Source organism: Chiroxiphia lanceolata, chromosome 4, assembly GCF_009829145.1.
Source record: "Chiroxiphia lanceolata isolate bChiLan1 chromosome 4, bChiLan1.pri, whole genome shotgun sequence".
In the NCBI taxonomy this organism is placed as follows: domain Eukaryota; kingdom Metazoa; phylum Chordata; class Aves; order Passeriformes; family Pipridae; genus Chiroxiphia; species Chiroxiphia lanceolata.
In genome coordinates, this window is record NC_045640.1 from 30576510 (window position 1) to 30720688 (window position 144179).

At 35.4% G+C, this 144179-nt stretch overlaps 1 protein-coding gene across 2 annotated transcripts; it reads left to right on the forward strand.

Moving 5' to 3' along the window:
* Positions 1-6587: 6587 nt before the first annotated feature.
* TUSC3 (tumor suppressor candidate 3) lies at positions 6588-116020 on the forward strand. Of its 2 annotated transcripts, XM_032686563.1 has the most exons (11): positions 6594-6736; positions 10514-10576; positions 40827-40996; positions 50492-50609; positions 52977-53117; positions 53678-53818; positions 63397-63486; positions 99357-99420; positions 107737-107811; positions 110002-110092; positions 115739-116020. In XM_032686563.1, exons 2-11 carry the CDS (start codon positions 10553-10555, stop codon positions 115752-115754), a joined length of 930 nt encoding a protein of 309 aa, XP_032542454.1. In that variant the 5' UTR covers positions 6594-6736; positions 10514-10552; the 3' UTR covers positions 115755-116020. The 2 variants fall into 2 exon arrangements, with proteins under 2 accessions (XP_032542452.1, XP_032542454.1); XM_032686561.1 differs by lacking the exon at positions 10514-10576 and having other exon boundaries at positions 6588-6736.
* The last annotated feature ends 28159 nt before the right edge of the window (positions 116021-144179 follow it).

The window sequence follows — 144179 nt, forward strand, 5'->3', positions numbered from 1 at the left end:
TTTTTAATACTATAAATTTTTCAGAAATTTCATGCACTTTGTCCCTCAGTATATTCCTGTCTTCCTCACAGATCCTATATCAACTATACATTTATAGTTGCTTTTCCAGAAATCAAAATCCAGACTTTGTGTGGCAAGAGAAATCTCCTACTCTTGGCCACCAGTAGGAAATGCAGTTCAGGGTTTTCAGGTAAGTTAATTGTAGTAACTCTATTTCATAATGCAGACCACTTTCCATTCATTCACCCAAAGTATTACATTTATTGATTATATTTCTGTGAATAGTGTTCATTTATCTCATCTTCAACCAACCAACAGTTTGATGTCTACTCTGAAATAAGCTCTCTATATTGTCAGTTAAAATATGTAGTCTCTAAGATTGATTCTTCCAATCCCAAAAAACGTTATCTAAACAAGCTAGTATTCTTGAGCAGTGTAGAAAAATTTGACTCGAACAGAATTATGTAACATGAATCCACTTTGATATTCATGTCATGCCTGTTGGTGTTCAAGAAGCATTCATACAACACCCTTAGGAACTTCTAGGTTGCTTTTGTGTAGAGTCAGGAGCTGGACTCAATGATCCTCATGGCTCCTTTCCAATTCAGGATATTCTGTAATTCATATCAAGCACTTACTTTGGTCTTGATTCTGGAGAGAAGCATTAAAATGCACGAACAATTTCACATCCTTTTTTAATAATCAAATGTCAAGCTGAGTTTTAATAGAAAATAGCGTAGCTTTTGAGAGGGGAATGGGTTATGGTGCCACTCATTTAAGAACTACAGGTGACCATTGCCATAGTTTTTAAGTTTTATCTGCTGTTATTTGCCAACGATGGAAAATTTCAAGAGACTTTTTTGCCTGGATGTTCATGAGCAAGAACTGGGCAGATAACCCAAAAATAAAGTATATAGTTTCATTATCCTTCTAACTGATTTCAGCTATTGTGTATGCAAACTTCTTAAAGACAAAATAAAATATAAATTTTAAATTAATTGGAAAATTCTACAAATTTGCAGTTATTTCAAAGTAGTTAAAAACTATATTCATTATTTGAAAATGATATTGCTGTTATTTGGGGAACTGATATATTTTTTCTAAATGTTTTTGTTTTCACTTTTCTAATTTAAGTTTTTCACAATGTTGATATATATCTGTAATTTTTCTTCAAGGTTAAAAATATTGCTATGATATTACAGATGATACACCAATGCTTACAGTTAAAGTAACTTTTAAAATAAGAGTAGCTAAAACTACCAAATCAAAACAAGGCTTGCAACAAGGCTAAGAAACCAATATAAATGAAATCCACTCAAAATACAACAAAGACAAATATCTGACAATATATATGTATTCATAGTATAAGTTCCTTTCCTATATTAGTCTTTAGGTGCACAAATGCATAGAGAATGAGAGAAGTACACTGCATTGATACCAAAGAGAAGACGGTATGACGTTTTGTAGTCAGTCTGGTTTCATACCATTTATCTTTTACATAAGGGATATAAAGCATACTAATAAAATTTATTTCCAGCAGCAAACACAGTGCACTTTGTTGCAAGTACTATTACTGTATTCCCAAGGAAGGGACTGGTATCTTGTTCGGGAACAAAATAGTATGATAAAATCGTTAGTGCGGTTTCAATTTAAGATGACATTTTCAGTATTACCAGTCTGGCCTGCTATTTGGGGTTTTTCTCTGTGTGTGTGTTCATTTTGGTTTTTGTTTGTTTGTTTCCCCCATGAAACAAAAGGAGGAGTGTAATAGTTCACTCCATAAACTGGCAAGCTTGGATGGCTGACAGGTACCTAGGCAGTTTTATCTTCTCTACGGAGAGTGAAAAAAGTCCGGAACACGAATCGGCAACAGTTACGCTACTGCCAACCATGCCATGAGCAGGTTTTTTTTAATGGCATGCATCAAGATCTGTGCAATGCCAAAATCCGAGAGCCTCAGTACCTCGAAAAGCACATCTATAGGAAGTAATAGTCCTATTAATGACAGCAATTGATTAATGGCAATGTGCCTCTCTGGGAGGCAGCATCTCCCAGCAACTCTTAAGTTTTGTTTTGCACACTTCATTTTTAATAGCAGAAAAAAAGTATAACCCAGTACACCACCCTTCACACCTGATTTGGATGTGATGTGGCTCATTGGGTAGAGAGAGATCAATGGGCTATGAATGAAAAAGAGCTCTCTGAAGGCTGACAGCTGAAAGCCAGAAGAGAAGATATCTTTCCATTTGATAGTAAGAGTAAACCCATCCTTCAACATCAAAGTTTACAGCTTCTGACTTGTGACTGTTAAATGACCATATAAAAATAGTAAAAGATTGTCCTTAAGAAACTGTGTCCAGAAGTTTGTAATATTTTCTCTTAGAAATATTCATTGCTCTTGCCTTTGACATTTTGCCTGTATCATAATCTACACATCACACTCATCTCCTAAAGAGCAGGATTGTGCTAACATGAATCACTTTAAATGCCTATTACCTCTACAGATTTCAGATACAGGAATTAGAACAGAAGTCTGATTTTTTTGAAGAAAGTTCTGACACATAATTTATTTTGATCACAAATCACAATTAAATTAACTTTTTTTTCCATATCTTTGGAATTTTAATGAAAAACTTCAAAATATTTTGGCATCATTAGTTCAAAGGAAACATATAAGCATGTCCAGACCTAAAATGTTTCATTATAGCTTAACAAAAAGACCAAACTATATAATTTCATGTCAGTTAAGTTGTACTTAACAAATGCAATTCATTCTTCCATGAAGCTTTAGCATATAAGCTTCCTATGACATTTCTCTCACTGGGCCAGGCTGCTACTGTAACTAAATGTTCCAGTGATGGGCTTGATAAAAATCAGAACCCCTCTGCTGAATAAGTGCGTAGTTTTAGAGGTTGTAATGCTCCTGCAGAAAATATTGGTGGGGTTGTGAAATTTTTTTCCAATTAAAAACTAGAAAACAACAATACCTAACAACCAGAGCAGTAACTTTTATATATATATATATATATGTCTGGATATGGCTGCCTAACTCCTACAAGACTTTAATCAGGACCTGATTGGCTGTAGCAAAGGTCAGGTTTGAATTTAAGGAGACTACTTAAAAAGAAAAAAATGCTGACTTGAGTTCCACGTACAAACCTTTGAATGATTATATTAAACTTTCTTGTTCTGCGAGCTGAATCTCCTCACTCATGAATACAAACTAAATAACATTCAAAGGATATTCTTATTACAAGAAAAAAAAAGCTAACAGAGTATGTAAGCAAGATATGAATTACTAATTCTTAAAGTATTACTAAAATGCTTTTAAACAGCTCACTGTTTTTCTTTTCTTTTTGTTTCTAGGCAACTGTTTGGCTACTGTTTTCCCCTCATGCGGCGATCTTCACTCTTTAAAAATGTTTAAGTGTTTCTGGATTGCAAGTTCTGATTTGAGTTAATGTGATCCATTGGCTTGTTGTGTTCATGTTATCTCCTCATTTCACTCTCTCTAGCTAAGCTTCTTCCTTGTCTCCAGAGCCCCTAGTTGAGCAGTTGATTACTACTTTATCTTCTTTTCATTTGTTATTTTTTAAGGTACCCTCACTCCATTGCCTGTTCCTGCACTCGTCCCATCTCTGCTATCTGAGCCTCACACTGCATTTTTTTTTCTCTTATAACAACTGTAGGCAACTCCCACAGCTCTTCTCTCTGGTTATTCTATCACCTCTTAGGAGAGCTCATGTGATACTGAGAAAGGGTAGTCTTCCAGCTCACTGGAGGCTTTTAAACACTCTTGTTTAACATGTTTGGCAGGAAAATTTAAGTTCACAAGAAATGCATAGGCCACCTTTTTTCTTTATTGAGCCTTTAGACAACTTTTACCCAAAATGTACTTCCCTTGTTGTCCCAGGGTCATTCACATTGCATTTGCATCAGCACCCAAAAATGTTCTGTTTTCTAAGGTCAGGATGCTCATCTCTCTCATCACTCTCTTAGCAGAGCTAACTCCCAAGAACAGCAACACAGCAGATGTAAAACAATCAGATTTCATGTAATCCTTCACATTAATCTTACTTTCTACTGCCCTTCACTTTTTTCCAGCTTATGCTCCTTCCTCTGTCATTCCTTGAGGAAAGAATAAAGGGGTGTCTTCCTTTCACTTTAGGCCCTCCTTGCCAGGTTCATATTCACACCTGCCATGATACAGCAGCTATGCCTGCATATAGAATCTTTGAGGCTGATTCTATCAGCAGAGACTCCAGATAGCCTCAGAGTACCATATACATTGCAGTTAGAGGTTCACTGGGTTACTTGTATCCAGTTACTGGATACAAGTTGCTGCATCAGTTGTGTGGTCCTCTTCATCCAGTGAGCTAGAAAAAAAACCAGTCAGGCTACAAAAGTTCTGGTCTGTATGAAACTCTGAACAGAGAAGAAATAAAACTGTCTATGTTGCTGTTTCCTGCTTGAGGTCTGGACTCCAGGTGACTGAAAATGGAGATTTTTGATTAAAATAAACGTAAGAATTTTGACAGTTAGAGTTGCATTGTGCCAAAGAAATTTCTTAGTCTTTTTAAGGAATGAAGAGGTCCCAGTGCTTTACATGTTCTCAGTAATTTTGATGCTCTTTTCACACACTGAAAGGTCCATGAAGGGTCATGGTTTATTAGGATCACAAGGAGACCGACAGTTTTCTAAACAAGGTTGCAATGAAATCACTTTCTGGATTTAGCAGGAGTGCCCTGAGATTTTTTAATGAATTGTTATTTCTTATCATGCTAACAAACATATGCCTCTCTTGTTCCAGTACAAAGGTTCTATTGAATTTTTATCTCCTAAATGAAGAGAAGGAAAAAAAGTTATTTTTTGAAACATGCAGTTCTGATCAATACATATATCCTGTCTCTGTAGAGTAGAGATCTGTGTTAGAAACACCTGCAATCCAATGTAATGATGAGTGTTTTTATTTTATTTTATTTTTTTAGTCACTTACTATCCTAGTCCTCATTTTTGAGGGACAGCAGGGAGGCACATACCATGAGTGGCCTACAATACTATGTTCATATTGTGTTCACTAGGTCACTTAGCTTGTTATATGGTTAATTATAGAAATTACTTAGAAGTCGCTAGCATAGCAAGCATAGGGTTAATTACAGAAATCACTTAATGCTAGCGCTGTGCAGGGGTACTGATAGTGGGAATACTGAGACACAGTCATGTTGAAGCATTTGTACCAATAGAAATCATATAAGTGTAGGAAGACATATGGAAAAAACAAAGTTAATCTTCCTACATTCACTTCACTCACCCCCGTGACCCTCCTCCTGTGTGCTGTCTTCTCTTCCATTTCCTTTTGTTGTCAGTTTTTTCTTTTGAACTCATTCTTTCCCCATTTGCAAATGAGGAGCAGCTATTTACTGAACAGCATAAATTTTGGGCAACTGAGGACTGGAGTGAATGGATCTGTGATTTCTCTTTGAAACAAATAACTAGGCATATGGACATCACCTGTTTTGAAGTCTTATTGAAGCCCTGGTATTTGAACTCAAAGTCTACAGTCAAGGCCTGGTGAGCCAACCTTCCTAAATACTTGAGAAGCAGGGTCCATATTTCACACTCTTTTATGATTACTATTGCCAAACCATAGTCAGAACCTGATGGATGTGGATTACAGGTGGTCTGAACTCTCTTGAACTTATTATTTCATAGACTATTTGGATATGACCTAGTATTCCTATGGGCATGTGTAACTTCTGAAAGGCACGTTGCAAATATACCTCAAGAGAACACAATGGCCTATTTAATGCTTTAACTGCTTGGTGCTAAGTAGTCAGCAGTATCATCAAATTAGTACCTGATATTATTATAATACCATCTAGAAATTCTGAGCCCAAAATAAACAGATGCTTTTGAATACTTTCTTCATGCCTCAGCTTTCTATTTCATTGTGGTATTTTGATTACAAAATTCATAAAATTTTTGAGTTATATAGCAAGATCTCTGAAGAAATGAAAAGTTCTAACTTCTGAGTTTTCAGGGTAGATGTGTGTAAGTAACTAATACAGCACGAGGAGCGTACTTGGAATTCTAGGGGGAAAAAAAAGTATATGCTCATTAATTTAACATTACCTATCCTGTGCACCACGGTGTGTACTTTCAAGAAATACATAATCACTGATTGTGTATCATGAATGAGAACATCAAATTAAAGTTGCATGGTTAATGCTCTGGGAATTAAATTTGAATTCATTGTATTAGCGTATTGCATCAATATTATTTTCTTCAGAGGCAACTTTGTGTGTGTATAGTGAAATCTAAAAAGTGTATGTGCACAAACGTTTAGGAAAGAAGAGTCTGGGGTTTTTGGTTTTGTTTTTGCCTTTTTTTTTGTCGTGATTCGGATTGCACTCAGTGCTTTAGGTAGCGGGGAATTTGGAGCAGGAGGTGAGATTGTGCCTCCCCGGCACAGCCCCCGCGGGAGCGCACCAGCCCCGAACTACATTTCCCAGGCGCCGCCGCGCCGCGGGGCGCTGCGATTGGCCGAGCGCAGGCCCAATGAGCGCGGCGGCGGCGTCCGCGGTGCCGCAGGTGCCGCCGGCGGGGGCGGAACATGGCGCTGGGCGCGGGGGTACGGCAGCGGCCGCTCCTGCCGGCCGGGGGCTGCCTCCCCCTCCTCCTGTTGCTGCTGCTGCTGCTCTGCGGACAGCTCGGGGGAGGACAGAAAAAGAAGGAGGTAGAGACGTTCGCTTCTTTCGCCATCGCGCCCGGCTGGATGTGCCCAGTCGCGCTGCCTCCCGCTCGGGAGTCCCCCTGTCCCCACCCGTCCGGCGTCCCCGCGCTCCGCCCGCCCCGCCGGCCCCTCTCCCCTGGCAGCCCCGAGCGGGGCGGCGGGCGCCGGAATGTGCCGACCCTGCCGTGCCGCGGGAGGGGATGACCGGCGGCGGCGGCGGCTTCTCCAGGGCAGCGGGAGCCAGCGCCGCCCGCCGCGATTTGAGCGCAGCGTCGGGACTGCCGTGCCCCGCGCTCTGCCCCTGTCCAGCCGGTGCCGTGCGGTGTCGTGGGCCGCCCTGGTTCCGAGCAGAGAGCGGCAAGGGCCGCGTCCTGGCCGCGGCTGCGCTGGGCTGGGCTGCGCTGGGCTGGGCTGCGCTGGGCTGGGCTGCGCTGGGCTGGGCTGCGCTGGGCTGGGCTGCGCTGGGCTGGGCTGCGCTGGGCTGGGCTGCGTGCCCACCTCCGTGGGCCCAGGGGTCCTGGGCTGAGAGCCGGGGCCAGGAGCGCAGGTCTGCGGCGAGCCCGGGGGACATCGAAGTTAAACCCCGTGTTTGTGGTGCCAACTAAAAGAAATGCCCAACGTTAATAAATAACATGGAGGCGATGGAATCAGATGTGTATGTGGAAGGTGTAGATGCTGGTAATCCTTTGAAGGTGTTCTCTGGGAGAGGTGTGTAGGAAGAAGCGATTTTAATTCAGTTTCAGAATCAACAGTTTTATTTCTAGAAGCTTTTGTATTTAAATAGGGAAATGTGTAAACTTGTAATGTATATATTTGCCTCTTTTAGGTTTCAGTGCTACTAGAGCTTGCTGGACTTCTCTTCTAGCTTGCTGTCGATTTCAGGCCAGGTTTTCACATACCCAGTGCTAGGCCACCTGGTAGAGTCTCTTTGTAGTTTCAGTGTAATTTCATTTTTGGGAGGAGATAACTTTTAACCAAACTGTGGAGTTTTATAATTTTTGATTTTTTTTTTTGAACCAGTGGTTAGTGTTGTGGGAGGACTTGGGCTTTGTGGTGGTAGAGGAGAGGGAAAGAAAAATTTTTATAGCTGATGCTTTCTTTGAACTAGTGTCTCAGACAAAGAGAAGGATGGTCAACATTTCTGTTTTTCTTTAAAGAACTGTGTAGGTTATTAAGGCTTATGGGCCAAACAAGTGAAACAAGGGTGAGCAAAGAGAGAAAGACCGATGTCTTCCTGCTGATGTCCAGTAACAGAAGTGGAAGGAATGACTTAAATCTGTCTCAGGGGAAGTTCAGATTTGATATTAGAAAATGGTTCTTAACTGAGGGGCTGGTTGGGCACTGGAACAAGGTACCCAGGGAAGTGGTCATTGCCTCAAGCCTATTGGTGTTCAAGAAGCATTTGGACAACATTCTTGGGTATATGGTTTAACTTTTATGTTGCCCTGTGTGGAGCTGGGAGTTGAACTCAATGTCCCTTCCCATGATATTCTGCAATTCTAAAAGGCCAAACTTAGTGTAAGACTCTTAATAAGAATCTTAGATAATTAAAATTATCTAATAATTTAGATACTATTAAGTATCTAAATAGTGGACTGACTGTCATATTACCAAGTTAAGTAATAATCTGATCATGAAGATAAATCCCTTGGGTGTCATTGTAAAAAAATGAATACCTTCACTCTAGGCGTTGTCTTTTCCCCTCTTTCTGGAAAGAGTAGGCAGTAAATGTGTTGCCCTTCTGCTGCTATAATTAACTTCTTTTCAAAACTTTAACTTATTGGGTTTCCTTAGTAAAATATGTTTAATGTTTGATGCTCTTGATTCTCTCTTGCTGTGATGTGCTGGCATTGCAACTTTTGTTGACACTTTCATGTGGAGTGCCAGCTGTGCTACCAAGATAGCTGAAATAATCTTTCTTTTTTAAATGGAATCCTTTTCTAACAAGTAAATAATGGCAAATTAAAATGGACATCTACAATTACTTTATAGAAAGTTTCCCAATGCTATGGCAGAGGTGGTACATAAAGGGATGGAAATGGTTGGGGTTTTTTTTCAGCTATTTGGTCTTACAGTTCAAGCTGATATTTCTGGTCTATAGAGCTTGTTGTTCAGTTTTCCTTTTTAGCTGATTTAAATTAATTTAGCTGATTTAAACATCCCAGTCTTCTGCATATTTTTATTACCATTTTTCATTCCTGTTTAATACTTTTATTTAGTGCAATGGACAGCTCATACAGACAAACTGCTGGCTTTATGTAGATGTAGTATATCTGTGACTGCATCTTTAGAGAAACTAGTGCAACAGTGTAAGTGCTTCCTCACTTTACATGCAAGCTTGAAGTGTAACTTAGTGTTTTTCAGGGTTTTATACATTGTATGTATAATATGAATATTGCTTTGTATGTGTCTGTGTTGTATATGGAAGAGCTAAAGTCTGACTCCTTTTCTTGCCCTGCTAACCTCATGTTAAAAGCTGTAGTAGTTTGCCCAGTATATATGGCGGGAAAAAGATCTGTACGCGAAAATGAAACTTGAACTTTCTTACAGTGAGTAGTTTGGAAATAACATTTTACAATTGTTCTGAGAAAAATTATGTGAATTGAAAGAGCACATGATCTTGTGCTCCGGGAGGTTCCTGTTCACATTACTGTCTAGAAGCACAGTGGTAAAAGGTAAAGGTGATTGAGGTTAGCTATGTAAAGTGAGGCTAAGGTTTTATACAAAGACTGTAAGATTGCTGTAGTTTTTATTGGAAGTTGGAAAAGTGGTTGAACACAGCGAATGGTTTCAGAGTGAACACTGCAAGAGGTCAGTAGTGTGGTTAAAAATGTGTGTCCCCTGAGAGAAAACCAAATTACATGTCAGTTTCCTCTTTCCTATGGGCTTTGTTGGGTCTTTGTGGACTTACTGCTAGCAGAGAAAGATGAATGGGGAAACTGGCAAACATTGGTAAAACTTTGTGTTGATTGTGAAATACTATGTTATTAGCTGTATTAGAAAATATGCAAGTTCTTAAATTACTAAAATACATTGTCCTATACAGTAAAATATTCTTAATATAACTAAAGAAACTTTCTTCTCAGGCAAATTACTGAAACGTACTCTGGTTGGTCTTAAATTTGATTAAATCTGCAAGAATTTATAGAACTACTTGAAAAATAGATTTGAATTAGTAAATAGTCATTTGGTTTAATGGAAACTATTTTTAGAATGACTGCACAAATATGTAAACACACAAACATTCCTATTGCTTTGCTTTAATCCTGTTCTATCCTTTTCTGTATTGTGGACACTCATGACATCCTTCACAACTAAGGAGATAAATAGAAAACATTAGACTTCTGATTTGGAAATTAGTTTCTCCCATGGCTCACTAGATTTGAAAAACCTGCTTTATTTAAAGCAAAGTAAAAAAAGTTCCTGATTATGAAGTAGCAACAAGAAACAGAAGAAGGACTTTTCTCTTGGAAACTGTATGCATAATGGGAGAAAATAAAAATTGACTGTTTCCACAGCATTTGAGATAATATATTTGTATTGACGTAGATGCATTTTCTGTAAGGCATGTTCTAAATTCTTTTGATACTTTTTATATATCTTATACAAATTTGAAGTAGATTAAACTATTAAAAAAATGAAAGGAATTGGAATAATTCACTTTCAAATATACTGCTTGGCTTTTTATTATACAGTTTTTGTGACTGAAACATGGAGAACATTGGGTTTGAATGTTGAAATATTTCTCATGGAGGATAATGTTTATTTTCGAGCTTTCAGGTGGATGATTCAGAAGCTTAGTTAAACTACTGATATGCAATGGGAATAACTATTTTTCTTTTGGTAAGTTGTGATGTTTTGGTTTACCCTGAGTATTTTTAAAGGATGTCAAGACTCATGTATCTGTAATGGTTCTTTACCTTTTTCTCCTTTTCTTATTTCCTTGGAAGGGCAATCTAATTGATAGTTTATCCCAAAGCTCAGCCATGCTTTTATTATTCCTGAAAAATGTGTATCTGATGTGCCTTTAGGAGCTGTACAGCTGTACAGCTTCTGGTTTCCCCCCACCCACCCACCCAAAGATCTAGTCTAAATCTATGTGTTCAGTACCCACATTTTTGAGACTGTATTTCTTGTCCTTATCATGACCATAAAGAACAGATTATTCTTTGATGCAGAGTCTTCTCAACTTGGAGTATGATTAAAGGTAGCATTTGACAGTTTTTCCTGTTTTTTTTTTCTTATTAATAGAAGCAACTGTGTATTTTTTAAGGCTTAAAGTATTAAATGTGATAATTATTCTGAGAAAATGTTCAGTCCTGAACACAGTTTTCTGTTTTCTTTGAAATTCACTGGGATAGATTGGCAATATCCTCTTGTTTCTTCACCATGTGTTCTCATTTTCCTTTGGGTTTTCATATTAAGCCAATCTTGTTTATTCAAGGTTATTGATGATTATTACCATGTTCCTTACATTGCAGCCAGAATGGTATCTTCCACTTTAAAATACCTTTCCCATCTAATTTGTGGTCATCATTCACCATAAAGGTAGCAATTCTCACCCATTTGGAACTGGGCCTGCAAAATATGCAGCAAAACCTGCTGTCCTTGGTCTTTATTGCTTTAAAACTGAAAGAGTACTACTTAATTTCTTACTCTATCTCCTGATGCTGTTTTTGTTGATCTGTAACATTCTTTCCTTCTGATGAATGTTCTGCCTGCGTATTTTATTGAAAGAAAGAAATGTTTGGAAATGTGGTAGAGCAAGTGGAGAAAAAGACAAGAGGAAAAAAAGATGTGTGATGAATGAGGAGTCTTCAGGATATATTCAATTGCACGTGTAGTTTAAGAGTTAAAGTCTTCATTTCTCAGGATCTCTGATACTACTTAAGTGTCTTCTCTTGGTCTACTGAAATTCTGTTTAACATTAAGCTTGAATACAAGGCCCTCTTGGTCTTCTAGTCATGAAAATTTTGGTTTTGATCTCCAGACTGTGGAGCACTGCATGTTTTTGCTTTTGAGACAGCATGCAGAAAGTGTTTGGCAGTTATACCAAATATAGACTTCTCTTTAAAAACTTTATTAATAATTCAGATATGGCAAAGGTTGAATCTGTGAAGGGAAACTCAGGCCTGACTGTAGATTTGGCTTCAAGCCATTTTTAGGATATATTTTAAGTAGAGGTTTTATATCCATTTGTGTAATTTGACATTTTAGCTATTATTGCCATAGAGAGAGAAGAGATTTTTTTCAAATAGTACTTTAGAATAACTGTTCTCAGTTTCAAGTGAAATAAGTGTTAAGTCATGCCTGAAAATGTAAAATTCCTTAAATGCAATTCTAAATGTTTTTCTCTACTCTGTCCTAAAGAGAATGGGGACAGAGTAGAGAAAAAAAATGCAGTAGCAAGAAGTCTTTATTTTCTACTGGTTTTTACAGCAGCAAAAAACATCTATATCCTTTTCTATTTCTAATTAACTAAAGTTTTGAAGAAACTTGACAAAATTAACTAGCAGTTCTTATTTTAACAAATCTGCATAGAAAACCTTGATGTCTTCCATGATTGCATACAATAAGTGAAATAAAGGACACTTAGAACAGTCTGATAGCATTTTGTGATTGGATTACTGAAAGTTTTCTGTCCCAGATGTCTCCATTTGGCATCCTTGCTGTCATAAGGCAGATCAGTGGCATAATTGATCTTTTCCCCTGTTCTGTTCTATAACCATTTATACAGCACATCCTGTGCAACCACATGGAAAATACAGATTGTATCTGCTTGAGTTCTAAGTGCTCTGGAAAAATCAGTCAGTACAATTAGAGTGGGAAAGCATTGGGTTCTTTTAATATTGGTTTGGGTCTTTAGATTTATTCTCTTCATTTTTAAAAGTGTGTTGAAGGTCACTTTTTATTGGATAAGATAATAATCAGAACTCAAAAAGGAACTTTACTTTGTATTTGGTTTAGACCTCTTTCTCATATTTTTATGTGCAGTCATCACAAGTCCTTCATATTCTGAGAGATAAATTGATGCATGCATTGAATGGATTGCTTCTGACAGAATTACAAAAAAACCCCAACCTGGCAATGGTTTGATTTCAGACAATAATCCCAGAAATTTTACATAGAAGGGATTTGTACTCTTGCCATTGCAGGCTTCTTCATGAAAACACTCTTCTTCATAACTGTTAAAGTGGTGGCAGCATTTCTCTGGGGAGACTGTTCTCCCACCTAATAGGATTTACTATTAGGATTTTACTTTTCTTCTGATGATTGTGTCTGATAATACCATTCTGGAATACCCCAAGTTCATAATCTCTTATTGAGCAGTTGCAGTCCTTAGCTGAATTATGCCATTCCATTAATTTTTCTTGCTCTTTTCTGATTAATCTAAAGCAACTAATTTTTGAATTTCAGATGCACTGGTCATTAAGCTTAGCAGAGTTTGGCTGTGTTACATGGAACATTTTGTATATCAAGTCCATAACATAAGTGGTAATTATGGTTATGCAGTCCCTTTGTGGAATGACATTTGAGCTCACAGAGTTGCTCAAGGTTATTGACTGTAGCATGTGCTGCTCGAATAATAGAAACCATTTTCTTCTCTGCATTTAGTTTGGCTTTTTAATAATTTCATATCACTATTGCTTTCTGCTCTACTATTACGTGTTCATTTGCTTTCCTTATCTAGTTGCCTTACAAATTGCCAACTATGACAGAGTCTAGTCCTGAATCTTGCACACTGACATTTCTGTTTAGCTTTTGTAGATTTTGATGTGTATGTGTTCATGTCTGAGCCATGGAAATGTCTCTTCGATGGAGATTTTTGAGCTTGTAGAGCAAAAGTGCAGGTAGCATAGCAAAAAAATCCTACTTAAAGTATAAAGTTAATTTCTGAGTTTTATTTTATAATTTCTACCAAACATTTCTGTTAACTTGATTGTTTTATGAAGTCCTTTGACACTTAGCCTGTTTTTCATGAGTCATGAAAATAATTGACAGTTGTTCAGCTAATTAATCAGCTAATTCACTTTAAACTGCATATTTTCAGGTCATACTGACTGCATATTCAGGCTTTTTCACATATTTTGTTTCTTAGATCTTGTCAGTGGCAGAGGTGCATTCCGAATCTAAAGTTAGACCTTTAACTCAAAACTTTGCTGTCCTGCAAGAGTCTGTTTGTTTAGAATAATAAATTGTTATATTTATATTGTAGTGTTTTTTTCTGCACTATACTGAGGAATATGGTTATTTTAACAATAAAATATGAGAGTTATTTTTGATTGGTACTGCCTAAACTTTCGTTGGTTATTGTAGCTGCTTTGTCTTTGTTTACTTAAGTGGTTCAAATTATTACTTAAAACATTTTGTTCTTTTTACTTCTCTGAGCTATCAAGTCCATATAACCCTCTTCTAATTTTGGTAGTAAACTAGAATGAAATATAAATTGCATTTAATCCATAATTAAATTCACTGGGGTACTGATGTACTAAAAATGTGATACTGAAAATTATTTTTAATCCTATTAAAGTATTTTAGTGTGAATCTTTGTCTTTCTATAAAAGATATAACTAGAGACTCAGATTCTGCAAGGGAGATTAATGTAGGGGGTGATAAAGCTGAGCAGACAGAATGTTTTGAAATATAGTTCCTTTCTCTACTCTGTTTTTTCAAGGTTATCTAACAGTACAAAGAAGGTGTTTGAATACAGGTAGAAATCTCTTTTGACTGACAGAAGTCATGCTCTTCTAGATACCCTAGAAGTTGCAGGGCTAGATAGGGCTACATACAGCGAAGGAATAAATTAGCTATATCCACATATGTTTAGGTGTCTGTCCAAAGACAGGAATTCAAGCTACAGTTAGGTGAGGGAATTGTAGAGCAATTTAGTTAACAGGAGTAGGGCACCTCACCATAAGTCACAGAAACTGATACAGTGGGAGTAGTTGATATTAATTTGATTTCTGGGAAATTATATTCTGCTTCACATAAAATACCCTAAACACTGGTCTGTCTACCCCCCTGGGTGCTTGGGTCCTTTTAAAGTGATCTGTACTATTTTTTTAATCCAAAAAGTAGACTTTAATTAAAAAAACTCCTACTCTGAAATATATCAGTTGTTTTCCCTCTCCAGTACATTGTGTGCATTCTCAAATGATCTCAGAGTATGTGAACTGGATTCTACTATCCTCTTGCACAGACAGAGAGCTTCAGAGAAAGTTGCAGGAATCTCTGGGCCACAGAGGAGTGACAAGAGGAAAGATAATTTTCTAGCTGAATGATGATCATTTGAAAGAGGAAAGTCCTGGTTTCCCACAGCTATTTATACATTTAATCCAATAACTGCTCAGTGTAAAGCATTGTAATACAATCTGTTGAAGTAGGTTTACTTGTCCACCATCTGGACGTGAGTGCTGCCTGCCAAACCCTTTTAAGTTGGGAGGGCAGTGAAAAAAAATCAAGGTTACTTTAAAGTAGTGAGGGCCTTTCAGGATAACCTCTGTACACTTGCTTTCTCTGTTTAAGCAGCTGTCACCTCACTTGTGGCTGAAGGAAGTAAGTGTAGAGTGCACTATGCCCAGTGATCAAAGAAGCCAGCCCTGGAATTTTTAAAAGTAATGGAGACCTTGGTGAGAACATAAAGGTGCTCAAATCCACATTTTTCTTTTGGTGTTCCAGGTTGTTTGTATATTACAAGAATGTAGAGCACGGGGGAATTACACAAAATCTGTGTTGTAAGTACCTGGTGGAAGGAAGGAGAAGCTTGTTCAACTTTGGAATTGCTCACTCTGATCTCAGAGTGTAGATCCAAATTCCTCAGTTAACTGCATAGAGTGGCTTAGTTAATCTAAGTACCTTGTTGCTTCTACAGATACCAAGCAAAAGAGAATATAGCACAAGATTATAGGGATGTTTCATTTGGTCTATAGGTGGTCATATATTGCCTTATTTGCCTTGGCTTTAATAGAATGCCAAATGGGGGGAGAGGCACTAAAGCTGATAAATTTATTGTAGTGCAAAATATTTTCTACTGTAGAAAACATGGTAATAACTTGGCTACACCAGAAAGCAATGAGGCCTGAAGTCACCCCACTCTAGAATTCTGGTTATGATGTTAGTATTGGAGCTTTAGCAACCTGTAGTGCCATCAGTAGCAGTACTGAACCAGTGTAAGAACTGAATGATATTTCCTTCCTTCATAAACTTAGGAGAGATGTGCTGACGCCTTAGGTGTGTTCATTTTACAAGAGCCTCAAGTGAGTAATGTTGGACAGATTGTAAGTTCAAGTATATTTCACACATTCAGATGACATGTAGAATCACAGAAAGTAGAAATTTTATCTTTAATTGCATTTTTCTTGTCCCACCATATTAAAGTGGTATAATTATAGCTGTGTTACTATATTAGACTATTGGCATATATCTTAAGTGATTCAAAAATCTAGCTAAAGCTGTTCAGATATAGTAACATTGTTTTTTTGAGCAATGAATGCACTGTGCTCTCATGCAGAACTCATGCTTGCTTGGCTGTGAGGGAGAAAATTATGAGTTCATTAGCTGATACAGCAGCTTTGTTTTCTAAAGTAATTTGTTGTCTGTACTTCTCCTAAGAAGTGAAAATGGAACTTTTCTTGAGTTTAATGAACTGTTTTGATAGCAAAAATGTTCTGGAGGAAACACATTTTCACTCAAGTAGTTATAGTGAATCTTGTGTCTTCAAAGAGTTAAGAGACATTTTTAGCTGGTTTTCATCATTAGATCTATAGTTGCTTTTTCTAAGAATGAAAAATGCATAGACTTTTAGAAATTTGATTTCAAGTAATTTTGAAAGTTAATTTCAGAAGGTGAAGATTTAGACTGTGATATGACAGTGTTTGTTTTTCTGAGAATGCAATGTAATTTTGATAAACACTCACTTCATATTTTTATTTTTCTAATGTAGACATTAATTCCACTTCCAGTTTCCTCAGTGTGAGTTATTGAGTTATTCTCTGTAAGGTACTAAATTTTTAATATTCAACACAGAAATTAATGCTGAGTATTAGTGTCTAAAGAGCAGTTTCTTAACATATTTAAACCATTAGGTTTTGCATTAAAGCTTTGTGACTGCTTGTACTGTCATGATTGAACATTCAATAAAAAACTTATGCTTTAGTCCTATCAAAATTTTTATTTTTAATTAGATAAAAATTATCTGTTGGTGTCTATGAATATTTTTCCTAAACTATGCAGAAATAAATCTAAAAGTGCCAAGTAATTATTTTATGTTAAAAGGATTAAGTGCTTTATTTGTCACTAGAGATTGTCTACCTCCTGTTGAACCACAGAATCCATTCCTTAACTTAGCACCATGCTATGTCCTTTGTCTTCTGTTGAATGACTTACCAGGGAAGGTAGTATTCTGGTGAAAGGAACTCTTGCTCAAGGAACTGCATAATGCTTCTGTTTCTTAAGGTATGGGTAATGGAAAGAATGCCAGAACTTCGTGTGGATGGCTGAGAGAGGTAAAAAGGTTTTGTTGTTTGAAAACACTGAGGCACTAGTCACAGGGAAGAATGCTACATTTAGTGGTTCTATCATATTTCTGTGTATGCTTTTGCCTGCTGAGAAAAAGAATTTGCTAGGACACTCTGACAATAACGTGACCAATAAAAGAATGGCACAACAGAATAAAACTATGGAGAATAGGTGTCAGAGACAGTAGAGAATGTATGAATAATCATTAGTAATCAAATGACAGTGAAATAATGTGAGGATAGATGAAGATTTTTCTCACAGTGAAGAACATGAGTCGTGATCAAAAGCAGAAAAGTATTAGGAGACATACCACTCTGAAACCTACATTAATGTAGAGGTAATGGCTACAGTGTACAGGAGAGAAGGAAAAATCAACAGTCTGAACTTATATCCAAACTTCTGTAATTAAATAGTTGTGTCATCTGATGCCTTCTGTGTTACAATTTTTCATTTCTAACAAAGAAATAAAAATGTGAATTTTCCTTCATGTGAAGTAGGATTTATATTAATTTGGATGCTCTGCTTTAGATCCTTCACTTTCTAGTCTTATAGTAGGTTGTCCATTAAATTGACTGGATCATGTTGCTATTGTTAATCATGGAAAGTACTGTAGGTATTTTTGGTTGTCTTTGATAAGTACTGTTAACGCCCTTAAAATATACCTCTGTTCAGAGAGACAGATTGACTGATCTTTGGAGAAAAAAAAATCTCTAATTTCTTCACTCTGGAAGAATTGACCTTAAAACTGAAGTGACCTTTCACTAATTTCTTCTGAAGTAATGAAACAAGGTATTACTTTCTAAAATCCTTGTAGAAAAGAAATTTGCTGTCTTACCTTCTCAGCTTGAGAGAGTCATTGATAAGACTGTCCCTGATGTTAAAGTCATCTGGAGACTTCAGGTGTCTGAATTGAGTTATTATATGTGTAACTGGCTTCCTCTGTAACTCTGCCCAATCTTCTTTGGTTGCTTGTCCATTTTATACATTGGAAAAATTGGTTCTTCCCTTTTTTACTGCTTTTTCCATCTCTTAGCCAAGAAAAGGGTGTGCTCCAATTTTATTTTTTTTTTTGATGTTGAGGTGTGGCAAGACAAATTACTTTTAATTCTTTTTGGAAAAAGTAGCAGTCTGTTTTTGGTATGTGCTCTGTGCTGTGTAATCCTTTTGTAAATCCAGGAACTTTATAAGCCTTCAGTTTAAAGGAAAAAAAAAGGGAGGAAAAAAGCCCACTTGAAAAGCCCACATTTCAGCCAGTTCAGCTCTCTAATGTTAATGGTTTTGATATTTTAATGCTTTTCTGAGTAGCATATAATATGTCAAATTTAGTAAATTTAATTTTGAAAAAAATACTGTAAGTGCTCCTGATAGGTTTTGTTGATCTGCAAAAGCACTGTTAGACCTAAAATCAAAAGAATTTATGAAATTTGATTCTGTATGTTATTAAATTTCATCAAAGCAGAGGAAATTGAATGTACAATATAAGTCCATCAAATATTTGTGGTTACACATGGTCAAAACCCCCCAACTTCCCTGGTCTTTTGAAACTTTGACAATACCAGGATCATTCAAATAGTCTTGAAAAATTATTGATGCAAGGATGCTTATTTTTCTAGTTTTACTCAAATCTAGTCATAGTGCTCATGAAGAAAAAGTGTAATAGGAGGTCAGTCTCATAATCTCATATTCTTACTCTGGTAAGAAATAACTTCCAACTCTTCTAGTACTGTTTTCCAGTACCTTTTCCACCTGTTTTTTATTTTGTTTTTCGAGCTATAACTTGTCTTCCAAACCATCTGAGTTTTTATAAAATGCAGATTCACCAGCTGCAGTTTCAAGTTGCTACAGAAAAAGGTACTTTTTTCTTCCTGAGACTACATTCATATTCTTTTTAACCTAAAAGTCTCCTTATTCCCTTCCTATATCCCAGCTGGTGCTTTTTTTAATGTGTGTACAAATTGATTCCGAACATTTAGTTCCCCTTTTGTTTAGTTTTATTATCTTTTTATGTTTGTTTTTTTTTTGTTTGTTTGTTTATTTTGTTTTATTTTTGTTTGGGTTTTTGTTTGTTTGTTTTTGTTTTTCCTAGAAGTAAGATATTCTCGTATTTTGATGAAATCTTTATGTGGGCTCAACTCAGAGAGCAGACTCCATCCTGGAACATTTTTGGCTGCCCTCAGGCAAGTTATGCATTTATTTTCTGCCAAAAAATGGTTCTTGAGGTGTGTTAAAGTGAAATTTCAGGCTGCCTCCATTCACTTCCTGTATTAGGTTGTATTTCTCTTCCCTTTAGTATTGAGGTGCATTATCTTTCTTTCTTCTGTTTATTCATGTTGTAACTCCCACTGGTTCTACATTTTCTTCGTATGATGGTTTTCCTTCGTATGTTTTTTTGTCATGATACTTCTATGGTGATTAGATATTTTTCCTTCTAGCCTTTGGTTTCATCTTTCCCATGTTTTTTCTGGAATATTTTCAACATTTTTCTCAAGAATTTTGATATTTTTCAATTCTTCCTCTTCTTTGTTGTGATATTCTACTCTTCTTGGTATGTACAGATAGATTTTAAAAGTCATTCCCATGATCTGTTTTGTATCTCTTGTTCTAAGATAGATTGTCACATTTTGCTCTTTAAGGAGAAAGAATAGTGAAATACATCAAAATTTGACTCATACAACACAGTATCTGAAGAGATCTGTGTTATTTGGAATTTTTTCTTTTGTTCTCAGTATCATCCCTCTGGATTTGCTTGTGGTGGGGGAGGAGGGCACACTTATAATTGTTATGGTCTCTGTAGACAAATGTGGAAAGGAATCAAGGGTTTGATTTCATTATTTGGTACTCATCTTTTCTCTTACCCTCTGATTTGTATGATCTATTCTAAAATCAGAGACCATGTGCACAGTAGTGCTGGTATTCATGCAAATACAGCCTGTCAGGACCAAATGAGCTCAGTTTGCAGCATTCAAGAAAGACTAGATCGTATTATTTTCTTCTTCCTCCTAGTTGCTATCACCATGTGTCAGCCATTATTTGAGTTCCTCCCCATTGCTGAGTTGACACTGAATGCTGTATTGGTTTCTAATTCAGTTATTTGTTTCTGCCACACATCAGCTTTCCTTCAAGTCTGTACCCCTTGCAAGAAAAGACAGAAATTTAAGAATTCTGGTTTCATTATTTCCGGGCTTTTAAGGAGTCAGCTGTCGCTCGGATCAGTCGTTTATTTGTTTCCAGGTTGATAAGCCATTGTTTCAGAAAGCTAACTTACAGCTTACACTGCATAAAGAAATATTAAGTTCTTGTTTGATGTGATTCAGGTTTTCTTTGTTCAAAGAAATGCTAATAATGTTTTAGTTGTTAACATACACTTGTGTCATATGCTCTCTTGGTGTTTGCAAACACTGCAAAGTAAGAACGAGGATAAATCCTTCAAATACCACTGTTACTATTTCTAACTGTAAGATACTAAAGCACATTCAGTTTTACAGATACTCAACACAGATTGTTATTGTTGGATGTGACTTTTCTAATCATGGCATTAAGTGAAGAAGTTCAGAGACTCAGCGTAATTTGCCTTCTCTGTGACCTCCTTTTGTCTTTGAGATTTATTAGTTTCCTTGCTTTGGCTTTAAGGTCTTCATTGTGACTCATAGGTTTTGAATTTGTTTTTCTTCCCTGAAAATTCAGACTAGGCTGCATGAATTAGCTCTGTAAACTCTTTACTTTGCCACTTGGAGAAGAAAAATGGGATGATGTGTGAAATGCTATCAAAACAAACACGATCACTTTTAGATGCTTTTATTTTCCCTCTTCAGTCCCTACTGCAATTCCCTGAAATACAGAAGGCTAGTAATGGATTCTGATCCCATCATGATCACTCTCTGCACTAATCTATAAAGGGATAATTCTTATTCATTAAGCTCTAATCGTTGCCTCTCTTGTTATCTGTCTATTGACAGGAGACCTCATGGAAGCGATTTTTGTCCTGTTGCTGTGTTCTGTTGAGTGAAAATGGTTCAGATGATATCTCTTCCTAGAACAGGAAACCATATGCCATATTGTGATTACCAGAAGAAATCTTTTTTTGTTTGATTCCTTTCTGAGCAGTGGTGTAAAACTACTTTGTGGTTTAAATATTTTATAACAACAAATCATCTAGGGTTTCAATATAAGATGGGTAAGAATGGCTTAACTCATTTAGGCTGAGTTCGCCTATTCCTGGTATTTTTTTCTGTAACGGCATCTGCAAATGGACACCTAGGGAGGGGAAGTGTTACTCCTTCACCAGTCCGTAATCTTCCACCCTTCAGCTGTTTTCAGCTCTGGTTTTCATGAGTCTAATGTTTTCCACTAATTCAGCAATCCTAGGTCTTGCACCTCTCTTTCCATGCTTTACAGAATGAGGCTGTTAAGGAATCTACATTTGTAGTTACAGGTGTGTCTGGAGAGGATTGACTTGGCCCCAAACTGAGAGTATTTTATCAGATGTAAATTCTGCTGTTGTGTGCCTTCTGTTGCAGGAACATGTTGTTCTTAATCCGGAGATTGGTAAAACCATGCATGAAATATTTTGTTTAGCTTTTGCATGCTCTTAGATGCAAACACAAAGAAACTGAATTTCAAATCTTGCAAGTTTGGCTGCATAGCGCAGACAACTCTTATGGCTCACACCTTACTCTTTTAGTAGTCTTTGTCTTTGCCAAGTTTTTTGGTGTCAAAGAAGGTGAGTGCTTTTCATCTCTCCTGCTATCTAAGATAAGATTGTCCATTTGACATACTTCTGAACTTACTGAATAGAATTACTGTTCAAAAGAGTTTACAGCTATCTTGCTTCATAGTTAATTTGTTCTTTCACAAGAACTTCTTCTGACCTGAAGTAGATTTTTTTGGTTTTGTCTTTGTCTCTCTCTTAGCTGGGAATAGTGAATAAAACTGCCAAATCAGTCTGGCCTTGAAATTACATTTTGTCATGCACAAATTGGATTGCAATGATGACTTTACCACCCCTGTTGAGGGGGTTTGTTCACATCTTTAGAATACTTGCTTTCACATCTTAATCAGTGTAGTATGGAAATACGTTCTTCACAGGCAGTCAGGATTCTTAAGAGTATGGTAGTTCATTTCCCACTATGCACTGCATTAAGACACTACTAAAATATTGGCCTCTCTACTTAATATGCTTAAGAGCCTATTCTCTTACTGAAGCATGTATTTCTTTCAGGATAATTGGATTGATGTCTGGACCTTTTATCACTGATGGTCTTAGGCTACGAATGCATTTCAGCTTTCTGGGACTGAAAGTAAATAAGTAAGATTGAGCTGAGAGTAAATTTGTGATCATTTGGCCTTTGAATTGGGCACTACCCTTTTGACTTGGAAGAGGTTTAAATTTGCAGAACTGGACTGTAATTACTGTAATGATAAAGGTATGTTTGGTTCTTTCTATAGAGTAAACTGACACACAAATAGCTGATATGGTATGTCAGACTTAATAAGTTTTTCGGATGGTATAAGTTTCATATTGTACATGCTTTGAGCAGAGATTCTTCTCTTCTGTGGATAACTGTCACTCTGTAAATCATGCAGTTTCTGAATTGGTGAAAAATCAAAGCTCTTCATTTTTTCTGAAGTTTTTTCCCAAGAAACATAAGGAATGGGCATGTTATTCATAATCTAATAGTTTGCATAGTGAAATGACAAGCAGTGAGGGCCACAAGATGCAGGAAGAAGGGAATTTTCACTGAATATTGAAGGAAAAAAAATAATTCATAAGAAGAAGGTGCCCGTAGGGGTTGTAGAATCTCCATCCTTGTAGACTTTAAAAACTCTACTGGACTATGCCCTTAGCAACCCATTGTAATTCCTGAAGGTAGCCATGATTTGAGAAGGTTGAACGAGGTGACCTCTACAACATTTAAAACTTTAGAAACAGTAAGTATCAAGAGCATATGATTTTTGAAACCCATTGTAGTTGAAACTGCATTACATTTTGATAGAAGGGATGGTGCTGTAGTGAATAGGCATATGATTCATTAGATCTTGAAGTAACTAATAAGAAATGCTCATTTCGCATGACTGTTTTGAATGAGATGATTCTGTAAGTCTTTTTTCAGTCTAATATGTCGGTCATCTTTCATCAATCATTTGGAGAGAGACAAGTAGGGTTATACATGACATGGGTTATTTCCTGTGATTAAAAACTAATGGTGCAGTATTTCGCTATGTTATACTTACCCACCTGATTGCTCTGTGTGATTGGGAACTAAGTGTGAAGGTCACTTCCATGAGATTGTCCTTGAATACTGTGAGGAGAGGGAGGAGGGAATAATGGCAGCTATTTGAAAATGAATACCAATCCTAAGCTGTTGTGGAGAGGGCAAGTGTCATTTCTGAATAAACAAATGAGGAAATAGTTATCTGATTACATTATTGCATATCATACTGGAAGAGACCATTGATAGATTAGGATAACCATTTCTGATACCACTGCTGAAGAATATGTTTGAAGAATAATAAAGTGTTTAGGAAAAAATTACAATAAATATTTGTAATCTGCCTGGAAGGGAAAGGCTTGAATTCAGTCTTCGACTAAAACCAAATATTAAGCATAAGCCCTTAACCACAATCCAAAACTGCACGTATGAAAAAAAGTCTGTTAGGAAAGGTCTCTCCCATCTGTCAGAAAATTTTATATTATGTTTGACAGCTGAAAGCTGAAGCTTAGGCAAAGTGAGGTAAGAGAGTAGGTGCAACTTTGTAAGATACTTCATTACTTTGTGGTTAATTTACTGGGGATTCAAGTTATTTTGTGGTTTTTTTTTAATTTAGATTTAGTGGTTGTAATGCTTCTTTTTGGCTTAACCTATGAAAACTGCCTATTTCATAGAATCATAGAATGGTTTGGGTTGGAAGGGACCTTAAAGATCATTGAGGTCCAAGCCTCCTACCGTGGACAGGGACACCTTCCTCTAGACCAGGTTGCTCAAAGCCCCATCCAGACTGGCCTTGAAGACCTCCAGGGATGGGACATCCACAACTTCTCTAGTTCCAGAGAACAACCTACTCCAGTGCCTTACCACCCTCACAGCAAAAATTTCCTCGCAACATCTAATCTAAACCTACTTTCTTTTAGTTTGAATCCATTCCTCCTTGTCCTGTCACTACATGCTCATGTAAAAAGTCCCTTTCTGTCTTGTAGGCTCCCTTCAGGTACTGGAAGGCTGCAATTAGGTCACCCTGAAGCCTTCTTTTTAGTTAGGCTGAACAAAGGCAATTCTCTCAGCCTTTGCTTGTACAAGAGGTGCTTCATCCCTCTGATCATCTCGGTGGCCTTCTCTGGACTCGCTCCAAAAGGTCCATGCCTCTCTTGTGCTGAGGACCCCAGAGCTGAACACAGTACTCTACTCCAGGTGAGGTCTCACCAGAGCAGAGTAGAGGGACAGAATCACCTCCCTTGACCTACTGGCCGCACTGCATTTGATGCAGCCCAGGATACAAGTGGCTTTCTGGGCTGCAAGCACACATTGCTGACTCATGTCCAGCCTCTCCCAAGTACTCCCAAGTCCTTCTCGGCAGGGCTGCTCTTAAGCCACTCCTCCCCCAGCCTGTACTCATACTGGGCGTTGCCCTGATGCAGGAGCAGCACCTTGCACTTGGTCTTGTTAAACTGCATGAGAGTCCCAGGGGCCCACTTCTTGAGCTTGTTCAGGTCCCTCTGGATGGCATCTCATCCTTCAGGAGTGTCAACCACACCATTCTGCTTGGTGTCATCTGCAAATTTGCTGAGAGTGCACTCGATCCCTTCGTCTGTGTCACTAGTAGAGATAATTTCTGTAACTGATTTTTGTTTTGTGATTCATTTTATATACAGTATCACCTTCTATATGCCACATACTCGTATCAACAAAACATAGCTGCAATGCAGTGTGATAGACTAGATACACTATCTTGTTAATCATGAGGCTTTGAGTATTTGAAAGGTGGTTGGATACAGTTTTTTAGAATATTAACTGAATGCTTTGATCGGAGTACTCAGCACTGAAATTAGGTGCTGACATTATGAATGCCACTTGTCGATCTCAAAGTTGGACCAGAAGAATAATGCTAGTCATGCTTTCATAGCTGTTGAATTTTCCACAACCTGTGCAGATGTCTAATCAGTCAATTAATTTACAGGGTTTTACTCACAAGCCTCAAAGTTGGAATTAAGTTTTATATTTTTTTGAAAGTTAATATAATTTCTCCAAAAGCAGTTTTTCAGTTCTTTGGAAGATTTCAACATTGTTTTGTCCTCTGTGCTCTTTCCTCCTCTTCTGTCCCCTGGATGACTTAAATATGCTAATATTATTTGAAAGTAGTGTTTTCTCTTAGGACAAGATTACTTGCACGTATGCAACCATACTCAGTTCAGTGATCTGTCATATCTGTCTTATGATCTTTGCTTGTCAAAAGAGGTCTAATGAATTACTTGAATTAAATGTATAGGTTTAAGTAGTTTTAGAAATTGCACTTATACTATCACCAGTTTCAAGACCAGAGCTTATATTCAGATGGTGGTAACACCACTAGAATGTCATTGCCAACTTCCTTGATGATCTTAAGTTGCTCTATATACTACAGTTTGAGCAAGAATATGAAAATAAGACTGTTCACTTGCTGAGGGTGGGTAAGATTTCACACTTAATTTCACACAGTGATTAAGCCATAAAAATGATTATTTTAATCAATTACCTGAGGAAGTGATCAGCTGTGGTTTAGGCTTGTAGGGTTGATACCGAGTGGTGGAGACTATATTCAGACGCCATTTAGTACTGAGGTCCCTGTCATGAGAACTAACAGATGGAATTATTACGAGAAAATAAATTGGCAGGTAAACTGAAATAAATTTTTTCCAAAGCATTAATTTGGGGAGAAATGCTTTAGGGTTTGCAGAAATTTAATAAATATGCATAACATGATATTTGTGTTCCACATCCTTTACATTTATACTGGCTTATTAAAGATTTAATTAAGTTTTCTGAAAAGGGAAAGGATGCAGTCTTGCAAAAAAACACAGATGACAGTGTGGGTTCACAATAATTAGGGCTTCAGGGATAAAATAAAGGTTCTCTACACTTAGTGAATATTAAGGGAATGGCTGCTTTGAAAACTTAAAAAAATGATGGTGTTTTACTTACCACATCTGTCTTATGTTTGTTTTCTAGCCCTAGACCATCAATATTTGTGACAGATTATGTACCATTTACTTTTGCAACTATGTATAGTAAACAAAAGTTGCAGAAGGTATTTTACTTTACTCTTTTTGTGCGTAAGCAATTTTTTTTTACCAACTTCCTGCTCTTCATTATCCTGCATCATCTTTCTTTATTGTACATCCATTTAAAAACAGGTATCTCTGGATTACTTTTATTAATATTTTCCTATTGAAACAGCGTATCACAAAGCATTGCAAAGACTCCTGTTCTTTTAAACTCCTCTGTCTGTTTTGCTGTCAAGGTTCTAAAATCTTGACAGTGGTTAGACAAAAAATGTGGCAAAACATTAACATGTGGACCATATTAATCCATGGTCTTCATTGGTCTCTTGTATTCTATGTGCAGAAATACATAAATAAGCAAATATGTTTTGTCTGTCTTGACTTGTAGCTTCCAAACTCTTGGGACCAAGAACTGTCTGTTACGCAGTTCTTCTACAGTACCTTGCACAATTAAATTCTGCTCCTTGATTAGGATTTCCTGTGCTCTGATTTCATAAATAACAACAATACCGAAAGAATAATTACTTTTGCAAAATTAATTAAGAGTGCAAATGGAGCTATCAATATTATACTTGAACGCTGGACAACATAATTTGGTCTATAAGTATCAGTGTAATATTGAAGAAATACACTGTTCTGCCATTTAAAAGGTGTATTCAATTGTGAGTTCAATACAATTGCCATGGTTTCTGTTACAGACTTTTGTTTAAGACCTTGAAAGTAACTTCTTGCTTCTTTAGGCTTTGTAGCACATATTAAAGTATACTATTCAGCCATAGCAGTGTATGGCATAGCATGTGTATGGCAGAAGCTTGCATCCTTTGTGCTTATATACTCTCAATAATGTTCCAGGTCTGCTTTCCTCCCTCCTTCTATTGTTATTGGTCCCATGTTCCTTTTAGAATCACTCCTGGTGCTCTTATGCATCTCCTGTTCCTTGAAGAAGAAATGCCATGGCTTGCTGAATCTTTCTTTTTCCATTCTCTGTTCTCCAGTAAGAGTTCTGGTGGCCTTATCTGCTGTCAGTAAGTCAGTAGTACCTTCTTCTGTCTTCTCATTCATTTCCATGGGAAAAATGGGTACTTTCATGTTAACGAGTGATGAAAAAGGGGAAAAGAGAAAAGGGAACTGTTAGAGGTAGCATGGACTGTGAGGAAAGATCAGCACGTAGTGGATCTGGCTCTAAGGGGTTTCTACAGTTGACTGAGGAACTAAATTCTCTTCAGGACAAATTTCCTCTAAAATCTGCAGCCTCTCTGGAAGCATTGCATTGCTTGTCGTACATAACTTTTTGCATTGATGTTTTTAAAATATACCCTTTCCTGAAACTTCTTGTATTCGTTGAAATTTGCCATTTCAATTGTCTGAAGACCACTTTACTTGCATCTTACTTCTCCACAATGGTCTGTTTAAATGCCACTTGAAAATACCATGAGAGTAAATTTTTTTCTCCTTGGTTAACTGTGTTCTTTTGAGTGGGAACAGTTAATGTGCATCAGATACAGTATTTGTTTTTGTATAAATATGAAGTTTTATTTTAGTGTTACAGATTCTGGTAGCTTATCCTGAAGACAGAACCATGTATATGCAAATTGACTTAGTCATGCTACAGATTATTTCTCCCACTCTCTTTTACGAGTGGCTGGTAAAAAGCCATCTGGCTCACAAGCCCTGTCTGTTCTATTTTATGAAATCTTTAAATACTTGCCTTTCAGTGCTCTTATTTGTCTTTTGAAGCACACATTTACATAGTTTGACAAAGCAGTATTTTTTCCAGAAAATATATTGTCTCTTCTCACCATAAAACATTGAATTATTGGATATTTGGCCAAAACCAGTGAGCCAAACTAACAATAAGTCAGTTAGGCAATCAGATGATTTCAGTCAAGTTGGAGTTTGTATATGAAGCAACCCATTTGTGTGGTTGGTTAATATTCATCCAGTCTCAGTCCTGCATATGTAACTTCATGTGTATACATAGTGCAGAATACTTAACTATGTTATTTTTAATTTTTTTGTATTTATAGTGTCCTATATACATTTCATAATGTTATACATTTTATAAATATTTTACTTATTGTAATTGCTTTGTTTTGCAGGGTAAATTAAATTCAGTTCAACGACATTCTTGGAGAGGGAGATAAGGACTTATGTACCAGCAAAGTAAATTGGAAAGTAATGCCTCTTGTACTTATTTTTAAATGTGATTCAGACCTAAAACTTTATAGCAAATCATGTGCTGTTCTTGTAAAAGGACAGGTTTCTGTCAAATGGAGATAAAGTGTATTCTCAGTCTTTGTGTCTATAGGGATTAGGGCAGTAATTGCATCTAATTTCTGGTGATGCTTTCTCCTCCCTGTGGTCATTGATGTATTATTTCACTGAAAATGTGTGGGGAGGACTTGAAATGTCTGCATTGGATGCCTTGAATCTGAATATAATTCCTATTATTTTACATTTCATCTCTCATTGTCAGAATGAGAGTTTTTCTTAATTGTTTTCTTCTAAATATAGAAGATACACTAATTGTGTAAGTTGAGAATTTTATTTAGGGATGTGCACACACATAATGCAGGGAGAAGGAAATTTTGACACAGTTATTAGTTCTGTAGGAAATGTCTTTTTTTAAATGTCCTGTTCATAAAATATGAAATCCTGACTCCCTTGAACAACATGAAGTGTAAATTGCACCAGACTAAAACTGGAATGAGCTAATAAGTAGTTTATGCTTTTCTTCTGGCATGGTTTTAGGACTGCAAGAAGTTTCTGTGATGAAAATCTCCCTGATTGATTGTAAGGTGGTGCAACCAATGTCAATGTTCCTGATTGGCATTTTTCCTTGTGATGAGGTGATTTACTGTTTGTTCTAGCGTGTTCAATGAATATTCACCAATTTTGTTGCTAAGCATATTGATGAGCTTTGCACTTATTTATTACTTATAATTGGTTTCAGGCCTATCTTCCTCTGAATAGCACTTAATGTTTGTCTATCAAGAGATCCACCTTCTTACTCTGCTTTAGGGAACAGGAAGGGAGTAGGCTTATCAAAGATCTTTTTCTCACTTATCTTTCACTATTTAGTTAACTCACCTCTTTGGTCATCTTTATAAATGAGTCGGTAGCATTAAATTGGCAAACAAATAGAATCATTCTGTGCTTTTTGGTCAGTTACTATTTCAGCTTTCCTGGGTTTTCCTTCTAGTGGCAACTGTGTTAGCTTAAATCATTGTGCTATGTACAAAATCATAGTGGCAATGTATCCTGTATTTCAACTGGGAAACTTCCCTGCTTCTTTAGCAAATGCAGCATTTGCTCTTATATCTGCCAAGTCTGGAATTATAATTTTTGTTTAGTGAGAATAGTAATAATATTCTACATAATATTTATTTCTTTTCTACTGTATTTGTACATTGGAGTTTTAATCCTGTGGGTGCTTGGGTTAATGGGTAAAGCATAAAGAACATCGGGAATTTTAAGGAAGAAGTGCAATTTTTATCTGTGGTAGGTAGTTAGGAGATGTTTCAGTCCCTTTGGTAGTAATAATGACTTTTTCCACTCTAAATATTAACGGTTTTGTCTGCAACTTTTTGATTATAAGTTTTAAAATTCTTAATTTTTACATTAGTTTGTGCATAGTTAGGTATCGTACTTCAGAAAGTATTTGACTGTCTTGTCACGAGATAGAAAGTGTTTATTGCTTATCATCACCACATCTTTCCTCTGACATTAGGCTTTGAATTCACTTGTTGTGAAGAGGCAGGTGAGAAATTTAATTCTGTTTTTCAGTTTCCCAGTGTCCTAATAAGGAAGATGACCTTTTGTATTAATATAAAGGTGTCAATAAAGAATAGGTACTTGAGAATCCTCTCTTCATATCAAAAGGACCAAATCTGTGACATCTACCTATGTGTGGGTTTTTTGTTTGTTTGTTTGATTTAGTGTTTGTTTTTGTGGGGTTTTATTTATTTACTTTTTGTTTGTTTGTTTCTTTGTGGTTTTTACTTTTAATGTTTTGGAAGATGAAGAAGCCAGAGTGCTTATCATATCTAGAACATTTCTCAACTTGATGCTTTGTGTTCTTTAGATCAAATTAATTGGTTGTTCTTTGCTTGTTTGGAGTAACTTGGGAATAAGAACTCTGCTGATTTGTTGATTTTTTTTTTGTTGTTGTTGTTGTTGATTTTTTTTTAAGGTCAGTTAACTTCTTCTAAAATTCTTTTCTCATTTTAAGTGTCTTTTATGTAATAAAAAAGAAATACCGTTATATTCCTTGATGGAGCAATTAAAAAAAATCATTAAAGGGATTCTGTTGAAATTATTTAGGTGTGCTTCATTGAAGTCTCGGTGTTTTCCTGTACAAACAGTTATATTTCTGATTACCAAACAGTGCTTATGTGTCCTTAGAACAATCTAATTTCTGTCCCATCATTCCAGTATGTTTTCACTCATGAAACCAAATTGCCTCTGATTTGTATTGTATTTTCTATGCATTTTACATTTTAAATGGTTGTTGAATTGATTTGTCCTTAGTCTTCATTCTTTTAACAGGATGCAACTACCCCTTCCCAGTTGTTCTTTCAAATCTAATTCACTGAAAACTTTTGATGCATTCCACAACCTTTTGTAAGATTTTTTTTTTTAATAAAACTTCTTTTTATTGTAGCAGTTTAGTCATCTGTTCTGTACTTCCACTGATTGGAAATGCTGCATCTGATTTTAACGTGTTGTTTGAAATAACTTAGAAAATTGAAGAAGAGTTTACTGTTCAGTAAAGTAATGTCTTTTCATGCGCATCCTTTAAATGTCATGCTTTTCATCTAGTGTTCTGAAATTGAAAATGTTTTGAGGAAGGGCTGAGAAAGCTGGGACTGTTTATTCTAGGAAAGAGCAGGCTCAGAAGGAGTTTTATCAATGTAAATAAATACCTGGAGCGTAAAGTGTTAAGACTCATTGGTGCCCAGTGAGTGACTGGACTGGGGGCAGTGGGCACAAAACACTTCCATACTGAGAAGATGACCAAGCACTGGCAGGACTTGCCCAGGAAGGTTGTAAACTCTCCCTTTTTGGAAACACTCAACAGCTGTCTGGACATGCACCTGGGCCACTGGCTTAAGGTGGCTCTACTTGGTCAGGGGCTAGATTAGGTGACCTCCAGATCTCCCTTCCAACTTCAGCCATTTTGTGGTACTGTGAAATTGGTCTGGTGTTGGAAGTGGAACCTTCAACAAGACTAGATAAGAAATGCAGACTGTTTTCTTCATGTTCAGACTTGGTCAGAATTCTCATTGTCCGTATGGTATCTCAAAGAAGGTGAAAATTCAAGGTAAAGTTTACTTTTTTATTTTCTTTCAGTCTTTATCTTATGAATATAGAAATTATTACAGGACAAATTATTCTGTATGTGAAGTACAGAAGCTACGTGCTTTGATATGTGCAAAACTGGTATACAGGCAACTGATCCTGGATTACCAGGTTCTTATGGGTTGCTCTGTAACACTATTTCTTTAATAGTTCACAAAGAGATTCAGCTGAACAAAGTATTTTGCAATAAAGTTGAAAGGGAACAGTTGGTTATATAGCTGTTTGTAGAAATGTTCAGCTTCACAAATAGTGCTTGAGAGTAAAAGAAAGACCTCATTTTCAAATTTTCAAATACAATGTGGACTCTTGTTGCAGAATGAGGGAGAAAGAAGGAGAAATGGCTTGTGTCTTCCTGTAGTGTCAAGCCTTTGCTTTTAGTAGACAAGTACCATTTCTTCAAATGATCTAGACTATTTAAGTAAGACTGCCTCCTGATTTCAACTAACATGTAAGAAGTGAAGGGAAAAGAATAGGATCAAAAGTTATTTTTTAAAAATAAACACAATATTATCTCTGAGAAGTCAATATTCTTTCTAGCAAGGGAGAGGTATACAAATGGCTTTCAGTTAGTTAATTCATAATTCTACACTGTAGATTGAGCCAGGCTGCTAAATGATGTGAGATGGCTATTGCAGAAAGCTGAACTTAAAAAAAAATAAATCTTGGAATCAAGAAACTCAGAATGGCATTATAAACAGCACTTAGTTTAGAAGGCAGACATAGCTAAGTTTAATTTTACCTAAAATGCAGAAATATTTGAAAATGGCAGGCTGACTGAGTTAATGTCACACATCTTGATGATCTGTAGCTTTTGAGTTGTGTTCCTGGAGTTAGAAAGAGTTTCAATTTGTGAAATAATAATTGTGCATAGAATTAACTTGAAGTATCTGCTTAAAAATCATAAACTTGCACTCTGAAAGGTATGGCTGTGTCCAATTCCCAGTAATCTGAAGGTTCTGAATATTGAAAGAAATATACAGTCATTTAGAATTTGAAGTTTGATCATTTTAATGAATTGAAATATATGTGCAGAGTGATGTTAGTTTTTAACTTTTTGTGCATAATTTTAATATTTAGCTAAAGATTTTTTCCCAACTTTAATCAAGAACTTTTGCAACGTTTTTGCTAGGTCACCCTGAAATGTTTTCCACTGAGAATAAATGAAGCTTTTTTAGCCTTCGTGTATAACAAGTACTCTTGGAATCATCCTCGTTGCCCTATATTATGCTCTCCTGAGACTGATATCCTTCCAGTGTTAAGGTGACCTAAGCAAAATGTGCTTTGAGGTTTAGCTGGTGCTTTTGTTGTAGAGTCTTTTCTCTAATTGATAATTTATCCTTTTGATATTGCTCATTATGTTTTTAATTACTTCCACACTTGTAAAAAAAATAAAAATAAAACAATAAGGGAAAAGCCTGTAGTTGTATAAAGCATCTTACCTAGGCTGATTTCTATAGAATTTAAATGGTTTAACTTGTGTTTATTTAATGCAGTACAGTAGGGATTATCTTTGCTGAAGGAATTTGTATGCTTGTTTGCAGTACTAGAGTTCTACTCTGGAATTCATAATGTTGACTTACAGACTTTATTTAAATTAGATGAACTTTATTTTTTAATGAATGTAAGTTATCATAAAGCTTGTGACAAAGTGTGAAAATTTTAAAAAGTATAAGTTAAAAACAGGATGAATTTCTTGTATTTTGAAATAAATTGTCAATTTTTGATTGTATTCCATGGAAATTGAATATCTTTGTAAAATCAGCTGGACAACATACATCTGTGTAAACCATTATGCAGGTTACTTTCTGTCTTGCATTTTCTACTGTGGAAAAAATATTAATATTAATACTTTCTTATGCAATGTTCAGAAAATGACAGCTTTGTATAATAAGAAATCAACCAGATTTTTCTGAAACTGCAGTTTATAGGCTAAAATTGGAAAAAAAAAACCAAAAACAAACCTTAGTACTTTTAGTTCTCTGTTCATTTATCTACTCAACCTTAGAAGGACGTTTTTAGGCTTAGTGCCACAAAATGTAGGCTATTTTACATAAAGATGAAAATCGGTGTCTGATTCCAAAAAGCGAATCCTCAGTCACAGCTAAATGACTTTGAGTCAATGGAGCATAATATCAAGTCAGTCATACTGTGCCAGCTTACATGGCTTCTCAGTTATGTTCAGGCAATGGCTTTTTGTAAATAAATAAATAATCTGAAAGGGAAATAAGTATCCAAACAGATTTCTGTATGTCTTACTGGTTAGTAATATTTGCATTAACTCATGCTTTTCTTTTGTTGAAGAGGAGAGAACAGAGAGGAAAAGATTTGCAGTACTGATACAGCCATTCTCAATGGAATTAGTTTATGACCTTATGAGTTACAGAACAGTTTGTACTGTGCTTCTGATGCCTTCAGAATTTGGTGTAAATGCTCTTAATTTCTGCTGCAGAAAAATATGGTGCTCACTGGAATATTCAGATGCTTAATCCTGGACTTCTCCATTGAACCGAGGGTTGTGAGTCATGAAATTACAGATTGCAACTTTGATATGACTCATGGTTTATATTCTTGTTTAAAGACAAGTTCAAAAGAGGGAATAAATATTTTTGATGAAACTGCTGATGCTGCATGTTGAATAAACTTTGATAAAAGTGAATTTTTTTTTTTCTGGGTTTCAGAATAGCCTAGGAACTTTTAGAGAAAAGAGTGAAGACCTAGACAGATTAAAGAAATTACCTTTCTTTTAGCACTTTCAAGTCCGTGAGCTATGTAAAATCTTCTTTAGAAGGCTTGTGCAGGAAAGTAGCCATCTAGCGCATTTTAGTGTGTAGGAAATGTTATATGAAATTACCTGAGTATATGCAGTTATTATTTGTTGAGTTTTACAAATGATAAAACTGTTTTTGATGTGTTCAAGGATACTGGTGTGTTGGTAGTGTAAATGACATTTATATGGAGGCTTCAGGTGAACAAGGAACAACAGAGGAATGTATGCTTGTAAGAACACTTTTAATGTTAATTCCATTAATGTAATGCTGTCAGGAATTACATATCCGTGAATGTTTATCAGACACATTTTTAGAAGAGTTAACTATTCTTACTACATACTGCTGTAATGTGTTTATTAGTTCAGTTAGTTTCTCTGTACTATTATTCTTAGTGTAACTAAAGACTAAAAAGGAGACTGTTAAAATAAATTGGAATTTAAGCTACATACGTCAGATTGAGAAATTTATGAGATACTTTACATGCCTTATCAGTGCAACCTTGTGTTTTTTGTTGTTTGTTTTTACAGTGAGTGTTGTCCTGAAATAATGGCTTACAAAGCTAGCAGTTTTGGGTATTTGATACACCTTAGTGAACAAAGCAGAATTTTCATCAACTGTGATTTGATCGGCATTATTTGGTTTTAGTAAGACACACATAAAGGAAACATGGAAGGCAAGCCGTCTCATTTGGTTTTTTTATTTTATTTGCAACACCATAATTTCAGAAACACTCAAAATCTGTAGGTAACTGATCTCCAGTAGCAAATATGGTATCAAATCGTTAATTTGCAACTCCTTGCTTTATTTCTTTCACTACAGAAACTGTGAAATTTGAGCTACTGGAGTGAATTTGAATTTTTCATCAGGAAAGGGGAATGGCTTGGTAATAACCAATGCCTCAACCTTATTAGTAGTCGACAGTAGTTTGAGTCCCTGGCTACTTTATTTGAAGACTTTTCCTAGTATAGGTATCTCATCTTACAACTCTTGACCCTGCCTTTCCAGAGCAGAGGTCTTGGTATTCCATGTTCACATACTGAGCAGTATTCAGGACCCTCTTATATCAGCGAGACCTGAAACCTCTTCTGAAGCTTGACAGAAGCGAAGTGGTAGAGCTGATGTGTTTCAAGTGAAAGCAGGCTGGTTTGAACAGCGAAGCACTGAGTAATATCATTGGGACTGTGTTCTTTTCTTTTTTTTTGTAGCCCCTTATGCCTTAAAAGCTACCTGTGTGAAGTTGTTCTGACTGAAAGCAAAGTAAATGAAAGGGGATCTGAAGAAGAAAACTAATTCAAAATACATTTTCAGTAATGTAAACGTGTCAACAATATGTTTATATGATATAGAAATCTGATAAAACTTTCTTGAGAACCAAGGAGTATCTTCTCTTTGCCATACTCCAACTGTATTTCTATGATTTTGTGTTTCACAGATCAACAAATCTGAATGAACAGTGTTTAATTTTTTTTTTTTTTTTTTAATAGGAGATTTGTCTTGAAAATGTCAGGGATATCCATTGGATAGACAGAGCAAGCAGCATTTATGAAAATTTGAATGGCGTTTTGTTTTGTGTTATTTGGTGCCCCCTGCCCCTAACAAGAAGTTTTATTTAGGCCAAAAGAAATTTAGAAAATCTGGCCAAGGAAGATTAACAGTTAATGAGACAAAAATGTGTGGATACAGGGTGGTTCTTATTGTTGTTTATGCATTGTCTTGTAGGCACTGTGTCTTGGGAGAATGAATAGATAAAGCTGTGTTTTGAGTAGCTAATCTGCTGGTCACAGAGTATGAAAGGGGGAAGGCTTGTAGATGACAAGCTCTGTTAGGTTAAGAAGCAGAGAGGAGATACAGGGGATCACTGGGAAGCAGTCCCTAATGGGGAATTGCTTCAGGTGTAGATGCCAGAAACTTGGCCTGCCAGCATCTTCTGTTTCATAACTTGTCACAGTTTGCCTATGTTTTTGACAGCAGCAAAGATAATTTTCATAGGTGATTGCTTTATGGGAAAATGCCATTTTCTAAAAAACAAACAGCTTTTCTTGTTCGGTAAGAAAATTCCTGGATTTTCACTTGTTACAAGATAGTGTAGTAACAGCAAGGAGTATTATAGTTGTTTGCTTTGCAAAAATTAGCATTCATGTTGTTTCCACACATAGATCATGAATCTTCTTTTATTCTACTTGAGGCATCAACCACTGAAAATACATAAATGATATATGTCTACCTCTTCACCCATTGATTTAAAAGTTCTCTATATTTTTATCAGTAGACTGTTATCTCTTGACTCTGTTGTAGTTATTTGTGACATCAAACCTAGAGTTTTCTTCATACAGGAAGAATTTCCCTTTTCGTAGGATTTGTTCTAGGATTTGTTGTCTGTTTGGGTTTTTTTTCCTAGTGTTTCAACTAAAACAGTTCCATTGAGTTATTGGTATAAGTACTCAGAGGAATTCTGCAAACAAATAGGTTTAAGCAAATGCAGGGTCTTTACTTGTATAGACTGTGTGAAGGAGCAGAAAATTAGCCACTAGAGGAAAAATGGGATAGTTCCTCGTTTTCTGGATATTGTTCATCGCAAGATGTGTTTTGTCAGATTTAACCATTCTCTCCTATTTCCAGATTTTCTCTGGCAGAAAACTTTTCCCCAGGTGGTGGAAAGAGGTTGAGTTAATAAAATTTGTGTAAATGTCTAAAATCCTAATGGGAATTCACTTTGGTGACAGTTTTAGGTATGGTTTGTATAGCTGGGTGGTAAATGATAGAAGAAAACTACTGGAGAACATATTCAGTTTCAGTATCTTCATGGCAAGAACAATTTGGGATAGACCATTGTCTTTTCTAACAATGCTTTGCTGGATATTAATAGATTATTTTTATTAGGGTAATATGGAAAACTATCCCTTTTGGCTTTAAATGTTTTCTGACAATTTTTTTTCAATTTTCACCACTCTCTTTTACACAGGAGAAATTTTTTGTCTGAGGTAGAACTCATACTTTGGTTCAACGGTGTTTTTTTCTTTTTTATACACTTTTATCTGAGAAATATTTTCCTACAAAAATATCAGTTACAATTTGAATTATGAAATCCTTAAGGTTGTTCTGCTGCTTCAGCATGTTTAAAACATGCCCCCCCCCTTTTAACAGACTGACCAATTTTCTGAGTGTAGTGTCATAAAAGTAGGTGCCTTTTTGATCCAAAGCTAAAGTACACAGTTGGAATTCTGAAATGTGCCATATTTCCTTAAGACAGATACTGAGCTTGAAAATCAAATGCATGGCTAAAATAGAAACTTATTTAAGAGTAGATTTATTTCTTAAATTTCATTATTAAATGAAATGAGGAAAAAGTTGCTAACTTAGTAGCATATATTGTGAAAATATTTTGTAAATGACAAAAACAATATCAGGGCTTCATCTCTCTCTAAAGAGTTACAAATCAGAAAGACTTCACTGTGAATTCTAGAGCTATCAGTTCCAAGTTCTCTTCTATCAATTATTCTGCAAAAGAAGTCTTTCTGGAATAAAGCGTAAGAAAAAATCGGTAGGATATCGAAGTGCGGTCGGTTACCTAAGAAAAGGGTAGCCTATAGCAGAATGTTTTATGATGTAGGCAATTATCTGCAATCTATTCAATAACTTTCTATTTGAAAAGAGTAGATTGCTTCAGAATGCAATGAAGGAAGTATGTAAATTGTACCTGATTACTACGTTCCTGAAACACTAGCTTGATTACCTATTATAGTAAACAGATTAGTTTAGTTACTAGCTTTTTACCTAGTGCATTTAGAAGAAAAAAACCAACAAAAGATACAAGTGGTTGAGAACATTATGGTGAACTTCAGAATATTGCATAAGAGCTCTGTAAAGGTGACATTGCACATGATTGGATCTGAAAGAAGGTAATTTTTTTTATTGGCAACAAGCTTCCAAGTAAAACTTGGTTTGGGAATTCTCTAAGCGTCTTCCAATATAACTGTTTCTTTCATAGAAACAAATTGTGTAGCACTAATAGAGCTGGATTTTTTCCTCTCCTCTCCTGTTTTGGTTTTTTTTTTTTTTTCTGTCAAGATCATGCTTTTGTTTTCATACCCTTAATGCTGTTTCATGGGTTTCTTTTCTCTGAATAAGGCCTATTCTGAAAAGTCTTTGGTTTTCTGTACCAAGTAGGTTATTGTACATCATTCTTGTGCTAATATAGAAGTCGTGTCTTGTTATTAATTCTCTTTGGTTTATCTTTTTGCTGTGCTTATTAAAGCTTTTGGATATACTAGTTCACATCCTTTTTAGCTCTTTATGTTTTATTGCACATTACCAGCTGCAGTGCCTGATGCAAAACTAGTGAATCTTTTGAAATGACCAAAGATTTAATTCAGACACTGCTAATTCAAGGAAATTTTACATATGTCTTTTAGCAGAAGAAAAATTATGGTATTAATTGGTTAATTTATATAAACAGAGTTGTAATCTCTCTCTCACATTTGTGATAACAAATATCAGCTAAATTGTGAGAAAAGGAATGAAACCCTAAAGGATATTTTTTAAAGGCTTTATAACGTCAAGTAAATGCGACTCTCAGAACTGTTCATGACTTACACTGATCAAAACTTTTGGACTCAAGCCTTCTGATGACCTGTGCCTGATAATTTTTAAGATGGAAGGTCTTACAGGCAAAATGTAATTTTTCTTGATCCTTGCAGTTCACTCCTTCCTTCCCCTCATATATCTATCTCTGCTCTTATTTATAGCATTACTGATTTGTCAAAATGTTACTAGATGACCTAATTTTTCTATTTCATTCCTTTTTTTAAAGAAAGTCCTAGAAAAACCACCTTGTCTCCTTTCTCAGTTTTTCTTACACGGTATTTGAGTTTTATCCTTGCCTTGCCTCTCATTATATTCTCTTTTCTCAGTATCCCCATTTCAATATGTTTTTTAAGCTAGTTTATTCTTCCCCTCCACAGTGGAGCCCCATCAGTTCATAAACCCATTCACTAATTTGTGTATTTTAACAGAGATCTGACATCTTCAGATTTTCTGAACTTAGTTTCCCTGTTGTTTGGTGCCCTTTCTTCACTTTCTGTCTGTCTACCCCCTCTCTGTCCTTCCCACCTTCTTTCAGTGCTCAGCTTCTTACTTGTAATATTCCAGTTTTCTCCACGCTTTTTTGAATTCCTATTTGATATATGCAGCTTCCACAGGGTCTATGAATAGGGAACAGAGGATATAGAACAAGATAGATTGATACATTGATCCTGATACAATGTATGTAGCAGTCCACCTAGAGTACTGTCATTGAGACTTCACTGAACCTGGGTAATTTAGGAAACGAAACAATTTCTGCTGAGCATGTGTGACATCAGGCTTACTTTATTAAAAAAAAAAATTCTAAATAGATTTTTATAAGAATACTTTGACAAATAAGACTGTCTTCTAATATGTCTTATAACTTCCTTTAAATCATTCATGTCATGGAATGTTTTCAAGCAAAAGCAACACACAGGCAGGGATTTTTTTTCTTATACGATGGTAGTTCAGTCAAAATATTTTGGGGTCCTTAATCTTGAAAGCAGCTCAAAATGTTGGTCTCATAACAGAATTTACCTAGATGGGTTTATATGACAGTGCAGTCCTGTCTGTAGCAAAATATAAAACTTGTATTAATTTAAATTTAATATGATACATGTTTGTAGGAAATTCTGAATATAGTAACTATTTCTCTCTCTGTAGGTACAATTTTCTTTCATCTTTATATTTGAGTGACTGACAATATCTTGCTCTCATTTTTACTAAATAGAATAAATATAACATAATGCTGCATTTTCTGAAGCTTCAATTTTTTTAAGTGGAAGTTAAATGATTGCTGTACTGGCAACTTGTATTAAGGCAGTCTACCTTACTCTACTCCTTTACTGCTTTGATAGCAGCCTGTTTGATTTCATTCTATGGGTCCTTTTTGTTTAAGACCACATTGAGTTATTTTTTTAAATACTTAAAATTTCTCTGTCTACATGAAAGACTATATTGTGCTATAAGCTAATTTTTGCTATATACATATAACCTATACCTATAACCATATAACTATATAACCTCTGGCTTAAGTCCATATAAGCTCTGAGGGTGAAAAGGCAGAATATAGGTACAAAGCACTTAAACTTTAAGCTTAAGCATTCCTCATCCTTGTCCTCAATTACAGAATCTTTTGGCTGAGAAAGTGGAACAGCTGATGGAGTGGAGCTCAAGGCGTTCAGTCATCCGCATGAATGGAGACAAATTCCGAAGGTTTGTGAAGGCTCCACCTCGTAACTACTCTGTGATAGTGATGTTCACTGCTCTTCAGCCACAGCGACAGTGCTCTGTTTGCAGGTAATTTATACCTTACTGAACTTTCTCATCTTCCTCACCAGCCTTCAAGTGAACACTTGAATCAATGTGCAATACACTGAGTAGGGTTGTTCTTTGCATGGGATAGATGCACACTGTTCCACAGGCTCATGTGCTTGTTACAGCATCTTTTCAACTGTCATTTAATCTAGATGTCAAATTTTAGGATTCTGCCAAGTTTTTGTTTCTTTTTTTGAATTACAGTTGAATAAAATGCACACAACTAAGGAAGACTTTCTCTTTAAGAAATCAACTTTATGTTATTATAGTTGACCATGATCTTTCCAAAGACATTGTGTGACAGAAGTGGTTCATTACCATCACTTCACTGATTTCTTCAGTAAGAGATGTCGAAGGCTCTGATGCAGATGTGACTTACCCTATGATTTCACAGCTTTGGACAGTTCTTACATGCAAGCACATTGTTCCACAAAGACATGCTTATTGTGGAATACTTTCTGGCACTGCACTCTGATATGTTCTGGTGTCTCCATTTAGAATATGTATTAGAGTGGCTCTGATATTCCTCTAAGTTCAGGACCTTTTTGTGCAAGTTCCTAGCTCAATAAATTAATCCAAAAATTACTAATGATAGACAGGCAAATAAGGCCAAGGGACTGAAAGGTAGTCATGCACTTAATTACCTTACTGAATCAGAAACTGTGCTAATAAAACCTTCTTCAGCCAAAATATACATTAGAAATTATTGTGTCTAGAAATAGATTGGATTATTGTGCAGGGAGCTCTAAACAGTGTTTAAATAGGCAGTAAAATACTCTGTAGAACTATGAAATATGCAAACTGTATATTAAGAAATATTATTTCTTGGTTTTAAACAGGTGCATTTTAATTTATATACAGAACTGGTAAACATAGCAGCTTGTTAGATTTCTGATGTGTTGGAATGGGACATTTACAACAGAAACTTTGACTCGTGTATCTGTAGTTGTATATGGGTTTTATTGGATTTTTTTTATAGATTAATTTTCCGTCATTGAAGTCATTTTTGAGGGAGAGTGTATAAATTGCTTTTCCATGAGTTCAGTCTCCACATATGAACTGTGAAGGTGAAGGATTAGGTATAGAAGCTTTCCAGTATTCTTAAGTCAAATGAATTTTTAGTTCAGCACTTTGGTTGCTGTTGTTTCTTCTTTGTGTTGCCAGGGTTCAACTTTAGGAGAGGAAATAGGAGTTGAAAGTTTACCGTATTGTTTTAAATCATTCCTTATTTTCTTACCCAGTGGATAAAGCTACAGGAGATGTACCAAGTTCAGCTTTATAAGGGTCATTGTATTTGTCATTATAATGGCCATAGCAAATTCTTTCCCTGTGCTATGTACAGGTCTTTTATAGGGTATGTGAAAACAACATAAATACTGCTTTTTTTTAAGGAAATTAGGTTTACTTGCAAGTGTGTATTGTTTACTGTACTGAAAAAGAGCTTGTAAATTTTATCTTGCAGTAGGCCAGACTAGACATCTATGTACAGAAGCAAATGAAAATCTTTAAGCATAAAATGAAGGAAAAATCAGCATACTACATTCAGTTGGGCTTGTTTAAATAAATGTGAAGTTGCAATCCACTTGTTCATGGGAAATAAAAGGAATTTAGTGAGGTTGATCATACTACACGTAAGACCATTATCAGGAAAATCAACATTTTCAAATCAATTCCTAATTAATGGACAGGAGCACTGAAAGTATATAGAGAACTGAAATGCATGCATTACTTGATTGTTAGCTACTCACTAGCCACTTTGCCTAAAGGAAAAATAGATTTTTTTAACTTAATCTGTAATGTTCTGTGAAGATGCTTTTGTGCAAGATTTAAGTTAACTGCTACTTGTCAAAATATTTTCAGAGCAACTGTATAAAAAAAAAATCAATGTCATATTTCAGATATGAAAAAGCACATAGACTGAAATCCTTGACTTTGAATAACTTTGTCACAAGAATTAGAACTTTTTTTTTCCCCCTAAAAATTGAACCTTGTTAGTTTATGCATCAGAGGCCTATCTATAAAAAAAAAAAAGTTTTTGTTGTTTCCTTTTGGTGCTTAGATTTGAAATGTCTGTGTTTTGTCTCTTCTAAATGTCCAGTTAATAAAGAACATGTGCATAGTATTTTCAAAAGGTGAAAAAAAATATTTGTGTGTGGCTGTTGAATAGAGCTATGTCAAATTCTAAGCATGAAAAACACAGTATTATACATAAAAAATAAAAAGAGGGGGAGCAGTAAATAACAAGATAAAAATACCAAGATTAGGAAATGTGGTCCTCTTCTGGAGAAGAGCAGTGAAAGCTAATGGTTATTAGAGCAAACCATTGTAGATGAACACATTTGAGGCCAGAAGAGATCATTTGTGTCCTATCTTGTTAAAAAAAACCCTGTATCCTTTGTGTATCTGATTTTGTACTTGGTTATATTTAGAATGTTTGTAGTTTAGAGGAGCCCCTGCTTATAGTAAAATCAGTATGACTGTTCTGGCTGGTGTTTTGAACGATTGTGGCCTCACAGATGGAGAGGTAGCTTCCTGCATTTGAAAGGTTAGTGTCACTTCTGGAATTCCTTCCAGGTGAATGCCAAGTCAGTTTGGTGATCTGTGTTCTCCACGGGACAAAGGACTATCATACCTGTCCATTGCTGAGAAGTGCTGTAGCTTGGACATTGTGTAGAAGGCATGAAGGAAGGATTCTCCCCTTCTGCAACCTCCTACCCTTTTTAATGCTGGAAAAGTTCCAGATTTTGAATGGAACTTGGTTGAGTTCACCTATCCATATATCAAGGACATACATGTGAAAAGCTGACCAAATATGTCTCAGAGAATGTAATTTTCTTTGTGCAGCAAGGAAGACATTATAGCATCAATCACATAAATCACACGATTTGTGAAAGTATATGGAAATCATATCAACTTACTTTTAAAATACCACTTACAAAGAAGTCCTTGGGACTCTGGATATTTGGATAAAGGTTTGGTATGCAAAAAATAAACTTTCAGTCAATCTTGTCTGAATCAATGTAGTCCTAACACATGAAAGCTTCTGAAAACCAGCAGCTCTGTATACATGTTAGTAGAGCCTCTAGTCATGCCTCTAGATTTTTTTTTTTTTGAGGAAATTCAATATTTATCCTAAAGCAGAATTTAGAGTGAAGATTTTTTCATCTAACAAGTTTAAGCAACAAACAAGTTTCAATGTACTGATCCAAAGGAGTATTGAAAGCCGTCTGATGCCTTTACAATTGTGTTAGTGGTAGCATAAATGTCAGTTTTTCTGTTGACACAATTATTTAAGTTCAGTATGACATACCTGGTGTTGGGAGATGAATTAACAATAACAGATTAGATATCCAGTGTGCTCTCAAATGGAGATCAAACGTGTTTCTAATGGCTTAACATGGGGGATTTTTTTCCATGCACATTTGGAAATGCGTTTGATTAAACTGTTTTAGTTCCAGGAAATTAAACTTGGTTAGTCTTAATTGACTTTACCTGTTATTGCTGTTCTTGGTGCAAATACTCTGCAACTGCACATTGGAAGCAGATCCTAAAGGGCCCCTTGACACACTGTGATGATGAATCAGTTTGGATGAGCAGTCTGAAATAATCTAACTTTGAACAGTGATGATTCAGGATATAAGACCAGCTACCTTTTTCCCTTGGTGTTTAGGTCTTCACTCAACTAGATAGTTTATCTCCATTACCCACATCAGTCACACTACTGAAGAAAAAATTACTTATGTATATAAGGAGGAAAAAAGAACGTTCATTCTGACAATAATGTCTTCACAGAGATGAGGAGACTGTGTACTTTGTATTACATACAGGCAAATGGTAACTTCTGGATTGACTTGAATGCATTTTTGGGTGAGAATTCACTTCCAGCTTCTGTGGTTTTCATCTTTTTGCATTTTGCAGTCTGCTCCCCTGTTTTATTCTCACCACATTTTCTTAAGTGATCAGCACCTTTTTACCAACCAGACTTCAGTGACCCTGGGCTGCACTTGATTTTTTAGCTGCTCATGGGCTTTAGCTCTATCCTGCTGATGCTGACTGCTCCTCTGCATGTTTCATTCTTATAATTAACTCATTCTTTTTTGTTTGCTATACCATCTGACAACTCCATAAGCAAAGTATTTTTATTTTTCTTTCCAAGCTCTGCTTCTCTCATCTGATTGGCAGAAGCAACCATCTCTGCTTTCAGTACAGGTGTATATCAGAGACATCTTGTTTGTCTCCAAACAGTTCACATTTTTTTGTGTGGTTCATTTTGCAAATTCATTTCTGGGGTATTTTCATTTAGAAAGGGATATTTGGGTCAGAAAAATGAAATTGGTCACTTGAGCTTTTCCTCAACAGCTGAAGCCCATCACAGAAAGGTGCATATTTTGTGTTGATTTTTTTTTTCTTGGTGTTCCTTGAAAAGATCAGAGCAGAGGCTAAAGATGCTGAGTTTCGGTGGATAGGCTCTATATGTTGAGCTGTGCTACTAGTTTGTTATAAGATAATGGTTAAAATATGTAAATTAGACAAGTGCATCTCTCTCTGAATTTAAAGCTACTTAAAACAAACAGATTTTGGTTTGCACACTTTCTACTATGCTTGTTTATGCCTGTGAATTCCCACATGTTTCCTTTAAAGAGGTGAACCTGTTTGAATTATAGCAAATCGAGATTGAAGCCTAGAATTAGCATCATAAATGATCAGGAGAAAAATGGGGAAATGCAACAGAGAAAGCCTATGGTAATGGCAGATGACCACTTGTGAAGACAAACTTGTAAACTGCACTGGCTGAAAACTGTTTTGTTTCAGTTCTAGATGACGTTTAACAGTATTTTACAGTGGAAGTAACAAACCTGCTTCTAGATTCTTGGAAAGCACAGTTTTGTGAAGACTCTGCAAAGACTATTTATGAAGAAGAAAGATGAAAGTGGCTGGTAAAGCAGAGGAGTTGGGTAGCCAGTAATTTTTTCATCCATGTTGACCAGACTATTGCATTTTTAAAAGCATCAGAAGTTTTGTTATATTGAAAGGAGCGGTGATTACTCCCATTAGCTAAAGTTTTCTATGTGTGTATAAATATAAATGTAAATTATATTTTTAATATGTAGAATATGGGGGAGATGGCTCAATTTTTCAGATGTGGCACATGTTTTCTAAAGACTGCTTTGGTTTAGTTTGAGTGACAAGATTGAATTCTGTCAGAAATTATTAGTGGCATCTTTCAGAACAAGCTTGTAGTTGCTGAAGAAATCCTGCTGCAGAATGGGCTCAAAGTTAACTGCTTAAGTTATTCCTCCTTACAGGTTTATCTAAACGTATGGTTATAATTCAACATACAGTTTGTGTATTTTTAAATTTTGAGCTTAATGTTGTAGTATGTGTTTCATAAAGGTCTCTGAACGTAGCTGCCTTCTGCTAACTCAGTGCATAGAAGCAAATAGCAAAATATATGAGAGAAGAGATTCCTCATGCTTTTATTAACATCTTCCCTATCAATTAGACCTCCAAGAGGAGGTGATTTTTTAATTCTGAAAAGAGAGGGATTCTGTTGGTTTCCCTGCTAAAAAAGATATCTCAGAAAAGAGATATGTTTTCAAGTAGCTGATCCAAGAGTAGGTCAACCGCAAAAAGAATTGTGACAGTCAAGGAGGCATCATCAGAAGGAAGAAACAGGATCCTCTGTCTTTCTGTTTTGTTTTGTTTTTTTTTTTTGGCCACTTGATCAAGAGGAGGTAGTGAGAAAAATCGTTGACAGGTCTCTTAAATATAGTGAGAGGAAGCTGTGATTTGAACTTTTGTTCAATGAAGGAATAGGAAATGTGGAAGGAGCTGTTGAAAGTTAAGCAATTGCTTTTCCTGTGTACTTCAGGGTCTTGATAGAAGTACTGATGAGTCCTGTTTAACCAGGCAGTAATTTTCTACTTGGATCACAAGAAACTCCTTATTCTTCCTGTGATCACAATTCTTTATTTTTTTACTTCACAACTTCTACAAAATAGGACCTCATAGCTTCTTTTCATCTGTAGAATACTGAAAATTTCATGGGATGCTGTAAATAGAGTAACATGGATTTTAGCTTGTCTTCCCCTTTTATAGGCATCTAGTTTGCAAAACGAGTGTAGTTTTCAACTAGTGTCCATACACTGTGTCACCACATATGTGGTGAATTTTCTGGACACATTTGTAGATTTTTCAGTGCTTTTCTTGAAGACAGTATGAGTCACTCTAAACAAAATTAAAATCAAATAAGCGTTCTGAATTTGTCTTCTTGACACTGAGAAGACATCAAAATATGCATTTAACCCCTTGTTTTAGTTTTGGAAACACGTCTCCAAATTCTAGCATTGCCTGCAGTTTACTTTAAACAGATGGATAAGAACAGGTAGGTGACCTGGTAGTGCATTCTGTGCCAACTGTACATATGTAAGTATTTTGTACAGTCCATAGTGTGCCAGAAAATAATGCTTTACTGCTTTCTTTGTCAAATAATTCCACACTCTTATTCTTTTCCTAATATTCCATTTGTGTTTTTCTTACTAAAATGTCAGACTAATAGAATAAAATTAATCTCATTAAATATAGCTCAAGCTATACAAATCTGATTAACTGCCATAGACACCCACATAATTAATCTTTTTAAATAAAACTTTTAATATTTCATGAGCAACTCCTGCGTAATGGAAGAATTTTTGTAGAGCATTTGCTTAGCAGCTTACTTTCCAGAATATTGAATTTTCTGAGTAAATCTAATAGTAGCATTCCCTTTGATCTAGCCACTATTTTCTAGTAGCTGGTCAATATTACTGTTGTTGTTGGTAGTTCCTGTGTTGCTGGTATAATGAAGTTCTGAAGAGGTGACTATAATAGCAATAGCATTCAAATGTTCTCCATATATCAAAAAATCCTGTCAAGCAAACAAGAGCAGTGCTACTATATTTTTCTGATGAGTTCAACCCAAATGTGGTTCTTTGCTTTATGCCTTTATAGTATTTCATATAATTATTATAGCAATTTTGTATAATTAACATTGATTCATAGAAATAAACTGATAAAATGGGTATGAACTAATTATAGAGGTAGGTAGATAAAAAGTGACGTAGTTGATATTGTCTGTTGTTAATTGAAGACTGAATTTTTTTCAGTCAAGTGCTTGTGTTTTTCAGTCAAGCTTGTGTTACTGAGTCTGAAAAGGAATGAACCTGTGCTACAGAAAGTTATTAATGTGATTGTATCAGCATTGTATCAACTGGAGATTATGTAGTGTAGGATGATCTTCAGTTGTGGATGTGGTAATCCTTTAACTTTGTGTTCCTGCTGCTCCTTGTTTCAGTCTTTCTTCTCCACACCCTTCAAGGACTGCTATGGAGTTGTATTACAGAATTGTTATTTTCAGTCTGAGGATAAAATTTTGCTTTGACTCTGTTACAGAAAACCTAAAGCAACCTTTTGAAAAATTATACTTTCTATCTATTATATTAATTCAAAATAGTTCGAAGATGCAAAATGCATTGAGATCAGTGGGAACAAGAGTCCTCTCAAATAATGGGGTCATAAGTGGAGTATCTGAATTTCTCAGAAATACTATTTCATCACAAGTGAAAGGTAGATGAAGAAGAATGATGGCATCAAGATGAAGTGATTTTTATCTTGTTCTTCTAATAAAAATGGTTCAGCTTTAATATAGCAGGCTTATCAGAAGAGTGCACTACAGATATTGCTTAAGATTTTAAAGCATTCCTTTGATGTTGTCTGACTGCCCTCTTCAGGATGATAGTGAATATGTTAGCCTGCTTAGTGATACCTGTTTCTAGAAATAACCAACTAATGAGGACATCACTTTTTTTTTTTTTTAAATTGCAAACTGCCTGTTGAATAAGGCTGTTAAGTAGCAAATTTTACAAAGTCAGGTAGTAAGGTTGAAAGCTGAGGTTTATTGTGCTTCATGTTATTTATTCTTTGTGGGAGTAAAAGGTCATGAATTTTCATTTTAACTCTTAAATTTTTGTGATAGTTTTTTCATATACAGTGTATGTCTTAATAGTACACAACTTTGCTACAGTTTGTATGTAATATATGTCATGCCTAAAGTTGATCTCAGTTATGAAGAAATGGTGAAAGTCTTGGGATATCTATGGTCCTGTAATGCTCTTCTCCTTTTTTGCTCTCTCTTCTGTATGTTTAATGCAGAGTTTCTCTTAACAACAAACAGATTTTTGAATTTACAGCTTTTAAATAAACTGTTCTGCACCATCTAACACATAGAACTGTTTTTCCAGAAACGCTGTTTTGAGAAAAGCTGCAGAATACATTTAGTTATACTGCTTATGTATCTTTCTATATGCAAAGTCGAGTTGCCAAGTGGTGAAATCCTGGTTTGGACTCTACAGCAGATGTGATTAAATAATAATATGGAAATTAACAAAGGAATCTGTGTCAATCAGGAAGTACTGCAAGCATTCTTTCATTTTTTTTCCTCTGAATTTTTTTGTTGATATTGATTTGTCCTATTAAAGAATCTGTGGGTTTATGTTTGTGTGTTTAGAGAATGTCTCTGCTGATAAAGATCCCAAGATTATTCTCTTAGAATTAATTCCCTTTCCCTTCCTTTTAGTGCAATCAGGGCAAAGTTTTTTGGTTTGTTCTTCTGCTTGTTTGGGGGGCTTTTGTTTTTTGGTTTGTTGTATTTCAGATTTATTGTGGTGGGGGTTTATTTGTTTTTTGGGGGAGTTTGTTTGTTTGGTTTGGGTTTTTTAGTTTTTATTTAAAGTGGACAGGTGAACAAGCAAAACCTCAAAAAAATCCGACCTGATTATAGACCCATGAGTAAAGCCAAGAGGAGGCTTTCTGACATATTTGAGTATTAGCAAATCACCTTCTGTTCTACAAAATTATCACTTTTAAAACAAGTTTTAGAGAAATAATCTGTAATTTATTATGCTACTTACAAGCCTACTGTTTATTTGGTTGGAATCATTTCCCAGGTGCTTAGCAATTTCTTTGGCTCTCTTTTTATGGCTCTGCTGTTTTAGGAAGACTGCTACTTTCACAATTCTGTGTTGTTTGTCCACTGGTTTCAGAATTCCTTATTTGTAGCTGTTTCCAGCAAGTAAATCCTGATATTGTATTCAAGGGCAACATAGGCATTTGCTTGCATGGATCTGTTAGCAGATTTTTGTTACACTTGCCACATAGACCACTCCTGTTTTCTGAGACTTTTAAATATGGAAAACATTATTTTTTCTTAATATCATCTTGGAATGTCTCTGGTATAGTTTACCTTAACACATTTTGTAATTTTGGAGAAGACGAGTTTGAAGCAAAGAGTTGGATAACTAGCTGAAACATTTTAACTGATAGTATGGCTGTTGAGAATGATACTGAAAATGTAATTTATCTAGCTGTTGTAGCTGGTTATAGCATATTTTTTGCCAGTGAATGCCATGTGGATGTACATTTGTTTCTTTCCCTTAACAGGCAAGCTAATGAAGAATATCAAGTACTGGCTAATTCATGGCGCTATTCATCTGCTTTTTCAAACAAACTGTTTTTCACAATCGTGGATTATGATGAAGGGGCAGATGTTTTTCAACAGGTAAATGTTGGACACTGTAAAGCATTGTTAATTTTTAGAACTATGTGTTGATTTGCCAAATAATGCAAGACAAATTATTTTCTGTATGTAGGTGTGTACCTCTGTGTTTTGTATACAATTTCCTCCTGGTTAAAAACACTGCATTTTCTATGACATTAACAAAGGCAATTCTACCAATAACCACTTCTAGTTTTTCCAAGCATAGTTTATAATCCTTGTTTATAGATTGCATTATACATGTGCATTTTTTTTCCCAAACAATTGTTAATGCGATTTTTTAGAATGAAGAACATTGCAAATAACACTTGCATTTAAAGATTTATTTTCTCTTTAGAGGTAAAAAGCTCTTAACTAATTGCTTTTATGTGATACAATATTCTTCAACTTCAATAATATTTGAATTAGTCTGGAAGTTCTTCAGGGAAAAGAGAAGAGGATGGTTTACATTTTATATATTGGCTATAAAGAGTGAAAAATCAGCTGTTGGAGAATAGTTTGTCTCCCTTTAAACTGAGTAGTCAAGGCAAAATGCATCCCTTGAAAATTAATACTAAATACTGACATGATTTTCTTTGATATTTATCCATTGATTGAAGCTAAAAATGCAGATTAAGAGAATTGAAAAGCTTTGAAGTTCTCCGTATATTTTAAACACCTTTTGGTGAAGTGTGTGATTTAAAATGTTTGGGGGAAAAGATTAATATTTATTTTTAAAATACTTAATTTAAAAAGTTTAATTACTGTTTTTAGTAAATATTTTTACTTCCAGTTGAAATATTAGAATGTATTGTGTAAAGAATGGTTATTAGTGGCTTTAGATTTTGCTTTACAAATTAAAGATTTGCTTTACAAAAATTTGTATTATTGTAACTTACGTGATTATAATAATACAATATATGTTGTTTGATCTGACCTTCTGGCCAATCAATACATGTTAGAATAGTCCAATTCAACTTATTCCTTGTGTAACAGAGCACAGATTCAGTTTTATTTTGAATGGTATGCATTTAAAGTCATGTTTACATGTAGATGAAATTAAACATCAATATGTAAGGTTCCTGCCAGTTTTAGAGATGCAGTGTTAAGAATACATTGTACTAATGACTGTTTTAAGGTGGATTTGGGGGAAATTCTGACCATACATTTATGTGTACAAACAAGTCATGTAACATTGATGCCATAGCAAAAAACCTCAAAGGTAATGCAATTTGCATTTTTTAGCTTTTGCTATGTTTACAGAGAAATGGTAAAGTAGTTCCAGACCAGCTGCCCCCAAAGTCTATCCAATGTCAGAAGGTTTCTGCACCTCAACATGTTTCTGTATCTTATATTTCATTTAACTATTTCACAACATTTGTCTTAGACTTTCTTGGAATATTTTTTATTTCCAAAACAGCTCGATAAAGAAGAGGGGTACTTTTTTGCTTAGATTAAAAACATTTTAATAGTTAGTAATTTCTGTTGAAAAATTCAGTTCTGTACTTGATTAAAGATTAAGTTTGGGTAATGTAAAATTAAGTTTCATTTTTCAGGAATGAAACAGGCTTACTCTGCCTTTTTTATTTAAAGACCTCCATATTGCATCATCTTTAAGTATTTCCTCTGATTTTGTTTATTTGCATTTTCATTTTTTTAAAATGCTTTTTTGCACTATTTTTGAGGTGTCCTGAAGATGGAGGAATTTTATGTAGTAAAACTATATTCTCCTCTACCACCTAGCAGAGTTGAAGTCAGAATTTCAAGTGGCAAATGTAGATGGAAATCTGTTTGTTTATCACCTTTGGGAATTTTCATATATCCTCTGAATGGTTCCGGTGACATCAACACATGAATTAAGATTTTCTAGGGAAAGTTATGTAGTCAGTGCTAGTTATCTAGGCCTTTCTGGATTCAAAAAAGACTAGTCACTCGTGATTAGTCAGTCTTGTAACCAGTAGAAGGCTAGATTAATAGTTTAGTTAACTTTGGATTGAGAGCTGGGCAAGGGAAACAAGTCAAGCTGCTTTACTCCCTTTGAATATCTCCCTGATATACTTTAATAGATTGGATGAGTGCAGGTCTCTGTTTCACCAGTTACAGGAAAGGTCTTACAGCATGTGAAAACTTTAAAGCATAAGATACTCTTACTCAGAAAAGCTTGTGGGTGAAATACTCTGAATAATTAAACCTCCTGAAGAATCTACTGGAGGGAATATTCTGAGCATTCTTTTTGGAGGACTATACATGAAGATGTGTTAAAAATGTAATGTATGGAGGCACATAATATTTTTGTGCTAATTAGATTTGCATTATTGAGGATACTGTGTTGTCGTATTTTGAGGATAGAGTTACTAATTCTTTTTCCTGCTGTTTTTCCTGGTTTTGTAGTTGAATATGAACTCTGCTCCGACTTTCATGCATTTTCCTCCAAAAGGTAAACCCAAGAGAGCTGACACATTCGACCTGCAGAGAATCGGATTTGCAGCTGAGCAGCTAGCTAAATGGATAGCTGACAGAACAGATGTTCATGTAAGTCTTTCAACATTTTAAAAGTTGAAACCAAATGTATCTTTGTAGTCTGAGGCAGACTGATGACAAATTCCATCTTTCCTTAATTTTTTTTTGTCAAGTGAAGGTTCTAGAACACATTAAAAAAATAACATTCATGGTATTTATGGTAACTTCTGCGGTTTGCAGATTATATTCCATTCTTGCTTGGTTAAATTTTCTGTAGTCTTATTCTGGATGAAAACAAACAGTGATAATTAGCTGTTAAGAAGTAAAATGTACTTTGCAAGACTATGTACAAAACAAATAGATTTGAATGTAGTTGCTTCTAATTCAGATAGAACCTGCAAATCTGTTGAAGAAATAATGTTTCGGAGTTGAAAAGTTCAAAATTATACATGAAATTTTTTTCATATTATGTGCTTATTAAAGGAAGTACTATTTTTTCTTATTTAAATATATTTAGGGATTAGTCTTGCTGACTTTGAATCCAGATTTCAGATGCTCTGTATTTATCTATATGGAAGATGATCTGTATGTGTGCATTTATTACAGTCTGTATTTGCATTTATCTTTTCCAGATTAGAGTATTCAGGCCTCCTAACTATTCTGGTACAATTGCACTGGCTCTTCTGGTATCTCTTGTTGGTGGCTTGTTGTATCTACGAAGAAATAATTTGGAGTTCATCTACAACAAAACTGGTTGGGCCATGGCAGCTCTGGTATGCAGATTTTCCTTACTAATTTGCTTTTTATTAGTTTCTTATCCTAGCATATGTGTCTTCATTACTTGCATGGTAAATTAAAAGCCATTGCATTAATACGTTGTTCAGAATGATACTATCAGAAAAAGATGGATAATCTAGATTTTGGGTCTAATTCTCATAAGCAGTGAGTATCAGTTACTATGAGTGACTCACTGAAAATTAGCAAACTTTCTGATAGCTGCAGATTTCTGTTTGAACTTTAATATGAAAATATTTCAAAAAATAAATGTTACTGATGTTTATGGCTATGGTTCAACTTTTACTTTTTTGGTAAAATCAGTAGTGTTATGATTGATTTAGTATAGATATTGGTGTCAGAATATCACTTTCAAGTGATGAAAGGTTGAGAAAAATAAAAAAGGCTTTATATGTTTGTAAGACAATGATAAAATATCTGAGAAACAAATAAAAAGGGAGAATTCTATCCAAAACTGATTTCAGTAGTACTGACTTTAACATTCTACAGTTAACCTAAATGAGAATAGGATGGTCTTAGAACCTTAATTCTGAGGAAAGACTGGATCTAGCCAAGTCTGTTTGAAATACTAGTCAACTAAATCCTCAAAACCGTAAATAATGAATTAAGGTTTAATTTAGTTAATAGTGTGTTGCAGTATGTTTAGTTATATCACAGTTTTTGAACAACTGAATAGAGTGATGAAAATATGGACTGTGCGGTATAGTCAGCTGTCATAGTTTTAGATAGGCAATAGTATGCAAGGATGGTAGAAGATGGTTAGGGTGTAGCAATAAGGACTCATTACTCTGGCATCATTATGATTGACAGAAGAGGAAAAATCTGAGGAGTGGCATCTGAGGCTTAATTTTCAGGGACGTGGCATCAAGAGCATGGTTACCAACACTAGAAGAGCATCTGGGATTATCAAGTCCAGTTCAGCATTTTGCTGCTTCATAGAGCTCCTTCCTGCTGTACTAGTAGTTTTATCAATTAAGAACAGTACCTGTAAAAATTTTGTCCATGTGTTTTGCACAATATAAACCAAGCTTTTATTCTTTTGCCATTGAAATCATTATGTATTCACTTGATAATTTAAAAGATTTTTTCTCAACTTGAATCAATATGAATTGACCTTTCTTGAAAGCACATGGCTACGATTTTAGATGGAATGTGAATTTATTTGTGCATCAGCATTCACATTTTATTTGTAATCTAGGCTCCCTTTCCTATGAAAGCTTGGACCAGATGGTCTTTTGAGGTCTCTTTTAACCTGGGGTATTTTATAGTTCTGAGTATTTTAGCTCTGCTAGAAGTAGGTTACTGATGTATACTATAATCAGTTTTGCCTTTTCAAAGCTATATGATTTGCTATTCTGCTGTGATTCAACAATATGAAAAGATACTTTCTTTTTGTGATACTTTCAGCTGATGGACCTTTGGCAGCCTTTATTACACAAGTTCAAAGATAAAGTTACCTAGTACCTGTTAAGCACTAATTAATTTTTATGTCTGAATTATTAATAAGATCTTAAAGACAGCTCTTTGTTCAGAATTCCTTAATATTTGGCATTTCTCTTGAATAGTGCTTACTGATAATGCTCTTTTCTCTCGTGTGGTATCGTAGCTTTTCCTACTAGTGCACTTTGCATGCATTCTTTAAGCCGTTTGTTAATAATCTACACCATACATTAAGGAAGGAATAAAGAACAAGTTTTCAAATAAACCACCTGTAGGGCTAGATTTCAGGTAGAATGATGTTTCCTTTTGATCTAGAGAGCCACGGGCAGAATGTCTTCCTTGTTGTAGGATGTCATTTGAAGTATCCTGAGTTCTAGCACAGGGTTTTGACATTCCTCTTCCAAAGTAAGTCTGTCATGTTTAGTTTCATATTTTTTTTCTAGATTACAAGGTTTTTTTGATCATAATACTTTTTAAAGATGTACTACCACCAGAAAGCTCACATTTTATCTGTATCAGTCTAACATTTTTTGAACTCCTGATCTTTAGCAATAACCTGAGTAAAACAATAATTGGCACACCAAAACAGATATTTGTGTCAAAAATCAAATAAAGATATGTAATAATTGGTATTTCCTTTGTTTAACCGTGCATTGTATCTCTAGAGACGGTAACTTCATTTCAATTTCATATTTCTGAGTTTCAGATCAAAAGTTTAATGTTTGAATGTTCTGGGGAATTGGTTTTTTTGTCTTGCAGAGGTTAAAAATGAGTTCTTCAAATCATAGAATTATTCTATTACAAGCTGCATTCAATAAATGGTTGAAGACATAATTAATTTCCTAATTAATAAAATTAACACATCAATTCTTTCTTAGAATATTTGCCGTTCTCCTTAGCAGCAGCTTGACAGCTGAACATTGCATCTGAATGTAACTGTAAACTGCAGTGTGGAAAACCTATTATCACATTCCACTCCTGTGGACAGGTTCAGTGTCCAGATGGAATCAAATATTTAAAGAAATTCTGTTAATACCATTCAGTAATTGCTATCCTGCTGATTGTATCAAAAAGCAAGGGACTAAAATGGCATTAATGCCATTTAATGTTGTTGCTAATACTGTTTCCTATAAAATTCTGGTTACTTTAAAAATTAATAGTACTGAAAAGATGTTTTACAAAATGTTCTTATATCTAAAAGTATATAGTAATTAATCATGGCATTGAGCCAGTGCTTCACTATTTTAATTGTTATTGTCCTTCTGACTTCGCAGTGTTTTTAAAGCCCCATAGTCTGCAAAATGATGTTTTGTCAAAGATCATACAGTTACCAGAAATCCTTTTGGTTTTATTCAGATTTACCCAGCCATACAAGTTAATTTTATAACTTCTTTTTGATGGAATCAACAAGGGCTCCAGATTGCAGGCTTTTGCACAGATAACGTCAGTAAATAACTAAAATATGTTAGAATTCATAGAAGAAAATGGACAGTCATTAATATATTCCTTCTAAGTTATCATGTAGTTATGATTCCCTTAGATCATACTTCTTTTTCTACCAGTAAAACCTAGAGTGTCTTTTTTGATAAAAGCTCATTAAAAGGAAAAATGGAGAAGAGAGTGTCTAGTAAGATGCTTTTTATGAAGGGTATAAATAAGAAATAAATGTTTAATTTTAAATAATTATATTCTTCATTAATATTTTTTCCTCTTTGAACTTTAAAAAGCAAATTAAGTAGGGAAACCCTGGCAAGATGCATAAAAACTACAGGAAGCCCATGTTTTTAACAGAAGTATAAGCAATTATCTTGTTCCTTATTGGCAGTTCTTTTTTTTCAGATGATAAAGAATTGAGAAAGCATGGAAGCTCTTTTCTAAAAGCTGTAGGTTTGTGTTTTGATTGGGTTTTGGGAGATGTTGTACTGTTAAGTAACTAGCATTCATTAACTAGCGTTCGTTAGCATTAATTCATTAAATTTAAAATAACATCTTTTAATTTCAACTGAAAGTTTTTCATAAAGATCCTGGGATTCAGTGACTGTGTCATTGCAAACAGAGAACTCTCTAGTTTTCTTTTTCTTGCTTTTTTAGAGCTTCTTAGTTTACTAAGTTGAAGAACTTTTATTTTCCCAAATGTTGAATACTTTTTATGTAAATGAAAAATGGATGGCACCTCTCTGCCCGATTGAATAATTTGTTGCTAAAAATTAGAAGAAAATTCTCAGCATAAAACGTCTCTGCTGTTTTTACTAGCAGAACAGAGGATCCCAGAGAGATTAACTGAGTTTTTGTTCAATAACTCCATTGATACCAAAGTGTTGTGTCTCATAGACAATATTTCCAGCACTGTTTTAGGAGAATATTTAGGAATGCGTGTACTGGTTTTGATAGACTTTCAGAAGCAAGACCAGAGCTTTCATCTCACACATTAATTGCAATGTCAGTTCACACAAAACCATTAAATTGGTTTTGTCCTCAGCATTAGATTGTGCAACAGCAATATTTGTGGTTTCATCCCCTCATTGAAGCACTGCAGACTCTGGTAGTATCTTGTATGCCTTAGGCATTTTCACTTGCAACATCACCCAGCAGACTTTTAGAATGACGAACCCGAATGACTGAGTCACAGTACATGATATCCCAAAAGATGTCTTTTGAGATCACATGCATTACTTATCCCCTAGATTATCTTAGACTTTAATTCAAATTCTGCTATTCATCTATGGATATTTTTCCTTCTGACATGCCAACACCAAGATGAGGAAGGAATTCTGTCCTCAGGTATTTGCAGAATCGTGTCCTTTTATGCTGATAACAAGAAGCAATTCAGACACTTGTCAGGACTCTTAATTTCTTAAGCAGGCAGAAGAAAAGGTCAGACAGTATAAACCAGGCAAGCTTCTAACATTTTAGATGAGGAATTGCTTCATTTTAGACAACAGTACTTGTGCTGAGAGTTTATATGTTCTGTTGGCTAGAATGTGGGTAGCTAGGGATCTTTTGAAAGCACTTACTTTACCAGGCTGTCACTGTGGTTTTCTGCATATAATTTTCAGTTTTATTTTATGTGTATATGTCAGATTTGCCTATATACCTGTGAAATCTGGGAAGGCAAAATTCTGTGCTCAGATTAGAATGGCAGCTCCCTAGGAGCTGACTGTATTGGGCAAAATATGTCAGGTCACTTGAATGAGGAGATAAAGTGTGTTTACTTGTTCTCAGAACAGTTAATGGGTATGAGAAATGTTTTGTGCTGATACACTCCACAGTATCTATACCACATAATACATTCATCATTAGTTATTGGTCAAAGAGAACTTGAAGGGTATTGTGGCTACTAGTGGCTTCTTCACCCCTTATTGGAAATGAGAAGAAAAAAGGTCATGAGTTTTACTCAAAGATAGACATAGAAAAAGTCAGGTTCCTCTGTGTGAGTAGATAGGCATCTCAAAAGAACAGCAAAAAATGCTGATTGTTAATTTCCTTTTCTTCCTATAGTTGAATGCTTTAGGGGTGCACATTTAAAGATACAGAAATCCATTGTCTTTGCTTCTGTGTTATAGTCCCTGTCCTTGAATTGTATATCTCTTATTGGAGATTCTAATAAGTGATGGATTGTTATGTAGAAGTTGAGCACGAATATCACAGCTCAGTAGCTTTCATTGAGCACAAAAGCAAAGCTGAACTGGATAGGAGGGATTACATTTGTTTAAACAGTAATTGTGAGGTGGTTAAAACTTACATATGCAGAACAGTAGAGAAATTAAGTGCAGAACTGGCTGCCCGTGTCTCCCCCTTTTTTTTTTTTTTTTTTTTTGGAACTATACTTGAATTTAACTAGTCATAAATGAACCTAAAGGTCCATTATTTTTCTTACATTGCAAAGTGTTTTCCATGTTCTTGGGTTTAAACTTGAAAAGAAATCTAATTATTGGCTTTGTATGGTATCTGCTAATAGGAAGTTTCTCTTCAAAATGCATTCCAAATGGCTTTTTAAATCTCAAGTAATTTTGTTTAATGAACTGGCAGATAGTGTTAAACAAAACTTATGTCTTTGAGAAGGGATGTATTAAGCCAAAATAAATCATTTGACAAAGTTTGCAAGACCAAGAACAGTTTAAAAATTCCCGTTGATGTGCTTGTGAAATTGTGTCTCGCTAGCAATTCAGTGTTCTGCTGGGACTCTTGGTGCTTAATTTACCTTGCAACTGTTAGCAGTAGCCTTGTGGTTTAAACACCACAGGTGAACTCAAAGCAGTTTTCCCCCTTAGTGAAACTGAGGATGGAAGTAATCAAGAAAATACCACTTGCAATTTGTTAACAAGGTCCTTGAGCAGACCTGTCTGCACATATAGTGTGCTCAACTAGGACTGATAATAGGGGGAACTACTTGCCACTGAAGACTTCCTGTGGACATTTGGTCTTGGAACCATATTATGTTGTAGCAAATCACTGTTCTTTCCCTCTCTTTGCTACACCAGTCAAAAATGTAGATCTAATCTGTTTGCTTTTATCATTTAGATGCAGAGTAAGCTACCTAAATCTGGAAACTCTTAAAATAGTTTGAACCCTGAAAAAACCTTGAACTCCCTTGATAAATCAGGTGGCATGCAGCAGTTAGTGCTGTTCTTGGAGTCTGAGGAAGAGAAAGAAGGGAGCAGAGGGATGAAAGGTCTGTAGCACTCCTCTCTGTAGAACTGAGAAAGTAGAGACTCTTCTATGAAAAAGTGTCATTGTGCTCAGAGATAAGTGCCTTGGCTTGAATCTTCTCCTGTACTCCAGTTTTCATCCTTTGAACTTTGACAAGATCCAGGAAAACTGCAGAAAGTGGCCATTTCTCTGCATATGAGAGTAAATATGAAGTCATTAACCACATGGTACAGATTGATCATTTGTAGGAATTCATTTGGTAAAGTTTTGTCCTGGAAAAAATGAACTCACAGTAATGGTGAGTGAACTAAGTGTTCTGGAAACTTTAGGATCCCAAGCCATGGGATCCTATGGAACCTATGCCATTTGGAATGGCATCAGCATGATGTATCTTACATGTGTGCATCTGTTCTGCAAATAGTGGTATGTATACAATAGAAATCTATAGTTTCCACTGTTGGGTTTTTTTTTTTTACCCAGATGATTGTAATTGGAGAATATAGAACACAGCAAAATGAACTTGAATGTCAAGGGCTATCTGTAGCATACCAAATGCTTACTTAAGAGATATGATGGAAGTGCTCTGTTCTTAGGATACTTAAAATAGATGAAGATTGGAAGAGGACTAGGGAGAAGCGGGAGAATGTTTTCTGGCTCCTGAAAAAGTAATTTTGAAATACACCGTAAAAAGGAACATGATGGAAAGAAATCATCGCAGATCCAGTATGTGGTATACTGAATTAGTTTCCTTGGTCACTAGCAGTCTGAACTGAAAGAATATGAGTGATACCTTCAAGTTAAATAACCATATTGTTAAGTCTTTGCTTTTCAGTAGTCTTAATACTCAACATTTTCTTCTCCCCACTATTGTGTCACCTAGATATTTTTTTGTTAGATGTTACAGTCTCAACGGCATGGTATTTGTATTGGCAAATATTAAAGATCTTGATTAATTTGAGAGATTTGTAGTTTATAAAATATATGACTATGTAAATTGAGCTGGAGTCTTTTTAATCTTTCTTTATGGAACCAGATTTGGCCCTAGAGAATGTAAATTTCAAACAACAATTTAAGAATTAGAGAAATGATTTTTCATAGAAGACTCACCTTCAGAGACCTAATTTTTGTATTCTATCCATCTGTTATCTTTCAGTGTTTTACTTTTCACCTAATTTTTTGCCTTTCAAAATATCTTTCACCTCACTTTTGTTATCCACATTTTCAGTTTCTATACTTTTGTGCTTTCACATAAGCTATCTATTGTGTGATTCATCACCAAAATTGCAGTATAAATTTCTCTGCTAAAACAGTCTGCAAGGTATAGAAATAACTATCTGTTACTCTTTTCCAGTAATGTCACTGTATACTCTTTTCATTTTGTTGCATAATATTAATTAAAACATAATCCATTTGCTAATAATCACTACCTGTATGCCTTCATCTGCCGTATTAATTAATATACTGTTACATTCCAAATCCTGTTAAGGGCAAAATGAAACACACCTTATATTTAAAGCCAAGAACCTGTTCTTATTGTAAGTAAAATCTTAACACTACAAGGAAGAATTATAATTAAACCATATATGAAAATGTATCTTTCTTTTCTATTACAAGAGAAAAAAGTCTTAATCATAACAGCATAATTAAAATTGTTTTGCACACACTTCTTAGTGTCTTTGCCTTTCTCTGATGTCATGGTTAATATTCCACTGTTTATATCTCGAGATCATTCTTTGGCTTTGGTTTGGGGTGATGGGGTACTATGGTGAGTTGTCAGCATTCCAGGTTCTCTTCCAGGGAGGAGTATGATGTTGCTGCTTTCTTCCTTCTAAAGTTGCTGCTTTGGGGTCCTAGGGGCTATTTTGTACTTTGTGCTTCCTTCACTGATCTGCAACTAAATTTTACATAATAATTTACTGGGTAAATGGTGGTGGTCTTCCATATCTTAGATGCTTGTCCTTTGTTCCCTTTGTTAGCCCTAAAACTGTTTTTGATGAGCTCCCATATCTGTGTTTCTTTGTTCACTGTTGGTGTAATATTTATAGGCTTGGGGTCTCCAGTGTAATCCTGTGCATCCTTTCTTATCATTCCATACTGGTACACTGCATCCTGTGTTTACAGTTCTGCTGTCTCTACAGTCATCTCATGCCTGCACTGCATCAGTGTGTTGGTCATATTATTTCATCCCAAACAGAATGGGGGGGGGGGGGATTAATGAGCCATGTGAAGATAAACAAAGGTAATGTAAAGTAGACATAGTCACACGGTCTTTGGAAAAATTGCTGTTTCAGCTAAAGAAGTTAAAAACCCCTAACAACTACCAAACAACAACAACAAAAAAATACCAAACAAAACCCCCACCAAAACAAAACCCAAAACCAGGAAAAACAAGACATATTTGAATAAAACCTGACAAGATTCAGTAGTAAGGCCTTGCAAAATTTATTCGTATTACTAGAGGTGACAATGCTGCATTTACAGAGATACAGAGCTCCAGTAGCTTATATTTACTTCACAAATGAGTTACTAAGGATTCTTTAAAGAAAATCCTTTAAGGGTTTTAGTAAACCCTGGCTTAGTTAGACATTATGGTATGAATTTTTACATTTGTGATCCATCTACTTATGACTTAAGTCATAAATATGACTTAAGTGTGCTGTTGGGAATATTGATATACAGTAAAAATGAGCATATATGTAACTTTATCTAAATTATCTTGTAATTTTTCTAAGGATTATCTATACTGATAAGACACAAGACATGTTTAGATTATACAAGTTCCCTATTTCTGTTTTTCTCATTTGTTAATCAAAAGTCACAATATTTTCCTCTTTAAGAGAATCATAATTACCTTCTATGAGAATTGAAGTCTGTTTTTACAGTTGTCATGTATCTCTAACCTAACTTCACACTCCTCCGTAGGGAATTTCACTTTTCTAACAACTCAATCACTGCTATCTGTCATAGCTAAAATGAATCACAGTCATATAGGACACACAATGAGAATTTCATAAAATAGGACACGTGTTTTTTTAATAACTGGATTTTTCCTGTGACTTTTTATATCATTTCGTACACCTGAAAGCAAAAAGGTAAACTAAACATTTATATAGAATTTAGAGACAGAAATATTTTCATGAAAGGTTGTATAAGTCTTAAATACTAGTTTCCAGAACATTTGCAATGAATGCCTTCTACTGCTCCAAGTGCTTGTTGCCATATAGATGTGCAAATGTGGCACATAAATATAGGATGAGCTAACTCATTTTCAGAATAACAAAAGTGATTGAGAATTTTATGAGAGCAACACATCTGAACACGCGATGCTCAAATTCAAATAGAGGTAGATACTGTGTCTGGTTAGGGGAACAATTACGTATCTAAAGCGAGAATCACCAGCAGAATGGTTTTCTGTTCAATTCATCATGGTAAGTTAATAAGCATATTGTTTTTCTATTTTTCCTAGTGTGTTGTATTTGCTATGACATCTGGTCAGATGTGGAATCACATCCGTGGACCACCATATGCACATAAAAATCCTCAGAATGGACAAGTGGTGAGTTGATTATTTCAATTTTATTTTTAGGGGAAACATTATATAGACAGTCACTTGCTACAGTGAGTCTACAATTGCGAAAAGTTGCAGTTCCATAGTTCTGTATGACAGTCTGTCAGAGTCTTAAGTCTCTAGTTGCAAGCAGAGTCTTTGGAATTTTAGGTGTTCGAGAGGTATTTGAGCAATGACATGAGTGGCTGTGTTTTCCAAAATTCTCTCTATGAGGCTCTTAGCTGTAGTGAATGTGTTATAAAATGTTCCATACTACACAATTTTCCGCTGCCCAAAGATAAACACAGATACTGTGTCTTTTTGTAGGGATGTGCTCCCTCACATGGTAAAAAACAGATCTCTTTTGTTTCTTCCTTTCAGGCTACATTTACACAAACCCTTGAGGTTTGTAAGCTCTTATCTTCCTATCCAGAGCATTTTATTTAGAAAAGGAGATACCAAATATTTTCATGTGCTTTGTACCATCTCCCATCATGTCTGTAACACTTCCACTGAATTTTATGGAATGCTCTATCCTGTATCTCTTTGCTCCTTTAATTTAAATTCTTTATCAACTTTACTAAGTTGACTATTGCCAAAATTACTATTGCCAAAATTAGTTAGATCCCGCTACTGCTATCTTTGAAGAATTACCTTGTTTGCTTCTTCCTGCTCACAAATTAGCAAATGTTCATCAGACTTCAGAAAAATAAACTCCCTTTGCCTGCTAGGAAAGTAAAGAGGACCTTGTCAAGTTTCTACCACTCTTAGTTATTTACCACTTTTCAAGCAGTTTCTTGGGATGGAATCTACAGAACTTGCAATGAACTTATCAATCAGGAAGCTTTTCAGTAACTAATGACCTGTTGAGCTATTTTCAGCTTTGGCCATCACTAGTTAAAGGAAACTGTCGTATGCCTTAAAGAAAAAATCTGTTTTAACTCCCTTAGTGTCATATCTTAATTGGAGTAGCAAAAAATGACGGTTTGAATTTGATTACCGATCTGCATTTTATCAATCTACATTTATGCATTTACATTTTATCGTTTTATCAGCATATTGATTTCATAAAAATGTCAGGATTTCATCTGTGAACTTTGTTATTCAGAAATAGAATTGATGATGTAATAAATAATCTTAATAAAACACTTTATGAGAATTTAGAATTTTTCATTACTGCTTTGCAGTATTAAGTTTATGATGCTTTCTTATGGAGTGATAGAAAGGAGAAATACTGCATAGAATAAGCAGTGACAAATTAGTTTTTACCATGTCCAGTTGTATACACATTGCCTGTCTTAAAGACCTGTTTCTGAAGTATATCCTACATTAAGTAATCTTAACATATTCCTGAATTTGTGCTGGATTGTCTAAGTTTTCAAGTGTGGACTCATATCCTGAGTGTCTGTAAAGCTACTACTTTGGGAGTGTTAGCACACATAACTAAATAATGGAAATAATGGTAAAGATGTTTTTAAATTCCAGATACTAACCTATTGTATTGGTAAACACACATACATTCTTTTTTGGTTTTACTGCAGTATAGGACTTCAGGTAAGTTGTGTCAGTAAGTAAAACCAGTCAGATCCTAAAAATTAAAAAAAGGAAAGATGCAGGGTCACCAAGATCCTACTTTAATTGAGCTTTCATTGACCAGTATAGTTTTAATTTAAAGCTCTAACTTTAGAAGTGTTAGAAGCCAATTAAGTATTCTATAAACCTTTATCTATTTTACATTGTGAGATTTTTTTTTAAGTAGCAGTATTGAACATTTTCCTATTTCATTTTTCTAGCACTTATCTACCTTTCTGTGACTTTGAAGTCATAAAAGTGCTTATCTAACACTTCTTTGAGATTTACTCAACCGTGATAATTCACTGTAACACACTGTGAATTAAGTCAGCAACTGCTGTCTTTACATCTGGATGAAATTTAACTCATCGCTTTCTTTCCAACATCTAGCATTTAGTACTGATTCCAAATCTGCATGCCAGTTTTGTACAAGGATTACCTGTATGTAATACTCTGAAACTTTATTGACAGTCTTACCATGTAAATTTCTGATTTTAGGAGGAGGCATAGAATTGCTCACCAAGCTTAACAGTTTTGTTGTTAGGTTCAAAATTACTGATCTGAGTTTTTCTTACTTCATAGGAGCTAGTGGTTAAGTTCCGTACTGGCCTGATATTCCAGCAGCCTTTGAAAGTGGTAATAATCTGTCTTCATAAACTGTTCCTTACCTCACATATCTTACATGATATGTTTTGTTCTTGCTGTAATTCTAGATGACAATTTCTTCTTAAATTCCTGTTGGTTTTTTGTTTGTTTTTTTTTTTTTTTTCAAAAGATAAAAGGACAGCTGTTTGCTTTGCTTAGACAACACTACTTGCTATTGCCAGTATCTTGTGCAGGTACAACATTACCAGTTCTTAAAATTTTTGGCTTGTGAACTGGGGTTATGATTCTTTGCTTGATTACCTAAACGACTCTATGATTTTATTCCTTGAAGCTTTCAAACCATATTTTTGTATTTCAGTATGGTCTATTCTGTGAGGCTGATGTGCTCTCTTATTGAGATTGTTGCAGTTAGTTCCTTTATTCCCCATTGCCATCAGCTAATTTCAGGTTTTGGATCCACGTGAAAGCAGCATCAATTTTAATGTAGAAAGCTGAATCACACTGTTTGCTATGTCAGTTCTGGTTTAGGTTGATGAAACTGGTGCTAGTCTTCTGTCTTGGCACATACTTTATTTCTGTTTCATTTCTGGAGATCTTCATCTTCTGCCAAATAATTTTGTTAGGATTAGGTCCTTACTGACTGTGTGACACTAAAATTGGTACCTGTTTTACTGGGACTGAGTAACATGCTGTTGGTGTCTGTGTATAAAATCTTGTGAAAGTTCTGATTTTTATTCACAACTTGATCTGAATTGAGCTGGTGGTGAGACAGGTGGAGATGGAGAAAGCAATGACATGGCTTTGAGCCTTCTGCAGAGGTAGTTCTGTTGCTGTTTAATTGACCTAATAGGAAAGAATTCTCATTAGATTTTCATCAGCTTTTAATCAAATAGCAGCAATAGCTAAGAAGGCATTTATGTATATCTTTCCATGGATTAGCAGCCTTTTGTTTTATTTTACGTACAAATTCCACAATTTTTATTATGCAATATACTTAAGACTGTATCTTTAAAATGGTCGAAAGTTTGCTGTAAATGAGAAGAGGGTAAAGGACAAGCTTGATCTAAAATACTGGATTAACATGGTTTCCAAAGCTCATTATTTCCTTTCCTTCTCTGAGAAGAAATTATTAGAAGTTGGAAAAGTTTTTGTGTGAAGAGGAAAATATGATGTTTTTATTATCAGTTATTAGTTGCTGCTTTGTGGAATAGACAATGGTATTATTTGCCACTATATTGGGTATTTTTTAATGTCTTATATTTAAAAGGTTGTTAAAATTGCTTAAGCATAACACAGATTATGTCCTTAGGAAGCAATTTATCTTTTAGATAGAATACCTTATAATATCATATTAAATATAAATATTTGTTCAACTGTAGAGTTGATTCATCCTTCCCCCCTCCCCCCATCACTTACCTTTCACAGTTTTATAACCACTGATCTTTATTCACTTTTCTTGCTGATACAGATATGTGATAATGTTTCTGAAGTTAAATGAAACATATATTTGACTGCTGGTACCATTTTTGCATTTGTCAATGCAAAGTTAAGGTACTCTGAAAAATTTGAACTAAGAATATTGGGATTCTTAACTCATGTTAACCCTTTACTGCTAAGCAAGATAAAATGTCACTGAAGTTAATTCTTCATGGTTTCTGGTACAAAGGTTTTCATGTCAGTCTAATTAAAGTATATGGAACCATTTCTTGAAACGATTTTAAAGAATTACTCCCTTTCAAGCTCAGTAGGTCACAGTAAATGCATTTTACCTTCAGTGTATCTGGAAGCACGTTTGAAGTACAGTTGGCCAAGATTGTCTTTGTAATGCCCGACTTTTCTGCAAGTGGCAACATTGGTAGCAGTTTCAATGCATACAAAAGTCAGTTTACTGTGTGATATGTTATTATATATTTGTCTTGCTTTTGGATAAAAAAAAGTTGATATAGATTATTATATCAGTACCTAATATAAGGTATGAGATTGGTCTGATTTTACTACAGGAATATTTTGGTGTAATATTATGGTAATCAAAACCATACTATTGTTGGAAATGCTCCTCAAAATTTTAAGGGAATAGCCAATTATTTATGTTAACATACTGGAGAGAAAAGAGTTGTGCTTTATTTATGTTATGAATATTTTTAATGAAATAGCTTTCCTGTGATTATCAAAGCAGTGAATCTATTCAGAAGCTGCAAGAGGTAGAGGTTTCTCAAGCCTTTAAACTTCTGTCATGATTTAGTCAAAAAAGTTAACGGGCAGCGTAAGGCGTAGAACTAGTATAAAACAATCTTAATTCTGTTAACAGATCAGCACATTAACAACTGGGCAACATCATATCTAAACTACAGTTGGAAAAATTATTAACCCGTGTAAGAGATCTGTCTTAATTCTTGAGATTGCAAGGGTGATTGTGTCTGGCATTCTGTATAACATGTTTCTGTCTTGAGACTAGAACAGGGAAACCACACAGGGAAACTCTTTTTTTTTATTGTGGGAAGAAAAGGAGGTAGGAAAAGTCATGACAGAAGGGTTGCTGAGATGAGGCATTAGAACCTTTGCATTCTTATAATAGTCAATTCTGGACACATACATGCTGTAAAAGTTCACATAGTGCCATTGTATTACAAGGGCCATTATTTTGTCTCAGTAAAGATGGAACATGTTCTCATCAAGTAAAACCAGATTTTAGACAAATAAGCATTCAGCAAGTAGTCTATCATGATAAAAGCCAATAAAATGAAATAATAAAAAAGCAACCTGCCAGATTTGAATTGCTTCTTGTAACAACAGAAATCGAATTTTAATTGACTGATACCACTTTCAACTAATAAACACTCCTTGTCCACCACTCTTTACCTTCCTTTTACTAAGTGTAGATGGGCTCCTAGAAGCTGTTTAGTTTAATTTGAAACAGCTGTTTTCTGCAGAGCAGCTCTTTTTATGTCAGAAATCAGGGAGACCTCAAATATGTAGTTATGAGGTATCTGGAGATAGAATGATAATACAATACAGTAAAATATACTTAAAGACAGAAAACCAGAATGCCACATGGGAAAAACTGGTTCATGTTGTTCTGTTACCACTAGAACAAGAGCCATTTTCTTAAATTCAGCTTAAAGGCCAGACAGGAATCTAGTTTTTCTGTCTCGCTAGATTTTACTGGTTGTGTCGATGTTAAAAGATAAGAGGCTTCTCTATTAAAATAATTTTGATTGGATGATAACTTTGAAGATTGTCTAGTCCAGCTACTTGTTCAGAGGTGGTCAGGTTGCTCAGGACTTTGTCTAAGAGAATTTTTAATGTCTCCATAGTCAGAGATTCCCCAACCTGTTCTAGTGTTTGACCATCCACAGAATTCTTTTAATTTTACCTTCTAATTTATTTTTGTCTTTTGTTTTTAATTTCCCTCAAGAACAGTCAAGGTAAATTTTATCCTTCTCTTCAGTAAAAGCTGATTTAGCCAAGTTCTTAATTGGAATTTAACAGTGATGTTAATAAAATATGGACTTAACTCAGCAGCACAGCTTTTCAGAGCTCCTGTCAGCATACTTTGGCTTAAGTGACACTAGCATTATTATGATACCACTGCAACATCCAAACTGGAAACAAGAAAAAATTAAGCCTGGAGTAGTCAGAGATTTTTTCTCAGTATAGATTCTACTCTGAATAGAGTCATACAGATATGCTTCCTATAGCTGTTAAAGAACTTAAGCATTTGTTTTCTTCTAAAATCTTACAACTTTGAGAGTGGAGAAGGGCGAAGTGAGGAAAGGAACATATTTTCTCTATTGCACAACAACATCTTTCAATCTTTCACTATTTTTGATGGATTATTTTAGTGACTCTTATCTTTTCCCTGTAGAAAGATAATCTATGGTACAAGGGTGCAGATGTTACTTGTGCTGAAGTAAAATTTCAGCAGTTGGGAATTATCTTGTGAACTACTGAGGAAGTATCAAAATATTTTCTATTCTGCAGAGCCTTTTAGAGCTATAGACCTGGCGCATTTTTATGTTGATGAGCTCTTACCTTTCCATATAGTTTTACTAGTAAGCTCTAATGCTGTCATTTCAGTGTAGCAGATTAGATTTCTCTTATGCCTGTGAACAATGTCAAGAGAAGGAACATGCATTTGAGTGTGTTAATGTAAATGAAGCAGCATACTTCAGACAGTCCTTCATGGACTAATTCACCCATAACCTCCAGTTCAGAGAGACACCTTTTTGTTGTGGTTATGTTTTTCTGGTGATTATTTTTTATTGAAGATAAGGAACTTTTGATTATTTTTTTTTTAATCTGCAAGACAATAGTTATTTGCTACTTGATATTTTATTAAATATAAAATGCTTTTTGTATGTTTTCACAGAAACAAAAATTATTCTGACATATTTTTTGTCTAGCTCTGGTGCCAGCATTAATTCCTTTCTTTGGCTAACCTTTCATGTTAACTGACTATTCCTGAAGGAAGATACAGTAGAAGAAAACATAAAGACTAAATTAAAAGGTAAATAAAAAGTTAAAACTAAGTTAAAAGTTTTATTGTACATGCAGTTTATTCTTCTGAGCCTCTAAAAGACAGTAGGGTAGTACTATATATGTCACCTATTACATATCAAATATTTCCGAGTTCCTGAATATTAAATGGCAGGTTATCTGGGTTTTGTTTTTCTGATCCTTGAATCATTCATAAGATTAAAAAATTTTTTTCTTTATAGGTAGTTTGGGTTTTTTCCCCATTGCCCAGCAGCAAAATTACATAAAAGTTATACAGAGTCTGAACCCTAGTGACCGAAGAACTTCAACTGGTATGCTCAGATAGTCAAAACCTATTGCTATACAAAAATGAAAATAGAATAAGCTGGTACTTAGGAAGGCTGTACATAGGAATAGAATGTGGGAGTAGGGGCTCTGGTAAAGGGAAGGGTTGATTGCCGGGTTAAACTATTTTTGTTGTTGTTTGGCTGGGGGGCAATGTTTTGTGACTTTTTTTTTTTTTCTAAATCACTGGTAAAATTATCACTAATTTTTATAACAGCAGACCTATTCAAAGCAACTCTGAAAATCAACTTGAAGCAACATATGTGTATCCGTTTTTCTTTTGGCACAGTAATGCTTCAATAGCAGAAATGAAATTTTGTTCAGCTTTTGAACAAACAATGAGAATATTTTAATAAATTAAGGACATTATTTCCTAATTTTTTTGCATTTTTCAGATTAATTTATACAGTTTATTTATCTAATATTCTTTGGCTGGCATTGTACTTCTGTTTATTGTAATGGTTGTAATTATAAAAGAAATTGAATGTGTATATATATATTTTTGTCTTCTTGATAGTCATTGTAAAATATCTTGGAAATATAAAAACTATTTTGTAGATTCTATAATGCTTATGTCATCAAAAATGCTATACAACATGTGTTAGTAATGTTAAAGCTTTCTTCTCTTCTCTTATGTCCAAAGGACAAGTTCAAGCTATTGGGATTCTGTTTTAAAGTACTGGGTGAAAATTTAGATGGTTTGGTTTGGTTTTTGTTTGTTTGTTTGTTTGTGTTGTTTGTTTTTTTTTTCATTAGTTCCAGTTAGATCCTGCTCACAAGACTAGCTTACATGGCTGTTGCATTATCAATATTTATGTTTAGAAGTAGATGTTGCTAAGTCAGTTGTCTCGCAGTGACTGTGTAACTGGCAAGCTGTGTTTATCAAAGTCCCCAAAAATGTTTGTAAGTTCACAAAGTAGTAGGCTTTACACAAGGAATTATTTTTGTTTCGCACTAGCCTTTAGACAAGCACCTTTGTCCCTTAAAAAGCCATTGCAGAACTGTAGGCCTTCTCAGGAGAGTTTACTTCTGCGTAACACAACTGAGATTGATCTGCTCTTTAAAGGTTTTGTGTTCAGCACAAAAGTGGGTTGAGAAGCAGATTTTGTGTGCATCACCTATTCTTAGTATTCAGTACTCCCAGAATCAAACTTTCATATTTATTAGAAATAGACTGTAGTTCTTTTGTATTTATTTGTACTGCAAAGAGGCAGTACACTGTTCCCCTGAAAAGTCCATCATTAATATTTATACTCAAGGTGTTAAAGGCTGGAGCACTGTAACTTCAGGTACAGTGCAAATTAAAAAAGTTCTTTACTGGCAATCTTGCAAGTCTAGCTTTTGAGCAGTAAACAAAAGCATTAAATAATCTCCTTCATGTTCTTAGGTCCTGAGGTCACTTAGCATAGCAAAATGTTCTACATGTACTAAAAATGGCATTACCATATAAAAGAGGGAAGTTCTCTGCATTTACCAACCCCTCACACTTCTAATACAGGTCAATAGAATGAAAGAAGAATTTGGTTCTAAAAACATTTCAAACAAAAAAAAATGCATTCCATAGTTCATGTTAACCAGGGTAATCCTTCTTAGATATATAAAAGTAGGAATTGTTCATGAAGTCTTCTGTGTGGGTCAATACCAGAATCATTGAAGAAGTAATTTTTTCACAGTAGTTCCATTATTGCTTTTTTAATTTTGTTTTTAGACAGAGAACAATTCAATGAATGGTATAATGATTGAATAAACACCATCTGGTCTTGTCCAGTGCTGTAATTTAAGATATTATTAATGTGGGAAATGAGGAAAAAAAGACATAGATTGCCTTTAGAAGACATGTAGGTATGCTACCATTAAAATGCCTTGGGTGTAAAATCAAAGCTTCAAAATTGAGTGCTGGAAATGTGCAGAACTATTTGGGCATGGTAGAACTCACAGCCCTTTTGTATGGCCCTGGAAAGAACTGGAGAGACTTTTGGCAGTTAGCTACTTTACCTCTGAATGTGCATTTAACTAGAAGTATGCTACAGTAAATGGAGCTGATGCAAGCATTGGATCAGGTGCACAGTTTAATCATGGATTTTAAGAATTGATTCAAGAACAAAATTGAATTAAATTTCAGCTGTTAGTCATTTAAAATCCCAATAATTGGTCACTTACAGTTACTAATTAGCTCTGGAAAATACCGAACCACAGGGATGTGATGTGAATGTATATGCCATTTGAGGTATTGCTCACAAGAGGCCTGTGGTCTTTCCACTGTATTCTTCTCATCCCTTAACAACCAGTAGATTAAATTCAGGCCTACAAATATTTTGCAAAACTTGAGTAACTGCAAAAATAGAAACAGTACAAAACTTTAATTTGTATTTCTTCTGGCTTTTTCTCCTGTTTTGTTTAATTTCATGATTCCTTAACCCTGCTAAAATATTGGAAAGCTTCATTTACTGAAGAATAAACAATTGAAATCCCTCCAAACAAGTGTCTTAAAGCTGAGAAAAAAAATTGTAGAAGAAGCAGGTTAGAGAGACGTTCACACCACTGTTACTCAGAGGATTATTTTGTGTATAATTGAAGAACATACCTTCCAGAAAAGACAGCAGGTATAGTACATGACAGAATTAATCCTGAAAACAGGCCGCACAACTGGAACAATAAACATGCAACAGCAATTTGAAAAAGAAAAGGAATAATGAGGAAAAAATCAAAAACAAAAACCAGAAACAACTTCCTACAGAATCCTGGATTTTACAGCTATACATCTGTATACATTTCACCAGTACGCATTTGCTGATATATTTAATGAGCTTCTGTTCAGTGGAACTTACTCTCTTTGAGAGCTAATGAATAATGTAATGTTGGGTTATTAACATAAGTACAAGTAAACAGTTTAGTCCATATGCATCGTATTGGTTTGAATGGTTTTCCTTCTCCTTTGCCTCTTAATTTTTTTTTTCATTCTACCATCTACACCAGTTCAATATAGCACTACTCCATAAAATGACTTGAAAGCCTAATTCATTTGCATGGTATGCAGTAGTGGAAGGGCCCCTTGTACATTGTCCAGTCATGAGCAAGTCTATCTTATCGAAATCTTTGACTTTATTAAGGTTTTGCTCCAAGACTTGTTTTACTGTGCTGTTGTAACAACTTTTGTATTCACATTAATTTTTCAATTACTGGGGCAATCACAGATGCAACACTTTGTATGTTGATTTTGACTGAACTTTTTAATAGGCAGATCAAGTATTGAATCATGTTCAGACCCATGCTTATATCGTAGATACTTTTTTTCCTGTCTGAGTTCTTTTCATACAAGGAATACATGTAACAGAATGAATTGCCAAAGTTCAGATAAACAGTAACACGTTTTTTTTTTGTCAGGAGCACCCTTAAGAAGGAGATAGCTGATGGATCTGGTACCTGTCTCTTTGGATTAAGTGTGCTGTATTTCATGTTCCTTCATATGTTCAAGTGTTCTTTATTTCAAAATTTATTTAGAAACATTTAATGTGATTGAAATTCTACTTCCTTCTTTCCAGGATGGGTTTGGTTTCTGTGTATGCTGCTCTGTAGATTTGCAATGACATGATCGGATACATACATAAAAAATTAAAATTGTTATTTGGCTTTAAGATTTATTTACTAGTTTCAGAATTCTGCTTTTTGAGTTTTCCTTCAGCTTTTTATGTGGTCTGTCAGCTGTCGACACTTGTATCACTTTTATTCATCATAAACACAGAATTCAGAAGCAGGGTGATTACCACCCTTTACTGCATATTAACTTTTTTGCTCGTTCTCTGCTTTAATGACTGAAATTTGAGCTATCTGTTTGCATTTCCTTTGTGTGACCACCTCAGTTTGCCTCTTGACAACTTTTATCCTTAAGCTTCTTGACCTTTTAAGAGGGAACTGTATTTGCTATTTAGTCTCTTTCCAAGCTCTAATTGTTCATTGTATTTCATTTGAGATTATTAATCAGTTCTGGAATAGTTTGCTGAAAGGTCACTAATTTATTTATTTATTTATTTATTTGTTTTTAACATGTGTGAGATATAGATTCAAGATAACTTTACTGAGTTCAACGGTTAGTCTCTGATTCATTCAGTTCATCAAATTTTTCGTGTCGCTGATTTCCCTCATTAATTTTCCATTTCAGTTGAGCTCTTTAGAAATGTAAAAATCTTAAATTGAAGGTTTAAAATGTGTTATCATTAATATTTCAATTTATCTTACTGAATCAAGTCAGGTAATCTTACCTGAAATTATTTTATGTTTCCTGTGTCTTTGCAGTGTCCTTTTCAATATGAAAAATGCACTTAAAATATTATTGATTCTTGTGGAACCAGTAGGTAACTGAGGATGGAATCTGCCAGGTGTCATGTACTGATCACTGAGGTCTGTTGTTAGTAGTATCTGTTTCAATTCTACCTCAAAAATTAGTCTCCAGTCTACCACGAGAAGTTCTTTTTCTGAATGCTTTTTGGTTCTTCAGCTTTGTTATATCCTTCTCTGTGAGTGGAGTCTGAGTTCTCTCTCTGCTTTATTGTCCTCCTCCAAAGCCTGAAATGTTCACTCTCACCAGTGTCTCTTTCAGTTGAGAGTTGCTCTTTTGAAACCCAGGCCACCTTTATTCCCAGCTTCTGTACTTTGGTTTACAATACGTAGAACACATGGCCTTACGATACTTTTGCAAGAAATGTTGCCAGAAGGTGAACACTAGGAGTCCAACCAGTCCAACCAGCTGCTACTGGTTTGTTCAGTCCATTGGACCAAGAGGAACTAGTGTGCAGTAGAACCACTTGAGATGTGTACAGTGTGGATACTGGGTTTGGAGAATTAATATGTACTACTTTCTAATGTAAACATATCCTTTGAGTCTTCAGCAGCTCAGCATAAGCATCTTTACATCAGTAATGGTGGTATTATTCCAGTCAAATTTTGAAATTTGTTTTAATATGAAGCAAGAGGCTTTACTTCCATGAAGATATTTCAGTCACAGCTTTGTATCTGATACATCTGTTCCTAAGAGGAGGCGTGCCTTATATTTTAACATGCATATTCTAGTAAAGAGTTATTAAATAAATTTATATCTATTCTTGCTAATATATGTATAAATGAACAAAAGCTAAGATACAGCTTTGGAGTTTTTTGGCTTTTGTCTTAGTAGCACTGTACTGCTCTTTTCTCTATTTCTTGAAAAGACCAAACATCTGTAGGCTCCTCAGAATCTTGACTTAAATGCTTTTCTAGACTGTATGTCAGATGAGAAAATATATTGTTTGTCTACTTAAGCTGAAGATCTTTCCTCTTCAATCTTGTAATTTTTCTATTGGCAGTGAAAATGCCACTTTGAATAAATGTTTAGAAAATGACTGTACCAAAGGGTAAACTGATTTCTTCATTCCAAATTTGTTAAAACAGTTTTGGTGTTGAGAAGAAATTCTAAATGATGGGGGGGGGAGAGTGTCTGGATGTAATTAATAGCTAACTCAAATTCACAATAATTTTAATGAGTACTTCAGTTTAACATTTTAACTAACTTTAGGTGTTTTAGAGATAACTTTGATATAATTTTGTTTAATTATCAAATTTAATTTCTCAACTGAGAAACTATAAAAGTAACTTAATACCTAAATGCTATGTATATGTGATAATAATTTAAAAATATATTGTGCCCTTGAACATTTCAATGTGGATTTTCTGTCATATTTTGAAGTATTACAGTGGGTGAATCCTGGCCTGCTTTGTCATATATTTATTTCTAAAATGCTATGAAAGTAACTTGCTTTTTTAACTTGCTATGAATATAATTTTTCTGTATTTAACAGGTCATACTATAAAAATATTTTTATATCCTCTTATATATGCCTTTCAAACACAGTTTTCAGTCCTTTAATATTTTTATAATTTTTACAACTCTTTGAAATGTTAGTAAAAATACATATTCAAGTTAATATATAGATCCTAGACATAATCAATTTTAAAAGCTTAAAGCTGAATCTTTTAATACAGCTATCACTTTGGTGTGTATAGATGTGTTTCCTAATTGCAGTGTTTCCTTTTTTTCATTTTAAAGGTCAGTTCTATTGTTCCTGATGTTTTTATTTTAATTTGGCAAGCTAAAAAAAAAGTGAGTAGAACAGTTTCAATGGTACAGTAGTTGCATTTAAATATCTACCCCAAACCAGTGCATTTCTCAATAGAGAGTTTGCCAGAAAAGGGTTGCTAGATGATATTAAAAATACCAGTTTCAAGGGAGACAAAAGAATGACCTTCAAACTTCTTCTGACTTTGTCTCTTATCAGTCATGCAAGTGTCAGAGTCATAATGTGAATACTCAAGAAGGCTTTGAATTGTCAATAGAGGAAGCTTCCACTTTGAGGTTATATTTGCTGGAACAGAAGAGATAACACTATTATCAGTGCTTTTGTAGTGTAGCCAATTTCTCATTGCACGTACTGAAATGCAGGTTTTAATACAGTTTAGATGTTAATGTAATGATAAATATGTCAGACTGTTAAGCTAAATTCTGAATGTTTCTGTCAGTCCTGATACAGTATGAAATTCCACTCTGGTCTCTGTTAGAGATTTTTATGAGCATTTTTTGGGGGAAAAAAAAAGTAATTTTCAAACACATTTCTAACCTCCTCTTTAGGAAATTGGCATTAAATGTGTGTTTCTTTCAGAGATGTGTTTTGAATTGTCAGCACTGGAGTGTAAATATACAGAATAAAAGCTAGCTCAGTGTATAATATACAAATACTATTACAAGCTATTTATGATCACTATAGCATGATTTTTTTTTATAAGGCATTCATGTTCTGTGTTTGGTGCAAATTCTCAGTGAATTCAAAAGTATTGTGCAAATTTTACATGGTGAAAGTGTGCTAAACTTTTACATTGTTACACTGAAATTAATCGAGGGCTTAACCACTGCTGTTGGACTGTGGAGAGCTAGAAAGGCCTTCTTTAGAGGTCACTGTTAGCAATATGTCAGTTATTCAAGATAATATCTACAAGAATTATGTGTTAACTCTAAGATAGAGGTAGCCTTGTGAATCTTTACTGCATTTAGATTTCTGAAGCAATATTTGTGTTTTACTTGAGTGAAATTCTCATACTTGATCTTCTAATGTACAGATTAGCAAATAAAGATTGACAGAACTTAGGGTTTCACCAGGAATCTCAAATATTTCAAATGTATGAAAATAGCCCTTAATATCTAATAAGTCATTATGACAATTAACATCCAAAAATCATCAGATATGCTAAGTACCTGGAGAATTCTGGCCCTGATGAAAGCTAGACCTTTTCTTATTAATCTCATACAACATAGTCCATATTTTGTGATTGTTGTAAGTATTTATTCCTGCATATAGTTCTTCCTTTGGCATTAATCCAAATCTTAACACAGTCCGTGTTTCCCTGTTAGCATCACTTAAGAGGCTGATAACAAACATTGGTTTTGACAAGAAGATGAATTCATTACAATGGCCTTTAGATCAACTTTGGATGTTGTGGTAAGAACTCTACCAGTTGAAAACCTCACTGTCAGAGTGTTACTGATTTTAGCAAGGTACATAGCTGATAATATATGTTTTATACTATGTGAGAGATTACTCTAGAGTATTCATCTTACAGAATGAGGGCTAAATTTTGGTTAATTTCCACTTTGTTGTTCTTAGTTGCCTTATCTCTTCTCTTGCCTATCTACCTGCCTCCAGGAAAGCAAAAATGGTTGAAGCAGTGGTTAAGTGCATTCTTTCTCAGTTTTCCTGCTCCCGATGGAATAATTAATTGAACTAAAAAGATAAAAATATAAAATGTTAAATTCTTATACCTAGCCTGGTATTATTTTCAAATACATACTTTCACACTTCTCTTTGTACCTTAACAGGTTGAATCTTAGCAATTTTTATATTCCTAAAAGGATCCAAATGTAAGAAGGAAGTAGAGAAATAATTGAAAGAAATTAAACAGGAAAAAACAAGACGGAAAAATATTTCACTTTTTATATAATTTTTCTTTCAATTATTTTGTTTGTATAATGATTATGTAAAGTCCTCTTTGAGAAAGTGTCATCTACCAAGGCAATGCTGATAGCAGGGATTCAGTTCAGCTTTTGATATCACAGACTAACTTTTAAAAATAAAATTATTACATCTTTAAGATAGCTAAACAATTGGCATCTGTATTTGAAGTTGCTCTTAGCTCTCTGTTAACCAGCTTACCTGTTTGAAGGACATCATAAATAAAATCAAGGAACCTGTGTCATGAATCTTGAATTACTGTTAGGATGAGACTGAAATATACTGAAATGTCTGGAATGACCTCCCTCCAGAAACATAGCATCATTCTTTTTCAATGATTCTAATCATTGTTTTCTGAAAATAGGATGTGGTAATACATGATATAGATTAAAAAATGGCACTCACAAGTATTTTATAAGCAAACATTGCAAAATAAGTCATATGTCATTCTTGTTAAATATGATTGCTTTGGCTCTCTAATGCACAAGATTTACTCATTTAACATAAAAAGTTGTATCAGTACTGGTACTAAACCATGGTATTAAGTCAGTGATGTTGTACAAAACTGGTTACCTCTATTAAGAATTTTTGGAAGCTGGTCCAGAGCAGATCAAAAGAATAGGAATTTATTTTTGATCATTAGTCTGTGACTGTGACAACAGTTAAAACTAAAGTGACTTGAAAAATTGCTATGAAGCATTGATGTCTTGTGATGACTGTCTAGTTATTTATATTTTAATTTCCAGAGTTGTTTGGGATTTTAAAGATACTTTTGTACTAGTTTGTAACACATATTTTGATTGCATGTTCTTTATCCCTAGTTCAAGAAATATATAACTAAGTGGAAGGAGTGGATGGATATGAGGGCGAAAAAAAAAATTACCTGATTGCTAAATTAAAGCATTTCTTAGGATGGTCAAATGAATTAGTTAAGAATAATAGACTGTGTATAGAAACTTTGAAAATATGGAAGTATTTACCATTCAGAAATATGCAATTTGTTACCATATACGTGAAGATATTATTGAAAGAAAATAAAAAGCATTTCCTGATGTACTTTTTTTAAAAATGTAAATAATGAGAGTTACATTTCAGAGCTATAATGTCTAAAGGTTTTTGGTTTGTACTGTTTTTTTTCTTGTATTCTGGAAAGCTGATAAGAATCTAAAAGTTCAAGGTTCTGTCATCTTCCAGGGCTGGATATTTCTTCATGGGATTGCAGTTTTTTTGTTTGATTGGTTTTTTTATGTGGAGACAACACAAGCCATGTGTTCTCATAGTCAGAAGCAGTACAGTATCTAGTTGCTCTTGGGTAGAACAATGCTGTGCCCATTTCAAATCTTCCTTTAACAAAGATTTACAGGAAAAACCCAAGCTGACTAGAATTTGTCACCGTTCTTAGGAAACCAGGCTGTGTACAACCACTTCCAGTTTCTGATGGGTCTGAGACTCCTTGAAAACTATGAAAAACTAAAGAAAAGTTGTGTAGGAGGGGAAAACTTCTTGCGTTTGTCCTGTGTTCATTAAAAAGCTTTTGTGCAAGCTTCACTGGTAGTCAGTTTCCTTACCATACACTTAAAATATGAGTAAAATCTTTACTTTTTAAAGATAACATGTTGTTTTTGGAAGCAGTTTGAAGAACATATGCAACGTATAAGAGATATCTGGTGAATACTTCATTTATATTGAATTGACTTTCAAGATAAGAACATGGAAGATTGCTTAGTTTACCCTAGAAGGCAGTGGACAATCTGAGCTGTTAAAAGGCAGAGGCAGGATGAGTACATTTAAGATAGTACCAGCTGTATGTTGTCAAGAGGAGTAGAGAGTTCAGGTAAAACTTGTTGGAAGAGTTTTATTGTTACATTATACTTCTTAAAGTTGCATTGTGCGTAATGACAAGGTACACGTTTAATGACTTTAAAACTTGCTGACTACTTAAAAGGTTTTTAACCAGGGCGAACTCAGTAAGGAAGACTTTTGGGAGACCAGTGTTTCCTAGTAATCTAGACGTTATTGTTCTATGTCATTAAAAGAGTTTCAAATAAAGTGAAGGTAGTGTTCTTACTGGAGTACCGGGAATGTGGTGAATAAGATGTCAGTTTTTAAGAAGGTGTGGGAGTGTTTGCAAGACCCACACTGAACTAAATGCTCTAGATAACAGTTGATAAATAGGAATACATGTGTGAAGTGTTCGTGAATGGAGTACCTAAACTAGTTGAGAAGGTATTTGCCCTAGCATTTTGTTAAAAGTGTAGTAACCATCAGATGAATTAACAGTAACCAGGGAATTACAAAAGACTTTTCAAATAAATGAGGATCAGTCTGAAAATAAGTGTAAAAGAATTTTTACCAATGAGGAAGGATCTTTGAGGGGAAACAGAGCTTTCCCACTGCTGGAAGAGATCTCATTGGCAATATGACATTGGCCAGGCCTGACAGAGCAGCCTTTCTCATAGGGCATAGCCTTTGTCTAGTTGACAGAGTGATACTATAGGATGTAATATGTAGGAGTGCAGACATGATTAAATATGACACATTGGAGAGAGGAGCATGACAATAGAGGGAAGTCTTGCCTCATGTATCTATTCAAATTCCTTGAAGGCATCAACAGGCATGAGTGCTACTGCTGACAGTCCACTTGAACTGATGAGATTTTCGTCATCAAGTAGATTTGAAGAAGTTACAAAATGAGGTCTAATAAGCTCTCGTGACAGAATAAGGAAATAACAGGTGTAAATTTTTTCTTTTGAGGTGAAGGAAAATCAGTGATATCTTAGAGGGGTTTATTATATCGTCTTTGCTATTTACTCTTTGTCTCTTTCCAAGAGCTTGACAGTTGCTGTTGGCCTTAAGTTATTTGAAGGACAGAGAAGGGTCAGCTGCTGTATAAGTGGAGTTCTATGCAGAAGAACTGTGCAAGAGTGTAATCTGCCACTTTATTGCTCTGTTGGAAAAAACCTGTAAAGTGACATGAATTAAAAAATAGGTCATACGTTTTCTCCTGTAGAACTAAAACGCCTGTAAAATGATTGGCTTTAGGCAGACTGTTTCTATTCAGGAGCAAGGTCTTTTGCTAGAGTAGCATAATCAAAACAACCTCTAAACACTCACTGGACGAAAGAGCAAACAGTTTAAGATTATTAGAAGAGAAAAGCACTTTTACTGCTATAAGTACAGTGTTTCAAGCACGGCTTAAATACAATTTCGAAAAAAGCTCAGGCGATGACACAAAGCGAGCTTAAGTATGGAAGTACATTTGTAGAAGGAATGATAACAAACTGATCTGAGTGCTGCATTTATTTAAAATAAATTTGAGGGTGACATTTTCAAATAAAATGTTTCTACTGTTAGACAGCTGTGGATCTCTTTGCTGCAGGGTATCATACGTATTACGTTTTCAGCTTTCAAAAGCTGCTGTTCAAATTTATACCTGTTAAACCCCCTTAAGATGGTACTTCAAGGCAGTCTGCCTAAAACCAGAAGCATGTTTTGGGGAGGCACTGTCTTAGGGAGAGGTTTAAAGGAACCATTCTAAGTCAAAACCTAAACATCAGTATTAAACTGTAGTGTCATTAATAGCATCTGTCTTTGAGTGTGTGAAAAGATGACTTTCAGATGCAAAGTAATTCTTCCTTTTGTCCAGAGAATTTAATAAAATAGTAGAGTAAAATTTGACTGCAAATTATTCAGGTATGTGTGCTTCAAGAGATGTGAAAATACTGTGTTGTCACAAGAATAAAGATTTCCAGTAGTTGGTCATTACAAAGAAGCTAATGGATTCCTATTGTTACATTGCAAGATTGAAGAGTCTTCTGTGCGGTCATACTAGAACTGTCTTTATGTCACACTGGAATGCCCTCACATCATTTATGTGGTGTGTATACTAATTCACATTCTTTGGAGTTAGCAAGGTGTAAAGAGGAAGGGAAAAATGTGGACTGGTAGAGAGCAATATGTAATCCTGCTAATACGTGCAGTTGCAGTGCATGCCAGCTGTTCAGATTAGCTTTTGAGGGAATATGGATCACTGGAGATATATACTTAAAACCAGAAAAGATGTTCAGTAACAGATAACTCTTAAACTGTTCAGGCGAAGATATAAAAATGTACTTCCTAGTGCAGTTTATATTTTGGAGTACTTTGTCAAGGCAGATGCTACATTCCCTATCATTTAAGGGGGTTTTAGGACATGTAAAAGGTGCTTAGATGGGATTGTAGACTTCTCCTACTGAGAGATCGTACAGGTAGTACTTTGAGGACTGTGATCATCTGTTTTCTTCCTGATGCATGATCATATCTTCTTCCCTTCATAATCTTTGAGAAGGGTGAGCACATACATTACGAACTGTTCCTTGTGGAGGTAGACGCAGCAGCAGAAGTCAGGGCTTCAACTGTTACCTTTTGGAGTATGCAAGTAACAGTTCACTTATGATGGAAAAAAAAAAAAGTAGAAATTAAAAGTATTCTGTTAGGGGGCAGAGAAAAGACCTCGCCTCAGAGAAACTTCAAATGTGAAGTGTGTGATACCAGACTGGATGTGGATAATTAGGAAGATGTCATGAAGCTTCCCCTACATGTTTTTTTCTTGTTCAGTCGCTTAGTGTAAGCCATATTTTGGATCATTAAATAAGTACTCTCCAGGTCAATTTAGAAGGAACTTGGGAGAAAGACATTTTTTACCTCCAAAATGTGGCTGGCAGTTTACCTGCTGAATCTCTTGCCTGAGGTTATTTGAGAACCTATTCTTTTATACTGAAAGCTTGAGTTCTTTTTTCTTGTGACAACCAGTTTAGTCTACTGCAGCTAAATGTTATGTAGAAATAAATGTTATATTGAAATTCTTTAATATAGAGTAAATGGTTTTACTTTACAGCTTTTTCTATGCAATTATGTGGCTTACTCGATATTTTATATCTTTCTAAATATTAATGTTCTGAAATTCTATCACCAGTGAACAATCAGAATGAAATATTGGCTCTGTTGAAATCAATAGCAAAATGCTTATTGACTTCTTTTGAATCAGCATTTCACCCAAATTATTTCAGGTGCAAAGAAACTTCTGTTCTTCTACAAGTATCATGGGACTGGGAATCTGCTTAGGTCAAAGTCACCTTGAGGTTTTTTAACTAGGCCTTCATATCATGTATAAACCAGAGAGGTGTGTATCAGACTTTCTTCTTTTTCGTTCTTAATTAAAAGATACTTTGAGAAATCACTGTTTGTGCTAAAATAATTGCCTAATTAGTGTGTAAGAACTGAAAGGAATTGTGAAAGTCCATAGAGGTGAAAGGGGACAAAATTCATTGTGAAACCAACTGCTCCTCTGACACTGTGAATAACCCTTTGTACATAAGTGGTGGGATGTTTGGAGAAACAGTCTTCAGATTAAATGTACATGTTGTTAAATTTAAGGCAAGTCTGCCTGTATAGATAAGCTTTGAAAACTGACAAAACCACTGAGGTTTCTTGGAATTGTTGACTGGAATTTTGTTGTAATTAATTTAGAGAAAGCAGGAAAGACCACACTAGAACTTCCTGGTCTCATTCATTAGGAAATTAGTGAATTAAATAAATTTGGCAAAATACACAAGTTGAGGCAGTGTTCTGCCTGTTAGACCTTCATTCAGGCTCAGCTAGTGAATAAGTTTCACTCCAGTTCACATCTAAAATGCGAACTTGGAGTTTTTACTTAGTTTCAGTGGACTACAAGCACTGTCAATTATTAAGAAATATCATATGTGTTTAAATGTCTTAAATTATAATTGGATTTGACATGTTATCTTGAAATTCTGTTGTGACTAAAGTGTCAGTGAAAAATATCGATGCTATGTATTTGCATACAATGCCCAAGCCTGTGTACAATGGGACTGAAGGCACTTGGTGTGTAAGCAAACAATTCTTTGCCATCACATATGTGAAGGCTGTGTTTTGTATCCTAACTTCATGCTAACTTTGGAAGCCCAGACATCCATTCTCTTTTCTGCCACTTAGCTTGAGAACCATGTCTTAGGTTTACTGTATATGCAGTAAGTTTTCCTGTGCTGGGTGGTTTTATTTGTTATTAATTTCCACATAGCTGCTATGGGTGCCACAAATAGAGTACAAAAGTTTTTGACTTAGAACAAAAGTTTGGGGGAAAAGTACTTCTTTAACAGAAAATTTAAAATATAATAGTTCAACTGTAATGTAGATAATTTAAAATACAAAACTTGGACCATTCTACATGCCAAGAAAAGAGGAAAATAATATTTAATGACCTCAAATTTGATAAAGTTTATGAATGTTCTCAAGGAACTCAGTCGTCTAGTACTGTAGTATATGTAAGTACTCAATGCTAAATTTGTAACTACTTAAGCCACCTAAATATGATATAAATGTTCATAAATGGAACATTTTTAAAAATGTACTTGAATGCAGACCTCTCTGACATTGCTTCCAGATCTTTGATCAGTTTGTTAGGCTGTTCTTCTGCATTAATTTTAATTTCAACAATTCCAGTTCTTAATTTGCTAGACAACATACAGTCCTTAACTTATTCAGTTTTTCTCCTTCGTATAGAATCTTCAATTTTTACTCTTTTTTTTTTTTTGCCTTGAGGGTTTTTCTGGCGTTTGGAGGGTTTTATTTGTTTGTTTGTTTGTGGAGGTTTTTTTGTGTCTTGGGATGTAAAATTTTTCTTCCTTGTACATGAAAATTATTGACCTATTCTTATAGTTCCTCATATGATGAAATAATCCATACACTATATGCATATATAGAATTACAGAGAAAAAATATTCCAGACTTTTCCACCTATATTACAACATTTTACATGTGAGATAATACTAACTTTGTTTTGCACCTTCCTAGGCAGCTTATGTTTTTATATCTGCAACTTTGCAGCAGACTATTCAATGTAATGCCATGGTTCAATATATTATATAGAAATATTATTAATAAATAACAGTAGTAGTATTAGTATAAACATATATTTTAATTCTTGTATAAAGTGTATTATTTTTCTCTTCAATTAATATTTCTGCTTTTATTGTTTCATAAATTCTTTTCAGAACCATCTTCAACACAAAAGCACTAAATACAAGCACAAAAGAATATTGTGTCCTTTTTAAATTCTTTTCACTTACTGCTGATCTTGGGAAGCATGTCAGTGTTGTCCACATATCTGAGCTGCACAGACTGAAAGCACTTCTTCACTGCCATTCAGCTTGAGAACATCAATAGAAACATTTTTTCAAACCTGCAACTTTTCTGTTTGTGCTTTAATTGGAAGAAAATCTATGTATATATTTTAGATTTCATTTATATTTAATATATTTTAGATTTCATTTATATTTATATTTCACTGCGATACTCTGTTGCTTGCTTAATCAGAACTGTGTTGTGGTTCTTCTTTGTATGGTTTCTTACACTGGTATTTCTGTTCTACTCCATCTCTCATTTGCAGTTTAACCCATAAAAGTCTTCAAAACCTTATACATCTCCCTGGATTTACTCACTGTGAACTCCTTTGTGGTATGTCAGCTTTTCAGAAATGTTTCTGAGCAATTTAACTTCTCTGTTTTTTTTTTTTGTTTATTTATTTTTAGCCTTTTCCTCTCTTTTTTTGTGTATTCAGTGTCCTTCTCAGACAGGCTGTTGCTCTTTCTCTTCACCTTTTCTTCTTAGTATGTTCTTATCTGCCTACTTCAGCCATCACAGTGTTTCTACTTTGAACATATGAATGCTCTTAATGTAAAGTTTGTTGTTGACATCAGTATTTTGCCTTTTTCTGGTTAATTAATATGCTATTCTAAAAAGTGAGCCATCTTAAGTTCTTTGTTTTTCAACAACTTTGCCCAAATTAGTAATACTTACTTGCAAGCTGCTCTCATTTCTGCAAAGCCGTAGTCTACTGAACCCAAGTTTTCTTCTCTGTTACTGCAGAGAAAAGAGGATAATGTATCATGAGGTATTGTATCCGCTCTCAAAATTCTACTTTGCGTTTCAGTCCACTTTGGTTGCCTGTAATTTATTTATTTCAAAACACTAAATGTATTGTGAAGGTACAACTTTGTTATTTTATGTATCTAGGCACAATAATTGAGCATTGAATAACTCAGATTTCTGGTATTTGTAGAATAAGGCTAAGCTTATTCTCTCTTTTCTGAGCTGCAAGCATACTACATGTTCACAATTCAGTACTTGTAATATTCTTAAATTCCTTGTATACTGTAGTGCAAGTATCAAAGTCTCATATGAACAAGCACTTATAGTATCTTAATAGAATTTTTCATTTGGCATCAAATAATTCCCGGTTTTTCTTGTCCCAAATACATGGACATCCAATGTTCAATTGATCCCCCTCCAGGTGTTAAAGTTTATTGCTTCTTTAGTAAAGCTAGCATTTAAGATAATTTAGTATAAACTTAAATCTATTGATAATTCTGGATGTCTATAAGACTTGTGTTGGTTTTTGCAATCCTGTGGTGCAATAATGATGCTCCACTATTTGGGTTTTTTTCTTGGAGACAGCTGATGGGAAGGAACTTGAAATGCAACTCATCCTGCTGACAGCAGTATTTGATTTGTATTCATTGCCAGCTGGAATACTTGCTAAGGATAACACAGCAAATAGGTCCGAGGTTTTGTGTCATAACATAAAATTTTTAGCTATTGGTTTTTATAGTATGTTAAGTGAATGCCTGCCATCATAAACATAACTATATAAAAAACATCATCACGAATTTGATAGTTGTTGAAGTACAAGATGCCTAATGGCATAGCACATCCTTTGAAAAAATGTTCTCAAACTCTTACATTCTAATAATTAGGAAGCGTCTGCCAGTGCATTAAGCAATGAATTTAAGTAAGTGGCTCCTATAACTGCCTTCATAAATCATGGATTTAAAGCGTTTGTTATTGTGAAATAAATTCCTATTTGTCAGGTGTGCCTACTCTCAAATTTTATATTCTAGACATGGAGTGATTCCTTTATTCTCAATTTGTTCTGCTAAAGGATTCATTTTCTATGTCATGTCAGCAGTGTTTCTTCCAATTTGCTAACTAGACCTAATATACCATGCAAAAAATTGCTCTGGGCAACACTGAACATTTTTTAGTAACTGAGCTGTACAATTCTGATTACCATAGGCTTATTCTATAAAACTGAGAGGAATTTTAAAAACACTACAGCAAAACTTATTAAAAATTTAGTTTTGACCCTTTTTTATAGGTATTCAGTTCTATTTTGAAGGTTTTGTACTATCATGTTAGGAGGCCTGTATTTTTCCATAGTCTGTTTCTCCAAATGACTGCTTCTTTGTGATCTTAAATGTTAATCAGCAGAAAGACCAAATGAGAGAGATTGTACTGGGAAGAATAATAAGCATGTCTTTTCCATTGAGAAAGCTCTCATGTAGATTTCAGTTTTCCATTATAGTCAAAGTTACTAAGTTGCCCTGTAGAAGAATGAGGAGAAGAGAGTTTAAACACACACCAAAAAAAACCTGTTTTGGAAAAACAAGATTTAAAGGCAGTTTCCCTCAATTAATGCATGCCAGCCTAAAATTCTGTTTTCTTAAAAAAATGAGATGTTCTCTTTATCCCGAGAGTACTATTAATATGTAATGCTGTGAAGCAAGACTATGTAATGAAGCTACAATGTCAGATGTAGAGCTTTAGATAATTGAAATGATATCCTATTAACAACAACGCAGATAATAAGTTACACTTAAATCTGAACAGAATAACCGAAACTCTTGTGTAGTGAAAATTTTTTCTCCCTTTTCACTGACTTAAATGTTGATACTTTATGTACCTGCATAATTTGGTACATAAAATTGTTTTAATAAAGAATTAATTCTTAAGGTTTTGTTTTGGTTAACCATCATATAGTGGCAAAGGATATAAGGATATAAAACCCCAAGATGTGTAGGGCATATATGTGGCTGTTTCTGCTATATGATGTGTAATAAAAAATTCGTTATAAAACTTGCTTGATAAAACTTCAGAGTATTTGAAACAGTTATGTGTGTCACACAAGTATAATTTTGTTGATGCTGTTATACGGAAAAAAAATCCTGACATACAAATAGCCGTACACAAGTCCATTACTACAAATGTGACTTTGGCCCCATAATGGCAGCTGCGGCTTCATTTTCTTTTGTTCAAGTTTTGGCAATTAGCTGACAGTCTTTCTCTCGAGAATAATCCAGTGTTCACTAAAGTGTAGTTTGAAATTAGTTCAGAGACCCTACAGTTGTACTCAAGAAATAAACTTTTTAATTCAATCGGTTGAACCTGTTTCTTTATACTGTGTTCATTCAGATGCTCTTTTTAAAGTAAGGGTTAAATTATAAATTGATATACAGGCTGTTGCTTCAGATGGGTGCTAAAAATTCCTTGGCAAGAAAGACAGCATGGCTTTCCTCTCTGGCATGTACCTAACTACTCAATCTCTAGGACTAATTTTTCATGCTCAATTTTGCCATGCCTATCATGCCTGCCTAGTATGTCTCAGCTTCCTGGTTAATAGCATTAAAAAGCTGCATTCCAAATATACAGTATTTCCCCCTGTACTGACAGTTTCTCTGCAATTGCAAATCCAAAAAAATTGACTTAATTACTGTGGAATTTGCAAGTCAGTTGTCCATTGCAAAATCTGTACCTGGAACAGCTTAATACATATCTCTTGAACTCTGTGTAGCAGAGTTAGGGGCAGTATCCAGTTTGCTTGGGGAAGACAATTACATGAAACACAGGATTATTCTCACATTACCCTGTTGTTGTTAATTGGATTGTAGCTTTGGGGTAATTTGAAATTTGCACCTCCCCTTACTTATGATACAAAATAAACTTTTTTGTTGTTGTTTGTGTTTTTCACAGCTGTTTGATTTCAGCATAGTCTGTTTGGAAACTAGTGTCATAGTAAAGTCTGTCTGTCTTCACTTCTACTTCCAGCACTTCAGTATTCAGGTGAAACTACCTTTTTTGCCTCTCAGCTTGAAATCCAATCAAAAGAACACTTCGAAATTTCAAAAGAGAAAATACCACAGGTCCTGACTAGGAAATTAAAAGCATCATCTGAGTTCATAAATATTTTACATATATGTTTTAAACCATGATTTAAATAACACCAGCAACATGAGCTCAGCTGAATGGCTAATTTCAGCTCTTCTATCTCTATAATTTATAAGGAAAACTTATGATGTGCTATACAGTAGCTGTCTTTCTTGTTTTACCATGACCACTCATTGACAGAACACCAACGGTGTGAAGATCATCACACTCCCACACTGTGGAATAGGTATATGGCAGCAATCTAGGTACATATTTTACCTTAGACTGTTGAGGTTTTTTTAAAGACCAATGAGATATATCCCATATTGTGCTTAGCATCAGAATGAGAGCAAAAACTAAAGAGATACTTGGGAGTTCAGAAAATAGTTCTTATTACCAATGTGTTTGCATTTTTAGATGAATTCTGTTCATGAAAAACATCTCAATTTCTTTTGTTTCCTAATTAGAAGTATCGTGGTTTGCCTTCCATGTGTTAAGCAAGCAGTCCATACTCCAAAACAACTATTAACAGTAGAACTTTAGTCACAGCTTTTCTTTCATTAGAATCACTGTTTTGAAATATGTAGGAATGTCACTTTTCTCTAAGTTGGTCTTTCTTAAGTTGATTAAAAAGTAGTCAAGTTGTTAAGCAAGACATCACAGTTGCAAAAGTTTTTTTTTCCTTAGGCAACTGGGCTTAGCTGTGTCATGCATACTTCCCCAAACTACCAGAATGCTGTTTCAGAGATCCTGGAAATTCTGGTCTCTGTTAAAGTCTCTCTGGGTACTGTGTGTTGTAATGCCCATTCATAGGGAAGGCATTTGTTGCATGCCAATCCATTAAGTAACTTGGAGATTAGGTAAGAATAAGGGTACCAATGTTTTATTCCTAATGAGAGTTTAAGTTCTGTGTTTTTTCTGAAACCCAAAAAGTAATGATTCTTTGAAGGATTGCTGCATCTTTTGTCATCTTATTTTTATGATCAATAAATGTTGGAGAAGTCCCTCAGAGTTAATTCTTATTCAGCAGGTTTTATCAAAGCTTCTGTATATCTGAGCAGAGAGTTCACAGTTTCTGGATTTGCAAGACTCCTTTGATTATCTGACTCCTTTGATAGCACTTCTAGACACCCTAAATAATGCAGCATAGCTATAAAAGCTGCCTAGGAACAACCAAAGCAGCAGCATAAACCAGGATTTCTATAATACTATTTTAAATTATACCAACTACCAATTTCATCCTGCTAGTCTGCTAAAGTAAGGCAGCATTTCTCCACTTTTGCTCTAGGGCTGAAACCCAGATCATATTCTGTGCTCGATGCCAGACGGACTTTGTAGAAGGCAGCCAGCACAGCCTGTTTCAGCCAACCAGTCTTGTGAAAACTGGCTGCTGTCTCTTGACTCAGTTTTGGTTTGGGCAATGGTGAACACAGCAGTGAGCTCAGGCATGGAAAATGTAGCTCATGTCATTGAATTAATATGAGAGAATCGAAGAGTCTGTATGAGATTGTTGTGTGTATCTGTATTACATAAACTCTTTAAAAAATTCAACATTAAATATTTCTTTAAAAGGGTTAAATTCATCTGTAGCTATTAAATTCTTCTATCAAAAGTGGCTGATATGATTTATGGTCATGTTTAGTAATTGAGAGTCTGAACACTTGCACTAACTGTTACACCAAGGATGCTGAAAAAGTTATAAATACATGGAGTTTTATTTGGAGGGGTCCAGTGTTGATTTCCTAGGTATCCTACTACTTTTTAGTCAAGTGCTTGAGTGTAAGCTGAATAAAATCACTAAAAGTGCATAAGTAAGACCTCTGGTAATTCTGTCCTTCACCATTTTGTGTATGCTGGTGTGTTCACTTCAGCTGTTTTGTTAGTCCTGGTCTTGCTGGTCTATAACTGAGCTGGATTGGATTTCATGTAGAGACAACTTAGAGAGACTTCTTACTAGGAATATAATACAGGAAATTTTCACCAGGTTGGCTTATATTTGAGTTGGAGATATTCATAAAACTAGTAGCTGTTGAAAAGAAATTGTTTCTTTCAAGTAGCTTAGTCTTAAATTAGAGTATTTCTGTTTGATTATTAAATAAAATGAAGATTCCTGGAAAAAATATTGTCTCAAATAGCTGACTTCTCACTTCTTACTGTCATATGTGGTTTTCATTTTGCCAGAAACACAAAATCATTTATTTAGGATTTCTGTTAGGACCGAGTTCAGACTTAGTTTTGTGTTTAATACTACATTAAATTTTGAAGCCATTGAGTATCATTTGCAGATTGCGCTTTTATCTGGGTATCTACAATAAAAGAAATTACCCTATTAAATACTTGTACATTATGCTAACTATTGGACATTAATATGTGATTAGACTTGTCAGAGGTTTCTGAGCTGTGTGGTAAATAAACTGGAGTCAAGACTTTTTGCATTTCTTTAGTTTTTGGGATGGGACTTCATATATTTGTTTACTCAGTTTCAGTGTTGTTTAATTTCTCTGAAATAAACTCAGACCCATACTACTGGGTCCCATGTCCTCTGTCCCAAGAAAAGGTTTATAGTTATTTTGGTAAATCACATCCATATGCTAACAGAGGTTCTACGTTGTTCTCACACATGTGAATAACTTAGGCCCAAACCAGCATCATCTCATGTTTTTTCACGTCAGTGGTCACGATAAGGCTTTTGAGGGCTGGCTGCTATGGGGAAAATAGGTCACTGTACATGTGCTGTCTCCAGCAGGTAATAGTATCTCCTGTGATGGAAAGAAAGCAGGGAATTAGATTAGGCTTCTATTTCAGATTTTCACAGACACCTGCCTGGGCTAATAACTTCATAGGAAGTCCCCTACTGGGTTCTTAAGCAAGTTAAAACTCTGATCAGTATGAACTGAACAGATACTACTATGTAGGAATAAAATAAGCATATTTGGAGAGCATGCTTCAAGTGAAGCTATGTGAAACTATACTGTTTTTACAAAGCATAACATTTCAATAGGTAGCTGCAATCACAGAATCAGAAAGCTAGGGCTTTGGAGCTGCATAAGATTTTATTCTTAATCTTACTGGGCAGTTTAAGCTGCATTTGAAGTGTTACATAGTTAACACAGAAGAAAACCTGTCTAGAGAAATGCAGTTGTCATCATGAAATCACACAATAAAACATTCATTAATATACTTTGATGTTTGATTTCAAAGTGTTTGCTTTACTGCATGAATTATTTGTTCTCCATAAAATGTTTAAGCTTTTTCTGCACTTAAAATGATAAGGTGTGGTAATGGTATTGTGAGAGAATGTTTTAGAACTTTCACTTTTTAAACATTTTAAACATTTAAAGACTGCTGAAAGTCATACTACTCCTGGCCTTGGAAAACATATAAATCTGAATTGACAGAGAAAGTTCTTTTTCCCCTTTAAGTTAAGAGAAAAGAATGACTTCTTATATCTAATGTGTGTTCTTGGCAAAATTGGTGGTCTTTAATTAAAATATGCCATTCCAAAGCCTCGATCATAATTAAGTAATCCATAGCCTTCTGTAATGTTCCTTTCTCTGATGAATTTCACCCTGAATGTTAATGCAGTAAAAGAAGACAGATTAACAACGTTTTTCCTAATGGTGTGGAATTCATAAGTCTCTCTTTGGGGCAGTTAACTACTGTGTTGCTTCATTTCTTTCTAGATATATTAGCTTGAACTTGGCCTGTTGTCTCCTTCAGGGACAGTCTCCATCCAGGGGTTTCTTCAATGTACCATCCAAGTTCAGTTTATCACTATGAGTAATTATTAGCAAAATTAGTCTGCTTTTGATTAGTTTTCAATACACTTTTTTATTAGATGCATGTCATATCTCATAAACTCAAGACAGGTTATTTCTCAGTTATCCAAAATGATTATACTTCATGAAGTAGCTTTGTATCTTAGGCTATTACTAAACCCAACTTAGTTTAATAAGGTCCATTTACCCTAGCATCCTTCATGTACATACTGATGGAAAATAAACATCATGATGTTTGTTTTAAGAAAGATTAGTGAAGCACCTGAAATCATGTTTTAATTTTGGGCACTTCGCAAATTCTTCTTGCCTTGACAATTAGCACATCTCACAGAGGCCTTATTTCCCCGTACTTTGTTTCTGGTTTATTTACATTGCATTAACAGAAAGGAATGGAAGAGCACATATTATGGTTAAGTATATTACTGAACCATGACAACTGCCACTCTTGAAGGGAAATCAAAAGCACATTTTGCATTTAGGAGAATTTAAAGGTATATTACTTTGCTGGGTTTTTACTATCCTGGTGCGGTATTATATATGTACCATCTGCAGTTCCATAACACTACATATTTAATGAGTCTATGAATATTAGATAAGTATTTAATACAATTTTGTAGAAATATGCATGCATTGAACAATTGTTTGTCACTACAAAAGAAAATGGCTTGATTTGAGGATATGATTATTCCAGTTCACAGTTCAAACAACTTCTGTGAAATCCGACCTGAGATAGGAGAATGCTGGAGTTGGAAAAGGACTGGTTATTCAAAGTGTGAATTACTCAGGCTTTGGTTCCCCTGTTAGTCCTACCAGTGAGGCATTTACTGTTGCGTCTCTTGTGTGGCAGCGGTAGTTGGGTGGTTGTACGGGTTTCTGCTCAAGCTATGCTTGTCTCTCTTCTGACAGACTTTATCTTCACGTCTTGCATGGTCCTCCCTCTTGATGCCATTAAAATGAAAGAGAAATACTGAGTTTATTCATGAATTTATTTAAAGCATTTGCCTAGAGCATTTGCAGCCAGATAGGCTTCACAGAGCTTCCAAATATTAAATGGATTCCGTGTCAAAAAGCAGAAATGATAGCAAAACAGAAATCTCACTTCTTGGTGTCTTAATAGTTTGTAGCTTCAAAAAATTTCATGAGAATATCTGCCTTGCATGTAGGTCATTCAGCAATCTTCTTATAGAAGGAAAAAAGTAATAAGAGATAAAGAAACCTCACATGTGACCAGATTCTTTCCTTAGCTTGAGAATTGATAAATAGCTAATTCTTCAATATTCCTTTAAAAATGTGTCTTTAAATGTATTCTGTTTTAAGTAAGTATGAGCCCCAGATGTCCATGAATTTCAAAATTTGATGAGTCAGTGGCCATTGCAGTGTACAAAACTGATGTGTGGGGATACGTTTGCATAAATACATGTCAGTACAAATATAATCTGTGCTTCAATTGGCTTCACAGTATCGTCATATGCCTGTAGGGAAAAACACAAGGACAAATTCCATAAAGTTCTCACCATTCTTTTTTCAAGAAAAGCTGTTTGCTATAATTTTTACATTAAATACTGCAGTTCTATCTTCTGAAAGCTTCTACTCTCTTTTTTGTCTGTTTAGAAAGGAGGTCTGAAAGTGCATTGGGGAAAAAACACAACCCATAATTCCTTTGTGAAGTGGTTAAGAGCCATTCCTCATAAGAAATGAGATGGGGTACTGCCATAAATTCATGTGATTCACAATATGTTGTGAAATGCAAATTCCTTTGCTTATCCTTCCTCCCTGGAACAATCTATGCTACTTTATGTACCTCACTAGCATTGCTCTGACTGACCCACAGCTATAGGGGAGATGCACCATGGTGCAGTTTTGTGTATTTGGAGAATAATGTCTTGGGGAAGCAGTTTGAGGACTCTATTGGTCACACAGATTTATTGCTAGTTAACTTTAAAGAAAAATCTGCCTAAGGACACTTGTAAAAGCACAGGGAAGTTAAGAGTTAAAATGTCAATACTGGACAGTAAACATCTGCTTTATTTAATATTTTAACAAAGTAGCTTTGAACTGGTGAACTCTTCCTGTTAATCTGCGATCTCTTGCCCTCTCAAACAAAGATGAAGCTTGGTTTTTGTCTTTAAGGTGGCTACTCACTTTGCTTTTAGCCATTTCTGTCCCCTCTCTGGGAGCAGAGCAGGTATATAACAATTGTCTCTTACTAGTTTTTTAATGTACATGTAACATTTCCAGAACTAAATCAAAGAACATCCACCTCCTTGCAAGCAAGTCTATGCCTTTAGCAACTTACATTTAAAGAAATATGATTACAGCATTAATCCCTATGAGACATTTAGCCAGAAATTCATATTCATCAACTAGTTTTCAAATTGCAGTCTCTGGTTCAGGTCTTCTAGTCAGGGTTTTTTTGTTTTAGGTTTTAGTTTGGTTGGCTCAAGTTTCACATTTGCAAATAAACTGTATCTAGTTCATTATACTGAGTATCAGTTGGCAGCTAGGACTCTTATCTGTCACCTAATTAATTGTGATAATGAGGCTGTCTTTCTTTTCATTATTTGTCTTCTTAAGGACTTTTATCTTTAGAGAGACTGGTCAAATCCTGATATAAAAATGAATATTTTACATCATGTAATAAAACTAATTACTTTGTTAATTTAACCAACAGGCAGGGAAAGATATTCTGCTCTAAATTTCTTGTTGTTTTTAGGATTTTATCATAGCAATTACCTATCTTAATGAATTAGGAAGGAAGCCTCCAGGGGGACCTTATTGCAGACTTGCAGTACTTAAAGAGATCGTATTAGAAAGATGGGGACAGACATTTTACACCTGTTTTAAAGGACAAAGGGTAATAGTTTTAAACTAAAAGAAGATAGATTTAGACTAGATATGAGGAAGAAACTTTTTATCCTGAGGGCAGGAGATGCTGACATAGGTTGCCCAGGGAAGTGATAGATGCCCCATCCCTGGAAACGCTCAAGATCAGGTTGGGCAGCGCTCTGAGCAACCTGATCTAGTTACAGATGTCCCTGCTCACTGCAGGGGGATTGGACTATATGGTCTTTAAAGGTCCCTTCCAACCAAGACCATTCTATGATTCTGTTATTCTAATGAGAAATTTCTGAGAATGTCTTTCCAACAGTTGCAACCTCCTATTATTGTACCAACCCTGCTAGAGCATTACATTAAGTCACTATACTACTTCTGTAACACATAAAAACTTGCCTTAAGTTTTTTTAATCAGAATATGATTAAAAAAACAGTAACCATCTAATTAGTTTTTTTATAACTTTTAGTCTTTTTTTTTGTGGCATTTCAGCTTTGTATTGTATAGTCTGCATGGACTGTATTGTGAGCAGTTTACTGCAAACTTTGATCATCCTCAGCTTAGGAGAATTTTTCAGTCAATTTTTCAAGTCTGAATAGCTACTGAGAAATTTTCAGAGTTGAGAGCATATTAGCTGGCATTTTAAAAACATCATTACTGTATGGGTTTGACAGCTACAGGGGTTATGAAACTGTGCTATTTCATTAAAAAACTATTTGTAATTATTTATTATTTCCAAGTGAAACCGGAAGTCACACAAACTTGAGTGATATTTTTAAATAAAGTTACTATGCTGGGTGATGAAGACTAGAACCTAAAATGTGATTCCTCCGCAGTGTGGGACAGATTTTTGTCATCAGAAGCAGTAGCATAAAATTTTCCTTTTTGGAGGTGAGGCTCTTCATCTCTGTTAGGAAGAAAGCAAAACAATATAATGTCAGCAAATTGTTTTGAGGAAAGTAATGATTTCTCCATATAGTGTCTGCATGTATATGTGTTTATGTGCAAACTTTGGATTCTGTTCCTTCAATGGTGTTACAGGGAATTAAATTGCTACCATAAGAGGAAGAGAAAAGTAATTTACTTCAGCAAAGTATAAAAGTGTATGAATAAAAATGTCATCTAAATGTTTTGCAAATACATAAGGCATTTATAATCCTAGTAGTCCTGTGACAACCAGTTTTATTAATCAGTGATAATAATAATACTTCTTCAACATAGAGTACATGTCTTTAGTTCCCCATGTGCGTTTTCATTCAATTTAGCATGTGTGTAGAGAGGACTGGTAGTGATGAGGTATAAATGCATATAGGTATTTAATAACTAAATAGGGCTACTAAACCCTGTTGCACTTTCCTGTTGAAAGGCTCATTTTTTATTTCAGTTCACGTTGTAATAACAAATACAGTATATATATTATAATCACTGTAAGCTTTAGACTATAACTTTGTGCCATGATCAAAGAAATAGATGTTTATTGTTTTTTAGGCACACTTGAATCCAGATCCTGCAAGTTTGTATGTAGGCCTGTGTGTATATATATTGCTTTAGATACGTGAGAAATAACGACAGAAGGTCACTATTCACAGAACTGTGATCATGTCTGAGTCAGAGTACACAATGTATCAAGCATTTTAACTTTGTACTTAATTTTATTAATCTGAAATATTCTTCCTTTGTGTTATATATGTGTGTATATATATATACACATATACATATGCATATATATACAGAGAGAGAGAGAGAGAGAGAGAGAGAGAGAGAGAGGTATATTTAGCCTTAGTGAGATTTATAAGGAGTCATGCAAAAAAACCCAAGAAATACAATTTGGCTCACTGTCGTATTATACTGCAAGGATATTCTTCTGAGATCAGTGATTTTTATCTTGTTAAAGAAAAAAGATACCTCTGAGAGCTGGAATCTTAGATACATGAAGGTCTGGCCTGGTTTAGCTTTGATTGGTTATTTGAATGAGCATAATATGATTGAATTCTGAAAGCAACAGATACCATCTGCTGAGTAAAAACTATAATTTCTTATGAAATACATGATCTGACACCACATCCAATCAAGCTTAGCTACTGTGGAAAAAAGGCATTCTTTTGTGTGCAAAGCAGTTAGAGTATTCAAAATCTGAATTGTTCTGAATCATGACAAGGATGGTATTCCACCAGAATTATTCAGAATAAAATTAATTAAAGCAATATGTATGAGTGAAAAAAATAAATTAACAAAACTCTGCATCCATAAGGAGGGCAAAAAGTTTCCCATTTCTTTACCTTTATAGATGTAAGCATTTCTCTTTCTATTTAGTTGGGGTGAAAATTGTATCTGTGCCTAAGAAGAATATGTGTAAATAATACTTTGAGAACATGGACATATTTAATTTCACATAGAATAGTGTGACAAACTGTACTCAATATTTGTAATTGATATAGTAGAGAAAGACACAGAATCTGCCTCATTTTGTGCATGTTTGCATTCCTTCAAATTTTTGCTTCTTTTTTGCTATCATAACTAGTTAACAATAAAGTCTAACAGCTTTTCACTAATGTGCTGTAAGTTCTTAAAAATAAATGTACAAAGGGAGCCCATTAACAATAATTATTTGGGGTAAGGGGGAAGTAGACTGTGTTAGGCTTAGTATTAACTTCTGTTATTGCAGTCACAACATATCCATTTAAACAAGACAGTTTATGAATTAGGATCTCTGAAGGACACAGTTGTACCTTATTGCAGAAAAATGAAATATACTTGATATGTATATCTCAATCTGAGAAAGACTAAAGTTGAATTATTTTTTAGAGTCAGGGTTCAGTTTTCACTTTTGTAAAAGCCATGCTAATGCATGTCCTTGATTTCATCACTTGCCTTCTCAAAAATTTGTATCTCCTAAGCAAATAAATATATGTACCTTTATTCCACAGTAGCAGCAGTGTGAAACAGAGTCCAGTATAAATGTAATGTTTGAAACATTGCATTCACTGTATATACATGCTTTGCTAAATATACTGTTTTTAACACTCTTTTTACTAAACATATATACATAAACTGTGCTGTTATATTCTCTAGCTGTTGCCTTGCCGTGCATTTTTCTGCAAAATGGGTTTTAGTTTTATTCTCACTATCCATTTTGTGCCATTTCAGTGGATTTTCTTTGTTTTAAAGAGGATTGTTTTTCATTTTATTTTACAGAGTTACATACATGGAAAGCAGTCAGGCTCAGTTGTTGCAGAATCACATATTATTCTTCTGCTGAGTAGCCCTTCAAAGTGATGATGAATATAAAAAAAAGCAAGATGAGGCACAGTGTGAGGTTAATAAAATTGCTCTGGCAGAGAATAGCTGAACATTTGAGCAGGTATTGTATTTTACCTACTTGTTATATGTTGAAGTAAATATTCAATGTTGTTGCTATTTACTGCCAAGTAAACCTGGCATTCCTTTCACTAATGTATACCTTGTTATATCCTTGTTAGTCTTATGCCTTCAGTGTTACCTTTCAATAGCAGAAACTAATTTTCTTCTTTTTTTACTCTGTGTTATAATAGTTAAAAATTCATTGAAAAAAATAATTTTATTTCTTCTTACTGGCAAGAAAAGCATACAGAAATTTACCAATCATGCACGAAGATGATTTGTCCTCCAGTAGTCCTTGGATTTTTTTTCCCCCACCTAATCTAGACAGTTTCCTACTACTTCTTGAAATAAATAACTCAATCACATTTGTTCTGACAGTCATCTTCTCACAGAAAGACTCTTGAGACCTACTTTTACCTTTTACTCTTTCATTCTTACTGGGGTCAAAAAAGTCAAGATGAATTTTTTTTTGTAAATATGTCTTAATAAACTGTAAGAAAAGCTTATATGTTCTGGATTTTTTAAACCCTGCTTCTCATCAGCTTTATTCATTGAGTAAAAACTCTAGTCCACCAGTAACCATTTTTAAAGTCTATTTCCATTACAAATACCTTCATCTGAGGGAGCAAACAAAAGAAAATAGTATTTCCCAATTTATAGTAATACTAAAGCTCAGGTTTATGATTGTGGCTACTCTCTTGTTCTCTCCCTGACATTATGTTGCCTAGAACCTGTCCCTTACTCTAACTTCCCAATCTACCTTCATTTTTGGCATTTACTATCCAAAGAGAAACACCATCATTACATCTTTCTCTTTCATTGTATTCATTTGCCTAGCATCCATTTACTACCTGTGAAACTTTATATGCTTCATAAATAGCCATTATTAATTTAGTTCAAAGTTACAATCATATTTTGCAGAGTAAATGTAGTATTTTCAATTTTCAATACTGTTTCAAGTTCTGGATCCCCCAGTCCAGGAAAGTTGCAGACTTTAGCTGGAGCGAGTCCAGCAAAGAGCCACAAAGATGATTAGGGGGCTCTCCTATGAGAAACAGCTGAGGAGCTGAGACTGTTTGAACTTGGAGAAGACTCTCAAGGGGATCTCATCAATGTGTATACATACCTGATGGGAAGAAATAAAGAGGAAGGAGACAGACTTTTTAGAAGTGCCCTTTGAAAGACAGAGACAGTGGGCTAAAACCGAAAAACAAGAAATTCAGTCTGAAGACAAGAAGATTCTTCTTGCTGTGGGGGTGATCAAACACTGAAACAGGCTGCCCAGAGTGGCTGCAGAGTTTCTGTCTGTAAAGATATGCAAAACCTGAATATATACAGTTCAGGACAACTTGCTCTAGCAGGTTGCTTGAGCAGGGGCATTGGATTAGATGATCTCAAGAGTCCCTTCCAATCTCAATCATTGTGCAATTCTGTCAGTTCTCCAGGTTTTATATCGTACCCTAATTAACATTGTGTCAAAGTCACATTGTATTTGTTAAAGTTTTAGAAGCACATTTATGATGTTCATTATTTTTAAATTTGGCTTCGTTTTCTTGGGAAGAGAGAGTTAAAGAGAGCTAGCTTTACCTGGAAACTGCCAAGTCAGAACTCAGTGATTATTAATTTAAATGCAACATTTTTTTAAAAGTACACAGAGACAGCTGTTATGTTTCATATGAAAAATTTCTTGTGTAATAGACAAAGTATGTGTTTTATTAGATCATCTTTATGTTTTCCTTTGTAGAGCCACAGTTTATGTTTTCCTTATTTTTTTTGCTTTTCCTGAACTGCCATAATTCAAACAAATCTATTATCTAAAACAATCCGGTTGACTGCTTGAGAATGGGAAAAGTAAATGCAAAAAACCAGAGAAGGTTAAAAATAAACAAAACTTTGTTGATGACATATTTTGTTTCTCTGACTCAGGCATTAAAGTGATATCTTTTTGTCAGCAGAGATTGCCTTTAAACTGGGAAGTTGGCTAGCTACATTAATGCAGCTGTCTGAAAGAATCCTTTCAGTGATGTTGTTCATTGCCACTTCCAAAAGGAATTCTCTAAGATTTCATTCATGGCTCAATACTGTTGAGATGAGTTTTTGGTCACACACAAATTTCAAAATGAAATCTTTGCCATGAAATATTGACAAATGTGCATGAAAAATCAATATTTCTGTATACTTTCAATGTTGGTAATAATTATTAGCTTGCTCCATTGCTTCTTCATTATTGCTTATTGAGAAAACATGTTACTAGAAAATGCGGGAATTAGAAAAAAGTATGCCAAATTGATAAACAGCAGTACATTCATTTATCCTTTAAAGTTTAAAAGATGCATTGAATTTTAAAACAAGGCATTACTATGCTGGTAATATACATGTTTCATTTGGTTGCTTCTTTTACTTTGTAGTAGTAAGGTTGTCACTTTTTGCTAGATGTTGAATAAAGATGTTGTACTTCTCTATAAAGTGAATTTTTAATACCTCTGATGAAAAAATGTGAATTTTCATTTTATTTCTATACTTGTTTTTAGATAGTGATTCTATCCCATTTACTAGATGATTTCTGTATAAAAATCTACTGTTTTTCCAGGCTGTAGCTGCATAATTAGGACATGGTTAAGAAGGACTTGTGAAGCAGTCAGATACTCAATTTAAATTATTTTATAAAGCAAAATTAAATTCAGTAAAATCTATGCAGTGTTACTGATTACATACCAGGTGTATGTATACAGACAGTGTACCCACCTAGGACTGGTAATAGGGGTGAACTTCATTACCACTTGTGGTAATGAAAAAGCATCAAAAAAGAAAGTGATGTAGTTTGATTGGTATTTCAGTGGTTGAAATGCAAACTTCCAGCTACATCACTGTTGTGAGATGCATATTTCAAGGAGTTTAGGGGAACTCCAGTGCCAAGACTCATGTAATGCTTCCTAAAATTCTTGAAAAGCCATTTGACATAGCTGAAGCCAGAAAGTTTTAAGAGAAAGAACGTCAGGGTTATTTTAACTATCAGTACAACTGGATTTCAGACTGTTAAAACATAGTGAAATACATCTTGATTGTGTACAATTCATCCATAATTTCAAATTCAAATAGATAATTTTCAGACTATGGTCCACTTTCCTCAACTTCTGAGTTAGGAATCATCCTTCTTCACTGAGATGAGACATTAAGCAATTGGTGTCTTAAACATGCTCCTTTCTCAACCCTCAAGGCTTGTGAAATCATCCCCTGGGATGGTTATGATTTGAGAATTGAATTGTATAAGTAGAGTATTAGTCATCTACTCCTCTCTGATGAGACCTCACCCGGAGTGCTGCATCCAGCTCTGGGATTCCCAACACAGGAAGGACATTGACCTGTTGGAGCGAGTCCAAGAGAGAGGATTGGGTAAGCTTGGGAAAACGGGTGGCTTCGAGGTGACCTATTTGTGACCTTCTAGTACCTGAAAGGAACTTACAGGCAAGGTGGGGCAAGACTGTTTACAAGGGCATGTAGTGACAGGATAAGGGGCAATGAGTTCAAGTTGAAAGAAAGTATGTTTAGATTAGGAAAAAGTTCTTACTGTGAGGATGGTGAGGCATTGTAACAGGTTGCCCATGGAAGTTGTGGATACACCCTGTAGGTGTTCAGTGCCAGGTTGGATGGGGCTCTGAGCACCTGGTCTAGTTGAAGGTGTCCCTACCCATGGCAGAGGGATTGGAAGTAGATGATCTTCAAGATCTCCTTTCCCAAACCCAAACCATTCTATGATTCTATCATTCAATCCATTATAAAAAAAGAGTTAAAAACTCGTGCTGTGAAAAGAGGCTAATACCTTTTTTAGAGAACAGCATGTAGCTGGAGAATATTTCCTAACAGAATTACTAGAGTGCATGTTTTGCTTGAATTTTCAAATGTAAGTAGAAATTAAATTCAAATGGAAATGGTTGAGATAAAGAACCTGTAATGTGATCAGTATTTTTGAAATTATATCAGGTATGGTAGTGGTTTAAGTATTAGTAGGAAAAGGTTAAGACAATACCTCTATCAGCAAAGTATGCCACACTTGTAAGGGGCCAGCAAAGAATTTCTCATGTTCTAATCATCCATCCCCAAGCACAAAAAAAAACCAGACTAAACAAACAAAACCCTCAAACAAACAAAAAACAACCAACGGAAAAATACACAAAACCAAAACAAACAAACAAAAAGATAAAAAAGCATGCATGATAATCTCTCCCCCCCATTTTAGGTAACAGTAAACTGAGCACAGGCTCGAGGTGGATGTTTTCTAGATTTTCTTGCTCATGTGTTATTAAGCAACTGCAGGATCTGCAACTAAAAAGGCAGTCATTTCTTTATGTGTGTAACGCTAATGCAGATTTTGTTACTCTTGGCAGAAATACAGCAGACTATGAATGAGACTACCAAACTTTTTTTCACAAAAGTAACCAAGTGTTAGTCAACCTCTTTTCTCTCCTTCTTTCTTTCCTCGCTTTCTACTAATTAGGACTAAATGTGTGAAGTAAAAGTATAAATTACGTCATCATCATGGCTGGGCTTCGCGAACGAAGATTTGGGAGGGCTCTACCCACGTTTGTTGCAAGCACGTTGTGGCTGAAAAGGCCAATACGAGATAGGCACGTCCGCTTGCAAAAGGCACAGCAGAAAGACTGCTCTCCATTGTTGGCAAAATCCTGGCAAGAATACTCTTGAACAGACTGATACCTGCTATAGCAGAAGGAATTCTACCTGAAATCAGTGTGGTTTCAGAAGCCAACAGGAGTACCACAGACATGGTATTTGTTCTCAGGCAGCTGCAAGCAGAAGTGTAGGGAACAGAACAAAGGTCTCTGTGTAACCTTTGTTGATCTCACCAAGGCTTTTGATACTGTGAGCAGAAAAAGTCTATGGCAGATTTTGGAATGTTTAGGTTGTCCCCCCAAGTTCCTTAAAATGATCATCTCACTCCATGAGGATCAGTGCAGCCAAGTCAGATATGGCAATGCACTTTCTGAGCCCTTTCTATAAATTATGTATCACATTAATAAAGTAGGAATGATCAGGTTTTCTTCCTTTTGGGCGTTCTGTGATTAAATTTTCTATTAGAGTATGCTAATAAAAAGTATCCCGAATTTACTAGCTATCGGTTTCATTTAGTAGGGTATCTATAATTTTGGAGTTTATTGATACAATTTTGGGTTTATTTTGGATTGGTGGTATGGGTTTTTTCATACATCTGAAAAATCATCTTGATTTTTACAAGGGCTAATATTATGCTCTGTTACTACTGATCATTTTCTGTATGATCTTACAAATTTTGATGATCACTGTCTTTTTCATCCTACTTTAAAACTGTTGTTCTTCATGTATCAAAATTCAAAACCTTTTCAATAGCACTATCTAAATAATATGTTTTCAGTTTTTATGAAAAGCGTGTATCATCTGGGAAAGGAACAGAAGTTTCATATGTAAAAGGTACGTAACAGGATTACACAGAAAAAAATTTTACAGAGGAATAAATTTATCAGAAAACATGAACATCTGAATTTAAAACATTTGCTTGCCATGATTTATCTGAGTGCCACATTCCCCTAATGTTTTCAAAATAGTTCATAATGCATAGTGAGGCAGACAAAGAGGAACTGGAAAATAAGTACATCTTTGATGCCATCTCATTTTTGGCACATGAAAACTGTCGAAGTAACAACTTGCTAAAATTTTGCATTCTGCACTGCTAGAGAATTACAGTACTGTAAAAGATTATTTTTAGAGCTAGGACTGTTGTTTTCTTTGTAGACTATCAAAATAGTGTAAAGGCATAATGGAGAATGTTCGAAACAGGAGTTAAAAATAGAAACAAGCTGTGTATTCTGTGATAAAAAGCTACTTGTATTGAATCACAACTCTGTTGAATTTTTGCTTCCACATCAGAAAGCTGCAGCAAGTACCATACTCAATGTTACAGTGTGAAGCTACAAAGCTGATATTATTGAAGGTAAAACGCAGCCAATGAGGCTGAAAGCTCAACAATGATGACTAAAGTTAGAAAGCAACAACTGAAGCAAAAATAGTGACAATGTGAGGGAAGCTTTAGGGGTAATCATGTGAGGCTCCAAAAGAGAGGGGAAAAACCAGCATAATTCAGGTGGTTACAGAGCTAGAATTCTCAGTTGCAGAGCAAACAGGTTACTTTTGTGAGACTGTTATTCCTGGTGGTAAGAAAAGTGAATTAAACTCATGATCTGGTAAAAAATTAAGAACTAAGTTACAAAATGGTTTCTGCCAGATAGCTTTCTAGTGCGCGGTTGGCTGGTTTGTTTCTCAGAAGCAACCAGATAAGGGAAGTAGCAAAGGACCACATTATGTATTGATATTGCATGAGATAATCATGCAGAAAAATTCCATTTACAGACCAGTTCAAAACCTTTGCAAAAGTAACACTTCCCCAAGAGGATTTGGTGACTTACCCTCACATCTTGGGATTGTTTTTTTTTTCCCCATGACTGTTAAAGTCAGGACTAAAACACTACTATAAATCCAAGCGAGGTATTGGCAAAATAAAGTAATCAGATAATGCTAACTTAGGGACTTTTCTAAATAGGGGGGAAATAGAAATACATGGGGGAAATTTTTTGTCAGCCCTTCTTGTGGCAGTTGCCTCAATTAATTCATGTTAATGCTTTTGTAACATTTGAAAATAGAGAACTGAGTGATTCTCGTGATGTTCTTTCCAGTTCTTTTCCCTACTTGAAGCATAGCAGTAGCATAGAAGATTCCCGGTCTCTTATGCTCATGAATCTGAATCTTAACAGGTAAAATTTTTAGAAAGTAATTTTTGCCTTCCCACCCAGTTTGCATAGTATCATGGATTCCATGGCTGGGGTTTTTTCACAATATTTTGCAATTTTTTTAAAATTTTGTCAAGTCCAGTAACAAGCCTCCAGAAGACTTGAAAATAAGCATTTATTCATGAGTGACCCTAGGCCTTATACATTGTGCGTGTGTGAGGAAGGTAATTTGAGCTACTAGTCTGTTTTTAACTAGAGTTTGATTTAGGACTGTAGGTAGGTGACTGTATCAGAGAAGTGGTGGTAAAAATAATATTTTTTGATGTTGTCTGTTGTCTTTCACCATCGATATTTGCTTTTTTAAATCCTGTATTTTTCATTTGTCTCTTCTTATTCTATGTATATGAAATTGGAAGTCTCAAACCTAAATCAGACTGCTCATGTCTGATGAAGTGTGATTGTGTTAGCATTGACAGTTCTAAATCTTTTGCTCAGGCTTAACTTAATTAAAATTGCATAATGGAATTCCAGATGTCTAAGCATTTTTGTACAATTTTGAACATTTCTAAAATGAAAAGTATTAATATGAACATTGATAGTCATCCTGCTTCCTACCCCTGAGGTAATGCTTAAAACTTCAACCTTATTTGAACCTCTTAACTCTGGTGAAGTTCGTATTTCCTGAAATTGTGATTCTGAAATAGCACCCATGGTTCACTCCTGCTTCAGGATGGCATTCGGGCTTTCCCTGCCTCAAACAGATGTTATGCACAGTAGTAACCTTCCTTTTTGTTCATATAGTTTCAAATAACAATAAAGTGAATGGCTTAAGATCTTGCTAGATTAGTTAAATTGTTTATTGTTATGTACTTGCTCACATTAGTAACAGTTATAATGAGACAACAAAACATTGAAAGTGACTGAGGACTTGCCTCTGAGATGTTTCTCTGCTAAACTATTAAGCAATATGACACTAAAGAGGAAGCTAATGTCTTATCTAAATGCCGAAGAAGATAAAGCAGTCCAACTGCTTCAGTTTGTGTCAAATAACCAATGATTTGTGTGCAATTGCATTGAAGGATCTTATAGTTTTTATTTTTTGAAAATCCTTTACTGCAAATATACAGAATATTATAAAATATTGGTGAATAGCTATTTCCATAGCTGTCCAAAATTTGTGTGTCCTACTTGACAACTATCCTTTAAAGCTTTTTGAACCTTCTTTCCTTTTTTTAATCTAGAATACACAAAGAAAAATTTTACTACAGATTTTTGCCACAGGTGAGCATATTGGTGCAGTACAGATTGCGATATGGGATTTTTATATGTAAATATTTCCTTTCATTTTATGAACTTAAATGTTTTAGTTTGTAGATGTACCTTTGTAGCTTTCTCAGCTACCCACACACCTGCTGCTTTCCTTGACAATGGCAATACAGATGCTGCTATCACCATGGGAATGGTACTCCTCAATGAAGCTGCTACCTCCAAAGGGGATGTTGGAAAAAGGAGAAGTAAGTTGTACTAAATAGCTAAGGCAATGTTTGGACAATTAGAAGATATTGAGAAATTACAAGTGAATATCTGATTAGGTTCTCAGAAGGTCTTTACCTTAAACCAGTGTTTACTGTTTTGGGGTGGAAAAGAGGAGAGCATAAAAACTCTGTTGATAAAACTACATTCAAATGAAGTCAGTAAAAAAATGTTCTGAGCACACTCAGCCAAGGTACAGATTGACACAGTAGTATCTCTGCTACTTAGAATTGCATAAATGCTTTTTGGCTCTTGAATTACATTGAAAGTGAGTGACTTAAAGAATAAGAGTTTCAAAACATTGTTTTTAAAATTAATTTAGGCATTTAAGATGACAACATCCAAAGGAGTTTGAATATTCTTTTACTTGATACTCTTGCCAGTATCATGTCTGGCATGATGAAAGGAAGATGAAAACCCAGCAGTAGATGTAGTATCCTAATCTGTAATGTCTAAAGATTTTTAGTCTGAAGTGCAATTTTTATGGTTTTCTGAATGTTGTTGTCATTCAAAATATTTGCAAGATTTTTTTGTCAGTGAATTACATAAACACACAAGATGAAGATATTTTATCCAGAATCGAACTTCCTCATACTTGGGTGATACCAGATTTGCTACACTGCCTCCCCTTTCTTTTGAGATCAGTTCTTTAGCTACTTCTCTGTAATACACAATATTGCAGATAAGACTGGGCAACTGTTTTCTATAAAAACATTCTAGAATGCTTCATAACTGGTTGAATGTTTGCTAGAGATCTCTAATCAGTAGTGATTTGAGAATCTCTTTCAATGAGCTGTAGATGTATCATTTCATTCTGAATATCTCTTACAGTATCTAGCTTTAACACTGATATTAGAGGAGACAATGACATGAGTACAGTTGAAATGCAGTCTTAGATCTGAGTCTGTGAACATGAACACAGTGAAATAAAAGTGGACTGCAGTACAAATTCAGACTTTGCTCTTTGTGCCCCTTATGTGAATGCTTTCTGTGTATCTGGCTTGCACTGTTCATGCTTCCAATTTATTCATCCGTGCTTTGAAATCATATTTGTGAGTGGTGATTTCTTTATAATGAAGTGTGTTTATTAGGTTTGTACATGGCTAGTTTTCTCAAAATAACTTGAAATTTTATATTCCAGTTGACACATGTCAGTTTCCACATGGTCAGTTTTAATGAAAAAATGCGTCATTGTCGGTTTCCTTGGATTCATGTTTGCTCATCCTTTGCTCAAAGGCAGCACACTTTTGAAGCATGAATATCGCAATTAAATAGCAAAAGTTTGGCTAAAGTAGGAGTAGTATAAGAAGAGGAGTTTTTTAAATCAGAGTAGCTCACTACATCTAATGTAGAGCAGCTGCATCTGAGTTATATGCATCAGCTTGTAACATTTTCCCTTTTTAAAAATGTTTATTTAGATGCCACAGAGCAAGCTATCATGATCAAAAAAGGTTTTATGCTATTATTCCACAGGGTGCCAACAGATTTTCCAAATTTTATTTATTAATTTAAGCATTTACCTTGTTACTTAATTCTTTGCCTGAAAAGGCTCAAAGGATGCTATCGGAAGGTCTGCATCATTGTTATTTAGTTTCAAAATCTGAAGATTTATATTGCTATTGAGTAAAGAGTAAAAAGTGATTTGGCTGCCAGCCTTGGAACTTACAACAGTGAAATTTTTAGCCACCAATAACTAGATAAAGTAGTCACTAGCTGTCTTTGCTGTTACCTTGGCCGTAGGTGGTTGACTAGAGAGAACATGATTTCATCAGTAAAGGGATATTTTTCTAAATGTCTTTTTTTTTCCAAAAAGAAAAGTAAATACCTGAAGTGACATTGGTTGATACATATAATTTACAGGGTTATTAAATCCTTTATCAGCAGTAAGGTGTTTGCATCCACATATATTTAGTTCGCAAATTTCTGCTCTTTTTTTCTTGAAAGTACATTTACCCTGACAAGTTATTTTTTCTTAATAACCATAAACATTATTTCCATATGTGTTTTAAATCCTTTCAGAAGACAGTGGACATCAGTATTCAAGGCAGTAACATTTTTGTATTTAACTGTGTCAAAATTCTCTATAAATAATTGACATAAATAATATTCTTTGTAAAGATTCCAGTTTTAAATATTTTATGTGCTAATAAACAAAATTATTTTATTTCCAGTAATATGTCTGGTAGGCCTTGGTCTCGTGGTCTTTTTCTTCAGCTTCCTGTTGTCGATATTTCGCTCCAAATACCATGGCTACCCATACAGGTAATCTGTCATTAAATTCTGAATTTATAGATTGTAATAGCTTTGTATAAGTTTATGAATAGCTTTCAGGTTAACAATCTTTAATCCTTACCACTGAAGTCAATGGAAGGTGGAAGAAGCAGGAAAAATGGTGATTAAGTCAAGCAAACCAAAAAGGGCTGAAAAGCTAATGTTGTTAAACATGACTGCTAATGCATACCAGTTAAAAGGGTTTGAGCACAGATGTGTAACCCATGCAGTACACCACGAAAAATGCAAAAGAAAACATGCTTTCTTTTCTAAGGCTTTGTTAGATATTTATTTGTGTATCTTTATAACTAAGATGTACATAAGATGAGGTACAAAAATACCAAAGCAGTGTGCAGTGCTATGCTATGACTTTTCACTAAAAATACCCTCTTTTTTGTCAGCCCAACCACAGAGGAGAGAAAGGGTTATAGTTTTTCTAAAGTATATGTACACCTGTCATTTAGAGTTGTAATTTGTCAGACAAACAGAAAAGTAGATTTCTATGATTACACCTTGTGATTAGTGAAACAGCCAGCTTTATGTTCTGTGTTATGTTCCACTAATAAGAATTCAGCCTTGCAAAGCCAACTTAGATCTAACATTTGAGCTAATACATTACAGTTGTTCTATTGTTTTTTTCTGTGAGACTTTAGAACCATTTTCTTGTTTACTGAGGTTAATCACTTTATGCTGATTAATTGACATTAAGTTGCTTCAGATTAGTTTTAGCATTTAATAACATCACACTGAAGACAAGGAAATTCTTCCCCTTGCAGTGTGTGCAGAAGATGTGCTCCTACTTTTTAGTAATTTCTGCTAAGGAAAGAGGTCTGTAAAGTGCCCAGTAGTATCACACTGCAAAATTTCATCAGTATGAATTTAGTAGTTTGCCATCTGGATTAATCAGTATAGGCTCTCAGCATCATCTCTGGAGATTACCTTCTAGCTCAACTAACTTGGGGGGAAAGACAGGATCCAGTTTTCCTAAGTGTGAGATATTCTTTCCATTAACTACTTAAATCTTAAACTTAAAAATGCAGGAACGATGAGCTTAATCTGCACTCAAAGCTCATTTGAGAACCACTGCCAAAGAATGGCAACACATGGTATCAGCTCCCTTCCCTCTTCTCATAACAAGTTTACTAAATGGAAAAGGCAGTTGGTGGTGCTGGTGTGTTCCCTGCTATGCAGCTTAACTGCTACGAAATAGAACCTGGCTGCTGTACTAGTTTCATTTTCATTTCACTAGTTTCTTAAGAATATTCATATCACCTATTAAGAACATGCTTATATGTCTGTGCCAATTTCCAGCCCTTCCATGGCTTTTGTGAATGTTTGCAGTAGGGTTTTTCTGGCTGCTGTATGATACGTAGGATGTCTGGGGTTGAACAGTTTGCATGCCAACATGATACCATTGATGTTATTGCAGACTTAATTGCTCAGGTCTACTACACATCTTGTAGTATCATGTATTACAAGCTTTACAAATCTAATTTTAAGTAGTGTATGATTTTTCCTTCTTTTCTTGCTATTCTGTTTGCTGTAAATATTTGGTGGAGTGGATTTTTTTAATATAATTTTATTCCCCCCACAATTAATCTTGTATTTAGTGAAATACCAGACGTCTTTTCTTCAGTGTATCTAGCAGAAGTTGGAGCCCTATGCAGATTTTGTACTTCTCTGATAGTATCCAAGCTAAGAATAAAGGACATCAAGAATTGGGGGTGGGGGAAGAGGAAGAGGAATTCTGAATTCTATTAAAAGTTTAACTTCGAGAAATTTAATTTGATGTGCAGTGCATGTCAAAAAGAAGTGCACCTGTTAGTATGTTAAAGCTGGTTAAGAAATAAATAAAAGAAATCCAGGACAGGGCTGAAAAGAATGATTCATCACAATCCTGTTAAAATGAGGTAGTGCCACATCATGTTGTCACTATGAAGGAATTATTAGATCTATAAACCAAATTCTGTCTTAAGGAGATAAGTAGACTCAATATCACAACTTATAAATCATTAACACCCATCAAGTAAATTTGTTTAAAAAAATGAACACTGTGTATGCATAAATACATGAGAAACATTTAATAGGTGGCTAAGTGTTATGCAGGGCTTTTTTTTTATCATGTTACTTCTGCACAAGTAAAAGAGATCTTTTGGGCTTACTTGATCTGTCCTAGATTCTTCATGTTTTCATGGAAATAAATTAATCATTCAGTCTTAAAACCTCACTCAATGTAGAATGATTGGAAACCATCACTAGAGCTGATCCTTTTGCTCTACCATTATCAAATTTCATTTGATAGTTTCCCAAATGTGTCATTTATTTATCTGGTCCTTTCCAGTGTTAAATCTTTCCTGTTTCTTTTGGTCTCTTGAGTAGCTCTCACCTGATTTTCTGTTGCGTTATTTGAAATAAATATCTTATTGATTCTTTGACACTTCAGTGGTCTCAACCATGTCATCTTCATCACAATTTCATAGTGTTTTTTAGAGAAGTTCATTTGATTTTTGTGCATAGGTCTTGTGAATTTTAATTAAATGAATGCACAAAACACTAAAGAGGACCTTTTAATTTAGTATCCTGCATTTTAACTTCAGTCATATATGCTAAAATGCATTAATCTTTTTGTCTACATTCCTTAAGATCTTCCAAAAAGTTCCATGTCCCATCAGTTGATTATCCTTCATGGCCACTGTATTTCGGTATTATTTACTAGAATAATGTGGAAATTTTTTTGGTTAAATCATAGAAAATAATCAGCCTTCTAAACTATGTATTGATGGAATGGAAAATACATATTCAGTATTGACTAGCAGAGAAAATGAACTAAGCTGCAAGGAAGCATGATAAATAAAAGTTGCCTTATTTTCATCAAAAAACCATAAATATTAAGTCAGACATGAGATATTCATTCACTGTTTAGAGGACAGTCAATGCAACAAAAACAGACAAATTGCAAGGTGCCCCAGAACATGAACATTCCTCACATTCACTATATATACTACATAAGACCTGTCTATCCTCATTGTAATTAAATTAGTTTCAGTTCAGTTGTGTAATATGGAGCCCTTGAAATTAAATGCAAGTGAATAAAATAGAATAGTTGTTTCTTGGAAATATACTGATAAAATATTACTACACAGAACAAACATTCTTTGCAGACATCTAAAATTAAATTTATTAATAAACATGAGCACACTTCTAACAGTTTTTTAGATGTTCCATGTTGATTTCATGCAAACTCAATTGATTCACCTTAAATTTATGAACTGGTAAATCTACTTCTGATAAACACCAGATTTCCCATTCTGGTCTATCATGCCCAGCAAAATTGGCTATTTCTTCAAAATGGCAGAAATCGGGATTATTTTAAGAGACAGGAAAACAATAATACACAGTTATCAAAACAAAGCATCTTATATTTAGCATTTTCGGTACTTCTACTCTTAATGTAGCTAAACAGTTCATCAAAGAAGCTGCCCATTGAAATGAAAGCCAACCTTGGTTTTCTCTGTTCCTCTAAACCATCAAACAGCACACTGAATTCACGACTATCCACAAACCTCCACATTCTTCTCTATGTCAAGTGCTGGTTTCTAATTCTTTAAAGAATGGGAGATCTGAATTCCAGGTGTCTGGACCTGTAACAGATCTCTTAGGAAGGATGTGCTTCTTCCTGTGGCAAACAGTTTGGATGCTCTTCTCATAGGACCTTTCTTCTGTGATTACCACCATTAAAAATGCCTCTTCTTGCTTTTATGTCTTCTCTGTAAGTCTTACAGTGTTACCATTTACTCCTACCAATTTCTTCCCCTTTCCATTTAATTAATGTCTGGAATGGCACAGTTTGGCCAGCTTTTCGTGTTCTACTTCCCAATCCTTTGGATAAGGAGACATTTTCTTTTTTCTTTTTGCAGATCTATACCAACACATGTTGTCCAGTTTATTATTCTGGAGTTTTCAGAAACTGCCCACACCCTGTCTCTATCTTTGTGGCTACTCTATGATTTTTCACAGTGTTTTGGCTTTCTGTAGTTTCCACAGAATCACAGAGTAACAGAATGGTTGGGGTTGGAAGGGAACCCTGGAGATCAACCACTCTGCTAAAGCAGGTTCACCTATAGCAGGTTGAGCAAGATCAAATCCAGGCAGGTTTCTTTAGAGAAGGAGACTCCACAACATCTCTGGACAGCCTATTCGATTGCTCTGTCATCCTCGAAATACAGAAGTTTTTCCTCATATTCAGATGGAATGTGATGTATTTCATCTTTCTGCCTTAGGCTTTTTCTTTCTTTGTGTATCTAGCCTCTTAAGCTTGTTCTGTAACTTTCAGTGTTTTGCTTATCTGCGTTCTGTATCGTGTCTCTGAGCTGCTAAAGATGCAGTTTCCTTGTAGACAGAAAGTAAGGAACAGTAGATAGTAGCATGTTGATCCAAAATGCTGTATTTGTATTTCCTTACAGTTATATCGTTGTCTCTTACCCCTTTTAAGCCTATCAGTTCTACTTTCCTGATTATTGTAATCTTCAGTCCTCCCCACTCTTCCCTCCAAACTCTTTCCCTACCAGTAGTCCTCTCTCTTCTCATTTCCTTTCCTGTACATGGCCTTACACATCTATCCTAAACCTGGGTTATCACATGTGCTCAGCATTCTCTTACTTCTCCACTCAGCACCCTACAAGTCATCTCTTCATGCAGTTGTTCTTGCTGGCTTTTCCCTTTCATTAATCCTTTCACCCTCCAGCACCCAGCCAGTTGCCATCTGTTTTGCCTTGGTTTGTATGTCTTGCCTAATGAGCTTGTCAGCTTTTTGCAGCAGCGAACATCTTTATACTGATACAGTCTTTTAAGCTTATGGCACTTGTATTTGTTTTGTAATCATTAATTAATTATGCCATGAATGGAAAACTGATGAAATTACTACATGTGTATGCTAGAGCACATATTGCATATCTATAAGGAGTTGAAAGACCTTCCCAGTGAAGCTAGAGGCAGTACTTCCGTTCAGTAGTTCATTGCTTTTGTGTTTGTACAGCTAGTCTATAGTCATGGACAAATCTTTCTCAATGTGTTCCCATCTCCCAGTTTGTACTCGGTAAAGTACTTAGAAAGGTATGACACACAATACATATCTGCATTTTAGGAATACAAAGTTTTGTTCCAGGGGTAAAAAAACCAGCAATGCCATCTGAAACTTCTTAATGTATTAAAATACTAAGAGTCTACAACCCTACAAAGCCTTGCCAAGTGCTATGTAGCCTTCCCACTCTGGTACCACTTCAACAGTAAAGGAAGAAAGTTTTAAATAAACCTGAAACATTTCCTGGGAGAGTTCTCTCACTTTAAGTAGTAAGAGCAAATGCAGAACTTGATTAAAGAGAACAGATGTTTGAAGAGTGTTTTCCTTTCTAATTTTTTAAATAGGCAAATTTAAGTTTCAATCACTCATGTTTTATTTGATAACTTTCCTGCTTTTAGTAATTACTAAATGGAATATAAAATCTTAAGAGATTATTACACGAATGTCAAATGACTTTTCAAATTAATGTTTTGAAGTCCTTGTTTATTATTTTCAAATAATTGTGCTATGTTTTATATGCATTTTGCAGCATTTAAACATGTTTTCTTTTTTTTCAGCTTCTTAATTAAATGAATTCAAGCGGGATTCATTTACAGCTGCTTACCATGAAGATAAGCTATAACTGTTGTTATCAGCCCACGATTGTTACATGTATTCAAGAATCTTTTGTTGGTTCATCTGTTTTTGTGATAATTTATATAGTATGCTGATAGATAAATGAATGCAGTTTTATGCAATGAATGCATAATTTATAGAAATATAAACATCTCATTGGAAAGTGCTAAAATGTTATGAATATGGTGTGCTCAAGATTTTAAATAAATTTCATTATAATGGGCTTCTGTTTAAGTCTTTCTTATTGAATCCAAAGGGCATCACCAAGATTTTTCACCTGAATTTTGTTATAAGATTTTGAGATGTGTTTTAGAGGTGAACAAAATCACCTCAGTTTTTCAGCTACTATTAAGAGAAATACCATGATGGAAACTGTAATGATTTTCATGACTACATGCACCTTGCCCTCACTTTGCTTTGTAACCGAGTATGTATATAGAGTCTCTGATCACCTCTGATATGCTAAGCCATTAACATAAAATTATATTCTACATATTTTCACCCTCAACTTCTTCTTTTTCTGACTCAGCAGTATATGCAGTACATACGTTGCCAGTTCAACTCTCTCTACAACATGCTTATTTTTTGAAGTAGCAGCAGGAGGAAGGTATTATCCTGAATAATGCTTATGAAGCAGTACAGACGAGCATATCGGAACAGGAGTTACCATAATTGCCAGTTTTCTGTGTCCACACAGCTTTGTGAAAAGCTTATGTAGGAATTTAGAATGCCATTTAAAAATGCCATTTTTGTAGCTGTTCACATCTCATATTATATGAATTGCTCATAAACCTTTTGCATACACCTGCATAGTGTATTCTCAGTGACTCAGGAAACAAGAATCATCATGTGATACTCTACCTCAGTCCTGCTTCTTCTTTTCTTCCCTACTGGTATTTTTCCAAGTGATACTTTTCCAAGTACCAGTTCACTGTCAGTAGCAGTTGGAATCTCTTTGTTCATAAGAATACCTCTAAATATGAGGATAAGATTGACTAGACTTTACAAAACTCACTTCATCTAATTCTTTTATCTGTTCCTTCTCCAAAGAAATACTGGTATTTTAAGAGCTAGGAAACATTTTAGGAGAAGAGAAAACAGGAAGGACAGCTTATATGTTACACAAATGCAGAGCAAGACCGCTGGTGTGGAAACGCTGGAAGGTTGTAGAGCAGTATTTAAAATAGAAGCTGGGTAAAAACTGACAAACTCAAAACACCTGGTTCACAGACTGATGTGGACTGTCAAGGGGATTGCAGCTTTTACAGAGGCTGTTAGCCAGGAAGGCAGATCAGACTGCCCATGATGCCAGTTGACTGGCATGTGCCAATGTGGGGAAGCTAGGACAGAATTTGCAAGAGGTTTAAGTCAGTGCTAGAAACCTGAGAAATGTATGGAAGAATTAAGTTGTGTGATATTGAACAACAGCCCTATTATAACAGGCATTCGAAGCTCTGGTGGAAAAAAAAATAAAAAATCCATGGGACACTGTTACCAGACTACTGAGTTAAGGATGGCACAGCAGGATATGCAGGTGACAGAGTGGGGCCATATGGGGAAGATTACATAGAGTGCAACAGCGTGGACCTCCTATAGGTAAAAAAGAAGCAGTAGGTTCCATCGCTGGAAGTCTGTATTTTAAAAAATAATTAGAACTCTGCTGCTGACCTCTGATCAAGATGACAACGGCAGTCAGAAAGAGCAGAGAAACTGCAAGTTTCAGACATGCAGTAGTAGTGAGAGACCTCAAGACTTCATCCTAATGCGATTTAAGTATTTCATCTTGTGATGAGGTAAAGTGTTCCAATGACATGTGACTGCCTCCTGGAACAACTGGTAGATCTCAAATGATAGCCAAATCAGAAGCAGCAGTTTGAGTAGTGCATGGGTACTAGCATAAGAGGTATTCATGGATGCCTACTCTATAACAGGAAACACAACACAGTAGGGTAAATGCTGTTGCAAGACAGGACTCTCAAAGTGAAATCTGAAATAAAAACCACAACACTGCACACAGGTCAACAGTAAAATAACAGGTTTAAAAAAAAATTATCTGAAGATGATGCTCATGGTGGTTGCATGGTGGCACAGACTTCTTAAAATACACCAAAAGCAAGGGTCCAGGCAGGGAACTAGTGAAAGAGTTGGTGAAAAGATTTAAGGGGCACCCACTGATAAAAAATGTGACAAAGAAGCCAAATTCTCTGCAGCAGCTGGGCCAGAAGACTTAGGTCAAAGTGGTCTAGCACATTCTATGTAATTGTTTTAAATAGGTAAGTTAGATGCTGGTAAGATCTCAGGACCAAATGGCATTTATCAAAGACCTCTGAAGGAAATCAGATGTGAGGTCGCAGAACTGCTGAGCAAGGTGCCTTCACCTATCATTACAGATTGCCTCTGTATCAGAGGACTGACAGATTGCCAACACAGCTGTCATCTATAAAAAGGAGAATCTAGAGGGAAGACTGAGCTACAGACCAGTGAGCAATTTCCAGTCCTGATGGGATGGTCAAGTCTGCAATAAAGAGAGCAAGGATAAACACAGGCATCTGAAAAAGATGGAGGACTTGTATAATGGAGCATTTAAGTTTACAAAGCTTGTAGAAGGCTAAAATAGTGCCAGGAAAGCACAAGGATAAAAATCCTTTGGCAAGCATTTATTAAAGAACCTAATCTGAATTTGGGAGAGGTGTCCTTTTCATGACTTGAAAACCAATTAAAAGTTAGAAAGAGAAGAATAGGGCTTAATAGTCACTCTTTATGACAGGAAAGACAAAAATAGAAATTTCCTGAAGACTAGTGCTGTGACCACCTTAATACATCTTCCTTATGGACGTGTAGAAACTGCATATGCAGTGCAGCCTGCCTTACAGAGAAGCTCATGGTGCTGTGCTGATAGGGAGGAAAGTCCACTAAACTTTACAAAACTTAATGAATGGGTAAAAACTTGGGAGGTGAACATCAGTGCATCTAGAGAAAATAAATAATGCCTTGTTCAGCTAAAACTCAGGAAAGAGACAGTAGAGTCATAATTGAACAGATTTTAGCAGAATTGTCAGTGTGCACTGACAGCCAAAGAGGTTTAGTACCGTGTACAAGATGGTACTAAATATTTAGTAGAAGATGTTTAGTAGAGAGTTTGGGTAACAAGGCAGAGGACAACACTTTACAACTACACAAAATCTCCATGGATTCCTATTGAGTGAGTGCTGCATATAGTTCTGATCTACACATCTCAAAGACACAGCAGTTCAAGGTACAGAAAAAAGGCACTGGGAATTGGTCAGGGAGGTAGAATTCCCCCTCATGAGGGGACACTGAAAACACTGGAACTCTTCAACTGGAAAAGAAAGAAAAACCTGAGGAGTGAGTATGATTGTGGCTTACGAGTTTATAAACACGTTAGATAAGCTAAATACTAAACATTCACTAAATCCTACAGTACTAGAACAATCCTGCAGCTTATTTAAAAGGAAATTACTTTTTCAGGAGGTTGAGGAGGTAGACAATATTCAGCAGGTTCAGAATAGGGTCAGAAAATTCGTGGCCACAGTTCCACAAGAAACCTTAAAGGTGAGGCAAGTATGCAGTTTACCGTTCTTAATGCAGTAATTCTGGATGCTGGAGAGACTATGAGGTAAATAGACCACATGCTCTCTAGCTACTGTCTCCAGTCAGCCAGAACACTGAGCTAGATGGCCTTTTGGTCTAACCTCCTCAGGCATTTTGTAAGCTCATTAAGAACTGTGAAGGAGGAGGGAGGTGACATTAAGGAGAGCTGTATGATCCACTGCAACTTTTATTCTCTTGACAACACAAATAAGCAGGCCTGGAAAGCACCAGCAATCAAGGAGAAGGCAAACACAGGTATTGGCAGAGCTCAGGAGGATAAGAAGGATTTCAAAAGACCCCAATCCCAAGGCATGTGGTTAGGCAAACCCTGTAGGTAAAAAAATACAAAAATTAGCAGAACACTAATACATGCAGTAATATATTTAGATCTCAAGTGCTGAGTGACAAGAATACATACAATCACATTTTAAAATATATACAGAAATGTGTCACTAAAATTCAAGGCATTTTCACCACATGATGGATCAAAAATCTTAGGGTCTTCTTTTGATGCAAATGCACAACTTGTTATGAAGTGAATGCTATTTGTCATAGGTTAGAAATCTTTAATTCCTGTTACATTTCTAAGGAGTTGATAGCGCAGTTCCTGTTGTATTTTATAAGTGATTGCTTCCAGTGCTATGAATTTATCACCCTAACTATAGCCTTCATAGTAGTATAGGGACAGGTTGGAGTTTGACTTGAAGAACAAACCAAAGCAGAGAGAAACACACAGCTGTAGGCAAAAAGAACTTCAAGTCTACAAACAGCAGGCAACACAGAATCCTCCATTTTTTTTGTGCTTGCTCTGCTGCATGCTACGTGGCACATATGCTTCCTCCCACCCTCAGGTTTAGAGGTTTCCCTACAGACCTTAGCAAGCATCTTCAAAAGCATTAGCTCCATTTTCTTTCTTCCTTGTGTACCAGCAGTTTCTTATTTGTGTCCTTTTTCAGTATCAAAGTCCTCAAAGTTTTTACACAAATCCCTCTATTTTTGAGGAAACCTTGTATGTTTGTTTTGCTGCACTTTGTTAGTTCTTCAATTAGATGTTTATATAATTGGAATAACAGGTGTTGTCATTAAAGGGACCGTTTCTATGAAAATTAAATAAGCCTGAAAGTGGACATAAATAAGGAGAATCTCTTAAAAGTATCCAGATTCTAAATGAGCAGAAGTGTGGTACTGAAAAGCTTGATGGCATTTTTCACTAGTTCATGTTTGCAGCAGTGGACACCCACAAACTTGTAATAAAAGAAATCCATACTTGAGGATCTAAGCATAGAGATTTACAGGAGCAAAACCATGCAACTGAAGTTGAAAAGAAAGTGTAAGAAAAAGTAATCATCCTTGTCTTTCGAATTAAATTTAACTCCACATACCCTTCAGAACAGCCAAATAAAACTTTCTCAATACTGATATTAAGTGACATTTAGAAGGTTCAGTGTCCTGTTACGGACCCAGAACAGACCTCCACATGATTGCAGGTGTCTGGTCAGGATCTCATCATTAAAAGATCTAAGATGTCCTCAGACCAAGTTAGAAACTCTTGTAGTTATGTTTCCAATTCTTTGTAATATGTGAACAACTGAGTATGATTTTGCTCTCTATGTTTGGTAGTACTGAATAACTATATTCAAGACAAAAATGGCCTGTAGTTTCTGCCTATGAGAAAAATGTAATGGGATGTGCTGTAATGTGAGTTAAAGATTTTATACACTTATTGAGGCTTTGGACATTTTTTAGTCCCCTATATTTTCTGCCCTAGAGGATTTTCACCCCCATATTTTTCATTCCCAGATGCACACACACACGTACAAAAGAATGCCGCATTAGGAGTTCTTGATGAAAAACAACTTCTTGTTAGAACATCTCAAATCCAAGAGCAGACATTCACCTATATGCAGTCCATTTATGAACAGGAAAACTGTATGTTCTCCTCTTAGGTGTGGATACATGCTACGGTAAGGGCAACGCAAGTTCAGAGTTTGTTCTTTGTCACGTGGCAAACTGAACCCTCATCATCTGTAAAGAAAGATTAGGTCAAACAAGTCTCTAGCTTTCTCTGACATTGTCATGTAAAGACAGTACTTGCAGAGGAACAGAGCTTCACAGGTGTTGTTTTTAATTTTTTGTTACCTATGTTAAAAATTTAAATCTCCGTTTACCCCAGTTAGCTATGCTACTAGGCAAGATATAGATAATATGAGTAAGCAACCCCAAATTTCTTTCTTTCTGCACCACAGTAAGTATATGATGCCCAAAAGAAGCATCTTTCCATATTTTCAAGGAATGTTTTCATTGTGCATTAACATGGGTCTGTATATTTTTTATTTGAGATTAGTAACTTCCATAACATTAGGCTGTATTGGACCCTCTAAAAGTACCTGAATTAAATAAGGAATATTTCTCTGGTTTGTATTTAGCCTTTTTGCCTTGCATTTTAAAATGCATCACAAGTATAAATAGTAATGAAGAAGCCTTAGAAGTTCCAAAGTAAAAAGGCTTTGTTTTGTCTTCTAATAGTTATATTTTTGCTTCAGGAGTCCTACTCTGGAGAGAAAAAAAGCCTCAAGGTAAGTCATTACTGAGGAGCACTTCAGGCAAAACCAGTGCAAAATAAGAGTTTATCTAGGCTGTAGCACACAGGCTTCCATAAGTATTTCTTTCCCCTCTGGTAGCACTCGGTGCAGGAGTTTCATTCTTCGGGTTTAAGAATAGAGAACAGGAAGCTTTACATTGTGTTTAAAAAAGAGCTGTTAGAGTCCTATTTCATTTTATTTTGTTTTGTAATAGTGTATATTTTCACTAGAAGTGGAGTCATTTAGCAGAATGAAGATAAACAGAACTGCTTATTTATCTGAAAATATTTTCATTGGTCAAAGCTAGTGGAAGTTGTTGTTAGTATTAGAGGAAGGTTGTAGCCAGTTTTTGCCCTCGAGATGACTATCTACCACCAGCACATCTGATGGCAAGTAATAAAACACCTCAATCCGGAGTTGGATTTGCCCATCTATGTGTGTTAATAAAAAGTCCTCCCTAATCAAGGTATTTGGAACTAGGAATAATTGTACCTGGTGCTGAACAGCCTTTAGCCCTTCCTTTTCTATAATTACTCACTCTCCTCAGCTGCATTTAACCAGTTCTTTCCCCCACCTCCCTCTTGGATAGGACCATGGCAGTTAATGGCCCTACTAGTATGACAGTTAAGATCCTCATCAGCTTATTGTTGCTCAGATGCCCGGTTTTCTTCAGGCTCTCCTCTTGAATCTCTGACTCACCACTTTTAAGTCAGACCCATAGAGCTTGACTGGCTTGTGCTGTGACTTTTCTCAGAGAATCTCTCTAACCACAGAGGTGTCCAGCCCCAGGCCAAAGCTCCCTGCCCTCACACAGAGCATGTTCAGTGATTGCCTGACCCAGGCGGACTTTCTTCTTTGCCAGTTTCCCTGCTGGTCTCCTCCTAAGGTGATGCTCTCAGAAGAGGGCTGTGCTGGCCTGATCCCCCTGCCCTTCGAAGCAGATGATCTTTCCTTTTCACAACTTACATATTATAAAATCCTAAGAGAAAACAAAGCTAAAACTCAGCCTCTGCTGTATGGTGTCACATCGGTCCAGAGACTTTCCTGCAGTTAGCAGGAGGACTTGTTTCCAGAGGACAGACTGAAAGCACAGCAGAGTAACAGGTACATATTTGCAAAAATGAATAAAGTTTGCAAACAGTACTTTTCATGCAAACACTGCAATTACTTGCACCTAAGATGTTCGGTTAACATATAATGTGACAAAAACTTGAATACAGAGAAGATTTAGAAAGAGCTGAGTTAAGCATTTCTCCAGCACTTCTCATTCAGGGAGAGCAGGATATAGTCACAGTTCATTGCTTTATAATGCTGTGTCTATCCTGAAGCCATTGTAGGTTCATCTCAAACTTACCCTCACCACTCAGTTATTTAGGAATCTTTTTAAGTTCTGAGAATTTTAATGAGCATTTAAAATGCCTCAAGTTAAGAAATTGATAACAGTAATGGTACGATTTCATCCTACACCATTCTTGTATTCACATCTGTTAAAAACCTTAACCCAGCAGTACCCAGCTCTCATGAAAGAGCTGCCTCATGGGAATTTCCTCAAAGGAAGATTTCCTGCTGGGCCTTTAGCTCCTTCTCCAGACCAGTTCCACAAAAACAGTATCTAAGCCACAGGCACAAACATCCAGACTACATCAAATCCAAAGACTGTATTTTAGTTCACAGAATAAAAGCAGTGAAAGCATTCGTGCCAGTGCATGATGGCAGTAAACAAAGCCACTATCATGTGTAATTAAGGCAGACAGATAACACTGAAAAATCTAGCCACCACAGCTTTAGAAACAGGTCATTTTGCATGTTTTAAACTGTTCCCAGGTGAGGCAATTCTTAAGAGAGTAAAAAATCAGTCCTAAATGGCTACATACTTAATTATTAAAATATCATAATGTCCTAAGACCTCTGTCCCCACAGAGACTCTTGCTGGGAGAAATCTCCATATATTCTCAGTGAGGCTCAAGATATCAGTGTTCTTTGACAGACAAGCTGTGGTTACTCACATCCTACTGTTCATATCCAGTAAAAAAACACCCACAGATGCTTCAACTCATGCTCTTCAGGGATATATTAGTTGTCATCAACAGACCAACTAGCTGATACAACTCAGGAACTATTAAGATATTAACATTCAGAATTATTTTTCTTTTAACTTCCTCACCAGAAATTTCTTCCACAAAGCAACCCCAAATAACCTACACCTCTTTCCCTATGTATTCAGGGACATTTGAATGCCTCTGGGTTCTCTGTTTATTATGAAATTAAATTTCATGAAAAAATGAAAAAAAAAATTTTGATCACTAAGAGCTCTTCAACAGAGCTGCATAGTATAAGAAAGCTTATAAACCAAGGTGTCCAGTATTCCATATTGAATTTATCTTCACCTTAAACCCCCCTAATTTCACAATCTTTCCTTCAGCTTTCTTTCTTGCCAAATCTTAGACATATTACAGAACCCCCAAATTTGCTGTTCCTTTAAGAGGCTCTTTACTGCTATCAGTGCACAAGTATCATCACTTTTCTTTCTGAAGTGGCTTAGTACTTTCAAGTGTCATTCACACTGAGGGATACCTGAAGAAGTGCATTAAGGGAATTTGGTTTCAATTGGTCATGCTTTCTGGGTCACTCTTCCTTCAAACACCTCTTCTGTCTGATTCATTTCAGAAAAACATTAACATTTAATGTCATTACAGGCTTAAGTAGATATGTATCATCCTCCTGAGGGAAGTAATTTCCTTTTTGCAGGTCACAATTTTGGTGACAATAATATAAATCAGCACTGGAAGTTGCTCTAGTGTGTCATGCATTAATAAAGACAAAAAGCTGGGCAAGATAATAGAGATAAATGAAGATGTATAACAGAATGGCTTGATACAGACTAGCCTTCAGCATGATTTGCAGATGGGGCAAAGCAAGCAGCAGTACTCCCAGGAGTGTCAGAAGTCAGAAGAATACTGCTGAATATTTAAATTTATAATATTGCTATGTCAGTGGATGTATAGATAAATTACAGCTACAAAATGTACTCTTGATACACACTAGATTCTCAAATAACACATACTGTCTGCAGTTTAATAACAAGTGTATCCTTACAAGCTTTCCTGGAGTCCACTTGCCATACTTCCCAAACCAATGTTCATGTTATGAAGAAATAACGGAATTAGGCCTCATTCTCTCAATAAATATTATTTGTATCAGGTATGTTATGTGTTGATAATCCTTTATTTCAACTTACATATTAGTTGCAGTCAACAGTACATGGTATTCAGGTAACTGGTAAGTCTGCTCTTAAATAGCATAAGTGAAAACAGAAAGCTATGTTTGTCATAAGGAGCTGCTGGCATTCAGTGGTCAGTGCTACAGAATGCCAAAGAACCCAACTGCACTATTTTTAAAGAAGGACACAAAACAAAGCTTTTACATAATACTGATGGTCAGAAATGTCTAGGAAGAGCTCATTTAGCCCATACTCTGTACAGAGAGGATGCTGTGATTTGAGTTTAACAAAACAACTGTAGGTTATAGGTATAATTTGGCTTGTGGATCTGACATGTAGCCTTCTAGTAATTAGGATTACAGCTTTATGAGATAGAAAATAATGAATAATCCTGGCTTTTAAAAGCAACAATTACATTTTACATTAATCTCTTGTTATGCAAAGTACTTGTCTTCCTACTTAGGAATAATTGATTGGTTTCCAGTTTGCTCAGTTTAGGAGACTGCTGAGCTGAGATCGTCTTTACTCATGCTTCCAGCAGGCACATATTTGCACTAATTATTAGTATAATCTTCAAAGTCCTAATAGAAAGTGATATGGCAAGAACAAGAGTGCTTAGTGCTTCTGATAAAGAGATTAAATCAAGCTTAGAAGTCTCATATTAAAAAGCAACTTAATATTTACAAGTTATGTCTCCTATGCCTTTTATTTCGGTTATTAGTTTCAATGCAGGACTATAAAAGCAAAAGAGAGCAGACAACATTAAACATAAAAACATGGAAAATTTTCCATTATAAATGCAAATTATGAGTTTCCATTATTTGCAAGCAGATGTGAGCTCCAGAAGATGGTAAAGGTAACTGCGATGTAAATAAATAAAATTGGTTGATCAAAATGAAAATAAAAAAGAACCAGTGTGTCTCTATATTGTTTTTCCTCTCCATCTGCATACAGTTGTCCATCTGCATGGGTGTTGTGATGGAAGTTTCAGGTTGGTTGTTTACAGACAAAAGGACAACCTTTCTTCCAGCCAGACACAACCCTGGGAGTGAAGGATATGGCACACTTTCCAAGGGTGCTGCACCTCTTCTGCTGGCACAGGCTTCTTAGAGCGCAGTGTCAGTCTGCTGAGGAAAGACTAAGTGAGCAGAGTATCTACAGCATAGACTGAGGTTTAAGGCACTCTGAAGAAGCAGAAGAGAGAAGACACATTCCTAAAACTCAGATATGTTAGAGTCCATCCTGTCCAAGGAGAATGCAAGAGACCATGCAGGGATCTAAGGCAATCATCCATTATGCAAGGATACAGTGGGAAGATAGCCAAGACTTAACTCATGTTTTGGTACGTTTTACATAGCAGCTCCAGATCCTTATTCAGAGTACCTTAATAAAACTCAGCCTTTGAGTTTTATTTAAACTGCTAAGCTTTTGTCATCCTAACTTCAAGAAGAAGACAGAAACAACTCAATTTCAGCTACTTCTGATCAACTCAGAAAAATCAGGAATCTCAGATAAACACAGCACTTGAAATGGCTTCACATGTGATATACATAATTCTCACAAGGAGACTTGTGTTTCTTCCCAGCAGTTCCCAGCATAACAAAAAAACAGGATATACAATGTCCACAGGATATACAATGTCCACAGGATATACAATGATATACAATGATATACAATGATTGCTTTGACAGGGAAAGTTATAAGAGGTTTACATGAACATTCATATACCAATAATTTTCCCAAAGCAACATACCAGTACGGTCCCAGCACTGGACTGAAGTCCCACAGCTATGCCTAGGACAGCCTCTGCCCTCCAGAAAAGCCTTTTCAACACAGGGGCAGCTTCCTAACGCAGTTCTTCCTGACACCAGCCACACACCACTATTGCTTATGGAATCCATACCATCCATATCTCTGAGGATTCCTTACTCTCTGCAAAGCTTCAGATGCACCTGCTGCTCTTTTATTCCCAACAACTGAGCCTGTTTCCTTTGGCTCTGCTTTATTTATGAGGTTAACCCTGGCCTTACTCACTGCATGGTTGTAAAACCTATTGGTGCATCGGTTTATAGGTGTATAGATATTAATTAGAACCCTAACAGTAGCTGTACTTGTTACATATGTGAGTTGTGGCTACCTTTTAGAGTAGCTAAATGAAAATTAACATTGCCTATTTTAATATGGAAATACTTTCTCTAAAATAAGCATATTAAATAATATACTATAATTAGTATAATTAGATCTATTATTTTTCCTAATTATACTAATTATAGTATAATAAATGTTATACTTTTTTTTTTTTAGCAGTTATGTTTTCTTCAAAATAGAGAATGGTACTGGAATTCAATACACAGAAGCTTTGAAACTATCAATGTGATCGTAACAGTGAAAGACTACTTGTGATTCCTTTTTCCTTTTTTAATTGACATGATTGCACTTACTAATATATCTGAGCTGCTGCCAGAGTCTCCTGCAAAGGATGCATTCATTAAATTTTAAAGCTCGGATGTGCAGTGAGTGACTGCCTCTGAAATGAAAGCTCTGTTCTAGTGAGATTCAAAGCTGAATATAAGCTCAAAGGAAAAATGCTTCTCTTGTCAAGTCCTTCTTAAAACTTTGAGCAGATTTCCACTTAATCATCTTCAAATTCACTTGCCTCCTAAACTAGAGATGCTTATTTGTAGCATAGGCAAGATTATTTTGTATTTATTATTGAAGCTGGGCACCACTTCCAGGTTGATTGTCAATAAGTGGATACCTTTGTCTGAGACAGTCCTGAAAGTGACATTTGTATGACTCAGAAAAAAATAAAAGGGGAATCTGCAGGACTTTAGCTATAAAGAGGAGGCTCCTATTTTTCAGACTCTGGCTACCAGTGTAAGGTTAGATAACACTTTTCACATGCATTTTGAGAAAGTATTATGCCAAATACTTTTGCATAAATGTAATGGGTTTTTTTCTTCTTTGATCTAATTCCCTTTGATCTAACAGCTAGTGTTTAATTAAGACTAATCTTTGCTAATGAAAAGGAAAAAAGTCACAAAAGAGAAAATTAGTGGTCATGCTGTCACACATAGGTCACTCTCTAACAAGGCCTGCACCTTTTTCAATGTGAAACCATTTGATGGACTTACTTCCTGCCATTACTGGTCTTGTTCGATGTCACAGGGGTACAGTCCATCAAAGTAAGTGTTCACGAAGTATGTTGTACTGGTGCAAGCTGCCAGGGTGAGAGATGTAGTTATACTATTGAACAGCACTGTGGCTGAATCCATTTCCTTCTTTTTCCTTTATGGTAACAGAGAAAATGATTAAGAAAAAATGCTAACAGCAGTAAAGAATGGTACTGTCCTTCCAACTCCAGATGTTAAGCTCTTGCATCCTTTTCCTAATTGCAAAGAAGGACTTGAAAAGTTGTGAGAATAAAAATAAAATTATAAATAAATAAAAATAATGCAAGTTGAGTTGCTGATAGGGCTGAACCTGTAAGTGACATCCTGCTCTCTGCAGAGCCACCTAGGTGGATATCACCTATCTCCTGTCAAAGCCCTCGCTGAGTCCCTGCAGGGATCTAGCACAAATCTGGATAGCCACTCCACTTGGTAACCACTCCCCTTCCCCACCAGTACTTCCTGTCCTGCACCGGGTGTAGACACCATTATCTGGACACCATTATCAGTGATCAAAGAGCAGTCACCCAGCTGAGGGTATGGGAAAAGGGGGAACACATCACCACTCAGGGCACATGGGCCACAGCCACTATGCACACCTCCTTTGGCTGGAGGGCTGCTGGAGGAGTGACCATGTTTCCCCCCAGCTCTCCCCTTCCTTACCTACAGTGCTTCTTGCCTCTGGAGACAGCTCCAGTTGTCTCTACCCAGAAAGAAGGAGCTTGCTCTCCTGTTAATGAGAAAGCACAGTAAATTCTCTATGGAGCAGTTACTTTAAGTGCTTACTAAACTCCAAACATTTCATCTTAATTAAATAATACTAAAAACCTTGCAATATTTCTCATATTGAATCCTACAAACTGCATTGATTCTGTAACTTGGAGAAAGGCAGACCCTGAAGTTGTCAAAAGGAATAAAATATTTTAGGTCTTTCTATCAACATCAAGAAAAATAATGAAAAATAGCAGTGTCTGTCCTAGAGAAATGTGCAAGCCACAGTTGTGGTTTGCCCAAGTAACTGGTAAGATGTGATATGACCAAGGAAACTGGAAGCATTTAGATACTGAAATCTGAGCCTACATGAAACTATTGATCAGTTGAATCAATAAAATAAAACAGAATAGAATAGAAAAGAATAGAATAGAACAATATAGTTGAAAATAAAAGAAAAATAAGGTGAAATGAAGTGAAAGAAAATAAATAAAATAAAATAAAACAAATAAATTGAAAACTCTCCAAATAATATATAATTAACTGCTGGAGTCTAATCAATATCTTAGAATTGTACCAAATCTACTGAATTCAGTGGCAGTTACTAAGCTGTGTCCAATAAGCTGTAACGATTGATAAAATTATACCATTTACAATTACACACAAATATTTTGTGGAAAAAATCAAAGTTGTAAGATTTCACTGCTAGATAGAATTACAAACTGTGTATATATTTGAAGGAAATTAGCTGTAAATTGTAAAGAGATTTTGATTATTTATGTGTTTTTAAATGTTTCCTTAATTGCTTGTTGAGAAATTTTTTTGCTTAGTTAAACTATGCATTCATAAAATGAATACTACTCTTTTTTTTCTCACAAAATGCCCTTCATATTTTGTTTCACTTTTTTTTTTTTCCTCCTACTGTTGTTGCAACCAGTCATGATTGGTGATATTCAGTGTATAAGTGCATATGGCTGCTGGGGAAACAGCTGTAATGTTTCTCCATACTCCTTAGAGTGCCACAAAAGTCAGTGCATGAGGTGTATGAGCACACTTCGATATATTTGAAAATATTTATGACTAGATGTTTACAATAAAGTTCCAGGTGTCTGGAATTCCCCACCCTGACTGATCTGAAATAATACAAATACAATGAACCTCACCTATTTTCTTCTGCACATCTCACCCTTCCACTTTTCTAGACATTTAAAAATAACAAATTGGTTAGACTACTAATCAGTTTTTGAGAAGGGAAAGGCTAACACAATGTGTTCCTTTGAACTTTTACAAGTAAACGAAAACTTTGCAAATATGCTTCAGTATTCGTGCTTTTCTAAGCACATACATATTCTGACAGAACTCACTGCATCTGCTTTAGTTAGTCTGCATCCAATAGCATATTTCTATCATCTTATTAAACAGCTATTGGATCCTGAAAGTCTGTGTTTGCATGCATCACTTGTGAGAGTCCCTGGGAACTTCCACGCAAGAGAGCACTCAGCCTTATCTTAACGATACTTCCTTATTTTCAGAGGTTTGTTGATCACTGATATTATTGGAATTGCATCTTATTACTCCTTCTTTCAAAACCTCAAGAGAAGAAATCAATTCTAATGTTTCCGCTGAACCATGGAGGAACAGTAAACTAATGGAGGAAAATATATGACTGTACCTGAAGAATGAGTTTCTCTGGTGATGATGTAGTGAGATGTTTTGCTCATGACTACCTCTGCCTTTTAATTTGCATTCTTTTTATTCTGCAAAGAAAAAGGAGCTACCTTTATTTGTTTCTTGTCAAATTCCTTGGGATTTACCCATCATAGAAAAAGTTTTAATTGCATTGTCAGGATTCATTAAACTGCATTTTGGCTTGAAATTTATTTTCTGTCATGAATGGAAAACTGTAAAAAAATAATAAGTCCTTTAGGAAAATTACTTGAATTCCTTTAACAATTACACTGATGTTTTACAGACTGAAAAGAGGCAACAAACTTAACTTTGTAAACACCTGGCAGAAAAAACAATATAAACAATAATATGAGCAAACATTTCTAGAATCTGAAAGAGGAGTAAATGTTGGATAGGCAAGAGAAGAAAAAAGGCCTTGAGAAGTGGGGGAAGAACTGCCAATAATTTGGCCACAGAGAAAAGCCACTCCCTGACTCACCCTGTTGTCACCAGCACTGGCTGAGCCCTGCAGCCAGGATGGAACAAGCAATGAACAAAAGCCAGGAAGAGCCAGGAAATATCAGCAGCAAGACACGATGAGTGACAACTCCTTCATCTAGTTTCCTGACCACACTGTAGAGAGAGATGTATTTACGGAGTTAACAGAAGTGAGTACCCAGTAAGCCTGACTTGTCTCAAACTCCATTTCTGTATAATCTCTGTTAAACTGTTTTTCTTAATTCTGATGCTAGACTGGTGGTAGGAAGATGGAAATGGGCAACCTCGGGTATCCTAAGAGAGGATATCTAGTGTGAGAATCCAGCTTATGGATTGTATATATATTCAAAAACCCTAGGCAGAGGAAATAATTTATTATATTCTCCATTTAACCAAATTTGTTTGCACATTATGTTTTCCTAAGTCTAATTAACCATTAGCTTGTAGATATTCTTTTCCATGTAGGCTACTATAACTTCTCCCTAATGTATTTAATATTTTTGGATACCCCCTGTACTTTAGTTTCACTTTAAATTTTTTATTTTTTTTTTTATTATTAAATCTAGCAATCAGAGAAACCTGGCTAGTTTTAGACATTTTGGTAATAGTGTCTGAACTAAGTCCTTGACTATTCTTTCTGCTGATTTACAGCAGTTGACAGATGATTAAAGCTACGTGTGTCCAATCACAAAGAAGTTATTTCCCTTTCTACATTCTTTGATTGACAGGAAAGGTGAGAAATGGAAGTTCAAGCAAACTGTAGCAAATAAGATAATTTTAAATTTACCACTGTGCAGAAAAAGCAGCACTTTGCATTACCAAATGGACAAAAAAATAGGGCCCCAACTGCCAAAATTTTGACACTGTGAGGATTTTTATTCAGTTATGGGTTTGATTTTCTTTCTGATAGCAGAAACAAAGACATTATTATGATGTATCCTGGATTCAGCAAAATGCACTACATTATTTTTTTTTACGTGTCCTTTGAAGACAGATGTATTTTAGTGCAGGGCAAAATTCAGAAAACCAGTGGGGAGGGGAGGGAAAGGGAAGGGAAATAGGGCAAGACAGGGCAAGTAAGAGAAGGGCAGCAAAGGGCAGGGAAATAGAAGGGCAGGGGCAGGGCAGGGGCAGGGCGGGGCAGGAGGGCAGGGAAGGGCAGGGCAGGGAAGGGAAGGGACATAATTGTAAAAATAATTCCAGATAGAAAACACGGCTAAAAGACAGATGATGTAACAACACTAGAATATAATCAGAAGTGGATTTACTTTCTGTTGTAACTTGTTTGAGGGGTGTTCAATGTAGTGGTTTGGCTTAGGCCTTTTCCTGGCAACCAGGTCAAAACTAAGGAAGTACCCATATCCCAGTATTCCAATCTATTCTTTACACAAGCAGAAATATAAATAGAAGGGGGGAGGAAGCTGGAAAGTAGATCTCTTCCAGTGGATTTTGGAGAAGGCAGGCAGCGTCCCTGTGGTTGAGTTCTTTGTGTGGGAGTGTAAGCCTGTAAGTTTTTGAGAGGCCATTGCTTCTTTCCCATTTGAGAGGGGAGAGATCTGATGGTGTGGACTCTGCTTTCTTAAGGAAAGTATTAAGATTTTGTTTTGCTAGTTCTTTATTGGCCACGTATATCTGTTTTTCTGGGGAGTGTTGGGGTTCTCTTTCTTATATGTATATAGTTTTTTGTAACTGTATATAAGTGTAAATATATATATATTGCTTTGGTTCTGTTATTTCGGTCTTTTAGTTGGTTTTTTTTTCCTTCCCTTTCCTTCCCCTGTGTTCATAAAAGGCGGGGGGGGAAGCCCTTTTGCTGTGATCTTGGGCTCTTGGCAAGTCCAAGCAACCACACTCAACCAGGAATGTCTGTTTAAACCCTGGGGATGCATTAGACAGGAGACAGACAGAATCCTTGCAGAAATGGATACGGCTGTAGCCATTCTTTTGTCACTGAAGGTATTCAGGAGTACCACATGCACAGACTTCTTTAATCCCTAGTGATCCTGGTTTGAAAAATACTCTATTGGGATTATGTGAGTCAATTTACTGTAGTCTGACAACCCATCACACAAATACTTGAATCACTGATATGGGGAAATATTCAGACAAATAAAATGCAAATTTAGGTGCCTTTGGAAAGAGCACAGAGACTCATATTTCTTGATTATGCCTCTAGTGAGATACTAACTGAATATTATCCCTTCTCACTTGTTATGCTGGAACTCTATTTCAGTGTAAACTAAGCTTATTACGTTTCCTAGTCTTTTCACTGCTCAACCAGCAGACAACGGTTTAAGTCAAATTTGGACTATTGTTCTTGTCCAGCAAATCCTTAAACTCAGTATTTGAAATCATCATTGTTTAATCAAGTACTTCTAGTAATTTAGAGTGCAGCAGGTAAGCAGTATTTTTAAGAGTTTTAATTTGTTTGGTGTTCCTGAAAGGATGTTCACTGTATGTCAAATTTATTAGGCTGTGACTTAAGTAATACTAGAACTTTCTCACTTGGCTGCAATATTATGTTCATCTGTTAGAATATTAGTTCTAGTGGTTATCCTTGTATGCAAAAATAATTCCTGAAAACCAAAGATCAGATCCCGATGAGTGAGATGCAAGCAAATTTCTTTTTGTCTTTGTGTCTTTGAGCCTAAAGAGATATGCACAGCACCCACTCTCTTTAGAAATCTCTTGAGCAGAAAGTCAGGATTCCATGAGATTACCTTTCCTGCTTCAGTGAATATTTGGGAATGTATTGACCCACTTCATCTCATTCGGGATTATTTTAAGACTTGGAAGAATGAGTAAAAGAGAAATGTAATTAGCAGGCTACACCTGAACAACACAGTGTTGTGTTCTCAAGCAGGAAACCAGTGGAAAATTACTAAGTCCTTTAGATAGAGCTAGGCTCTTTTATTACACATTCTCTGAAAACACTGGTCCAGCTTCCCACTACAGGGGCTCGTGGTGCTGCAGAGAAAGAATGCAATGCCTCCTTACTTTCAACAATGTGTATCATAGTCTCAGAAATCCATAGACATTTTGCCTAGGGAGCCTGTAATGGTTAATGTTGTGTTCCAGGCACAACTTTATTCTGTGTTTTCAACCCTGACAATAATTCTTGTCAATGAATTTCCTCATGATTTTTGGTTTCAGCCAAAAATGCTCATGTATTGGAATGCATTTGCTAGCAGAATAAGAACAAACTTTTATACTTTATGATTACAGATTTTTATTTCAGTCCCAACGTACTTCTACGTTTCAAATTATTTGACTCTTCATCTTTGAGATAAATGCAATACTATTAACTGAAATTTTTATCTCAGCTATTTTAATTTCCACGTGCACTCTCTTCAGTGTTAGATTTGATCATGTTCCAGGTTCATAACTGCCTCAGAGCAGGGACCATCTTTGAAAGTGCTGTGGGATCTAACCTTGAAATGCTTCCCTAGCAAGATAGTAATTTTTTCTATTTTTCCCAAAGGTTAGCTACTCCATCAGACTTTCTCTTTTGTAATGGCAGTTTTACATCTTGCAACTACTAGGTCCACCTCATTTTCCCCATAATGCAGTTCATATGGTGGAATTTCAGGGCAATACATCCTCCTTTCTGTAATAAGTGTGGAAACACCCTTCCGTCTCAACATTTAAATTATTAACTTAATATTTCTTTTCTATTTAAAAAAAAAAGTTTTAAATGGTGAGGCTATAGGGATTTGTGTGAGATTTCCTTTAATATGTCAGAGAATTCTTAGTTATGGCATTATCCATGAAAGACAAGAAATGTGAAACATAAGCTCTATCCTCTGTGGGCAGATTGCCTCTGGCAGCAAAAACTGAAGGAATGGACTTCATTACCCTACATCTCCAAAACAGCAATAGTTGCAAAAGTCACAATATTGCCTTAAGGTTATTTCTTATCTTACCAAATGCCTTGAGGGGACAGTCAATCCTTGTTCTCTCACATGATGAAATACAGCTCACATTCATTTATTAAGACAAGGAGAGGAAAGAATTTTTTACATATTTTGGCTTCTTCAGAAATATGCTTACATAAAATTTCATATTAGTACAAGACATAAAAAAAATATATGTATAATAAAAGAAAGAATGGTTGGTTTAAGGAATACTGTTCTTCAGCATTGAATATTTTCATGCTTACTGAAGATTGACTTGTTTGGATCACTTAAAAAATACACCTTTCTCACCAATATAAACAATGCCACAGAAGATGGCATTAAAGAAAGCAAAGACTACAACAGCCTGCTATTTTTCCCCTTTAATAAAAACTGTGGGTTCAAAAATAACAGTAATCTTAAAATAATAATAATAAACTTAAAATCTGCTCAACGCTTTTCAGTTCAAAATTTTGTCTTATAAAAATGTTGGAAATAGTTCCGCTAAAGATTTCCATTTGAATTTCAGCAATACAGAGTTTTGGTTCTCAATATCGGAGATAACTTCCTCTGCTTAGTGTAAATAAGAATAGCTGGAGTCTGGATATAGACAGATGTCTATATAAAAGATGACAAATATAACAAATATTTTATGCTTTGCTATAAATTGTGCTGTATGTGCAATTCCAAAGTTAAACCAATGGTGAAATATATATATTTATTATATATGAAAAATAAATGTTCTGGTCTAACACAGAAGAGAGCCAGGAGATGATGGGTTCTAATTTTAACAGCATCCAAGGTATCAAAAGAGCTTTACAATGGAAAGCAAACCAAATTAGTGCCAATGTTTGAGCAGTTGCATAGTCTATAGGGTCAAAGCTTCCAAATATCATTTCTAAAATTATCCCAGTCCGAGACTACTGACATGTCTAAATGTCAGGTTTGTACAGCAAGTATAAAAATACTAATGATCCAACGATTTGCATTATGCATTTAGTCATTTTGATTTAATACAGGGGTCGAGGTGGAAGAAGACAGCTAGAGAGAGGTAAAAAGATAGAAGTGTGCAGTAGGAAGGACTTTTCACCTTCAAGGACAGTTCAGTCAACAAGCCTCGTTAAAAGCTAAGCTTTCCATCATAGGAAGACAGAGTGGGGAAAATGCCTTTAAAGTCAATAATATACCAGTTTCTGTGTAGGTATATGGCACTAGGAAGAAGTAATGTAGTTGAGAGGCAACAGGAGGTGAGTAGAGAGGTGAGTAGAGACCATTGATGCTTGTGGGCAAGCTGGAAACATTCCTGGATATTCTCTAGCTAGTTCTGAGAGGAGTGAAAAATCAAATAATGAGCCAGATAGGACAAAAACAAAGGGTAATTTGCCTTTTGAAAAAGTGCAGAAAACAAGGAGTACAGAGAAAAGTGATCTATTCGAAATTTCATCACGTCTCAAGATGATTTGGGCTAACTATTGAGCCAGCATGTGACCCTAGATGGGAAAAGTAGCTAATTCTTATTTTATTGATCTAAGCTACCCTTACTAATTCATTCATGGTCTATCCTTGCCACTGTATCCTGTTGTCTGCTTGGGATGTAGCTCTTTGATCTGTTCAGACATCCAAAAAAATTTCTTCCTAGTACTTGTTCCCTGCTTCTTTTTCTGATTTGCTTCAATCAAGAAATATTGCATCTTCTGTGATGTAATTCCAGCTTTCAAAATCTTTAAAGTCCAAGTTCAGAAGGACCCAGTCGTAAAGCATCTTTTGCAGCAGCAAGAACCTGCCACCTTGACAGCTAAGGCATCCTTGTTCTCACTTGAGCTGGAGGGCTGACAGGAGCCAAGGAGAAGCCACCTCTCATAAAGGCTTTATCCTGCCTTTGCAAAATCTGTGACTTCCACTCTGTCACGAAGTAATCATAGGGATTACTGCCTCCCACAGAAGTAACATCCTACATCTAAAAATAAAAGTGCTCCTGTCTTCCTGCTTCCTTGTGTTCGGACCTCTGTGGGTACAGGGATGCAGACGTAGAGTGAGCCCAACCTGAGCTCCAGGGTGGGTTTGAGACACTGAAGATCATCAGGACTTTGCAAGTGGGAGAGGTGATGCTCTGGAACCAGTCTGCTCAACCTGGAGCAGGATTAGTACTGCTCCTAGAAGCACATCAGAAAAGCCCCTGTCTCCAGATTGAACCTAGTGACAGGAAAAGGAAGAGTGCATTATCAGAAATACTATTTTCCCATATATGTCACCAGTCTTTCTCACTTTATTTCCTAGTAAATTTCCAAGCCCTACCTTTGTTTACATTTTATTTTGCAAAGCTAGTCTTGGTCATGAGTGCAGCATACAGGCACTAGTGATAATACTTGTTGTGATAAAATCTGGAGTGAATCTGGAGCCATGTGTAGCATTAATTTATTTAATGCTTACCCAGATCACATTGGTATTTACAGTGACAGCCAATATGCAATTCCCATTTAAACTAAAAGAGCTAGTATGCCCTGATTTTTTCAAGTAATGTCTGAGCTCCTTTGTCAGCATGCTGTAAGGAATGCCATCAGCATTTCTGTTGTATGGCTGTTTCTACCTATGGTTACACTCTATATGAAAAAATATGGGTCCTAACCTTAGAAAAAGGATCATTACCTGAAGAAGAAGATAATGAAGAAGAACCATGAAGAAGAAAATGATGTAAGTTTCACAGGGGATGACTGTTCCTGCTAATTGGCAGTTATTCTAGAAAAGGAAAAGCTGCCAACTGACAGCTGCACACATAAAATATATGCATATACATAAACATCTTGCAAAGAGTGTGATTTTCATATTCTGTTATGAATTTTAATCATAGAAAAATACAGTAGGTGACTGTGCAAAAATAGTTACTTCTATTTGCTTGTGCACATCAACCTTGTGAATTTTGAGAGACAGTGATTTGTCAATATCTAAGTGTCAATGCAACCAACTATGAACTTCAGTTAATTCTGATTTATTTTTGGTGATGCATATTGAATGTGACTAATCCAATGCAACAGTTGTGACAAAACAAACAGATTGACTACATATGTACTTAGCACTGGGAAGGCAACTCTGCTGTAGATCCAGTCTTATTATCAGTTTCAGGAGGAAATTTGTTGCATACAAACTTGACTGCATATTTAATGAAATAAGGAATCCCCTTGAATCAATTATATTTTTTTTGTTTCCATTTCCATTAGGTAAAGTTGTTTCCCATTTTGGCATTACTTACCACAGTTACAGACCCAATGTAGGATTTGCTGCTCATAGGTTTTTGCAGTGACTACATATCTAACATATTCAGAGAGCTTTTTCTCAGCAATCCGAAATTATATGATCAATTTTTTAAGCTGCCTCTTATGACTGACTATTAGATGCAAAATCAGACTCTTTCTGCTGCCAGAGTATATAATGTTTGATATTTTGAATGGAATATATATTAACTTTAATAACTTACTTTTGTTTGTGTTGACAAGTTTAGAAAGAGTGTATGTGCTGTGAAGGGATATATTGCTTTTTAATACATCTAGGGAAAATAGCGGTTGTTGCACAGAATTTCACAGAAGAACATAATTTTGCAAAACAAATTACATTCAGCAACATTACACTAACAAAAATATTGACCAGCAATTTTCACTCCACTCTGAATCATTTAAAAGAAGGAAAACACTACAACTTTCATTTTCTTGCTGTGACAGAAACTTCACAAAATTGTAAAACTGTGCACTGAGGGTTTTTTTATCTTTTATCCATTTGAGACGTAAATTTAATTCAAATGGTACAGCTGACATAGGTTGTGACTTAGAAGGCAGAAACCATGGTATTTGTAAAAAATAAAGTTAAAACAATATCTGACTATTCACTCCTGACAGGGATCTTCAGAGTCTTCAGAACAAGGAGTTGCTGGAAGGAAAGGAGACAGATAAGAAACTGGATGGGAAGGACTCAGGTACTATTACTTGCACAACTGAAACTGGCAATAAATGCTGAACATGAAGGAAGTCTATATAAAATCATGCACAGGAAAAAAAAATAGTATATTTCAAGTGTGGGCAAACAGTATCCATTTCAGAGAGTCTTGTTGTTCATGATAGACTAGATTTGGGTGAAAGGAAAATCAACGTGAAGTGAAATAGTAGTAGCAGTTTCATTTATTTGTTTTCACCTGAATTGCTTTCAGTCCAAGTAAGTACAGTAATTAGTGGTGTTAACTGCTACTCTTGGGGAGTGGTGCAGTTTATGTTTTCATATATTCAAATACTCTGGTGAATGGCTGTGTGCCAGTCTCATATAATATCATTTCAATATTGGTCAGTATTTCAGAGATTTAGGTGCGTTGGAAGATAAAAAATCATTCAGCTTTGAACAGAATTGCCAAAATGAAGCATTATCTTGACAAGAAGTCCAGATTCCTCGGCTTGGATTTGGATTTCAGAGAGGCGTAAAGATTGCACCATCCATTTTCCGTAAATCCTACTCTTTCATTTTAAGTAACTTTCATACTTTATTCAGCTTCAAAGGCATTTAATCAGGTACAGCTAGAATATTGTAGCTAGATCTTCCAAGAGACGATAAAATGTCTAGTTCTACTTTTACTGTGGTCTAGGGTCTACTTGCACTTACTCTAATGGCAGCAGGATCATACTGCATAACAGATGATCTGTTATCATCTGACAGGCAATGATGAAGACTGAAACTAAATTGCTTTTACTCACTGGGCTCGATCTGGTGGGGATGGAGTTAACTTTCTTTATAGCAATCTGTGTGCTGCTGTGGTTTTGATTTGTGACTCAAATGCTGGTACTCACCGATATTTTAGCTACTGCTGAATAGGACTTGCACAGTGCAAAGGCTTTCTCTATTTTTCACTTTGCCTCCCACAATGAGTAGGCTGGGGCTGAGCAGGAGGTTGGGAGTGGACACAATCAGGACAACTGTCTTGAGACGACCAAAAGGATGTTCCATGCTATGTAATATCACATGCATAATTAGAAGTAGTGGGGTAAACTTTACAAAGTGACTGTTGTCCAGAGACCGATTGGGCATTAGTCTGCTTCTGAGAGCACTGAGTGATTGCCATTGCATCACTAGAGGTTTGTTTTGGCCTTCCCTTCATTTATTAAATTGTTTTTATCTCAGCCTATGGGTTTTTCTCACTTTTGCTCTTCCAATTCTTCCCCCTACCTGCCCCATGTTTCCTAAGATGGACTTTTATTCGCATACCTTTGCTTTTTTGTCAGTGCCTACATCATTGCTTTTCTGTGTATGGCATGCTACAGTGCTGTACAAGGTCAACTGAACAGAAAAAATTATTACTCTTAACTTGCAGATTCAAGGTGGCTTCTCATATTATACCATAAGCATTAGTGACAATGTCTGGACAAAGGTTATAAGACTTTATTTTTAGAATCTAATTTTCAAAGTGGTGCAAATACCTCCCCTAAGTTCTGTCTCTAATGTTTTCTTTGTAGCTAAATTTTGTCCATGGACAAATGCAGTCACATTGCTCAAATAAGCAAGTGCTTAAAAAACCTTATTCCATAGTCTGTACCATAATATTCTTACTAGTTATTGCTTGTAATCTACATTATTGTGTTTAAAATTTGATAGATGTAGTAGAAATATCCAAATGTGTACAGGGCTTAGAACTCAACCAGCCTTTAGCACTTTATTTTCACATATTTTACTTTGGGATTGGTTCAGGAAAATAAAACAAAGCTACCTTCAATAATGTATGCCATATATATTATATCAGATACACTTACATTTCTGAATTCTTACAGTATATTCATACACCCAGGTATCAATTTCAAAATTACTGTTGAAGCAATGCAACATTTTAAAAGATGTTGTGATAAAAAACCATAATAACTCAGGGCAATTCTGTCCAAGTTGTTTTCCATTAAAAGTATTGTTTGATATCATTCATCTTCAACATGTTGTGTTTCCTTTGGGCTTCTATTTCTATACCTGTTATGTCAGTCCCATTGTAGCAATGACAGTGATTTATCAAGCACATTAAATCCGCAGTATCTCTAGCTAGAAAAGCTAGTTTTTCAAATATTAAATCTCATATGTGTCACATTTAACCTGCCCTGAACTCTGTGCTGCTTTTCAATGAAATCAAATTTTATTTTATTGGCAAACTTTTTACCTCAGTGTAACATAAAACATCAGCTGCTTAAATTAGAGATCTCATAGAATTACTTACATAAGGAAAACCAACTTATCCCAAAAAGTCTGTCCCTCTTTAGCTTATCTTACCCCTTACTCTCTGATTTGTCACTGTCTCCTTCAATTTTTTCCAACCATAAAAATGCCTAGCTGTCTCTGAAGACGATTTCCACCATTTGCTTCACTGGGCACAGTGTAGCAGGCTGTGCGGGTTAGCTTGTGTTACTTTGTCAAACCAATTCCTGATTCAGAACTACCTATTAGATCATCTTGAAGTCTTCCCTTTTCCTATGATCACTAATGTTGACACATCTAAGAGACCACAGAGAGGAACATAAAAGACTACAAGAAGATGCTAAAGGAAAGGTGAAAAGAGCAGAGCACATTTAGCTTTGTCAGTTACAAATGATTAGATGTAAGATGACAGATACAAGTGTAAGGAGTCAGAAGAATTTTTCAGATTGGTCAGAAGGAAATAACATTCGTGGAATAACTGTATATGATGGATGTTTTTATAATCGTATATATGATGATGTCAAGGGTTTTCTGAACATACTAGGAAAGAAAAGTTTCTGTCTTGAAGATTTTGAAAAGTAAGGTGGACATTTTCAGGAGAGGGGGCAACAGAGAGTCACCAGCACCTATAGGCTTTCTTCTGCTGTATGTTGTGGGGAGTGTCTGGCCTTTTGAAATTCTTTTCTCTCTCTCAACCCTTTCTACATCAATTAAGAGTGATGAAAAGGAACACAAGTAAATGAACATTGAATGAACTCATATATGTCAGTTGTGTCTGTAGGAGTGCATGTTCAGAGGGATAATTCACATTTTCTTTTGCATACTCATAGATAGGTGTAAGAGCTCCTCATCAGCTTCTAGTTTTTTAGAGTTGATAAGACTTCTTTTGGGGCAGGAGCTGATTCCTCCTTTGAAGGAAAGATATAAAGGTTGTAACAACCTATCTACCTTTTAAAATTATTATAACATTTTCCAACAGTGGAATCTTTAAACTATAAAAAGTAATATAAAAGCTTTGTGCTGTCTTGATACACATGAATGAGCTTCATCATCTATTAAAAGTGTATTTGCTGTATCTCTGATATAGCTTTAAAATCTAAAGTCACTTTATCCTACTCATAAGTAATTTCTCTCAGACCCAAATCTCCATTTTATTTGAGTCAATTACAAAACTCCTTTTAACTGCAATATAATAATACAGACCCAATAGATGTAGCCTTTAGATAAGTTATCATCCATTCCTGTTAGGCATGGCTATCACTTTCGATGTAAGGTTGTATGCCAGTGGGCTGAACAACCAGCCAAGGAAGATGAATAATGTTCTCACCAGTGCCAGAGTTTTGGTCCCTGTCCTCAGGGCTTTCTGTTATTGATTTATAAAACAAAATATTTCAAACAAAAAATCCAGCCAGAAAGAGCTAGAAAATTTCTGGCTTCATCCCAGCTACTTCTGTCCTTCAGGCAGAGTGATAAGGTGGAAAACCTGACTGCTACCACCTTGCCTTAATAATTCTGCGACAGTTTCCATGTTACCTTCTCTGCATGTAGGGGATCAGGAAATTCTTTAATTTCTGTGGAATACTTTTCACAAGGATGCTATTAATACCAGTTTCGTAGTATCACATATGATGAGAAATGGAAGATACAGTCATGCATTTCAGCTTGCTTTATTTGCCACTGTATTTAAAAACACTGAATTGCTCTTTATAGTTATCTTGTGCAAACAGTGATAATATTCAGCTACTGGGTTGTTTCACTGTACCAGCTCAACATCTTGGGAACAGTCTTGAGTTTTTGTTTTTAAATCCATTCTCTGTAGCTCTTTGATTACCACTGGAAAGTGGTGATGAAAAGCAAAATACTTATTAACTCTTTCATGAATATATTTTCCTTGAACTCTAATGTACATAGGGCCCAGATTAGAAATGAAGGAGAGACCAGAATAGAGAACCACTATTTTACAAACTCTGGTGGAAACAGAGCATGATATACCTGGTTCACTTGAATTTCTGAATAATCCTCTGCTTCTTACTATTATTATTTTACAATTAGATAGCATTACATAAACACACATTTAAGAGCATGCGGTTTGAGAGGTGTCCTGAATACCAGGAGGTCTTCACCTTCTCTAACCTGCCTGACATTTGGGAATAATGACTGGCGATTCTGGAGACTTGAAGCACATGGTAGTTTGCATTCCATGTTCTTTTGATTCGTCGAGTAATGTTTGTTTGATTAAATGAAAGCTGTACTCGCATGTTGAGGGCCTAAAACCAGAATGGTCCTTTCAACACCTCACTTTCTTATGCAATTCCAGTTACACTGCGATAAATTAATGTCTTAACATGTAATTTATGACTGCTTTTCTAGTTGTCCCTATTCTACTAACCTGTTAAGGCAGAAGAACTCTCCCTATTAATTGATTGTTTTTACACAAACACAAAAACAAATAAAAAATATTACAGAGAGAAAACAAGCAAAATCCTGGCTATTAATAGTTAATGAATCTTCCCATGAAGAGTACCTTCTCTACCAGTATAATTCTCTCATATTTTCAGCATCTCTCAGAAATTTCATTTTTACTTGGGAAACGAGCAGATCTGACGGACAGGAGCAGATCTGATGGACAGGGTCAATACTAAGTATGGCTGAACCTTTCTTCTCATGAACAAACCCCAAACCTTCTTGAACTCTGGCTCTACACATGATTTGATTGGGTCAGACTACCCCACTATCTCCTCAAGTACAGCAATCAGATAGTTGTCAGCCAGGAAAAGGTTATGTAGCAAAAGCAATGTAAATTTCATAGCAAGGAGTAACTGCTA

Excerpts from the sequence above, each read along its gene's own strand:
- TUSC3 (XM_032686561.1), top strand. The coding sequence starts at position 6,614 with ATGGCGCTGGGCGCGGGGGTACGGCAGCGGCCGCTCCTGCCGGCCGGG. Across the intron at positions 6,737-40,826 it reads GAGGACAGAAAAAGAAGGAG|AATCTTTTGGCTGAGAAAGT; the intron begins GTAGAGACGTTC and ends CCTCAATTACAG. Across the intron at positions 40,997-50,491 it reads CGACAGTGCTCTGTTTGCAG|GCAAGCTAATGAAGAATATC; the intron begins GTAATTTATACC and ends TTCCCTTAACAG.